The 144,179-nt window shown below is 47.6% G+C and overlaps 1 long non-coding RNA gene across 1 annotated transcript; it reads right to left on the reverse strand.

Annotated features, from left to right (window-relative positions):
- Positions 1–25,207: 25,207 nt before the first annotated feature.
- On the reverse strand, positions 25,208–69,134 carry LOC141271143 (uncharacterized). Its single transcript, XR_012321846.1, has 4 exons — positions 69,005–69,134; positions 44,099–44,154; positions 25,579–25,647; positions 25,208–25,360 (listed from the first exon to the last, which is right to left on the reverse strand). It is a non-coding gene; the product is annotated as an uncharacterized lncRNA (long non-coding RNA).
- Positions 69,135–144,179: the final 75,045 nt, after the last annotated feature.

The raw sequence follows: 144,179 nt of genomic DNA on the forward strand, positions 1-144,179 counted from the left end.
TGTGACAAGACGAGTCGTGGCTGGGAGATGTCGACACGAAAGTCTGACCAGATGAAGAAGAAACAGCAGAAAATTACTCTAATCAGATGATACGTCAGCAGTCAGTACCTGGATGTAAATATTATTCTGTATCTGCACTGTGTGACTTGGAGTGATACTGTTAATTGTAAAAGCCCTTAGGTTATATTCTCATATTTGTGTGAAATGTCCGTGTCCTGCCAGATTTTTTCATTGAACAGCACACAGACTCGTAGAGTTTTATAGGTCTATTCACACATCCGTGCAAATCACGGATCTGAGAATGAGATCCGTGAGGGTCAAAGAATGTCCTGTTGTGATCCGATTTTGAGGATCAGAATAGGACAAGCTCAATGGGTCTGAAAAATCACGCAACACACCGACACTGCACACGGATATGTAGCCTTATTATGTATAGCACAGTCCCTTAGTATATAGTATACTCACTTATTATGTATAGCTCCGTCCTTAGTTACATAGTTTCCTCTTTTATTACGTATAACACCGTCCCTTATTACGTACCATCCTCCTAGTTATATATGGTGCCGTCCCTTATTATATAGCTGCCTCTGCGGTTCCAAACTCAAGCCAGCCTGCCTACATCTTTGTATAAGTTGCATATGTCGTATGTTGTCATTTTAGCCACGTTCATCCATTTGTTCAGATATTCCCGCATCCCTTGATTCAGCCTGTCTTATCCAATTCTTCTGAAGACGACGTTCCCGATGTTTCAGCTTCTCTTGATTTAGCCTGTGTTATCTGATTCTCCTGAAGACGACGTTCTCATTGTTCAGATCTTTCAGCTGCCTTTGATTCAGCCTGCCTCATCCGTTCCTCTTGAAGACGACGTTCCCATTTTTCAAAATATGGTATCTGTCTATCTTTGCAGATCTAACACCTAAGTATGACATTTCTATTCTGCATCTTATTCTAATACGTGTCACACGCACGGCACGCCGATGCCACACGAGTTGTATACACGGACACACGGACACTGATAGCACCGGTACTGGTTCCAGTACCGGAAATATCAGGACGTGTGAAGGAAACCTTAGGATTATTGAAAAGACTGTTAAGCTATAATTTTTCTACTGCATTTCCACACAGAACAAAATTAATGTTTCTGAGATTTGTTTTTATCATGTATCTGTAAAATGGGGTCTGATTTACTAGGGGCAACCTAAGATGCAAATTTATGCAGTGCATGAGTATTTTAAATGTAGTAAAACCCAAAAAATCCTATGACTATTGGATCAGTAAGCATTTTGAAGTTTTCATAAGTATAGACTGTGATCATGTGAATGTCCCATGAACTGCATCAGGTTGTGCATGATATCAGGCATGAAGAGCCAGAACATCAAATACTGAGGCACTACGAAGAGAATGTGGGAGCTATACTAAAGAAATTCTCTCCCATCTCACACATACAAGGCGACATTACATTTCTTTTTAAGACATTAAGATACAATATAGGTAACATTTTGGTGCAATACTGTACCTGGGCCAAGTTTTCAGGGACCTTGGTTCTACAGACATGGGTTTTATCTGTGTCTGTGTACTTTTTTTTTGTTCATCCTTAGTTTTAAATTAGAATCAGTTATGGCATTTTTTTCCCAATAAATAGTATAAAATATAAAAATAAGAAAAGTTACAAAGAGCTTTATCCAAGAATCAAATAATGTTTGATTAGTGAGGGTTCAACTTCCAGGTCCACTTCTAATCATCAAAATGTAGCATGATATTTGATGCTGAGATGTCTTGTAATGCTGCTTAGCCCTTATCACTTTGTTCTAATGATCTGTTACCTTCCCAGGGGTCAGAACCTGAGACTGTGTTCACACATTGTGGTTACGGGTTTGTATATCCCTGCTGTTTTCTGAATTTGCATAGACTAAAGATTTTTGTACACTGTTTTAGTCCCTAAAGACCTCTTCTTAATGTACTTTAAGAAACCTATACTGACCTTTTCCCACCTGAAGATTTGCTACAATGTATAAGTTTAGGCAATAATGTGTGAGCTAAACGAATTAGGCCCCTTTCACATTGCTTCTTCCCCACGCTCAGTGGTCCGGCCAGGGCTTACATCTGACCTCCCCACAAAATGGGATTCGGGCGTATGTGCCGCCAGGGCCATTGACCAGTCCAGTCAACGTGTAATCTGCCGTACGTCATTTTCAGGTGTGCACACCTACTGGAAGCGGAGTGTCCATCTCCAGTAGACATATACAGCCAAAAATGATGCACGTCAGAGTACACGGTGACTCTGTTGGCACCATTATATTCATTGGCATTGATGGCGCATATGCCCTAATCCTGTTTTGCGGTGGCGTGTAGATGTAAGCCCCAATGGGACCACTGAATGTGGGACAAAATGCAGTGTGAAAGCACCCATACCAGCACAGATGTATCCACTGTCCTGATATACAGACTGATACATATACATATGACTCGCCCCCTGGGCCGTGGGGCACTCGGATCCGGGCAATAGGGAGCGATGGGAGTAGTAGTGGCAACCCGGTTCCGTGGCTCAGGGTGGTCAGGCCAGTGGTAGTCCGTTATATTGATTATGTCCGACTACTCCACCCGTGGATTGCGGTTATTAGGAACCGCCGCTGCATGCAGACCGCTGGGGCTGATGAGGTGTGCAGCTATGGTAGTGTGACTCCCCACGGGAAGAGTGCGGCCCCAGGGCAGTATAGTGGATGGTGGGAGTGATGGTAGTGCTGGAGGAGCAAGGAGCACACAGACAACAGGTTGCAGTCCAGGGTCATTACTAAACAGGTAAACTGACCCACAAACAGTCCCAGCTAGGAGGGGACCTGGATGTCTGAGAGCAACGGGGAAATTGGCCCTGGTCAGGGTGAGGGTGTAGGCCTACCGTGCTTTCTGCGCTCCTTCTGACTATCTCCTCCTGATAGGATAACAGCCCACGTTTCCGAGCTTTCCGTGTATTCTCGCCTGTATGGCCTGCGACGTGGGTTCCTTTTTGCTCCCAGCCTTGTACGGCTTTACTGGTCCCTTCAGTTGTGGCAGGGCCTCCAGGCTTCTTAGGCTAAGGAATGTACAGTCCCTTGCGGACTGGTTCTCTGCTGGGGGATGTGGAATCCTTCCAGCCTCAGACACCAAAGTCTGGTAAAACTAAGTCTTTCTCTGCCAAGACAGGCTCTCTTCGCCTCTTGTCTCTGGCTTGTGGCTCTCTCCTGCTGCCACACTTCCTCTTAGGTGCAATCAACTTTCTGTCCCTGCTCCACTCTGGGACACGTCTCAAAGCTGAGACAGGCAATCCAGTTCTCCCTAACCCTGTCCCCAGTACCAGCTTTTATAGGGGCAGCCTGCTCCCCCTACTGGCCTGAGACAGGAGGCATTGCATGCTAATGTTCCCCTGGCCAGAGAACCTCCCCCTTGCTCTCAGACATAGCTTTAATTACACTTGTGGCATCCAGGCCTGGGTGACACACATACATATACGTATATGTGGCACCCCAGAGGGTCTGGTTGCCACAGTGGTAGTAATACCATGTCTGGGAGGAAAACAGGAGTTTCCTGGTCAGGAACACATTACATGCAACACCTCCTGCCCCAGACCAGAAAGGGGAGGATCCTGCCCTTTATAACTGGATCTGGAGGCGGGGTTAGGGGGTCGGAGTCTAGAGCTCAGTGTGTGGAGTCAAGTAGGACACGAAGGAGTAAAGAGCCAGGGACTGGAGCTGGAGTTAGCTCGTCCTGGATAGTATCCACAGAGGACTGGACGCCAGAGTCCGAGGCTGTGGGGATTGCATACCCAGCAGCAGATACCGCAGGGCAGGAGATTGCAGGTCTCCTGGCCCAACAGAAGCCCTGAGGCTGAGCCACATGAAAGGACCCGTACCGCCACAGAGGAGCGAGGAATACACAAGGCCCGAGTCGCCAGCCATACGGGTGAGCGCAGCACGTTACACTCAGGGACGTGGGCTACAACACGACTATAAGCGGGATAGCCAAAGAGTATAGTCAGAACGGCAGGCCTACAACTTCACCTGGCCAGGAGGACTCTAGGATTGTTCCCAGACTGATCAGGCCCTCATCACTAGCCTGTACTCCCGTTGGGACCCATATAATTGCCAACAGTAAAGACCCTGGGACTGCACTGCAAAGACTCCGTGTTGTCATTACTGATACCTTGCACTACCACCACCATCATCCATACACGCTGCCCTTAAGCTCCACTTTTCCTGTGGGGAGTTACATCACCTTGCTGCACATATCACCGGCTTCAGCGGACTGCTCCGCAGCAGCGGTTCCCAATAACCGCATTCCACAGGTGGCGTAGTCGGACTATACATAACAGATATACATAAACTACCCTTAGATTGACCACCTGGGTCACGGACCGGGTCACCACCACGGTGACTACAACCCCCCAGCATCTACAGGCCCGGCTCCGGGTACCCCACGGCCCAGGGGGCGCGTCATATACAAATATATACAGTACTCTGTGCTCGTTTTGGACAGGGTGGGCTGAAGCTTAAAGTGCACCAAGCACCAGTATTTGGTAATGAAAAGTTGGGAGATATGCGCGTGCTACTTTTAAGTCTCTTTCACTTGCAATATTAAGGCTAGTATTTTACATCAGTATTTGTAAGCCAAAATTAAGTAGTAGATCCAAAATGTAGACGAGGTTCAACTCTTCCAGTATACATTGTATCTGCCCAGTCCTGATTTTGTCTTACAAATAACAATGAAAAATTCTCCAAAACACTTGATCCCATGTTTGGGATTTTCAACATAGGCCACAGCAGATGTACCATAAGTTGGAACTGTAGGGTACCTTTAGTTAGACAGTTATGAGGAGTGATCTTGTGGGGCTGTCAACTGTCAAAGGGCCTAGCTGGCTGCAGGATACTTAAAAGGAATCTCTCATTAGAATTAACATTCCTAAGTCGCTTATTTGGGCATGTAAGTCATAGGAAGTTGAATAAAAGGATACCTTTATATCTGTGATCCAATGTCTTAATTACAGAGAAATCCTAGTTTTTCTTAGTATGTAACTGAGCTGTTAAGATTACAGCTCTGCCTGAGAATCTGCTTCCGGAGCTTATTTTATATGAAAGGGGATGTTACCAGTGTGAAACAAGTAATGACTGACAGTCTGCTCTCCTGATCTACATGTGTCACACTGGTAATGCCCTCTTTCATCTAAAATAAGGCAGATTCCCGGTGAGATCTATGTCCAGCTCAGAGATTTTAACAGCTCATTTACCTATTACGAAAAACGTTGATTTCTCTATAATAAGTAATCGAATCCCAAATATCAAGGTGTCTTTTTATTTACCTTTCTATGACTTACATGCCTATATAGACGGCTTAGAAGGGTAGATTCCACTGACAGAATTCCTTTATGGCAGACTAGACGGGCCAAATTGCAGATGGTGGGGCTGGAAGAAAGGCAGCAGATTTGATTCAAACACACATAATTGAAGGTGAAAAAATAGCACGTTATGAAAACAAAGCATGCAAATGTGCCAAAGCATGCAAAATGTTATTATAGTGTTTAATAAAGCCACAAGAAGATTTGTTTCTGAACTCATAAGAAGGTTGATGATTGCTGATCTAGAGCCAAGTCAAAACCAAGCAATGATGCAATAGTGCAATAGTAATATCCTGTTTCATAATGTAAACTAAACTAAACCCCATTTGTTCTGTACAACCGTTACTGCATCACAATTCTCGTTACCACAATTTGTCCATAATGAGTGCTGTAAAAATGCTGCATGGTGCTTGTGCACAACGAGCTATGACAATGATACATGTTGATTACTGATTCGGTTATTTTATTCCCAAGCTAACGAGCATGAGCGACTTACCTCAGTAGACAGAACAATGTTACTGCTTCAATCTAACAGCTCCAGTGGTCTGTACCACAATAGAGACAACTTTGCCGATTGTGTTAGACCTATATGTCAGCATTATGTTGGCTTTTTAAGGAATTATGATTTGGATACTGCGTATTACTTAAGCTTTATATATCAATATCATTTAGGAACTGTTTAGCTGTATAATTGGCTGCTGCATGACAGTGTCGGATGAGCAAGATATGGGAGTTACATGGGCTATATATAATATTTAAATACTATATAAAGGTATTATATTTTTGTAAAAACTACATATATGTCTGCAATTTTTTTAATATATTGGCATGGGCACATTTGGTTAGAATGCTAGTTCTGTCTGTGTGCTACATAGAGAATCTCAGATAAAATTCATACAATAGGCAGAAATAGTGTTACTCATATACACACACACAACAGCCCATTGTAAAAAGTCACCTGAAACAACAGGTACACTTAAATCTTGTGCCTTGGGGACTGTGCTAACAGGGGTCTCGAAAATAGGAATGCTCTGTTCCTCTGCTGAGACTGTCTTCTCTTTCTGTTTGATACCTTGATACATTCAAATTTGATTTTGAGCCAAGACTTCAAGAGTTTTGTTAGAGAACCCTTCAAGTTTGATCTTGCTGCCCTCACTCTCATTGTTCTCATTCAGAGAATGTTGGGTTTCTTTTAAAGAGGACCTGTCATTTTCTGGAAAAAGAAACTAAGTCAAATACTTTGTAAAAGTCCCTAAGCTCCCGTGATTCTGCCTCATTTTTTGCTGCGTAGCTGCATATTAGTTGCTTTTGGAGTGCAGTATATGAAATTTCTGCTTGTAGTTGAAATGGGTGGGGTTTTTTTTTAGAATTTTTTTTAGAGGGGGGTGTGTCTTTCACCCTCCCCTCCCAAATGCTACTAATCACAGCTTACCAGCTGATCAAATAGACTAGCAGTTACAGATGCTGATGAGCTGTGACTGACAGCATCTGGGAGGGAGGAGTAAAAGAAGGAGCTGGGAATAGACGGATTTTGCGGCACTTCCATTCAATAAATGAAAAATACTTTGTTATAAATCCATAAAAACCAGCAAATCCATCTGAAAGTGAATTGAAAACTGACACTTTTCTGGCACAAACAGGCTCCCTTATTCATAGTATGAAGCAGTGAATCATGGAAGACGAACAGACAATGGACTATTTAGAAAACAACAGAAATTAGGAAAAAACAATGTTACCAACTTAGAAAAAAAGAAATAACGAACAAATGTAGAAAAGATCATTTTTGAAGTTCACACCGTGTGGTAACTTGGTATTAAGTATCAGTATCCAGAAGGCTTCTCGGAAGGTAAGCTGTTTCTGCCAACTCCTCCCCCTGTCTGGACAAGTAAACAGCATCCTCAAAAATAAAATACATCACAGCAGTAATAATATCCATAATTAGCACCTACAGTAATAATGTCCCACATTCTGCCCCATTTGCCTCCATCCTGCCCCTATTTGTCTCCATTTTGCCCCCATTTGTCTACATTCTTCCCCATGTCTCCATCCTGCCCCATGTCTCCATTCTGCCCCCATGTCTGCACTCTGCCCCATGTCTCCATCCTGCCCCCATGTCTCCATTCTGCTCCCATGTCTCTATCCTGCCCCATGTCTCCATTCTGCCCCATGTCTCTTCATTCTGCCCCCATGTCTCTCCATTCGGCCCCCAAGTGTCTTCATTCTTGCCCCATGTCTCCATTCTGTCCCCATGTCTCTCCATTCTGCCCATGTCTCTCCATTCTGCCCCATGTCTCTTCATCCTGCCCCATGTCTCTCCATTCTGCCCCATGTCTCTTCATTCTGCCCCATGTCTCTCCATTCTTCCCCGTGTCTCTCCAATCTGCCCCATGTCTCTCCATCCTGCCCCATGTCTCTCCATTGTGCCCCATGTCTCTCCATTGTGCCCCATGTCTCTCCATTGTGCCCCATGTCTCTCCATTGTGCTCCATGTCTCTCCATTCTGCCCCATGTCTCTTCATCCCACACCATGTCTCTCCAATCTGCCCCAATGTCTCTCCATTCTGCCCTCTATGTCTTTCCATTCTGCCCCCATGTCTCTCCATTCTGCCCCCATGTCTCCACTCTGCCCCCATATCTCTCCATTCTGCCCCCATAGTGTGGTTTTGCAAAATAAAAATAAAAAAGTTTCTCCTTACCTTGCTGAGGTCCAGCGGCGCACAGCTCTCCCATCATCCGTGGCACGGTCGCCGGCGCATGACAGTGACGTCATACGCGCACTGACGTCAGCTGTGATTGGCTGGTGGCTGCTAACTTCCCGCATGGCAATAGATTTCTACTGAACCGGCAGAATGCTTCCGCTGGGGCCCAGTGACAGAAACTTCCCGCATGGCAATAGATTTCTACTGAATCGGCAGAATGCTTCCGCTGGGGCCCAGTGACAGAAAAGGGGTTCCCAGTCCAGGCCCCACTGCTCACCGGGCCCCATACGCCAGTAAGGGCAATAATGCCCTGATGGTGGCCCTGGTTACAGGAACCACTCTGACACATTTCTGGGGCCTACGGCGCCCTTAGTCTTAGAGCTTGTGCGTTTTGCACAAATTAATTAACCATATGGGATAGCTTTAATAATATGGTGCCAGAGACAGCTAGAGAATTGTAAGATGGTATTACATGAAACCTTCTTCCTAAAGAGTGACGTATGAACTCGGCCATTAACAGGATCCCCTTCTAAAAAAATATCCAAAAGGGGATTCGAGAACTTGGGGGAGCATAGGTGAACCGTAGATTGCAGTCATTATAATTTAGATATGAAACAAAATCTGGGATCATAGCTGTACTGCCAGACCATACAAGGAGCAGATTGTCCATGTATCGACCGTACCAGATCACATGGTTAGAAAAAGGGTTAGTAGGGTTAAAAATAAAAACTTCTTCCCATTACGCCATAAAAGGAATTGCAAGGGGACAATTTTTAACCCAATGAGGTACCCTCTATTTGTAGTCTTCCAAGAGACTGTCTATATAAACGTGTGTTAATAAAGAGAAGTTCTGCTTTTGACTGATACTGGCAGTCATCTGTCTTATTTCTCTCTGTATGTACACGACACACCTGATTGATTTGGCAGCAGGCAATAATAAATTCGGAGTATTTCCTACAAATAGAGCAAGCGGTAATAGAAGTCCTTGGAGAAAGCAAAGGAGTTGTAGGAAACAATCCAGAGATAAATGAGAACAGTCTGGGTAAGACAATTCAGGAGCTGGAAACTGGAACTAGACTAACAGCTAGATACAATACTCAAGCAATGAGTGAGAGGTCCATGTGGCTTTAAGTAGGCCCAAACAGAAACAATATGGATTTCACAGGTTCAGAATCTGTCATCTTAGTAATGGGAAATTGCAGAACACAACAGCAGCCTCTACTATTGCAGCACAATTATCTAGGTGAATAATAGCAACCACTAGTGATCAACTGCAGAAAGACAACAGGAATCCTTCCAACTCTATATAGAGAGGCTATGTGGGTGCCCACACTGTATACAGGGGGCTATGTAGGGGATCATACTGTATGTAGGGGCTATGTGGGGGGCTCATACTGTAGGGGCTATGTGTGGGCTCTTACGGTATATAGGGGCTGTGTGTGAGCTCATACGGCATATATGGGGGGCTGTGTGTGGGCTCAAATTGCATATAGGAGGATGTCAGCATACTTAAAGGGGTTTTCCCATGAACAAAGTACATTTTAATCAATAAAGCATGGAATAATAATAAGTTCCACAATTGGATGTGTTAAAAAATGTTCCTGTGCTGAGATAATCTTATAAAGGTGCCCCTGGTTTGTACTGTGTAATGGTTGTGTCTGACCTTACGGGGCCATGGTCTGATCATACCACAGCTCCTGGGCAGGGGAGGAAAGAAAAGAGATTACACAGACAAGACAGCATGTGTCACGGGTGTGTCGCCACGAAGATCGTCACGATTACACAGCCTGACTTCTCGCAGCTGAGTTTTTGGTGCTTTGTGTTTTTCGGCAGTGAGGGAGTTAACTCTCTCTCTCTGTGCTAGACGAGGTCCAGCCTCGCCCAGCTGCAATCAATGCTGCTGTAGTGGGACTCCTTCAAATGCCTGCCGGTCTGTTGGGGAAGTGTCGGTGAAAGCATTTCATGCAGACTAACAGAGCGGATCGTGGTATTTGGAGTTTCAGAGCTAAGTGTATTTGGAGTGTTTTTTCCCTTCCTCGCTTTATCATTTATCTCCTTTCCCGTTGGTGTTCCCTCTGTTGTAGTTGTGTAGTTTTTGTATGCAAGGTGGTTTTGGTTTTACCCTTGTACTGTCTCGTTCGTCTAAGTACTGAGTGTGGGCATATTATTACCTGTCCCCTTTTGTTGTGATCGGGGTCCTTCTCAGGACTAGATTACTTAGGTGCAGGGATCCTCAGGAGGTAGGGGTTACGCTGGCGGCCTGGACCTCTGTACCTTTAACAGTACCTCCAGGTAGAGGGATTAGTCAGGGTCCCAGCTTAGGGTCAGCTTAGGCCCCCTACCTACAGTACACAGAGACAGCGTGACATTTTCACCGACCACTTAGATTTTCTCCAGCTACCATGGATCCAGTAGCCGGTCTAGCTCGGCAGTTGCAGGGTTTGTCCATGGAGCTGGCGGACGTTAGGTCCAAGGTTTTGTATCCTCAGGAGCAAGCCGGACCAGAACCTAAAGTAGCTCTCCCTGACAGGTTCACTGGGGGGCGGGACAAGTTTTTTGTTTTCCGGGAGGCATGCAAGTTGTACTTTCGGCTGCGGCCTCGGTCATCGGGGAGTGAAGAACAAAGGGTGGGAATTGTCATCTTGCTCCTACAAGGGGACCCACAATCTTGGGCGTTCTCTCTTCCCCCGGGCTCCCCGGCTCTCCAGTCAGTGGATAGGTTTTTTGCTGCTCTGGGTCTTGTATATGATGACCCGGATCGGATCTCCCTTGCTGAATCTAAGTTACGTAGGATCCAGCAGGGAGATCGTCCGGCGGAGGAATTCTGTTCGGAGTTCCGTAGGTGGGCCACTGACACCCAGTGGAATGACCCGGCTCTTAGGAGCCAGTTTTGTCAAGGTTTATCCGACAAATTACAGGATGTGTTGGCACAGTATGACTCTCCCGCATCACTGGAAGCCGCTATGGCCCTTGCTATTCGCGTTGACAGACGGCTTCGGGAGAGGTGCGGGATAACTCCACCCCCTGTGATGACTCCACCTCCTACAAGGTCCCCTCATATGGTGGTTCCCCTGGTCAGTCCAGAGGAGCCTATGCAATTAGGAGGGACATCATTTCGGCAGAGGGGACCGGTGGTGCGCCATAAGACAGGAAGGTGTTTCTTCTGCGGGAGAAAGGGACATTTTATTGGGGGGTGTCCATCCCGTCCCTTGCAGAGTGAAGAGTCGTCGGAAAACTGTTGATCCCAGGTTGTGTGGTGGACGGCAATCTGGGAGTAGGTATTTCGTCCCTAGGTTCGTCTCAGTTTCTCATACCGGCGGAGGTGGTGGTGGGTACGAGAACTGAGAGGATATCTGTTCTTCTGGATAGTGGGGCCGGGGCTAATCTGGTGGACGCTCGGTTTGCCCGGGTTCAAGGTATGCGATTGAGTGAGTTGGCTAAACCCATCCCCATATTCTCGATCGATGCCAGGCCTCTCGGTCAGGGAAGTTTTTTGCAAGCTGTGCATAACGTAAAACTTCAAGTGGGGGCGATACATAAAGAACTGTTGTCTTGCTACGTGTTGGAGGGTCTTCCCACTCCTATAGTGTTGGGCCTTCCTTGGTTAACTAAGCATAACCCGGTTATTAATTGGCAATCCAGAGAGATAAGCCAATGGAGTAAATTCTGTAATAAAAACTGCATGAATACGGTCATCGGTGCGGTTACTCCTAGGGTCTTACCTCCATTTCTGGCGGACTTTGAGGATGTATTCTCGGAGAAAGGGTGTCAGGAACTACCTCCTCATCGCGAGTATGACTGTTCTGTAAAACTGCTCCCTGAGGCCAAGTTACCTAAAGCTAGGTTGTATAACCTTTCTGGTCCTGAGAGGCAGGCCATGAAGGATTATATTTCAGAAAGTCTGGCTAAGGGGCATATTAGACCTTCATCTTCACCGGTGGCCGCGGGGTTCTTCTTTGTTAAGAAGAGAGATGGAGGCCTACGCCCTTGCCTGGATTTCCGTGAACTTAATCGGATTACGGTCCGAGATCCGTATCCGCTCCCACTTATTCCCGATCTCTTTAATCAGATCGTGGGCGCCAAATGGTTCTCTAAGTTGGATCTCAGGGGGGCGTACAATCTGATTAGGATGAAGGAGGGGGATGAGTGGAAGACGGCGTTTAACACTCCGGAGGGGCATTTTGAGAACCTTGTCATGCCATTCGGTCTGACTAATGCCCCGGCGGTGTTCCAACACTTTGTTAATGACATTTTTCGCCGCCTGGTGGGACAGTTTGTTGTCATATATCTGGATGATATCTTAATTTACTCGCCGGATCTGGTGTCTCATCAGGAGCACGTTAGGCAGGTGTTACAGATCTTGCGGGATAATAAACTGTATGCCAAATGGGAAAAGTGTGTGTTCGCCATACAGGAACTCCAGTTTTTAGGCTTCCTGGTTTCAGCGTCCGGTTTTCGTATGGACCCTGGGAAAGTGCGGGCAGTTCTTGAGTGGGATCGGCCAGAGAATCTTAAGGCACTACAACGTTTCCTGGGGTTTGCTAATTATTACCGGAAGTTCATTCGTAATTTCTTGTCCATGGTTAAGCCTCTCACAGACATGACTAAAAAGGGGACGGATTTTTCTAGGTGGTCTGACAAGGCTTGTCAAGCATTCTCCTCCTTGAAAAAATGTTTTGCCTCGGCACCCATACTCATTCAACCTGATGCGTCACAGCCATTCATTGTAGAGGTAGACGCTTCCGAGGTAGGGGTGGGAGCAGTATTGTCACAAGGTTCGGCCCCTGGTAAGTGGCATCCGTGCGCCTTTTTCTCTAAAAAATTGTCGTCCGCTGAGAGGAATTACGATGTCGGCAATAGGGAACTCTTGGCCATTAAGTTAGCTTTTGAGGAGTGGCGCCATTTCTTAGAGGGGGCAGTCCATCCGGTCACCGTCATCACCGATCACAAGAACCTGCTATATCTGGAGTCCGCAAAACGTCTGAATCCCAGACAAGCTAGGTGGTCATTGTTTTTTACCAGGTTTAATTTTGTCGTTACATATCGTCCTGGGTCAAAAAATGTAAAGGCGGATGCCTTATCTCGTAGTTTCCCTGGGGCCGGGAATACGGACGACCCGATTCCTATCCTTCAGGAAGGGGTGGTGGTTTCGGCAGTATGCTCTGAGCTTGAGGAGGAGGTATTGGAGGCTCAGGGGGACGCCCCTGTTGGACCTCCGGGGAGACTGTTTGTTCCAGATCAGTTGCGACAAAAGGTGATAGAGGCACACCATAACTCAGTTTTTGCGGGACACCCGGGGAGTAAAGCAACTGTGGATCTCCTCTCGCGTCGGTTTTGGTGGCCTAACTTGCATAAGGAGGTGGTAACTTTTGTCGCGTCCTGTGGGGTTTGTGCGCGCTCTAAGACCTCACATACCCGTCCGTCTGGGGCCCTCTTACCTTTGAAGATCCCGGAGCGTCCTTGGACTCATCTGTCTATGGATTTTATTACGGACCTCCCTCCGTCTTCGGTTAAAACGGTCATACTCGTTGTAGTGGACAGGTTCAGCAAGATGGCACATTTTATCGCTCTTCCTGCTCTTCCTAATGCTAAAACTCTTGCGCAGGTGTTCATTGGGGAGATTGTGAGGCTTCACGGGGTACCCTCCGAGGTGGTGTCAGATCGGGGGTCTCAGTTTGTGTCCAAATTCTGTTTTGTACACGGCGGGGGATGCATTTATCGTTCTCATCGGCTTTTCATCCTCAGACCAATGGTCAGACGGAACGTATGAACCAGAGCTTGGAGACATATCTCCGGTGTTTTGTGTCAGAGAACCAGGAGGACTGGGCTTCTTTCTTACCTCTGGCAGAGTTTGCTCTTAATAATAGGCGGAGCGAGTCCACTGGTAAGTCCCCGTGTTTTGGGGCATATGGTTTTCACCCCCAGTTTTGTACTTTCAGTAGGGGGGGCTCTTCGGGGGTTCCTGAGGAGGAACGATTTTCCTCATCACTCGCTTCAGTATGGGGAGGGGTGCTGAAGAATCTGAATACTATGGGGAACCGATACAAACGTATGGCTGATAGGAGGAGAGTGTCTGGTCCGGACCTAAGTGTGAACGATCGGGTATGGTTGTCTACCAGGAATATAAAACTTAAGGTTCCCTCCTGGAAACTGGGTCCCAGGTTCATCGGGCCGTACAGGATCAGTTCTATAATTAATCCGGTGGCATTCCGTCTTGACCTCCCCCCTACGTTTAAAATTCACAACGTGTTCCACAGATCGTTGCTTAAGAGGTATGTGGCGCCGGTGGTACCGTCACCTTTACCTCCCCCTCCAGTGGTGGTCAATGGTAACTTGGAGTTCCGGGTATCGAGGGTCATCGATTCACGCTTTAATCGCCGGTCCCTTCAGTACCTGGTTCATTGGAAGGGGTATGGTCCTGAGGAGAGGATGTGGGTTCCTGCGTCGGATATTAACGCAGACCGATTAGTTCGGGCCTTCCACACGACTCACCCGGATAAACCTGGCCCTGAGGGTCCGGAGGCCCCTCGTAGAAGGGGGGGTACTGTCACGGGTGTGTCGCCACGAAGATCGTCACGATTACACAGCCTGACTTCTCGCAGCTGAGTTTTTGGTGCTTTGTGTTTTTCGGCAGTGAGGGAGTTAACTCTCTCTCTCTGTGCTAGACGAGGTCCAGCCTCGCCCAGGTGCAATCAATGCTGCTGTAGTGGGACTCCTTCAAATGCCTGCCGGTCTGTTGGGGAAGTGTCGGTGAAAGCATTTCATGCAGACTAACAGAGCGGATCGTGGTATTTGGAGTTTCAGAGCTAAGTGTATTTGGAGTGTTTTTTCCCTTCCTCGCTTTATCATTTATCTCCTTTCCCGTTGGTGTTCCCTCTGTTGTAGTTGTGTAGTTTTTGTATGCAAGGTGGTTTTGGTTTTACCCTTGTACTGTCTCGTTCGTCTAAGTACTGAGTGTGGGCATATTATTACCTGTCCCCTTTTGTTGTGATCGGGGTCCTTCTCAGGACTAGATTACTTAGGTGCAGGGATCCTCAGGAGGTAGGGGTTACGCTGGCGGCCTGGACCTCTGTACCTTTAACAGTACCTCCAGGTAGAGGGATTAGTCAGGGTCCCAGCTTAGGGTCAGCTTAGGCCCCCTACCTCCAGTACACAGAGACAGCGTGACAGCATGGGAGCACAGATGATTTTTTTTGTGAGGCTAAACAAACATTTTCACTGCCTGTTTGTAAGCAATGTTTTGCCTCAAAAGAAAGAATTATTATTATGATGTCCTGTCTGTATACTCTTTTGCTTCCTCCCCTGCCCAGCAGATGTGGTATGATCAGACGATATTTTGGACGGTCAGACACAGCCATTATACAGTACATAGCAGAAGCACATTTATAAGATTATCTCAGAAAAAAAAATTTAAACACATCCAATTGTGGAAATTATTATTCAAAGATCTATTGATTAAAATGTTGATTAAAATTAACTTTGATCGTGGGAAAACTCCTTTTATCCCACTTAGTATTATGTGAAGCAATTAATATTAAAATAAAATAATTATAATTAATATGGTAATATTAATATTGAGCAGAATTAATTGGTTCGGCCATCCACAACAGTCATGGTCTGTCATGCGGCCCCTCGGGAAAATAATTGCCCGCTTTGGTCTATAATATACTGTGATACACATATGAGATGTTTTACAAAATACGTATTATTATTTACTATCAGATGTCTGTAGTCACAGTATATCATATGCCAGTCACATATTCTCCTTTACACTGGATGTAATATACTGTGTGCACAGACATCAGATATGTTCAGTATAATGTGTGATTGGTGTAATATCTGATGTCTGTAGTCATGTATAATATACAACAGTCACATATTATCCTGTATATAGTATCTGATGTGTGTATCACAGTATAATATATACCATCACATGTTATTCTGTATGACAAATAGTACGGTCATATGAATATAGTCTATGAAACTGACAGAAGCAAACATGTTAATGGCATACCTCCCAACTTTTGAAGAACAGAAAGAGGGACAGATCATGCGGTGCAGGTAGCACGATCCACGCCCATTTACCATTTCTATCTAACCTGGAAGGAGGAGATGTCAGAAGGTGCTGGCAGTGAGGGAAATTCAGCAGACGCCCGAGAGTGCAAGGCGTAGACCCAAATCCGGGACTGTCCACCGTATTCATGACAGCTGGGACTAGAGATGAGCGGATCAATTCACAGGTCTCTGGTCCAGTGTCCAGATCAGTGCTACCTGGTGGCTGGACGAGAGGCCGTCAATCTCTAACCTTCCAGCGTTGACTTTTGATTAGTCAGGGCCGGAGCAACGTCATCTGTGCATCCTGCTCATCTCTAGTTGGGACCAGTGGATTTTTTTTTTGTCCATTCATTCACAGTCTGAGCAGCCAGAACTTTCTCATCTTTATGTAGCTTTAAGCTATGTGCCCACAATGCAGAAATGCTCAGGATTTTTTCCTGAGCGTTTCTGCTTCTCCCTGACAGAAAAAAACGCATGCGGATTGTACATGTGGATTGTACATGCAGATTGTACATGCGTTTTTCCTGCCAGGGACATGCGGATGTGAAGCGTTCTTCACTTGCATTTCCGCATGCGGGTTGACAAGCGCTTTCCAAGCGATTTTAGCATCACTTAGAAAGTGCTTGTCAACTTGGTCACACTATATAAATCCATGCAAACGGCATGGATTTATATAGTGTGACCGTAAAGAATGGTAAAAAATAAAAAATAAATCTATACTTACCTTCCAATGGCCCCCAGAGTCTTGTTTCCCTCTGTCCCGGCTGCCGGCAGCGGTACACTGAAGGACCTGTCGACGTCAGCGTCGCGTGACCCATCACATGACTATGACGTCAGCGCAGGTCCTTCAGTACATCGCGAACTGTCGGCATGCGAGGAGGAGCACACCGCGGGCCGCCAGAAGGTAAGTATATATTTATTTTTTATTTTATTCTTTTTTTTACAGTTTTCTATGGTACCCGGGTACGGAGGAGAGTCTCCTGTCCTCTAGACCTGGGTACCATCCGCACATTAGAACGCATGGAATGCGCATCTACATATACAGTGATGCGTAATCCATGCGATCTAATGCAAGTCAATGGCGGCGAAAACGCAGCGCTTCCGCAAAATAATTGGTAGTGCTGCGTTTTTTTCCGCAATGATAATCCGCAGTGGAAATTTCCGCAGCATGTGCACAGCACATGCGGATTATCATTGGGGGACATGGCAGACCTTCTACCATGCGTTTTTTAAGCGTTTCTGCAGCTGCGGAAACGCTTAAAAAACGCGTCGTGGGCACACAGCCTTACTATACGATATCTGGCTTTTTTGTGTCTGTAAGGCCGTGTTCAATCGTAGCTTAAATACTGTCTCTTGTTTTCTGCAGGTGTCTGCACCAAGCTACACAATAACAATCTTCTACCCCCTTATTTGATGTGTTTCTGCAGATCTGAAGCCGTTTTTTATAGTACAGAAAAGTTTTGATTCTACACTTAAAAAAGTAACTGCAGTTTTTTACATGCATTTTTTAAGGCTCCTAATAGAAGCATCTAGAGAAAAAAAAAACACCACAACCGCACAGTTCAGTAGCGTCTTTAGATCACAGGAGGCGCAGTTCTCATAAAATCACATCCACTTTGCTCAGTTAAAAGGAAGGTGCCATAAAAAAAAAATGCTTTTTCAACAATTGAAAATTTTTTAAATATTAATGTTTTATTTTTGTTTACAATTATTATAATTTGTTTTTAATGAAGTAAAACATGAAATCTAATTTAAAAAGGTTTGGTATTTCCACTTTTAAATACTAGGGGGAGCAGATGCTACAGTTTGCCATGAAAACCTAGTGTAGTACTAGCTCACATTACGACTGCAGTAAATGTGGGCGGAGTCTGCTCATGTGTGTGATATCTCCTCCTCTGCTATAGCTCCCAACCGTCCCGGATTCAGTGGGACTGTCCTGTCACGTCATTGCTTTGTCCCTGCTTCTATACTCAACTCTCCATCGTCTTCATCTCTCCAAAGATCATCCTCCTTGGGGGGAAGGGCCGCTTCTCTCTGCTTAGTACATAAATTAAATTTAATGTATTCACTTCTGCCACTGGTCACACCAAGACTCAAACTCACTTTTCTATGATCACAGGCGGCAGCTTTATTTATGAGCTACAGCTCATAATGATAAACATAGATTTTGGTCATCTTGACCTGTATTGCAAGCAGTGGACCCAGAAGCAGATTACACATGTACATTGTATACAGCAGTGTATTTCTTTGTACTTGTATACTAAGGTGAATAAAAATAATAAGCAATTGCAAAAATTCCTCTTTTTTTTTGTGAGTCTCCCCAGGTTTCAAATTCACAGGCTTTAACATTATAGGCAGGAGCACAGGCACAGAGTTATGATGTTCCTTAATTACTTTGCAGCGTAGATTAGATGGTACAAATAACCTTCCTGAAGGGCAGGAGGCAGGGGCGTCCCCCTGAGCTTCCTACACCTACACTTTATGTAGTAATAACTCTGGAATGCTTCAACATATCCCATTGATTTTGAGACTGTTTTTTTTGTGACACATGATACTTTATAATAATGGTAAATTTAGGTTGATATGTTTTGCATTTATTTAAAAAAATATCAGAAATTTGACAAAAATGTTTTAAAAATTGCAATTTTTAAACTTTGAATGACTATCCCTTTAATCCCAATAGTCATACCACACAAAAACATTAATAAATATAATTTCCCTCATGTCTGCCTTACATCAGCACCATTTGTAAAGTCTTGTTTTATTTTGTTAGCATTTTAGAAAGTTTAAAAATGTAGCAGTAATTTTTCATTTTTTCAAGGAAATTTGCAAAACTTATTTTTATAGGGACCTGTTCAGTTTGAAGTGACTTTGGGGGTCCTATATGTTAGAAACCACCAAAAAGTGATACCATTTTAAAAACTGCACCCCTCAACATATTTAAAATTGCTTTTTTAGGTAGTTCATTAACCATTCTGTTTTTTTTTCAGGAAGTAATGCAAAGTGGCATGACAAGAATGAAAAAGTTTATTTTTACCGCCTAAATTTTGATAACTTCTGAACAGGCCGCTATAGCCAGCAGACTCTAAGGCCGTTATTTGGCCATTACCTGCCATGGCAAACATCAGGACAACACAATCAAGATCTCAGGGTGCCGATGAGGTTAAAGAGGGAGCCACCACACTCAACTATTTAGATTCTGTAGTCACTATTGACTGCAGAATCTAAGGGGTTAAACGTCCATGGTCAGTGCCAACACTAATCGTGGCTGATGCAGCAAGTTGTCAGCTACAGTGTACAGGTGACAGTTACAGGATTGTCACCTGTCGGGGAACGCTAGTCTCTTATATCGCAGGTCAGTAAAAAGACGTCTATTGGGCACTAAGGGGTTAAATCTAACCTTGAGAATACCTTAGCTCCTACCACCTGGCTGAACAAATCTGGAATCAGAGGAAGAGGGTATGGATCACGGATGGTAATTTGATTTAATTCCCGGAAATCTAAACAGGGACGTAGACCACCATCTTTTTTCTTCACGAAGAAGAACCCTGCCGCCACAGGCGAAGATGACGTCCTAATGTGTCCCTTCTCCAGACTTTCCGCAATGAAATCCTTCATGGATTATACAGTCTGGACTTCGGTAGTCAGGTTAATAGCACAGTCATATGCACGATGAGGAGGCAAATCCTGACACCCCCTCTCAGAAAAAACATCCCCAAAACCAGACAGAAAAGCAGGTAATATTTCTGTAGAGACAGTATCAATTGAAATATCTAGACAGTTCTCATGGCAGTAATCTCCCCATTCAATAATCTCCCCGGTTTGCCAATCCACCAACGGATTATGTTTAACAAGCCAAGGTATACCCAAGACAATCGAAGTAGGAAGATTGTCCAGAACATAGCAAGGAATGATTTCACAATGAACTGACCCCACCCTCAGTTTTACATTATGTACAATCTGAGTAAATGCTTTCTGTGCAAGTGGCGCCGAGTCAGTGGCAAAGATGGGAATAGGTCCAGCTAGAGCACAGCAAGCAAGACCATGAGTTTTCACAAACTCAGCATCAACCATGCTGACTTCGGCTCCACTGTCAACAAACACAGAAATTTTTTTGGTTTTGCTCTCTAGCACCACCTCTGCTGTCAAGACAAAGCGGGAACTGCAGTTTGGCCACAAATGCACCCCTTGTTTATCCAACTCCAGACTGCCGAGAGTTAATCAAGTCTCCTTTTGTTTAGGAATTAAAGGGAAGGTCCCAACAAAGTGTCCCTTTTTCCTACAAAAAAAAAACAAACACCTTTTTTCTTGCAAATCTCTGGTGAGAAGTATGATGCAGAGACACCCCTAATTGCATGGGTTCCTCCATCTCCCCCAGTACTGGTTCACCACCAGACCGCTCACCTGGCAGAGGTATACAACCCCGGCAAGAAGGCCCTGAAGAAAGTGGTCGCATCCGTCTATCCCGAAGGCGTTTATCAAGACATATGGTCAAAGACATGGCAGCCACCAAGGACTGAGGAATTTCATGTACAGCCAAGGCATCTTTCAACCTTTCAGTAAGCCCCTCACAAAATTGACTTTTAAGGGCTGAGTCATTCCATTTGGAATCCGTTGCCCATCTACGGAATTCCGAACTGTATGTTTCCACTGACCGAATCCCCTGCTGAATGCGATGTAGCCTAGACTCAGCCAAGGCGACTCGGTCAGGGTCATCATAGATGAGGGCCAGAGCTTCGAAAAACCCCTCCACAGATTGGAGACAAACCGAGTCCTGCGGTAACAAAAACGCCCATGACTGAGGATCGCCCTGCAATAGAGCGATCACAATACCAACCCTTTGCTCCTCATTACCGGAGGAGTAGGGACGAAGTTTAAAATACAATTTGCATGCCTTCTTAAACACAAAAAACTTATCCCTACCTATTTTCAAGTCCTCACTCACTGCAGCAAAACAAACCTATTTCTCATTGCTCATATCCTCCCTGTCTCACAACCCTAAACAGCTATTCAGCACTTTCAATTCTCTGCTCCGTTCCCCAGCTGCCCCTTCCTCCCCACTCATCTCAGCTGAAGACTTTGCCTCATTCTTCAAGCAGAAGATTGACAACATAAGGCAAAGCTTTGGCCATAAGTCCCCACAGCCCCTTCTTATAACTACTCAACTCTCCTCTTCCAAAACCAACTTTCCTCTTTATTGTCCAATCACATCTCACCACCTGTGAACTTTACCCAATCCCGTCCCACCTCATCCCAAACCTCACTGCAGACTTCATCCCAACCCTAACCTACCTCTTCAACCTGTCACTAACAACTGGAGTCTTCTCCTGATGCTTCAAACATGTCTCGATCACACCCATACTCAAAAAGCCCTCCCTTGACCCATCCTCTCTGTCTAGCTATTGCCCCATCTCACTTCTCCCCTATGCCTCAAAACTACTGGAACAACACGTCCATTTTGAACTTTCCTCCCACTTCTCCTCCTGCTCCCTCTTTGACCGCTTACAATCTGGCTTCCGACCACATCACTCCAATGAAACTGCCCTGACTAAAGTCATCAACGACCTACTGACCGCCAAATCCAAGAGACACTACTCTGTCCTCCTCCTCCTGGACCTGTCCTCTGCTTTTGACACAGTGGACCATTCTCTTTTACTACAGACTCTCTCATCTCTCGACATCACAGACTTGGCCCTATCTTGGATTTCCTCATAATTAACAGACCGAACATTCATCGTCTCCCACTCACACACCACCTCTTCATCTCGCCCCCTATCTGTCGGTGTCCCCCAAGGTTCAGTTCTAGGACCCCTGCTCTTCTCCATTTCACCTTTGGCTGGGACAGCTCATAGAGTCTCACGGCTTTCAGTATCACCTCTATGCTGATGACACACAGATCTACCTCTCTGGAGCTGATATCACCTCCTTACTAACCAGAATCCCACAATGTCTGTCCGCTATTTCATCTTTCTTCTCTGCTAGATTCCTAAAACAATATGGATAAAACTGAATTCATCATCTTTCCACCATCTCACTCAACCCCCCCCCACCTGACCTATCTATCAAAGTCAATGGCTGTCCATTCTCCCCAGTCCCGCAAGCTCGCTGCCTCGGGGTAACCCTTGATTCGGATCTCTCCTTCAAACCTCATATCCAAGCCCTTTCGACTTCATGCCGACTCCAACTCAAAAATATTTCCCGGATCCGTACATTCCTCAACCATGAATCTGCAAAAACACTAGTGCATGCCCTCATCATCTCTCATCTCGACTACAGCAACCTCCTGCTATGTGGCCTCCCTTCTATCACTCTTGCACCCCTGCAATCTATCCTAAACTCGGCTGCCCAACTAATCCACCTGCCCCCCCGCTATTCCCCTTACTCTCCCCTCTGCCAATCCCTGCACTGGCTCCCCATTGCCCAGAGACTCAAGTTCAAGACCCTAAGCTTGGCATACAAAGCCATCCACAACCTGTCTCCTCCATACATCTGTGACCTAGTCTCCCGGTACCTACCTGCATGCAACCTCCGATCCTCACAGGATCTCCTTCTCTACTCCCCTCTTATCTCCTCTTCCCACAATCGCATACAAGATTTCTCTTGTGCATCCCCCCTACTCTGGAAAACTCTAACCCAACACGTTACACTCTCACCTACCGTGGAAACCTTCAAAAAGAATCTGAAGACCTACCTCTTCTGACAAGCCTGCAACCTGCAGTAACCCTCGCTGCACAACCAGCTGTGCCCCCACCTACTGTATCCTGTAGGATGTAGGAGTAGATGTACAACATGGGAATATGATGATTAATACACCAGGCAATATGCAATACTCCACAGAGTCATCTTTTACTCTGTAAACTTCCTCTGCAACCGAGAGATGCTACTGCGCATGCGTGGGCGGCGGGGGCCATTTTGGTGCATGTAAATTTCATGTGTGGCACACAAATTACACAGGCAGTATTTAAAATAGTAGGCAGGTCACTGAAAGCACAGTGAAATATGAATACCTAAGCAGAGCACCAGTTAAAGCCCCTCCCCAAAGGCCGCCCGAAGCACAAGTATATCATTATGTCAGAAATGAAAATAAAGATTATAAAAGAACCACTGGACGGATTTCATCAACAAAGGTATCATTTTACTCAGTGTAACGGGGCCCCCTGACAGTATGTGTAGTTTACTAAGTACAATCCTGCTGACAGGTGTGCTTTAATCTGTCCTCAGTTGTGTTAACACAGAAACAAAAGGATCTTTTAAGTAAAGGATTATCCTTTGCTATGACCCCAATGCTAGACACCTTTAACTGGGTGAAAGATGTAAATTTATTCGCGAGATAGCTATACTTCATAAATTGCATAAGCATCGTAATAGAGATTTAAATCAGCTTATGAGGAAGGAACAAGAGTCCGTGGATGCACTTAATGAACTTTTAGTGGAACAGGAAGTTGGTACGTTGATTTGCTCAGGACCTTTTACATCTCTCAAACCCAAATGGACAATGACACTCTCTCTCTCTCTATTTATCCTTCTATATACAAATTTGTGGATTCGGTAACAAGAGATTTGGAGGAGATTCATCTCTCTAAATACCATGACAGCAATGTTACCCCCCAAGAACAAAATGAGATTGACGAGCTCAGTTAACACAAGAACTTAGTAATTAAACCAGCAGATAAGGGGGGTAACATTGTTGTCATGGATAGAGATTATTATATTCATATGGTGGAGCATATCCTCCATGATTCGGATACATATGAAAAATTGAAAACAGATCCGACAGTGCAGTTCTTGAGTAAATTGAAAATCATTTTGGTAGATGGAAAAAGAGGGGGTCTTATCAATGAGGAGGGATATAAATAAACATCCCACTAATGCAACTTTCTATGCACTACCCAAAGTGCATAAGAATAAAATTAAACCCCCAGGTAGACCAGTCATCTCTGGAAATGAGTGCTTGACTGAGAAAGTCGGTATGTATATGGACAGAATCATTCAACCCTTTGTTAGCACGCTTCTTTCTTACTTAAAATATATCAAAGACACTGTATGTAAATTACAAAATTTAGCAGTTTCAGAGAACACGTTAGACTAACCAGCCTGGATGTAGAGATGCTATATAGTAGCATTAAACATGATCTTGGCATCCAGGATGTGGAATTCTTTCTAAAATCACATGGTTTCTATCACCATGAACACAATTCTTTTGTCCTTAAACTTCTTAGGTTTGCATTAGAGCAAAATGTATTTTTATTTAATGGGGACCTCTTCCACAAACTCAGGGGTACTGCCATGAGAATGGTATGTGCCCCTTCCTATGCCAATTTATTCCTCGGTTGATGGGAGGATCAATTTATGTTTAATGAGGATCTTTTATTTTGCACCAATCACGTTTTACTTTGGGCACGTTTTATTGACGATATTTGAATTTTTGGGGAGGGGCCAAAATCACTTTTTCTTGACTTTGTCCACATGTTAAACAACAATGATTTGGGTTTGAGGTTTACCCATGAAATTAATGCCAGATCCATCAATTTCTTGGACCTCATCATCTGGATTGATCTGAGTGGTGATATCCAGACAAAAATATTCAGAAAGGAGACGTCAACTAATAGCCTCCTGCACTGGGAAAGTTGTCACCTGTTATCTCTTAAAAAGGGTATACCTATTGGGCAATACCTGAGAAGGAGAAGAAATTTCTCAAAAGATGAAGACTTTATGGAGGAATGCTCTGCTCTATACAAACGATATACAATCTATTGTCAGCCAGACAAACAACGTGACAACATGATAATAACAGGCACTAAAGAACAAGCAATATATGGGCTATATCTGGAGATATAATAGTAAAAATATTTACAAAAACGTGTCCAATAGCCAAAGAGTATAATCACATCCAAACTTTATTAAGCATAAAAAGGCACAGTGAGTTAACACTAAGGTCACACATGCACAGCAGGAGGAGATAGAGCAAATTATTACAGATGAAAAAATGTCAAAGGCACATAATAATTACAGCCATGTGATATACATATGATCAAGTGATACACAGTAGAGAAAGAAACATAAAAATAATCAGATCATATACCTATGTTCATCTCCTCCTGCTGGAATGGCGCCAGGTCCTGTCCGTCCCAAATGCCAGGCACCAGGACCTCAATACAAACGATTTAGAGATAGAGGTTATTCTGGAAAACCACCTAAAAAAGCTTTCCACCATGCGCTTTATACTCATAGAAATCACCTCCTATAAGTTAAAAAAAAAAACGTACAAAATAAAGAAGAACAATTAATACGATGCATTGGCACGTAAGATCAAGGTGCACTTGAAGTTAGAAAAATACTGACCGAACATTGCCATCTACTAAGGGAGGATAAGGATCTATGTGATCGGATCAGTCAATTTCTTACATGTAGTTATGTTTCTATAATTAAACAATTCCAAAGCAATTAGGAAAAACTTACATCATAAAAGAATTCATAAATTTCACGACCTCTTGTATTGACTATGCAGCTAGACGCTTCTGCTCTCTTCTGCAGTATATGTTGGCAAAACAAAGTTTAGAAGACACATATTACAACATATCGGGTCTAAAAGAAATAGTTACAATACTCCGATATCACGACATATGAGGTTTCATCACTGTTCTGATCCTTTGGCTATACAATTCTAGGGTATTCAAAAATATACCCTAAGACAGGGAACAGGCAACCTTCATCAACTTTTGTTGAAAGAGGAAGCAAAATGGATATACCGTCTTGGTATCTAGAGTCCACATGGACTAAATGAGGGATATTCATATGGTGCTTTCTTGTAGGAGATACTACCTGCCTACGTTCAAGGATTTAGGGAGAAAATTGTATATAAAGATAGATATATTGCAGATATTGGGTATATATGTTTTTATCAGATTTTAATTGCCACTTTAGCATTTACGCCTTGCCTTCAATAATATCGAATATAAAGTTGAAGTTAAAACCATGTTTTAATGAAGGAAATATAGTGTTCTGAATCAACGGACACATTGGCCTATTACTAGTAAACTAATTTCATTGATTTGGATAGTTTATTCATAATCATGATTAAGGCTGGCTCACCGTTCGAAACGCGTCAGTTTTTTATCCCCCCTGTACGTGTTTTTGCATTTTTTAATGGATCTACAATAAAATAACTTTTTTATATTACCTACAGATGGATGTATGGAATTTCCTCTTCTACTGCTTATTATTGCTGCAAACTGAATACTGCACCCTCTTTGTTGGTGTATTTCAAGCAGATATCTCCATTAGCAACGTTGGTGACCTTCCTATCCCCTTTTTTGTTTTCTCAATTGATGCCAGTTAATGTGACTAATGATGTTAGTATACATAATATCAGAATATATCTATAGTAGACATAAAATAAGTTAATTTATATCATCAATTGAGTAAATATACAGAATATATCCATAGTAGACATAAAATAAGTTAATTTATATCAGCAATTGAGTAAATAATAAATACAATAATAATATCTTTATAAATTTAATAAGAGAATTTGATTTCTGATATAATATAATGTAACTAGATGGTGGCCCGATTCAAACGCATCGGGTATTCTAGAATATGTATGCGGCACACCGGGCGCAATCAGTAGAGCGGTGTTTAAATTTGGCGCCAATATCGCTGATTGGTCGCGGCCGGTCATCTCCCGGCTGCATCGCCGCGGACCTCCGTGTGGCAGATGAGCCGCTAACGGCCGCATCTTTTTTCTGAAATCCCGCGTCGCTGATTGGCCGCGGCCGGACCAATCAGCGACGCGGGATTTCCTGGACAGACAGACGGGATAAGACAATTATATATATTAGATATGTCTACTCTTGTATTTTCTATATTTTATTTAACCAATGGATTATTAATAGAATGTGGTTATGAAATGGTTAGTTGGAGGAGGTAACATTCTAATGGTATTGAAATGACATCCAATCAGTGATTTATACATTAAAATGAAGTGGTTTGTATTGCGACCCAATTGGAAGATTTAATGTTACTACTATATGGCCATTATTTAACCAATGAAGAGGTGCCACATCAGTCTGACAATCTTGTGTTACATGGATGTAGATGGACTCCGGTTTCGGATGATGTCCAATCAGGGACACATACATTGAATGACGTGCTTGCTGTTTGGTGTCCAATCAGGCGGTTAGACGTCATCGTCATGTGACTTGGTGTGTGGCTTCCAGCCACTGTGTATTGGTGTGTAGCATCTAGCCCGGCCCCTGTGTGTTCCTGTAGCCTCCAGCCTCTGTGTGTTAGTGTATGGCATCCACCTATCACTTGTGTGTTGGTGTGTGGCCTCCAGCCAAGCCCCTGTGTATTGATGTGTGGCTGCAAGCCCTTTGTATCGGTGTGTGGCCTCCAGCCCAGCCCCTGTGTGTTGGTATGTGGCCTCCGGCCCAGCCCCTGTGTGTTGGTGTGTGGTCTACAGCCCAGCCCTGTGTGTTGGTGTGTGACGTGCAGCCCCTGTGTGTTGGTGTGTGGCCTACAGCCCCTGTATGTCGGTGTGTGGCCTCCAGTCCAGCCCTGTGTGTCGGTGTGTGGCCTCCAGCCCAGCCCCTGTGTGTAGATGTGTGGCCTTCAGCCCAGCCCTTATGTGTTGGTGTGTGGCCTCCAGCACAGCACCTGTATGTTGGTGTGTAGCCTTCAGCTCAGCCTTTGTGTGTTCATGTGGCCTCCAACCCTGTGTGTTGGTGCATGGGCTCCAGCCCCTATGTGTTGGTGTTTGACCTCCAGCCAAGCACCTGTGTGTTGGTGTGTGGTCTCCAGCTCCTGTGTGCTGGCGTGTGGCTTCCAGCCCATCCCCTGTGCATCGGTGTGTAGCCTCTTGCCCCTGTGTGTTGGTGTGTGACCTCCAATCCTTGTGTGCTAGTGTGTGGCCTCCAGCCCCTGAGTGTTAGTGTGTGGCCTCCAGCTCCTGTGTGTTGGTGTATAGCCTCCAGTCGATCCCCTGTGTGTTGATGCATTGACTCAAGCACTTCTTTATTGGTGTGTGGCCTCAAGCCAAGCTCCTGTGTGTTGATGTGTGACCTCCAGCCCCTGAGTGTTGGTGTGTGGCCTTCAACCCCTATGTGTTGGTGCAGGGCCGGCTCCAGGTTTTTCTGGGCCCCGGGCGAAAGTCTCAGTGGGCCCCTTTAACACATATCACGATTCATGATGCACAGATACCGCAGAGAAATATATATATATAGTACAATGCAAAGATTTCACTTCTTACATTACATGAGTGATATCTATTTTAAATTCCACAATAGCTCAGAAACCAGCGAATCGCTCCACACAATATACTGGCCCCCATAAAATGCTCCATACAGAATACTGGCCCCCATAAAATGCTCCATACGGAATACTGGCCCCCATATAAAGCTCCATACGGAATACTGGCCCCCCTGTACAGGATACTGGTCCCCTTATAACACTCCATACAGGATACTGGCCCCCATATAATGCTCCATGCAGGCTGTTACCCTCACATAACGCCCTTTGCAGGCTGTTCCCCCCTTATAATGCAGGCTGTTTCCCCCCTTATAATGCCCCATGCAGGATGTCACCCCCATATAATGCTCCATGCAGGATGTCCCTTTCCCCCACCATACAATGCCCCATGCAGGATATCACCCCCTCTCTTTAAAATGCCCCATGCAGGATGTCACTCCCTATATAATGCCCCATGCAGGATGTCACCCCCCCCATATAATGCCCCATGCAGGATATCACCCTCCATATAATGCCCCATGCAGGATATTGTTAGAACCCTCCGGTTTGTTTTCTTCCATCTTGTGTTTTGCGGTCACGTGACCATCTGCCTTTATATTCCAGCTCCGCCCTTTTGGCTGTGCTGGACTTCAGTGTTTGACTGTCTCTCTAGCCAGGTGCGTCGGTGCCTTTCTCTGTCAGTTTGCTTGGTCCTTCTGGGACCTCTAGTACCTTTTTGTCAGTTTGTCTTTTTGTGTTCTGCAACAACTTCTCTGTTTAGGAGGTGTCCCATTTTTTTGTCCCAGTCCTTAGTTCTTTTAGGGACCCCTCCCCTTATGCTATAGGTCTTCATTCAGACTAGCTGAGGACTAAGGCGGGTCTGTTTGCTAGGAACAGGCAGCCCGCTACATCGTAGGGATTCAGCTTAGTCTTACTGTAGGGACAGCTTTCCCCTATCTTTCCTTAGTACATGTTGCAGATCATAACAGTAAGCCCAGCCCAAAAAACTAAAAGAAAATAAATTCTGGGGTCAGTATGGTTTCCGTCGAGGATTTGGCTCAACGCTTGCAGGGATTGTCTCTGGAGGTGGCCGAGCTACAGCAACACGTGAGTAGCTGTTCTGGAGTGCATTTTGTGGAACCCAAGGTAGGACTGCCTGATGCTTTTTATGGTAAACAGCAAGATTTTTTTTCCTTTAAAAATGCTTGTTTGTTATATTTTCATTTGAGACCAAGGTCCTCTGGGAATGAATCACAGCGCATTGGTTTTATTATGTCACTTTTGTGCAATGAACCACAGGGGTGGGCCTTTTCTCTCCAACCTAATGATCCATGCTTAAGGTCTGTAGAAGAATTTTTTTCTGCTATGGGTCTATTATATGACGATCCTGATAGAATCTCATCTGCTGAGGCAGAACTCAGGCGTTTGAATCAGGGGTCAGGTGATGTTGAAAATTATTGCACACACTTCAGAAGATGGGCTTCAGAAGTCAAATGGAATGATCCTGCGCTGAAATGTTTATTTCTTGCTGGTTTGAGTGAAAGGGTTAAGGATCTGCTAATTGCATTCCCTGCACCTGAGACTCTGCAGGATGCCATGCAATTAGCTGTTCATGTGGACAAGAGGCTGAGGTTCAGGCTGAATGAGGTAAAAACTCCTGTAATGTCAGGTCCTAGTCCCCAGAAAATCTGCTCAGACGGCGGAGAACTGATGGAGGTTGGGGCGATGTCACTCCGCTCTCAGGAAAGAGACCGGATGTTCACTGAAAGATTGTGTCTTTAGGGTGGTAAAGCTGACCATTTGATTAAGTATTGTGAGCTTCATTTAAGTAAAGAAAAAAAAGGTCAGGTACGCCCGTATAGCTTGTTTACGCTCTGCAGGAGTATTTCTTTCTGGGAGTACTACTTTGCAGGGAGATTTGATTGAATTTCAGGTATTTGTGGATTGTGTATTACTCACAAGGTTGCTGCATTTCCACTCACTATCAATGGAGTTCACCAAGAAATTTTGGACTTGGTTGTATTGGATAATTTACCCTCTCCAGTCATTCTAGGTTTGCCTTGGTTAAAACTGCACAATCCTTTACTGGACTGGTCTACTAATGTGATTAAGTCTTGGAGTCCGAAGTGCTATGATAAATGTTGTAATGGTCGCATTGCGGCTGTGGAAAAAGGGGAATTAGCTGTACTTATTCAAGATTTTTGGAGAGTTTTTTCGGAGGAGGAGTCGCAAGTTTTACCTCCTCATAGGGATTATAATTGCGCCATTGAGTTTGTTCCGGGAGCTACTCTTCCCAAGAGTCGCTTGTTTAATCTGACTATCCCTCAAAGAAAGGCCTTGGAGGAATACATACAGACTAGCCTGGCTGCTGGTCACATTAGACCTTCTAAGTCGCCTGTGGCAGTTGGATTTTTCTTTGTTAAAATAAAGGACGGGGGTTTACGTCCATGTCTGGATTTTCGTGAAATTAATAAGATTACTGTACGCAATTCCTACCCATTGCCGTTAATTCCTGACTTGTTTAACCAGTTAGTGGGGGCCAAGTGGTTCTCTAAAATTGATCTCCGGGTGGCATACAATTTATTACGAGTGAAGAAGGGTGATGTAACGGGTCTGGGAGGCGGAACCTCTGAGCTACTATACAAGGGGGCGGTCCTTGTAAGGCAGCGGGTGGCGACCAGGGAAGACGGGCAGGCAGTCACAGCAAGTGACCGGGACAGTCTCTGAGTGAATGGGCTGGAGGTCACGGCAAGTGACCGGGGCAGTCTCTGGATGAACGGGCAGGAGGTCACGGCAAGTGACCGGGGCAGTCTCTGGATGAACGAGCAGGAGGTCACGGCAAGTGACCGGGGCAGTCTCTGGGTAAAGGGTAGGTACGACCTGTGATGGCAGAGCCTCCAGGTAGGCTAGCAGGCAGATGGTTGATGTGTGCTCCCAGGTGAGCAAGCGAGAGTCTCTGGAATGGCAGGTGGTCACAGCACGTGACGGCGGAGCCTCCAGGTAGGCTAGCAGGCAGGTAACAGGTGTGCGCTCCCAGGTGAGCGGGCAGGAGTCTCTGGAATGGCAGGTGGTCACAGCACGTGACGGCGGAGCCTCCAGGTAGGCTAGCAGGCAGGTAACAGGTGTGCGCTCCCAGGTGAGCGGGCAGGAGTCTCTGGAATGGCAGGTGGTCACAGCACGTGACGGCGGAGCCTCCAGGTAGGCTAGCAGGCAGGTAGCAGATGTGCGCTCCCAGGTGAGCGGGCAAGCTGGTCCATAGACAGACTGACAGGAGTTGGGGGGCAGACCGTCGGACCTCAGGCTAGCAGGCAGGTAGCAGAGGAGCGCTCCCAGGTGAGCGGGCAAGCTGGTCCTTAGACAGACTGACAGGAGTCGGTAGGCAGACCGTCGGACCTCAGGCTAGCAGGCAGGTAAGCAGAATATCAGGCAGGAATCAGACAGCAAACTGGCAGGAATCTGGCAGGTAACTGGCAACGGGACCTGAAGGCTGAAGCAGAGTAGTGAACAGTGCAACAACATTGCTCGGGCACCTCCATTTTGGAGGAGGTGCCTTATATATGGTGAAGTCCTCCGGCCATTGGCCGGGGACTCCTTAGGACGGCGCAGCAGAGCGGGAGGAGGACGCCGGGCTCGGAGCAGAGGGGTGAGGGGAACAGCGTCCCTGCCTAGCAGAGGGCAGGGACGCCGGCGCTACAGGTGATGAATGGAAAACTGCTTTTAACACTCCGGTAGGTCATTCTGAGAATCTGGTGATGCCTTTTGGTCTTACCAATGCACCTGCATTTTTTCAGAACCTTATTAATTACATCCTAAGACCTTTGATTGGTAAGAATGTGGTTGTGTATTTGGATGACATTTTGATTTATTCACCAGATCTAGAGTCCCATTGGCAGAGTGTACGTGAAGTTTTGCAGTTATTGAGTGATAATTCACTCTTTGCTAAGCTGGAGAAATGTGAGTTCGCTGTGCAGAAAATTAGTGTTTTGGGCTACATTATCTCCAGCGAGGGCTTTGAGATGGACCCTGTGAAGGTTCAGCCTGTGCAGGAATGGCCTAGGCCTATTGGTCTGAAATCTATACAGAGATTTTTGGGTTTTGCCAATTATTACAGGAAATTCATTAAGAATTTTTCTGTAATTGTTAAACCTCTAACTGATCTCACCAGGAAAGGTGCAAATACCGTCCAGTGGACTACTGAGGCCATTGAAGCGTTTAAGTATCTCAAAGAGAGGTTCAGTTCTGCCCCTATCCTTATGCAGCCTGATGAGACCAAGCCTTTTTTGGTCGAGGTCGATGCTTCATCGGTGGGGGTCGGAGCAGTTTTGTCTCAGGAGAACAGGGATGGAGTACATCCTTATGCCTTCTTTTCGAAAAAAATTTTGGAAACCGAACTGAATTACTGTATGATGTTGGAAATCGGGAGTTGCTGGCTATTAAACTCGCGTTTGAACATTGGCGTCATTTTTTGGAAGGCGCTAGATTTCCTATTCAGGTTTTCACAGATCATAATAATTTGATCTATCTGGATCCTGCCAAGCGCTTGAATGCCCGTCAAGCTAGGTGGGCACTTTTTTTTTCTCAGTTTCATTTTTCTGTTACCTATATCCCTGGTACTAAGAATGTTAAAGCCAATGCTTTATCTCGCAGCTTCTCTCCTACGGTCGGTGCCGAGGAGGAGGAGAGCATTTTACAGAAAGGAGTTGTGGTGGCGGCATTGGACTCTGTTTTGGAGGATGGGATTCTGAAAGCTCAAGATGATGCCCCAGGGGCGGACACAGACTGTAGTGGGCCCCCGTGCAAGAATTTTTTTGGGGCATGAAGGGCCCCCCCCGTGCATCTCTCATTCCCCCGTGCATCTCTGATTCCCCCCACTCCTAGTTAATTAATTGTATTTAAAAAAAATAAAACTTGTTATACTTACCCCCAGGGCCGGCTCCAGGCTTTTGTGGGCCCTGGGCGACAGAGTTTCAGTGGGCCCCTTTAACACATGCCATGATTCATGATGCAAAGATACCGCAGAGAAATATATATATAGTACAAGGCCAAGGATTTCACTTGCTACATTACATGAGCGATATCTATTGTAAATTCTACAATAGCTCAGAAACCGGCAAACCCTTGCAGCGCACAGTGCAGACCGGACAGTATAGTCCTCCATACAGTATTATGGGCACCATATAATGCTCCATACAGGATACTGACCCCTTATAATGCTCCATACAGGATACTGGTCCCCATATAATGCTCCATACAGGATACTGGTCCCCATATAACGCTCCATACAGGATACTGGTCCCCATATAACACTGCATACAGAATACTGGCCCCATATAACGCTCCATACAGAATACTGTCCCCCATATAACGCTCCATACGGAATACTGTCCCCCATATAACGCTCCATACAGAATATTGGCCCCCATGTAACGCTCCATGCAGGCTGTTCCCCCCTTATAATGCCCTATGCAGGATGACACCCCCCTTTTAATGCCCTATGCAGGATGTCACCTCTACCCCCCATAAAATGCCCCATGCAGGATGTCACCTCTCTCCCCCATATAATGCCCCTTGCAGGATGTCACTTCCCCCCTTTTCAATGCCCCATGCAGTATGTCAGACCACCCCCTCCCTTATAATGCCCCATGCAGGAGGTCACACCCCCCCTCCTTATAATGCCCCATGCAGTATGTCACACACCCACCCTCCTTATAATGCCCCATGCAGGATGTCAATTCCCCCCCCCTCTTATAATGCCCCATGCTGGATGTCACCCCCCTCCCTTATAATGCCTCATGCAGAATGTCACTTCCCCCTTCCCCTCTTATAATGCCCCATGCAGGATGTCAATTCCCCCCTCCCCCATATAATGCCCCATGCAGGATGTCAATTCACCCCTTCCCCTCTTATAATGCCCCATGCAGGATGTCACATCCCCTCCCTTATAATGCCCCATGCAGGACGTCACTTCCCCCCTTCCCCTCTTATAATGCCCCATGCAGTATGTCACCCCCCCATATAATGCCCCATGTAGTATGTCACACCCCCCTCCCTTATAATGCCCCATGCAGGATGTCACCTCTCCCCCCATATAATGACCCATGCATGATGTCACCCCCCCATATAATGCCCCATGCAGGATGTCACACCACCCCCCCATATAATGCCCCATGCAGGATGTCACCCCCCCATATAATGCCCCATGCATGATGTCACCCCCCATATAATGCCCCATGCAGGATGTCACACCACCACCCCCCCATATAATGCCCCATGCAGGATGTCACCTCTCCCCCCATATAATGACCCATGCATGATGTCACCCCCCCATATAATGCCCCATGCAGGATGTCACCTCTTCCCCCATATAATGACCCATGCATGATGTCACCCCCCCAAATAATGCCTCATGCAGGATGCACACCACCCCCCCATATAATGCCCCATGCAGGATGTCACCCCCCCATATAATGCCCCATGCATGATGCCACCCCCCCATATAATGCCCCATGCAGGATGTCACACCACCACCCCCCATATAATGCCCCATGCAGGATGTCACCCCCCCCCCATATAATGCCCCATGCAGGATGTCACCTCTCCCCCCATATAATGACCCATGCATGATGTCACCCCCCCATATAATGCCCCATGCAGGATGTCACCCCCCCATATAATGACCCATGCATAATGTCACCCCCCATATAATGCCCCATGCAGGATGTCACACCCACTCTCCCCCCACCATATAATGCCCCATGCCCCCATACATAAAAAAAAAAATCAAATACTCACCTCGCTTCTCACTTGATGCTGATCCGGACTCCAGCGTTGCGCGCGTCTTCCCGCTGTGACAGCTCAGGAGAGATCGCATGGGCTGTTAACATATCACCGCGCCCTCTGACCTGAGACGTCAGAGGACACGGAAGACACTGCGGAGGCACGGGGAGGGGTAAGTATTGTGCCGGCTGCCGTCACATGACCGGAGATGTCCCTGCGCTCAGCATGGGGCCGGGGGATGGCGGGGGGTCCTGCAGGGGGGGCCCCATGAGGAGACGCACAAGAGGGGGGCCTCGACCAGCCGGGCCCCATGCTGGAGTCAGGGCAGTCATGCCCTGATGGCGACCCTGCTGGAGGCTGGAGGGGCCCCCTCTCCCTCGGGAGCCCTGTTCAATGAACCGGCTGCACGGGCGGTAGGTCCGCCCCTGTGATGCCCCATCTAACACTCCCCATGGGAGGTTGTTCGTGCTTAGAACCTTTAGGAGAGATTTGTTTGTGGAGTGTCATGAGTCTCGATTGGCAGGTCATCCAGGAATTTCTGAGACTAAGAGACTTATCAGTCGCAGTTTTTGGTGGCCTAGATGGCAGAAAGAAATGATCAAGTGGGTGCGACAATGTACTGTGTGTGCTAGGTCAAAGGCTTCACATACTCCTGCTGCGGGGTTGCTTTGCCCTCTGGAGGTTCCTAGTGCGCCTTGGACGCATCTCACAATGGATTTTATTACTGATCTTCCTGTGTCCGAGGGTTTTACTGTCATCTGGGTAGTCGTGGACTGTTTTAGTAAGATGTGTCATTTGGTTCCATTCATTAAGTTGCCCTGTGCCAAGACACTCGCTAAGGCGTTTGTTAAGGAGATTGTCAAGCTTCATGGAGTTCACACGGATATTGTTTCTGATAGAGGACCTCAGTTTGTGGCTCGCTTTTGGCGTGCTTTTTGTGACAGGTTGGGAGTCCATTTGTCATTTTCGTCTGGGTATCATCCTGAGTCTAATGGACAGACTGAAAGAAAGAACCAGGATGTAGAACAGTTTTTGCGTTGTTTTGTGGCTGACAATCAAGAGGTGTGATCTGAGTTTCTGCCTCTCGCAGAATTTGCTCTTAACAATCATACATCCTCCTCTGCTGGGTGTTCTCCTTTCTTTTGTTGTACTGGGAGACATCCGTCTTTTGGTTCGTTCTCCAAATTGGGGTCGGCGGTGCCGGAGGAGGAGAATTTTTCCGGTGATTTAGAGAGAGTTTGGACTAATGTACGTTGCAACCTTCAAGAGGCTAACAAGAAGTCCAAGAAGTATTTTGATAGGAAACGTAAGGAGGTTTTGTTTACTGTGGGTGACATGGTTTGGTTGTCCTCAAAGAACCTGTGGTTGAGGATTCCCTCTAAAAAACTGGGTCCTAAGTTTGTGGGTCCATTTAAGGTGCTTCAGGTTGCTAACCCGTCTGCTGTTAGGTTGGATGTCCCTACTTCCTGGAAGATTAATCCTGTGTTTCATGTTTCCTGTTTCCTTGTTGAAAAAGGCTGATGTGTTAGATAGGGATGCCACTGTCACAGTTCCTCCTGTGGTGGAAGACGGCGAATATGAAATTTCTCGTATCTTGAATTCTAGATGGCATAGAGGGAGATTACAGTATCTTGTCTCCTGGAAGGGTTTCGGTGCTGAAGACAACTCCTGGGTAAGGACGGTTGATGTCTCTGCTCCTAGGCTTATTAAAGCTTTCCACAAGAGGTTTCTGGATAGGCCTGGGCCTGGAGGATCTGGAGGATCCTCATAAAAGAGGGGGTACTGTTAGACCATCTGCCTTTAAATTCCAGCTCCGCCCTTTTGGCTATGCTGGACTTCAGTGTTTGACTGTCTCTCTAGCCAGGTGCTTCGGTGCTTTTCTCTGTCAGTTCGCTTGGTCCTTCTGGGACCTCTAGTACCTTTTTGTCTGTTTGTCTTTTTGTGTTCTGCAACAATTTCTCTGTTTAGGAGGTGTCCCATTTTTTGTCCCAGTCCTTAGTTCTTTTAGGGACCCTTCCCCTTATGCTATAGGTCTTCATTCAGACTAGCCAAGGACTAAGGTAGGTCTGTTCGCTAGGAACAGGCAGCCCGCTACATCGTAGGGATTCAGCTTAGTCTTACTGTAGGGACAGCTTTCCCCTATCTTTCCTTAGTACATGTTGCAGATCATAACAGATATCACCCCCCTCTCTTTAAAATGCCCCATGCATGATGTCACCCCCCCATATAATGCCCCATGCAGGATGTCACCCTCCCATATAATGCCCCATACAGGATGTCACCCCCCCATATAATGCCCCATGCAGGATGTCACCCCCATATAATGCCCCATACAGGATGTCACCCCCCCATATAATGCCCCATGCAGGATATCACCCCCCCCGTATAATGCCCCATGCAGGATGTCACCCCCCCATATAATGCCCCATGCCTCCATACATTAAAAAAAAAATCAAATACTCACCTCACTCCTCCTCACCTGCTCCCTCTGCTCAGGTCCGGACTCCAGCATCGCCGGCGTCGTCCCGCTCTGCGCTGCCTATGATGGCTCAGGGGAGGGCGCGGTGGAAAGATGTCACCGCACCCTCTGACCTGAGTCGTCACAGGGAGCGCACAGCAGGAAGACAGCGGATCTGCGGAGGCACGGGGAGAGGTAAGTATCCGGCTGCAGGGGCCGTGAGAAAGCGGGGTAGAAGGGTGGGCGCTGGCACCGCTCTCCTCCACCCATAGCCCGGCGGGGTGCCTGACCTAGACGAGGTAAGCGCCACACACCAATACAGAAGTGGTGGAGACAATGCATCAACACACAGGGGATGGACTGGATGGCCACACACCAACACACAGGAGATGGAGGCCACACACTAACACACAAGGGATGCAGGTCACACACCAACACACAGGGGCCACATACCAACACATAGGGGCAAGAGGCCACACACCAATGCACCGGGGCTGGGCTGTAAGATACACACCAACATACAGGAGCTGCCGGCCACACACCATCACACAGGTGATTGGCTGGAGCCAAACACCAACACACATGGGCTAGAGGCCACACACCAACACACAGGGTTTGGAGGCCACATGAACACACAGGGGTCTGGCTAGACACCACACACCAACACACAGTGGCTGCAGGCCACACACCAGCACACAAGGCACACACAGGGGCTGGGCTGAAGGCCACACACCGACACACAAGGGCTTGGCTGGAGGCCACACACCGAAGCACAGGGGTTATAGGCCACACACCAACACATAGGACTGGGCTGTATGCCACACACCAACACACAGGGGCTGGGCTGGAGGCCACACACCAACACACAGGGATGGGCTGGAGGCCACACACCAACACACAGGTGCTGGGCTGGATGCCACACACCAACACACAGGGGCTAGATGCCACACACCAACACACATGGCTAGAGGCCACACACCAACATTGTCTCCACCACTTCTGTATTGGTGTGTGGCGTCTAGCTCGGCCCCTGTGTGTATGTGTGGCCTCTAGCCTCTGTGTGTTGTGTTGGTGTGTGGCCTCTAGCCCATGTGTGTTTGTGTGTGGCCTCTAGCCCATGTGTGTTGGTGTGTGGCCTCCAGCGCCTGTGTGTTGGTGTGTGGCCTCCAGCCCAGCCTTGTGTTTTGGTGTGTGGCCTTCAGCTCAGCCCAGTGTGTTGGTGTGTGGTTTACAGCCCAGCCCTGTGTGATCGTGTGTTGCATACAGCCCATGTGTGTCGCATACAGCCCATCTGTGTCGGTGTGTGGCCTCCAGCCCAGCACTTGTGTTTCGGTGTGTGGCATCCAGCCCAGCCCGTGTGTCAGTGTGTGGCCTCCAGCTCCTGTGTGTTAGTGTGTGGCCTGCAGCCACTGTGTGTTGGTGTGTGGCGTTTAGCCCAGCCCCTGTGTGTTCATGTGGCCTCCAACCCCTGTGTGTTGGTGTTTGGCCTCCAGCCCCTGTGTGTTAGTGTGTTACCTCCATACCTTGTGTGTTAGTGTGTGGCCTCCAACCCCTGTGTGTAAATGTGTGGCCTATAACCCCTGTTTGCTGGTTTGTGGCCTTAAGCCCCTGTGTGTTGGTGTACGGCCTTCAGCCTCTGTGTGTTGGTGTACAGCCTCCTGTCCAACCCCTGTGTGTTGATGCATTGCTTCCAACACTTCTGTATTGGTGTGTGGCCTCCAGCCAAGCCCCTGTGTGTTGGCGTTACGCCTCCAGTCTCTGTGTGTCGGTGTGTGGTCTCCAGCCCAGCCCCTGTGTGTCAGTGTGTGGCCTCCAGCCCCTGTGTGTAGGTATGTGGCCTACAGCCACTGTGTATTGGTGTGTGGCCTCTAGCCCCAGTGTGTTTGTGTATGTCTCCAGCCCCTGAGTGTTTGTTGGTGTGTGGCCTCCAGTCCCTGGGTGTTGGTGTGTGGCCTTCAAACCCTGTGTCTTGGTTTGTGGCCTTAAGCCCCTGTGTGTTGGTGTGTGGCCTCCAGTACAGCCCCTGTGGGTTGGTGTGTTGGCTGCAGCCCTGTGTGTTGGTGTGTGACTTCCAGCCCTTGTATATTGATCGGCTTCCAGCCCAACCCCTGTGTGCTGGTGAGTGGCCTCCAACCTCTATGAGTTGATATGTGTCCTCCAGCCCCTGTGTGTTGTTGTGTGGCCTCCAGTCCTTGTGTGCTGGTGTGTGGCCTCAAGCCCCTGTGTGTTGTTTTGTTGCCTCCAGCCCAGCCACTGTGTTGGTGTGTGGCCTCCAGCCTATAGCCACTGTGTGTTCGGGTGTGGCCTCCAGCCCGTGTGTTGGTGTGTGGCCTGCAGCACAGCCCCTGTGTGTTGGTGTATGGCCTCCACCCCATATGTATTGTTGTGTGGCCTCCAGACCCTGTGTGTTGGTGGTGTGTGACTTGAAAAACCTGTGTGTTGGTGTGGTCTCCAGCTTGTGTGTTGGTGTGTGGCCTCCAGACCCTGTGTTGGTTTTTGGCCTCTAGCCAAGCCCCTGTATGTTGGTGTATGGCCTCTAGCCCAGCCCCTGTTTGTTGATGAGTGGCATCCAGCCTGTGTGTGGCATGCAGTCCAGCCACTGTGTGTTGGTATATAATTTCAAGACCAGCTCCTTGTGTTGCTATTTGGCCTCCAGACCTGGTGTATTGGTGTGTTTGGTCTCCAGTCCAGTCCCTGTGGGTTGGTGTGTGGCCTTCAGCTCAGACCCTGTGTGTTGGAGTGTGGTCTCCAGCACCTCCTGTGTGTTGGTGTGTGCCCTCCAGCTTCTGTTTGTAGGTGTATGGCCTCCAGACCAGCCACTGTATGTTGGTGTGTGGCCTCCAGGTGTGTGTTGGTGTGTGGCCTTCAGCCCCTGTGTGTTGAGGTGTGTGGCCTCCAGTCCTTTAGTATGTGGACTTCAGCCCCTGTGTGTTGGTATGTGGCCTTCAGCCCTGCCGCTCAGTTTGTGTGTGTGTCATCCTCCAGCCCATGTGTGGCTTCCAACCCCTGTGTGTTGGTGTGTGGCATACTGCCCAGCCCCTGTGTGCTGGTGTGTGTCCTCCAGTCCCTGTGTCAATGTTGGTGTGTGGCCTCCAGTCCCTGTGTGTTGTTGTGTGGCCTCCAGTCCCTGTGTGTTGGTGTGTGGCCTCCAGCCCCTGTGTGTGTTGGTTGGTGTGTGGCCTTCAGCCTGTGTGTTGCTGTGTGGTATCCAGGTCCTGCGTGTATTGTGTGGCCTCTACCTCCTGTCTGTTGGTGAATGGCTCTAGCCCAGCCCCAGTGTGTTGTTGTGTGTCCAATTTGCCTTTTTTCCTCTGCTTTTTTGTGTTGTTCCAATAAACACAAAGAAAATAAACATGTAAGAAAACAGATGCAATTGCAGTAATTTTGTGGGAGAAATACTTCATTTTCTGGAACAGTTTCAAGGGTGCCAACACTTTCGGCCATGACTTTATATACCAGGATGGAGGACATATATACATACCTGGATGGGGGGAGGCCTGGTCCAAATCTTGCACCGCGGCCCATCGGATTCTAGTTACACTACTGGTAGCAACCTTTCATGAATTTTTCTCTGCCGTCCTTGTCTAGGGAGATTAGCTACAGTGCCCTGGGGGTTGTAAACTTCTTGATTATGTTGCGAACCATGAACAAAGGAACATCAAAATCTCTGGAAGTGGTCTTGTAACCTTGAGGTGCCAACAATTTTGTCTGGCCCATTTTGGGGGGGTTTGTGTGAAATTATGTCCAATTTGTCTTTTTTTCTCAGTTTTTTTTGTTGTTCCAACACACAAAGGAAATAAACATGTGTATAACAAAACATGTGTAATTACAATAACATGAGAATTTTTCTGGAACAATTTCAAGGGTGCCAACACTTTAGGACATGACTGTATATATGAAGCAATGCACAATTAGGCCTAGTTTAATATATAAATGACAATATCATGCATATAGTTTGTACCATTTAGATATCTGTTGTTTAATTTCAAAAAGCCTCTCTAAAAAGTACCTGCCTCCTCCAGTCACCACCCCTAGGTGGACAATTAACCTTTTCCATGCTGTAGAAACAAAGTTTCAGTGCTAGCGTTGTACGTTTCCACAAAGTGTCTAACCCCTCCAGAATAAGATGCATTGTTGCTGTACATGTCTGATTTTTTTTCCTTGGACGGAGTGGTTCACATACAAAAACTGGACACTTGTCCGATTTTGATCAAAGTGTCGTATGAAAATCGGCAATGCAAGTCTGTGGGTACATTAAAAAAATGGACCGCACTCGAGTGCGGTCCGATTTTAACTAACTGAATGGAGAAGGTGGAGAAACTTTTTTTCTCTCTATGTCCGAGAAAAGCCGATGCCACTCTGATCAAAGATTTCTCAGATTAATCAGATGGTATTTCTTGGACGTGGAGAAAACGGTCTTGTGACCCTACCCTTAAAAACTCTTAAGGCTAACCATGTGGGGTAGTATTTGCTTTATATTCCATGTATGGACTTGGAGATAAAATATCTCCAAGCGATTGGCCTCTCTTTGATACAACCTGACTTCTACTTACGGTACATTAATGATTATTTCAAGCTTTGCATCTTGATTCAATATAATATTTGTCTATTATAGTTTTAACTTTATTGAATTGTGTACTGAAAGGTATGCTGAGTACTAATTGTTTTATTTCACCTTTGTTACTTTTATTATTATATAGAAGCAAACTTCTTTCTTTATTCATGATTTTATATTCCACCATTTTAATTGAGTATATATTATAGCTGCTAGCCACAATTTTACTTTTAATAATTTGCTTTTCTGTAGAAAAAGCCTGACCATCTGAACAGATACATATAACTCTCGTGATCCAAAGTATGCATAGGATGAGAGCCAGTTACATGTAGTATAGTGTTCCATTCTACTTTTTTTTCCAATGCATGGAAACATGTTCCTGATTGAACGTGATGTTATCCAGCTAAATTAAGTCTAAGAATTCTGTTTTGGAATCCGGACATTCATTGTTGTTCAGATAGTTAATTATTATTATTAAAGAGCCATTTATTCTATGGCGCTTTACATGTGAAAAGGGGTATACATAATAAAAAACAAGTACAATAATCATGAAACAATACAAGTGACCAACTTGTACAGGAGGAGAGAGGACCCTGCCCGCAAGGGCTCACAGTCTACAAGGGATGGGTCTGAGGATACAATAGGTGAGGATAGAGGTGGTCGTGCAGCGGTTTAGTAAAACGATGGTTACTGTAGGTTGTAGGCTTGTCGGAAGAGGTAGGTATTCAGGTTCCTTTTGAAGGTTTCCACGGTAAGCGAGAATCTGATATATTGGGATAGAGAGTTCGAAAGTATGGGGGATACACGGGAGAAATCTTGTATGCGATTGTGGGAAGAGGAGATAAGAGAGGAGTAGAAAAGGAGATCTTGCAAGGATCGAAGGTTGCGTGTACGGGGAGACTAGGTCACAGATGTATGGAGGAGACTGGTTGTAGATAGCTTTGTATGTCGTGATCAGGGTTTTGAACTGGAGTCTCTGGGCAATGGGGAGCCAGTGAAGAGATTGGCAGAGAGGAGAGGCCGGGTAATTGCGGGGGGACAGGTGGATTAATCGAGCAGCAGAGTTGAGGATAGATTGGAGGGGTGTTAGAATGGAGGCCACAGAGCAGCAGGTTGCAGTAGTCAAGGCAGGAGATGATGAGGGCATGCACAAGTGTTTTTGAAGATTCTTGGTTAAGGAATGTACGGATCAGGGAAATATGTTTGAGTTGGAGTCGGCAGGAGGTGGAAAGGGCTTGGATATGTGGTTTGAATGAGAGAGCAGAGTCAAGGGTTACCCCAAGGCAGCGAGCTTGTGGGACTGGGGAGAGTGAGCAGCCATTCACTTTGATGGAGAGGTCTTTTGGAAGGGGGGTGAGGGAGATGAGGGAAAGATGATGAGTTCTGTTTTGTCTATGTTGAGTTTTAGAAATCGAGCAGAGAAGAAGGATGAAATAGCAGACAGACATGGTGGAATTCTGATTATTAAGGAGGTGATATCAGCTCCAGAGAGGTAGATCTGTGTGTCGTCAGCATAGAGATGATATTGAAAGCCATGAGACTCTATGAGCTGTCCCAGGCTGAAGGTATGCAGGGATCCTAGAACTGAACCTTGGGGGACACCGACAGAAAGGGGGCGAGATGAGGAGGTGGTGTGTGAGTGGGAGACGCTGAATGTCCAGTCTGTTAGGTATGAAGAGATCCAAGATAGGGCCACGTCTGTGATGCCAAGAGATGAGAGAATTTGTAGTAAGAGGGAATGGTCCACTGTGTCGAAGGAAGAAGATAGGTCAAGGAGGAGGAGGACAGAGTAGTGACGCTTGGCTTTGGTGGTTAGGTCATTATTGACTTTAGTAAGGGCAGTTTCGGTTGAATGATGCGGTCGGAAACCAGATTGTAACCGGTCAAAGAGGGAACAGTGTTCTGCCTCCACATAAAGCAATAGCTGATTGATAAGATGCTGTGGGATTTTTTTTCCTTACCTCCGTATTCAAGATGGGAAGCAGACAGGACCAGCGCAGGCTCAGCATCTGAAGACCTGAATGTAAAACCAAAGCGAGGGTGCAATTCAAGACTTGGTTTATTTAAAACTGGATAAAGAAATAATACTTGTCGGTACAATACTGTAGCTTTCTCTGAAGCCGCTGAAGTTGGTTGTGCTGGTCAGAAATTGATAACTTTGCTAGCCCAGCAAGTGGTCCCTGTCTCACAACTCTGGCTATAAAATAACTGTCTAGAGCAAGTGACCCACCAACTGCCATGCACACCCAGTTTGAACCAACTTAATTGGAATGAACAAGAGTGATCGGTAAACAAATACTGGCCGGCAGATGACGATGTAGCAAGGTAATACATTTATCAGAACTTATTTTCTAAGATATGCAAACCAAACAGCTGAATACTAATTATTTCTGGGGGAACAGCACAAGCTAGAGGAGAGGTGGGAAGACAATTCAAGATGGACATGCTGTTCCAATAGTTTTGAGGCATAGTAGAAATGTGATGTGGGGCGATAGCTAGATACAGAGGATGGGCCAAGAGAGAGCTTTTTGAGCATGAGTGTGATAAAGGCATGTTTAAAGCATGAACAGTTGTTGGTGATAGGTTGAAGAGATGGGTTCGGGTTGGGATGAAGACTATGGTTAGGTTTGGGATGAGGTAGGAAGGGATCGGGTCAAATGCACAGGTGGTGAGATGTGATCTGGAAAGTAGAGAGGAAAGTTGATATTCTGTTATGGCAGAGAAGCTGGTTTTGGAGTAAGAGGGCTGAGTAGTTATGAGGAGGGGTTGTGGGGACTGTAGGCAAAATCTTTCTCTGATGGTGTCAATCTTCTGCTTCAAGAATGCGGCAAAGTCCTCAGCTGAGAGGAGAGGGAGGAGGTGCTGGGGGATGGAGGAGAAAATTGAAAGTGTTGAATAGTTTTTTAGGGTTGTGAAACAGGGAGGATATGAGACATGAGAAGTAGGTTTGTTTTGCAGCAGTGAGTATGGACTTGAAGGTGATGAGGGACTGTCATGGAGGGCTAGAAACAACCTAGTCACCCGGGCATTCTTCTCCTTTGTTTCCCTCCTCCATCTTAGGGGTGCATGATCTGACACCAGCCTGAACTTCCGGCCTAATAGGTTGTACCTCAGGGTCTCAATTGCCCATTTGATGGCTAAGCACTCTCTTTCCACGATGCTGTCATTTTTCTCACAGGCAGAGAGTTTGTATGCGATGAAGTGCTCGCTGTAGTGGGATCTTTTCCATCTCCGCTCAGCAACCCTGGAAGTCCGCCTAAGTTCTTTAGTGAGGTTGGTGTGCCAGGGTTGCCTGTTGATTCTGCGAGATTTGGTGTGTGTGAGGAGGGTGACTGATTCGAAGGCTGCCGGTACTGTGGTGTTATATAAAGCGATAGCAGCATCTGCATCGTGTAAGGAATATATGTCTGCCAGAGGGAGAAGGGATTCAGAAACTGAGTGTAAATCCAGGTGTTTGTTATTTCTGTGAGGGTGTACAAGTTTGTGGGGTGGGGAATGTGCACATGGAAAGGAGAGGGAAGAGAATGTAAGTAGGATGTGGTCAGACAAGGGGAAAGGTGAGTTACAGAGGTTAGATAGGAAACAGAGGTGGGTGAAGATGAGGTATTGTGTGTGGTCATCTTTGTGAGTGGCTGTGGAGTACTACTGAGCGAAGCCAAAGGAGGAAGTGAGGGTTAGAAGCTTGGAGACAGCTGAGTTGGAAGTGTCAATGGGGATGTTGAAGTCACCCATGATAATAATTGAGATGTCAGCGGAAAAGAAATGAAGTAGCCAGGTGGTGAAGTGGTCAAAAAAGGTGGTGGCTGGCCCTGGGGGGTGGTAAATGACAGCCAGTTGGAGATTGGAGGGGGGAGTAGATGCGGACAGAGTGCACCTCAAAAGAAGGAAGAATAACAGAGGATAGCAGTGGAATTTGGATGAAGAAGCAATTATCTGACAGGAGAAAACCAACCCCTCCACCATGCTTGTTGCTGGGGTGGGGTGTGTGAGAAAGATGAAATCCACCATAAGAAAGTGCAGCTGGGGAGGCAGTGTCAGAGGAGGTTTCACAGAGGTTACGGTGATGCCAAGGAAGAAAACATCATGGATGTATGAAAGTTTCTTGCAAAGCGAGCATTCCATAGACTTCCTGTTATAGGGACTGGGGGCTGGGTGAATGGGTATAAGGTTATAAAGGTTGCAAAAATTGATATATCACGGATGGGAGGTAGAAGTGAAAGTGGGGATGTGGTGAGGATGGCCAGGATTTGGAGAGATATCACTGGCAGTGAGGAGGAGCAGAGAAAGTGTTAGTAGGTGGGAGCAGGAGAGTGTCACGCTGGACATGGGGAGAACCCAGCGTATAACAACAGAAAAAGGGAAGGGTGCCCTACAAGTGGGGAAAGGGGGAACGGAGACCCCTAAACTGCTCAAACGACAAACCCTGACTCCCCTATGGACCCTATATAGGTTATGCACCTATCACCAAGCAGGAAACCTGGCCCTAGCTGACCCTAAAGCTAGACCCAAGGTGAGTAGGGGGGGGGTGAGCACTAGTCAGCCCCACTGCAAATTATAGTACACACAAGGGAAACAAACAAGAGAATAGACTTAGCTTGAAGATGACACCGGGGAAAACAAGGCAACAATCCACGAAGGAACTCCAAGAAAATTCTAGCCGACTACTAGAATTCCAGGCCTGAATAGATAAGAATCACTCTCTGGAGAAACTTAGTGTAGTTAAGGATGCAGCAAGGGTGTGATAATTAGCAGCAGAAGGTGAGGATCACCGCTGGGTCCTAGAGAGAAGAGGGCTCATAAAAGGATCAGGAAGATGTTAGCAAGGCCAAACGCAGCGACCTTCTACAGCTGGAACCCGTATGACTGTCTGTCAAACCTGATACACCTGTGACAGTACACCCCCTTCTATGAGTGGTCTCTGGACACTCAGGACCAGGTTTCTCTGGATGAGAGGCATAGAATGAGCGAACCAACCTAGGGGCATTCACCTCCAATGCTGAAACCCACATCTTTTCCTCTGGACCGTAACCCCTCCAGTGCACCAATTACTGAAGGGAACAAAGCTGAAGACGAGAATCCACAATCTTCAATTTTTGGAACTCTAAATTGCCATCAACCATGATTGGGGGCAGTGGCAATGGGTAGGACTCAAGAGGTACCACATACTCCTTAGCAGAGACCTGTGAAACACATTGTGGATCCTAAGAGCCTGAGGCAACTCCAGACGAAACACTGCTGGGTTAATGACAGCGGTTATCTTTTAGGGACCAATAAATCTAGGTCCCATCTTCCAGGAAGGAACCTTCAACTTGATATTCCTGGTAGACAACCACACAAAATCATTCACACTTAGGTCCAGACCTGGCCAGCGTTTGCTGTCAGCCATACATTTGTATCTGTATCTCATGATTTTCAAATTACACTGAACCCCCTGCCACACAGAAGAGAGTGATGAAGCAAAACACTCCTCCTCAGGAACTCCCGAAGCCCCTCCACCACTAAAGGTACCAAACTCAGCCAACGGTAAGTAAGATGCCCAATCCTCCTGGTTTTCGGAGACAAAACACCTGAGGTAAGTTTCCAAATTCTGATGTATGTGCTCAGACTGTCCATTCGACTGAGGATGGAAGGCAGAAGAAAAAGACAACCACACCCCCAGTCGAGTACAGAAAGCCTTCCAGAATTTAGAAACGACCTGGGTCCCCCGATCTGACACCATATCGGAAGAAACTCCGTGGAGCTTCACAATCTCATTAAAGAATACCTGAGCAAGAGTCTTGGCATTCGGAAGTGACGGTAATGCGATGAAATGTACCATCTTACTGAACCTATCTACAACCACCAGAACCACAGTTTTGCCTGCAGATACCGGTAGGTCAGTAATAAAATCCATGGACAAGTGTGTCCATGGTCTGCTAGGAATAGGCAGTGGAAGAAAAGAACCAGATGGACAGGTATGCGATACTTTAGAACGCGCGCAAATACTGCAAGCAGACACATGTTCAACCACATCCTGGTGCAATCTCGGCCACCAAAAACAACGAGAAAGGAGGTCCGCAGTTGCCGGTCTACCTGGATAACCAGCAAGCACAGAGGTGTGATGTTCCCTGATTACTTTACGGCGCTGATTAGATGGTGCAAATAACCTCCCCAAAGAGCAGGAGACAGGGGTGCCCCACCTGAGCCTCCAATACCTCCCCCTCCAGGTCAGGGCACAAGGCTGAAATGACTACCCCCTTCTGCAAAATAGGGGCAGGGTTCTCATGGTCACTACCACCAGGGAGGCTCCGGGATAAAGCATCAGCCTTGATGTTTTAACCCCTTGACGGAAAGTGACAACAAAATTGAACCTAGTAAAAAACAGAGACCACCTAGTCTGCCTAGGGTTGAGACGTTTAGCAGACTGAAGGTTCTTATGGTCCGTGATAACAGTAATAGGATGGACTGCCCCGTCCAACTAATGTCGCCATTCCTCGAAAGCCAATTTAATCGCCAAAAGCTCCCTATTGCTCACGTCATAATTTGTCTCGGCCGAAGGCAACTTTTTGGAAAAGAAAGTGCATGGATGCCATTTAGTAGGGGACAGACCCTGAGACAACACACCCCCAACCCCCACCTCTGACGCATCAACTTCTACAATGAAAGGTTCAGAAACATCGAGTTGACTGAGTATAGGTGCTGTGGCAAAACATCTTTTTAAAAAGGAGAAATCCTGCTGGGCGTCACTCGACCATTTAGAGAAATCTGACCCCTTTCTTGTCAGGTCAGTGAGGGGTTTCACAATTACCAAATAATTTTGGATACATTTTCGGTAAAAATTAGTAAAGCCCAGAAAGCGCTGTAATGCCTTCAGGTTCTCGGCACGGTCCCAATCAAGTACAGAACGGATCTTCCCCAGATCCATCCGAAAACCCGAGTGTGACAACAGATACCACAAAAATTGCATGGACAGCGAAAACACATTTCTCTAGCTTGGCATTTAGTTTGTTATCTCTTAAAATCTGCAGTACCTGTTTAACAGGACCCTGATGTGTATCTAAATCAGGTGAGTAAACCAAATAGCATCCAGACAGACCACCACAAACCTGCCCACTATATGGTGGAAAATATTGTTTATGAAATGCTTGAAAACAGCAGGTGCATTGGTCAGACCAAAAGGCATAACCAGACTCTCAAAATGCTCCTCAGGGGTATATTGAAAGCTATTTTCCATTCATCCCCCTCTCTGATTCTAACCTGATTATAGAGTCCCCTTAAATCCAACTTGGAGAACACTTTAGCTCTCACAACCTGGTTGAATAAATCCGGAATCAGAGGAAGAGGATAAGGATCTCGGTCTGTAATTTGATTCAATTACGGGAATCTAAATAGGGATGGAAACCCCCATATTTCTTTTTAACGAAGAAGAACCCTGCCACCACGGGCGAAGATGAGAGTATGATATGTCCCTTCTCCAGACTCTCAGCAATGAAATCATTCATGGCTTTTCTCTCAGGGCCAGAAAGATTATAACGTCAGGACTTGTGTAGTTTAGCTCCAGGAATCAGGTTAATAGCACAGTCATATGCATGATGAAGAGGCAAATCCTGACACCCCTTCTCAGAAAATCCATCTTGAAAACCAGACAAAAATGCAGGTAAGTTCTCTGTAGAGACCGCAGAAAGGGAAATATTTAAGCAGTTTTCATGACAGTAATCTCCCTATTCCACAATTTCCCTGGATTGCCTATCCACTACCGGATTATGTTTCACCAACCAGGGTAGACCCAGTACAACCGGAGTGGGAAGGCCCTCCAGGACATAATAAGGAATTACTTCATATTGAAAAGGCCCCACCCTCAGTCTTATATCATGTACAATCTGTGTCAGACATCTCTGTGCAAGTAGCGCTGAGTCGATGGCATAAATAGGGATGGGCTTAGTTAACGTACAGCAAGTAAGCCCAAGAGTTCTCACAAACTCAGCATCAATCATGCTGACTCCAGCTCCACTGTCCAAAAATACAGAAATTTTCTCAGTCCTGCTCTCTAGTACCACCTCTGCCTTCAGGACAAACCGAAAACTGCATATAGAAGACAAACACACTCCCTGATTATCCAATCCCACACTACCAAGAGCCAATCGTGTTCCTGTTTACTTAGGAACCGAGGGGCAGACCCCAATAAAATTTCCATTTTTACCACAAAAAAACATACTCCCTTTCTCTTGCGGATTTCAGGGGAAATATGCGACGCAGTAGCTCCACCTAACTGAATGGGTTCTTCCAAATCCATAAGTACAGGTTCAGCCCCAGACCGCCCCCCCGGCAATGGGGCGCTGCCCCGAAAAGGAAGCTCAGGAGACAGCAGTCTCACCCACCTATCCCGAAGGTGTCTATCTACGCGTATAGCTAATGACATGGCAGTTTCCAAAGACTCAGGGATTTCGTAAACTGCCAAGGAATCCTTCAACCTTTCTGAAGGACCCTGACAAAATTGGCTTCTAAGAGCCGGGTCATTCCACTTGGTATCGGTTGCCCATCTACGGAATTCGGAACTATAAGTCTCCACTGACTGATCCCCCTGTTGAAGGAGACACAGCCTGGATTCAGCCAAGGAGATTCGGTCAGGATCATCATAGATGAGGGCCAGAGCCATGAAAAATCCTTCAACCGATCGGAGGCAAGCAGAGCCCTGTGGCAAAGAGAAAGCCCAGGATTGAGGATCTCCTTGTAAGGCCACGGCCCCACTATCAGTATTTGGTCAGTATTCAGTCAGTATTTTTTCTCAGGAGTGGGAGACAAAGCCAGACATGGGTGATAAATACAGAATTAGTGCACTTGTTTCTATTATACCTTTTGTCTGATTGTTCCTCACCTGGTTTTGGCCCCAACTCCTGAGAAAAAATACTGACCGAATACTGACAAATACTGAGAGTGGGGCCATGGCCTAACAGGGAGATCACAGTCCCCATTCGCAGCTCCTCGTCTCCAGAGGAGTAGGGTAGAAGCTTAAAGTATAATTTACAAGCTTATTTAAACACAAAAAACTTGTCTCTACCTCCTGAAAACCTGTCCGGGAAGGCAATTTTGGGCTCAAGCTGGACCGGCCTACCTGCAGAGTCCCACATTAGGAGTCTGCAGCCACTGCAGTTGCTGATGAATAGCTGATCGAAGGTCAGTTAACTCCGGGGATAAACTCTGAAGCTGTTCTGCCAGAACCGAAATGAGATCCATAACATGGGAAAACAAGGAAACAATCCATGAAGGAACTCCAAGAAAATTCTAGCCGGCTACTAGAATTCCAGGCCTGAATAGATAAGAATCACTCTATCACCAGCAATTCTCTGGAGAAACTTAGTGTATTTAAGGATACAGCAAGGTTGTGGTAATTAACAGAAGAAGGTGAGGATCACCTCTAGGTCCTAGAGAGAAGAGGGACCATGAAAGGATCAGGAAGATGTTTGCAAGGCCACACGCAGCGACCTTCTACAGCCGAAACCCGTATGACTGTCTGTCAAACCTGATACACCCGTGAAAGAGAGGGTATGAGGTGGCCGTCTGTGTTTGGAGACACATGATTTTATGTTGAGGAACAGATCTGGGGAGGAGGTGAGATGGATCGGGAGGATGGAGGGAGAGATGATCAGTTCATTACTAGGTGTAGGGATTTGTGGTGTTAATAGGAAGTGGGGATGATGGGGGTAATAGTGGAAACTAACAGAAACATTGTTTACTGTGATTATGTATCTAGTTACCTTCAGTTCCCTTCTGGTTCGATTCTGGTCTAATTAATTGCAGTACACTTATATGCTGCACTTGGATGATGCACTGAGCAAATGAAGTTTGGCACAGTTGCCACACAACCCGACCACGTAATGTGTATGGCGTCTACATAGCGACTGTACCAAGCCACACTGTTATTGAATGGATTATATGAAGAAAAGATTAAGTGTACTTCCCACCATTCCCCAAATAAAATTGCAAGGGATTGTGAGAATCGTGACTCCATTGGGGATCCTTCAATTTACAAAAAAAAACCTCAAGAGCGAGGCCGGAAACAGTCTAGTCTTATTGAAGCTGGGAGTATGCATACTCATATGACCGCCCACTACGTGGATAACATTAAGATTTTTATGCACATTATCAGGGGCTTGCCTTCTGGTCCCCATGAATAAGAGTGGGGAAAGTCCATTAAGTCTACTTGCAAGGATAGAAGTAAATATTTTAGAATCAATATTTAGCAATGAAAGGGATGTATAGTTTAAAATTAGGGTGTAATCCTTGCCTGATTTCTGGATGAATGTGATCAAGGCCAAGATAAAGGCTGGATTTACTTTGTCACCCTTTAGGATTTACTTATATTATTATTATTTATTTATATAGCGCCATTGATTCCATGGTGCTGTACATAAGAAGGGGTTACATACCAGATACAGATATCACTTACAGTAAACAAAACTAACAATGATAGATTATATAATTTAACTAGGTGTGGGGTGAGGGGAGATGGGAAATTTTCATAATAAAAAAACGTCAGTTCATCAGGACCTGGAGCTTTGCTCTGTTTGAGGCATTTACCTGCCTAGTCTACTTCCTTCGCAATGATATTAATGTAAGATGTGATAGATCTGACTCTGACATCTATGGTGAATTAAGATTGTCAATAAATGTGTATCAGAGGGTACCTCTGGAGTTTTATAGAGTTTCTGATAGTATTATAGGAAACTCCAGGCTTGTGGAATATATAACCTGGCTTATTCAGAGCCCCTTATTCATACTGAGCCCACTCTACACTGCCCCTTCTCCATACCGAGGCCCCTCCATGCTGCCCCCTCTTCATCCTGAGCTACCTGCACGCAGCCCCCACTCTCCATTTAGATTCCCCTCAATGCTTCTCCCTTTCCATGCTAAGCCTTCTCCATGTTGCCCCCTCTAGATACCGAGTCCAATCAACACTGCCCTCTCTCCTTAAAGAGCACACTCCATGCTGCCCCCTCTCCATTATGATCCCCCTTCCATGCTGCCTCTTTACATTATCCCCTCTCCGTACTGAGCCACCCTCAATGCTGCCCCTACTGTACTGAAACCCATCCATGCTGCTCCCTCTCAATACTGAGCCCCCTCATGCTGACCCCTCTCCATAGCAAGTCTCTTCTATGCTCCCCCTCTCCATATTTACCGGCCTCCACTCTGCCTCCTTTTTGTAAGGAGGCCCCTTCACACCATCTCATTTCCGTACTGAGCCCTTTCCCCACTGCCTCCTCTCCATACCAAGCTGACCCTCTCCATACTGACCCCTTTCCATGCTGCCCCATTTCCGTATGGAAGCCGCTTAACACTATCCCCTCTCCCTACTGAACCAGCCTCTATGCGGCCCCTACTGTATTAAGGCCCCCTCCATTCTTCTTTTTCTCCATATTGAGCCCCTTCAATGCTGCGCTCATTCCATACTGAGCCTATCCATTCTGCACCCACTCTCCCTATTGTGGCCTCATGCTGTCCCCTCCGTACAGCCAACTCCACACTTACACCTCTCCATACACTCCACATGCCCCCTCTCCATACAGAGGTCCCTCCATGCTGTTTCCTACTCATCTTGAGCTGCCTCCACACCGCCTCCACTCTTCATTTAGAGCCCCCTCCATGCTGCCCTCCTTTCCATTCTAAGCCCTCTTTATGCTGCCCCTTTACATTCTAAGCCCACTCCTCAATGCCCTCTCTTCATACAGAGCACCTCCATGCTGCGCCCTCTCCATACTGTGACCCCCCTCAATGCTGCTTACTCTCCATACTGAGCCCTCTCTATGCTGTCCCCTTTCCATATCGAGCCCCTCCATAATGCACCCAATCTCAATACTGTGGCCTCACTCTGTATAATGAACCCACCCCCTAATCTACAGTAAAATAGTCGTATGTGTGTCTTTAGTATGAAGATGTTGGTAGATAGACTATGACGCTATGACCAGTGAGAACCAAAAACTTACAGAGATGAAATGGCTGACGATGTATAATATAGAATACAAACCACTGCACTAAAGTCTGCCATATATTATGCATAGATGGATGTATAAAACATCTGTGCATAAACCAATGTGTCTATCTAACAAGCTGCCATCCTCTAAATCAATTCAAAACTATGTAAGATTATAAACTAACCCATTAATTAATCTGGCAGAATAAAGAAAGATGAATGTGTAGCGCCCCGAGGGTTCGGCTGCTACAGGGGTATTGCACCTCAGCCCAGAGGTGTGATATTCCACTCCCGGGTAAGGATGGAGTATGGACCAGGGCTCAGTTAGCTGCATACAGCACACACACCCCATTTCTGAGGGACAGCTCAACGGTGCTCCCATTAGACAGAAGTGCAGGCACGACCGACTATGTCCCTGCCTGGAGTGGGGAGGGGGGTGGAACACCCAGTGCTGTAGGGGCAGATAGGGGTTGGTTCCTGAGCGTAGGTAGGAGCCCATTGGTTGCTGGTCACCTGGGCTCATGGTCAGAGGGAGGTATAAAAGGTGGGCACCATCTTAGCTCTAGGAGAGAAGAGAAGTTCATTCAGTCAGAGGAGAAGACTGGGAGTGGAAGCTCTGTAGGAGCTCCACTCAGGAGCGGGCCTAGAGAGAGGCCGGAGAAGAGAGAGAGGAGGTGAAAGGGAGCTGTGATTAAGTCTCATCCCAGCTCCACGAGAAAGGAACAGAAAGGAACAGAGAAAGAGAAGGAGAGACAGAGAAACAGAAGGGCTCAGGAACAAGAAGGTGGAAGGGACCCTAAGAACCCACGAGAATCCAGGGTGAAGGGTCAGGCAGATTAAGGGTACCGGATCCCAAGTTGGTGGAGGAGAAACTACCCTCAGCCAAAGACCGGAGGTCGTGATCATTTATTGGTGCGACACCTCATCAAACCTGCTAGGAAGGCACCATATAGGACAGCGGAGGACGGGGCCCACGTTTAACCGCACAAGTCCGCGGCAGCTGGACAAAAGTGGGTCACTGGTGAGGCAGGCCAGAGAAAGGATTAAGGGGGGTCCTGTGCCGTGCTCCTGAACTGCCTGGGAGGTGACCGAGCCCCACACCTGGTGGACGCAGCACGGCTCGGGCGGTCACTGCTGACAGAAGTGACCCGGAACAAATGAACTGTGAGTAAAGACCCTGGACTGTAACTTGTTGTCTGTGTGCTCCTTCGCGCCTCCAGCACTACCGGTACTGGGACTCTCACCACCATCACTCCCACCATCCACTACACTGCCCTGGGGCCGCACTCTTCCCGTGGGGAGTCACACCATTCCAGCTGCATTCATCATCAGCCCCAGTGGACTGCCTTGCAGCGGCGGTTCCTAATAACCGCAATCCACGGGTGGCGTAGTCGGACATTATCTGAAGCACGTAGCAGACTACCATTGGTCTGACCACCCTGAGCCGCGGGACCGGGCCGCCACTACTACCCCCATCGTTCCCCTATCGCCCGGATCCGCGTGCCCCATGGCCCAGGGGGCGAGTCAAATGCAATGAAAAAACACCTTCATGATGAAATATATTGTATAATAAATAATGTGATCACAATCTATTACAATGGAACTAAGCTGCGTATAACCAAAGAGGCTAATGAGAGAAATCCTATTCCTGTGGAACATTATATGCTAGTCCATGAACACAATAAAAAGTTCAAAGTGCTATATGATACAAGTCAACAGTCCATTACTTAATAGCTGAGTAAATGGAGAGTTGGCAGCTCCTGTGGAGAAGACTAAATAGTAGTATGCCATAAACTGGAAAAACAAGTATTATGGTGCAGGGGTTGTAAGATATTGAATGGGTGAGTTTCTACAAAACACTTTTTGTATTAACCTTAGCTCTGGGAGAATATAATACCTGCTTCTGAATGTGGCTGTTAATTTCCTCTCTGCCTGTTAGCCTGTGACTAAGGGTTGGGTTATACTGATGAATTACATACCTTTTGTTATAGCCTTCAGCATTGAGCCTCCATATCTGTATCACTGCTGCCAATCAATAAATGAATATTATTTATGACCAAGTGTTATCTCCAAGGTTTTTTTGGTAATTAGGCAGTATATTTGCTAACCCTAGAAAATGAGTTATAAGCAATGCAAAATATAAATGTAATGATCAGAGAAATGAAGGGAAGCTTTAACCCCTTCTCACTGAAGTCAGTTCTCACCTTCCTGACCAGGCCATATTTTCAAATCCAATGTGTCACTTTATGTGGTAATAACTCTGGATTCCTTCCCCATATCCCATCGATTATACAATTTTTTTTTCGTGACACATTGCACTTTCGCAATTTTCGAACTTTTAATTTTTATGCCCTTAAAACAGATAGTCATACCACACAAAATAGGTTGATATTACAACTCCCTATTGGCTGCCGATCTTCTCTTATAATTACAGTTTCCTTTTGCAACACACATACCACATGAGAAAGATACGAAACATGTATTTTGGTGCAGGGGTTGCAAGATATTGAATGGGGTGACTATCTTCAAAACACTTTTTGTATTAACCTTAGCAATGGGAGGATATAATAGCTGCTTAGGAATATGGCTGTTAATTCCCTCTCTGCCTGTTAGCTTCTGACTAAGGGTTGAGTTATACTGAATTACTGTATTGTTAAAACAACACGACAAGGCAAAAATGTATTATATTTTATTACACTTTTATATAAACAGACAATTGATTTAACCCCTTTACAACCTATGACGTATAAGTACGTCATAGGTCACATCCCCCCTTTTGGTGCGGGCTCTGGTGATGAGCCCGCACCTTTTCAGGCACATGACAGCTGATTTCATCAGCTGACATGTGCCCTTAACAGCCGCGGATGGATGGAATTGTGATGCACCCGCTGCTGTTAACATGTTAAATGCAGCTATCAATCTCTGATAGCGGCAATTAACATGATCGCACCGGAAGCAAGTCGTTAGCTCCGCCCATCGGTGACCGTCACATAATCGCGGGCCACCTATGGGTTGGCATGACAACCCGGGGTCTGCAGGAGACTCCTGTGGTTGTCCTTGCCGAACTGCTGTGAGCGCCGCTAAACTTGTGTTACTGCTATGTGCAACACAAGTGATCAGATGATCGCAGCTTCATGTCTCCCATGGAGACTATTAATGCATGTAAAAAGTAAAATGAAAAAAACGTTTTTAAAAATATAATTTTTTAAAAAAAATATAAAAGTTCAAATCACTCCCCTTTCACCCCAATCAAAATAAAACCACAAAAAATATAACAAAAATACACATATTTGGTATTGCCGTGTTCAGAATCACATGATTTATCAATATATAAAAAGAATTAATCCGATCGGTGAACGGCGTAATGAGAATAGAAATCAAAACGTCAGAATTACGTTTTTTTTGTTGCCGCAACATTGCAGTAAAATGCAATAACGGGCGATAAAAACATCATATCTACCCAAAATGGCATCAATAAAAACATCAGCTCTGCGTACAAAAAATGAGCCCACACCCGGCCCCAGATCCCGAAAAATTGTGCCAATTATTTATTTTACAAATTTTCGATTTTTTTTCACCACATAAATAAAAAATAACCTAGACATGTTTGGTATCTATGAACTCATAATGACCTTGAGAATCATAATGGCAGGTCAGTTTTAGCATTTAGTGAACATGGAAAGAAAAAAAAAAACAATTGTGGAATTGCGCTATTTTTATGCAATTTCAATGCACTTGGATTTTTTTCCCGTTTTCCAGTACAGTATATGGTAAAATCATTCTGTATGGAGCATTATATGGGGCCCTTTATTCTGTATGGAGCATTATATAGGGTCCATTATTCTGCATGGAGCATTATATGGGGGCCAGTATTCTGCATGGAGCATTATATGGGGTCCATTATTCTGTATGGAGCATTATATGGGGTCCATTATTCTGTATGGAGCATTTTATGGGGCCCATTATTCTGTATGGAGCAATATATGAGGCTCATTATACTGTATGAAGCAATATATGGGGCTCATTATACTTTATGGAGCAATATACAGGGCTCACTATACTGTATAGAGCAAAATATGGGGCTCATTATGCTGTATGGAGGACTATTGATGCCCATAATACTGTATGGATGACTATACTGTCTGATCTAAAATGAAAACTTCTGAATCCCCCCAGGTTATGCACTGTGCTCTGTGAGGATTCGTCGGTTTCTGAGCTATTGTAGAATTTACAATAGATATCACTCATGTAATGTAAGAAGTGAAATCTTTGGCATTGTACTATATATATATTTCTCTGCGGTATCTGTGCTTCATGAATCGTGGTATGTGTTAAAGGGGCAAAAACCTGGAGCCAGCCCTGGTCCCTAATCTAGCCCTATCAACTAATCTAAATTATTTTTTATTTTTAGACAAAAAAAAACAAAACACAACTGGAGTGACTCCCCGGCCCCTGCGCACTAGACGACTGCAGGGAAAAATGATGCCGGGAGCAAAAAAAGCGAGCCTGACGTTAGAGGCGCTTTGCGCATGCGCGGAATGTGAACAAGAAGAGTGCATGTCACAGAGCCCTGTGACGTGCAGGGGAGGGGATGAATATGGAAATTAAGCAGATAGGCGGGGATTTTTTGGCGTCCCCTTGGTGCCAAGCATATGAAAAAGTATTTTACAAAAATACATTTCTCTGCAATTAGACCACTAATATGGGACATACAGGTATGTATAGATTTACTTTTCTATAACCTGTATGCCCATATTAGAGGTCTGATAACTCCCAGGGGGTTGACAGATTCCCTTTAAAAAAAGAAGGTTATAAAACAGCTGACAAACCTAGAAGTGGACGACCACGGAAAACTTCCTCCAGAGTTGATCACATTATTAAGAAAAAAAGTCAGTATCTGATGTCCATAAAAGTGCTGTACAGATTCCGCACGAAATGAATGAAGAATATGGGGTCAAAGTGAGTCGATAAACTGTGGTGCGATGGGTAATAGCAGTAGGGTTGAATGCATGAGTTCCAGTCAAGAAGACTTTCATCTCTGCAAAAAACTGGTGTTGTGGTCGAATGAATCCAAGTTCAATCTGTTTGGCAGTGATGGCAAACACTATATATACCGCCCAGTTGGAAAATGTAATGATGTAAGTAAGGTACCAAACATCTATAGTGAAACATGGTGGTGGCAATGCCATGGTTTGGGGCAGCTTTCTGCATCTGCCATTGGTCCTCTGCATAGAATTGATGGAAATATAAATGCTACCATCTACAAGGATATACTGGAGAATGTAATGCTGCCACATGGTAAAACCAAAGTAGGCAGGGGATGGAAATTCCAGCAAGACAATGATCCTAAGCACACATCCAGTAGTCAAAAATTGGTTAGCAATGAAAAATGTTCGCCTGTTGCAATGGCCAAACCAATCACCTGAATTAAACCCTATAGAGCACCTTTGGGATGAGTTAGGGCAATGAGTTGGGGCCCGTACCCATAGCAATAAAGATGAATTGTTTGCAGATTTGCAAATGGAATGGAACAAGATCCCTCAAGATGTCTTGAATTGAACACCCTAGTGGCTTCAATGCCCCGTCGGTGTGGTGCAGTAATTAAAGCAAGAGGTTATGCTCCAAAATACTAAGTTATGGCATTGTAAACAATGAATTACTCTCTATGTTGTGATCAATAAATAGTATATGCAAAACTTTTGGCAGTCAGTTTTCTTTAATTGAATGACCATACCTATATTCAAAAGCATTTTGGTTAAAATTAAGGTCTTGTATGATGACTTCATGCACATTCAATTAATCACCAGGAAAATGGCATCACAACAACCAGACAGAAGTAATCACACTTTGAAAAAAAAAGCTAAATTTTTGGTCTTCGCTGTATATGCCCCCAGCCTTCCCCAGTGATGCATATTGTTTGACCAAATATAGCAGGACAACTTTGAAGTTGATAATTTTGAACGGCCCCCGAATGATGCTAGAAATATCCAAATGGCCCTTGGAGAAAAAAAGGTTCCGCACCTTTGCCCTAGACAATGAGATATAAGCAATAAAAACTAAAAACTGTTTGGGTGGAATGTTAAGACTGTGTATAAGAAATTTTTTTATTGTTTTGCTATAATTTTTTGGAGATGACAGATAAATACTTCTCAAAATGGGGTCTGCTGATCTCACATTATATTGTTTTCTGAAAATTCTGACTATATTGTTAAAACACATACCAATTGTTTCTGAAAACTCTGACTATGCCATTGGTATGTACCAGTGGTGCCCGTGAAGAGTAGAGTTGTGGTTGAAGCTCTAAATTTTACATAGTAATAAGACTATATGCTGCTTCATTATTCTATTTTACAAGTATAAGATATTACAACTCCCTGTTGGCTATCGATCGCTAATAATTCCGGTTTCTCCTTGCAACACACATACCACCTGAGAAAGATGTGAAACACAAATTGTGGTGCAGGGGTTGCAAGATATTGAATGGGGTGACTATCTACAAAACACTTTTTGTATTAATCTTAACACTGGGAGGATATAATAACTTATTAGAAATAAGGCTGTTAATTATGTCTCTGCCTGTTAACCTGTGACTAAGGGTTGGGTTATACTGATGAATTACATACGTATTGTTATAGCCTTCAGCATTGAGCCTCCGTATCTGTATCACTGCTGCTAATCAATAAAGGAATATTATTTATGACCAAGTGTTTTCTCCAATGTTTTGTTGGTACAACCCCTGGCAAAAATTATGGAATCACCGGGCTCGGAGGATGTTCATTCAGTTGTTTAATGTTGTTGAAAAAAAGCAGATCACAGACATGGCACAAAACTAAAGACATTTCAAATGGCAACTTTAGAGCTTTAAGAGACACTAAAATAAATCAGGATTAAAAATGTGGTGCTCAGTAAGGGTAATTTTTTTCAGACCAAGCAGAGGGAAAAAATTATGGAATCACTCAATTCTGAGGAAAAAATTATGGAATCACCCTGTAAATTTTCATTTCCAAAACTAACATCTGCATCAAATTAGATCTGCTCGATAGTCTGCATCTAAAAAGGAGTGATCACACCTTGGAGAGCTGTTGCACCAAGTGGACTGACATGAATCTGACATGGCTTCAACACGAGAGATGTCAATTGAAACAAAGGAGAGGATTATCAAACTCTTAAAAGAAGGTAAATAATCATGCAATGTTGCAAAAGATGTTGGTTGTTCACAGTCAGCTGTGTCTAAAATCTGGACCAAATACAAACAACATGGGAAGGTTGTTAAAGGCAAACATACTGGTAGACCAAGGAAGACATCAAAGTGTCAAGACCGGAAAGTTAAAGCAATATGTCTCCAAAACAGGAAATGCACAACAAAATGAGGAATGAATGGGAGGAAACTGGAGTCAATGTCTGTGACCAAACTGTAAGAAACCGCCTAAAGGAGATGGGATTTACATACAGAAAAGCTAAACAAAAGCCATCATTAACACCTAAACAGAAAAAACAAGGTTACAATGGGCTAAGAAAAAGCAATCGTGAACTGTGGATGACTGGATGAAAGTCATATGCAGTGATGAATCAGGAATCTGCATTGGGCAAGGTGATGATGCTGGAACTTTTGTTTTTGTGCTGTTCCAATGAGATTTATAAAGATGACTGCATGAAGAGAAGATGTAAATTTCCACAGTCATTGATGATATGGGGCTGCATGTCAGGTAAAGGCACAGGGGAGATGGCTGTCATTACATCTTTAATAAATGCCCAAGTTTACATTGATATTTTGGACAGTTTTCTTATCCCATCAATTGAAAGGATGTTTGGGGATGATGACATCATTTTTCAAGATGATAATGCATCCTGCCATAGAGCAAAAACTGTGAAAACATTCCTTGAAAGAAGACACATAAGGTCAATGTCATGACCTGTAAATAGTCCGGATCTCAATCCAATTGAAAATCTTTGGTGGAAGTTGAAGAAAATGGTCCATGACAATCTCCAACCAGCAAAGCTGATCTGGCAACAGCAATCAGAGAAAGTTGGAGCCAGATTGATGAAGAGTACTGTTTGTCACTCATTAAGTCCATGCCTCAGAGACTGCAAGATGTTATTAAAGCCAGAGGTGGTGCAACAAAATACTAGTGATGTATTGGAGTGTTCTTTTGTGTGTTTGTTTTTCATGATTCCATAATTTTTTCCCTCTGCTTGGTCTGAAAAAAATTACCCTTACTGAGTACCACATTTTTTATCTTGATTTCTTTTAGTGTTTCTTAAAGCCATAAAGTTGCCATTTGAAATGACTTTAGTTTTGTGCCATGTCAGTGATCTGCTTTTTTTCAACAACATTAAACAACTGAATGAACATCCTCCGAGCCTGGGGATTCCATAATTTTTGCCAGGGGTTGTAATTAGACAGTATATGTGACTGGCTCCCCCTAGACTATACATGTCAAACTCTGGCCCATGTACCAAATCTGTCCGGCAGGGTGATTATATTTGGCCCATGATACCAGAACCACCATCCCTATGTGGGGCCATTATTCTGTATGGAAAACTTTGTGGGGGCTCATTGACTATGTGGGGCCCCTTTATACTGTATGGCAAGCTATTTGGGGACATTATTCTGTATGCAGGACTATGTGGGGTCCATTATTCTGTATTGAGAACTGTGTGGGGCCCATTATACTGTATACTGGTTAACCCGCAACTTTGGCACATGGTGTGTATTGAGACATATTGTGGTTACCCCCTATATGGGTAACTAATCCTTGTGTGCACAGCTATTTGGTACTGACACCATAAATTATATAACGGCTAAAATAGTGTTGCTAGGGAGTATTATTGTAATATGATGTTGGTCTGACTATATAAGCATCATTATACTATCCGCTGTAACATATCTGTTGTTACAGATCCGGGTGGTGGAACCTCTGTGCAGCCCAGAGGGGCGTGACTAAGTATCAACTCAGACCGACCCTGGTCGTACGGCGGCTAATGACTCGGTGACCAGAGAGGGACCGAGCTGAGGGACCAAGTGCTACTCTGGGGACGACCTTGTAAGAGAGCAGGTTGCTCCCACGGGTCAGCAGACTGGGACTGACCAGTATAGCGGATGGAACAACAGGCAGGCAGAAGTCTCTGCATAGTTGACAGGTGGTCATGGCAAGTGACGGCAGGAGTCTTTAGGTGGTCACGGCAAGTGCTCCCAGGTGAGCGGGCTGGCAGGCACGGCAGGTAACAGGCAAGTAACAGGCAAGTGCTCCTAAGTGAGAGTGCTGGCAGGCACGGCAGGTAACAGGCAGGTAACAGGCAAGCGGGCAAGACTGGTAGTCAGGCTAGCAGCGGGACCTGAGGGCTGAAGCAGAGGTCAGAAACACTGTGCAACAAATTTTTGCTCGGGCACCTCCATTTTGGAGGAGGTGCCTTATATATGGGAGGACCATCGGCTATTGGCCGGGGACTCCTTAGGATGGCGCGCGCGGCCCCTTTAAGAGAGAGGGAGCGCGCGCCCTAAGCACAGTGCCCGGGAAGCTGCGCGTGCCGGCAGCAGCAGGAAGAGGAGCGCAGGAGGACGCCGCGCGGGGAGGTGAGAAGGACGGCGTCTCTGCCTGGCAGGGGGCAGAGACACCGATGCTACAGTACCCCCCCCTTACGCCCCCTCTTTTTTAGGCCAGAAAGAAATTTTTCAAGGAGAAGTGGGGCATGGATGTTCTCCCTGGGTTCCCAAGTTCTCTCCTCTGGGCCAAACCCCTTCCAATCCACCAGAAAAAAGGTTTTTCCTCTTACTCTCTTGGTGGCCAGAATATTCTCTACCTCAAACACTTCCTCAGCAGAAACCGGAGCAGGGGAAGAACCTGGATTATTGGAAAAAGAGTTAAAGACAACTGGTTTGAGGAGAGATACGTGGAAGGAGTTGGGAATCCGTAAGGTGGCTGGGAGTTTTAACTTGTAGGCCACTGGATTAATTTGCTTAAGGACTTCAAACGGACCGATGAACCGGGGGCCCAACTTATAGGAGGGTATTTTGAGCCGAACATGTTTGGAGGAGAGCCAAACCTTGTCTCCCGGACGGAATTGAGGCGGATCCAGACGTCTCTTGTCAGCATGTCTGTTCATCCGCTCGGAGGACTGAAGAAGTGCGGACCTAGTACTCTCCCAAATGGTGGAAAATTCGCTGACCAGAAACTCCGCGGCAGGGTTGTCCACAGAAGCGGAGACGGGAAACGGAATCCGGGGATGTTGACCATAAACTATAAGGAACGGAGACTTGGAAGATGATTTGCTCTCATGGTTGTTGTAGGAGAATTCGGCCCATGGCAGGAGATCCACCCAATCCGTATGGTGAGCATTAACAAAGTGCCGGAGGTAGCTGGTAAGGATCTGGTTGATCCGCTCCACTTGACCATTGGACTGTGGATGATAAGCGGAGGAGAAATCCAGGGTGACATCCAGCAGCTTACACGTAGCTCGTCAGAAACGAGAGGTGAACTGAACCACTGGATCCGACACGATGTGGAGGGGTAGGCCATGGAGACGGAAGATATGGAGGAAGAAGTCCTTAGCTAGCACTGATGCAGACGGGAGACCAGGCAGAGGGATGAAGTGAGCCATTTTAGAAAAGCAGTCAGCGACCACACAAATGACTGTACAACCGGCAGAGACAGGGAGATCTGTGATAAAGTCCATAGCAATGTGTTGCCACGAAGCATCAGGTACGGGAAGAGGCAGGAGACGACCGGCTGGTAGATGTCTGGGAACTTTGTTGCGGGCACAGGACGAACAGGCTGAGACGAAGTCTACCACATCCTTGCGCAGGGTAGGCCACCAGTAATGCCGGGCGATGAGCAAGAAGGTCTTCTTTTGGCCAGCATGGCCGGCTAGTTTAGATGAATGACCCCAGCGAAGAACCTTCACACAATCCGGTACTGCTACAAACGTCTTACTGGGTGGAAGACGAGTCACATCCAAGGGGGCCACATTCATCACTTTGGAGGGGTCGATGATGTGCATAGGCTCCTCCTCTTGATCGGAGGACAAGAAGGAACCGGACAAGGCGTCGGCTTTGACATTCTTGTCCGCTGGGCGGAAGTGTAGGACAAAGTCGAAGCGGGCGAAGAACAAAGACCACCGGGCCGGGCGCTGGTTGAGTCTTTGGGCATTCTGGAGATATGCCAGGTTTTTGTGATCCGTATAGATGATCACTGGGTATAGAGCCCCTTCAAGCAGGTAACGCCACTCCTCCAGCGCCAATTTAACGGCTAACAGTTCTCGGTCTCCTAGTAGTTGCGCTCCGAGGAGGAGAAGAGTTTGGAGAAGAAGCCGCAGGTTACCATTCTCCCGGAAGAAGACTTTTGGGTGAGCACCGCTCCGGCTCCGGAGGAGGAAGCATCAACCTCCAGGTAGAACTGTTTGTTGCAATCCGGACGGTGCAGCACTGGGGCCGAGGAGAAGACTTGCTTTAAGGAAAGGAAGGCCTCCTCAGCTTCAGGTGACCATTCCTTGGGATTTGCTCCCTTACGGATGAGCGCAGATATGGGAGCAGTCCGAGAAGAGAAGTGCGGGATGAAGAGACGATAGTAGTTGGCGAAGCCCAGGAATTGCTGAATCGCCTTCAACCCCTCAGGACGGGGCCACTTTAGGACAGCAGAGAGCTTCTCAGGATCCATTCGTAGGCCTGTCTGGGAGTTAACGTAGCCCAGGAATGAAAGACAGGTCTGCTCGAAGAGGCACTTCTCGTATTTTGCATAGAGGTGGTTCTGCCTGAGCCTAAGCAGGACCTGACGAACATCCCTCCGGTGTGTGGGAAGATCCGGAGAGAAGACCAAGATATCGTCCAGGTATACCACCACGCAGGAGTAAAGACGATCACGGAAGATGTCGTTGAACAATTCTTGAAAGACAGCGGGAGCATTACAGAGACCGAAGGGCATCACACGGTACTCATAGTGACCGTCGCGGGTATTGAATGCCGTCTTCCACTCATCTCCTTGACGGACTCGGACCAGGTTATATGCTCCACGTAAATCCAGCTTGGAAAAGATCCTGGTGCCCTTAAGGCGATCAAACAACTCGGAGATGAGCGGCAGGGGATATTTGTTTTTTACCGTGATCTGATTGAGTCCTCTATAATCAATACAGGGGCGTAGCGAACCATCCTTCTGTTGACAAAGAAGAATCCGGCTCCAGCCGGGGAGGTAGATTTCCGGATGAATCCCCTAGCCAGATTCTCCTCAATGTACTCAGACATGGCCCGGGTTTCGGCCGCCGACAATGGGTAAATACGCCCACGGGGTGGAGTGGCGCCAGGTACCAGGTCGATCGGGCAATCATATGGCCTATGAGGTGGAAGTGTCTCTGCTTCCTTTTTATCAAAGACATCCGCGTAGGACCAGTAAGGAGCCGGTAGACCGGGTAAATTAGCTGGGGTAGGTGGATGACAAGTCGGGCGAACCGGAATCAGACAGGTCCTATGGCAGTCCTGCCCCCAGCGGAGTACCTCACCGTATCGCCAGTTCAGCACGGGTTCATGTGTCTGGAGCCAGGGTAGACCTAGCAATAGGGAGTGAGAGAGTCCGGACAGCACATGGAAGGAGATTTTCTCCGAGTGCAGCATTCCCACCTACAGGGTTAGGGACTCAGTGACGAGCAGGATGGTCACCAGAAGGAGTCTTCCATCCACGGAGGCGACGGACAATTGTTCAGCCAGAGGTTTGGTGGGAATTCGGTATCTCTCTACCAGGGACTGGGAAATGAGGTTTCCAGCAGCTCCAGAATCCAGATGATCAATTTCAAAGAGACGGTTCTCTCCCCAGGAGATAGAGACAGACAAAGTCAGGGATGGAGAGGGCTTACTTTTGCCTAGGACGACCTCTCCGAGCGGTCCTAGACACTGAAGTTTCCCGGCCTCTCCGGGCAGGAACGGATCAGGTGCTCTTTACTGCCACAATAGAAACAGCTCCCCTCGGCTCGACGTGACTCTTGGCGAGATTTGACCATCTTGGTCTGGTCGATCTGCATGGGTTCGGGCGAGTGCGCCCGGGGAGTGACTGGTTGAGAGGCAGGTCTCTGGAAAGTAGGAGCAAGGCGGAGGAATTTTCCCTCCCGGGTGGTCTCTTTGGTGTGTTCTTGGAACCGGATGTCAATCCGGGTAGCGAGTGACACCAGGTCATCCAGGGTGGTAGGAAAGTCCCGACTGGCTAACTCATCCGGCCGGAAAGGCCCTCCCAGAAGACGGACTCCAGAGCCTCGTTATCCCAGGCAAGCTCAGAAGCGAGGGTACGGAACCATATGGCATATTGGCCCACGGTGAGACTCTCTTGGCGGAGACGTAGCAGAGAGGAGGCTGAAGAGGATTTTCGTCTTGGTTCATCGAAGACTTTCCGGAAAGCAGCGAGGAAAGACGATAGGTCGGACACCAGGGGATCCCCTCTCTCCCACAGGGGATTTAACCATGCCAGTGCCTCCCCAGTGAGGTGGGACATGATGAATGACACCTTGGCCCGGTCGGAGATGAACTGATGTGCCAAGAGTACAAAGTGCAGGGTGCACTGGTTTATGAAACCCGAGCTAAAGCGGGGTTGCCAGAAAAACGTGGAGGTGCCGAGAGCCGGGGTCCATAGCCGGACACCATAATAGGAGTAGTTGGTGATGCCGCGGAAGTAGGCGCTGCCTGACCAGAGAAGGACACAGACAGATCGGATAATGCACCTAGGCGAGAGTTAACAGACCGCAGGTAGGACAGGACCGACTCCTGTTGAGCCCTCTGACGTAAGACCTCCTGGTGCAGGTCGAATATTGCGGGGGTCTGGGGGCCACCGGGTTCCATGGCCCGAGCAAACTGTTACGGATCCGGGTGGTGGAAGCTCTGTGCCGCGGTGCAAGGAGGGACCCAGAGGGGCGTGACTAAGTATCAACTCAGACCGACCCTGGTCGTACGGTGGTTAACGACTCCGTGACCAGGGAGGGACCGAGCAGAGGGACCAGGTGCTACTATGGGGACGACCTTGTAAGAGATCAGGTGGCTCCCACGTGTCAGCAGACTGGGATTGACAGGTATAGCGGATGGACACAACAGGCAGGCAGAAGTCTCTGGATAGTTGATGGGTGGTCACGGCAAGTGACGGCAGGAGTCTCTAGGTGGTCACGGCAAGTGCTCCCAAGTGAGCGGGCTGGCAGGCATGGCAGGTAACAGGCAGGTAACAGGCAAGTGCTCCGAGGTGAGCGGGCTGGCAGGCACGGCAGGCAGCAGGCAGGTAACAGGCAAGTTCTCCAAGGTGTGCGGGCTGGCAGGCACGGCAGATAACAGGCAGGTAACAGGCAAGTGCTCCCAGGTGAGCGGGCTGGCAGGCACGGCAGGTAACAGGCAGGTAACAGGAAGGGCAAGACTGGTAGTCAGGCTAGCAGCGGGACCTGAGGGCTGAAGCAGAGGTCAGAAACACTGTGCAACAACTTTTGCTCGGGCACCTCCATTTTGGAGGAGGTGCCTTATATATGGGAGGACCCTCGGCTATTGGCCGGGGACTCCTTAGGACGGCGTGCGCGGCCCCTTTAAGAGAGAGGGAGCGCGCGCCCTAAGCACAGTGCCCGCAGCAGCAGCAGTGCCGGCAGCAGCAGGAAGAGGAGCGCAGGAGGACGCCGCGCCGGGAGCGGGGAGGTGAGAAGGACGGCGTCTCTGCCTGGCAGGGGGCAGAGACGCCGATGCTACATCTGTGTATTAATGTAATTATATAGGATTGTCCTGATATGTTTCTTGATTGGCATGTAATAATGTAACCACTTAGATACTTCAATATGCTATGTCTCAATACACACCATGTGCCATGATAGCAGAACCACACCGCCCAGTACCCCAACACCCATTTTGCTTTGCCAGGAGGTACAAGGGCAGTGCTTTTCAAGAAATATATAGCAGGTTTTGGGGACAAATCACCTGGAGACAGTCCGTGTTAATGGGCGTGTGCGTTCTGCCCATCGCGCCTCGCTTCCGTTGGCCGGCGTCCCAGAAGCTCCACTGTGCATGTCAGCACAGCGGAAGCCCCAATTTGGGGGAGAGGTCACAATGACGCAGCACACACACGTGCCCACAGAGAATCACAGGGCACCATATTCACAAAAGGCAAGATCAAAATGCAGACGAATAATAATTTCTATAATATATATCATCCGAACGGTATTCATGCATATTTCAGTTGTATTAGCTTTATGTGAATTCATTTTTCTATGTTGATTTCCAGATTTTCTAAGTTGGAGTGCCTTCTGGTGGTTGTTTTGCAGATTGCATCATCAATGGTAACACTTATATGGACAGAAAAATGGGATAATCAATGCATATATATACAGTGCCTTGTGAAAGTATTTAGCCCCCTTGAACTTTTCTACCTTTTGCTACATTTCTCGCTTCAAACATAGAGCTATAAAAATCTATTTTTGGGGGAAGAATCAACAACAAGTGGGACACAATCGTGAATTTATTGGATATTTTAAACTTTTTAAAAAAATTAAAAACTGAAAAGTGGGGCATGCAATATTATTTGGCCCCTTTACTTTCAGTGCAGCAAACTCACTCCAGAAGTTCAGTGAGGATCTCTGAATGATCCAATGTCGTCCTAAATGACTGGTAATGATAAATAGAATCCACCTGTGTGTAATCAAGTCTCCGTATAAATGCACCTGCTCTGTGATAGTCTCAGGGTTCTGTTCAAGTGCAGAGAGCATCATGAAGACCAAGGAACACACCAGGCAGGTCCGAGATACTGTTGTGGCGAAGTTTAAAGCTGGATTTGGATGCAAAAAGATTTCCCAAGTTTTAAACATGTCTTCATGATGCTCTCTGCACTTGAAACAGAACCCTGAGACTATCACAGAGCAGGTGCATTCATACAGAGACTTGATTATGAAATGCAGGCGCCGGAATGCAACGCACAGAGACACAATGCGAGAACAGTCAGAGATGAATATAAACAGTTTATATATATATACAGTACAGACCAAAAGTTTGGACACACCTTCTCATTTAGATTTTTCTGTATTTTCATGACTTTGAAAATTGTACATTCACACTGAAGGCATCAAAACTATGAATTAACACATGTGGAATTATATACTTAACAAAAAAGTGTGAAACAACTGAAAATATGTCTTATATTCTAGGTTCTTCAAAGTAGCCACCTTTTGCTTTGATGACTGCTTTGCACACTCTTGGCATTCTCTTGATGAGCTTCAAGAGGTAGTCACTGGAAATCGTCTTCCAACAATCTTGAAGGAGTTCCCAGAGATGCTTAGCACTTGTTGGCCCATGCTTCTCGGTGTGAACCAGGCATGTAGAGTCCATCCATTCACCTTTTCTGCTTCGCACAAAGATACGGTGGCTGGAACCAAAGATCTCAAATTTGGACTCATCAGACCAAAGTACAGATTTCCACTAGTCTAATGTCCATTCCTTGTGTTCTTTAGCCCAAACAAGTCTCTTCTGCTTGTTGCCTGTCCTTAGCAGTGGTTTCTTAGCAGCTATTTTACCATGAAGGCCTGCTGCACAAAGTCTCCTCTTAACAGTTGTTGAAGAGATGTGTCTGCTGCTAGAACTCTGTGTGGCATTGACCTGGTCTCTAATCTGAGCTGCTGTTAACCTGCGATTTCTGAGGCTGGTGACTCGGATAAACTTAGCCTCAGAAGCAGAGGTGACTCTTGGTCTTCCTTTCCTGGGGCGGTCCTCATGTGAGCCAGATTCTTTGTAGCACTTGATGGTTTTTGCAACTGCACTTGGGGACACTTTCAAAGTTTCCCGATTTTTCGGACTGACTGACCTTCATTTCAAGTAATGATGGCCATTCGTTTTTCTTTACTTAGCTGCTTTTTTCTTGCCATAATACAAGAAGTCTACAGTCTAGTCAGTCAGACTATCAGCTGTGTATCCACCAGACTTCTGCACAACACAACTGATGGTCCCAATCCCATTTATAAGGCAATAAATCCCACTTATTATACCTGAGAGGGCACACCTGTGAAGTGAAAACCATTTCCGGTGACTACCTCTTGAAGCTCATCAAGAGAATGCCAAGTGTGTGCAAAGCAGTCATCAAAGCAAAAGGTGGCTACTTTGAAGAACCTAGAATATAAGACATAATTTCAGTTGTTTCACACTTTTTGCTAAGCATATAACTCCACATGTGTTAATTCATAGTTTTGATGCCTTCAGTGTGAATGTACAATTTTCATAGTCATGAAAATACAGAAAAATCTTTAAATGAGAAGGTGTGTCCATACTGTATATATGACTCGCCCCCTGGGCCGTGGGGCACTCGGAGCCGGGCAATCGGGAAACGATGGGGGTAGTAGTGGCAACCCGGTTCCGTGGCTCAGGGTGGTCAGACCAGTGGTAGTCCCTTTATAAGTTTTAAGTGATGTCCGACTACGCCACCCGTGGATTGCGGTTATTAGGAACCGCCGCTGCAAGGCAGACCGCTGGGGCTGATGATGTATGCAGCTGGGATAGTGTGACTCCCCACGGGAAGAGTGCGGCCCCAGGGCAGTATAATGGAAGATGGGGGTGATGGTGTAGGGCGTCCCAGTACCGTTAGTGCTGGAGGAGCAAGGAGCACGCAGACAACAGGTTGCAGTCCAGGGTCTTTACTAGAACAGGTGAACTGACCCACAAACAGTCCCGGCTAGGAGGGGACCTGGATGTCTGAGAGCAATTGGGAAATTGGTCCTGGTCAGGGTGAGGGTGTAGGCGTACCGTGCTCTCTGCACTCCTTCTGGCTATCTCCTCCTGATAGGGTAACAGCCCACGGTCCGAGCTCACCGTGTATTCTCACCTGTATGGCCTGCAACGTGGGTCCCTTTCTACTCCCGGCCTGGTACGGCTTTGCTGGTCCCTTCTGTTGTGGCAGAGCCTCCGGGCTTCTCAGGCCAAGGAACATACAGTCCCCTGCGGACTGGTTATCTGCTGCAGGACGTGGAATCCTCACAGCCTCAGACACCAAAGTCTGGTAAAATGGAGTTCTTTGTCTGCCAAGACAGGCTCACTTTGCTTCTTGTCTCTGGCTTGTGGCTCTCCTACTGCCACACTTCCTCTCAGGGTGCAATACAACTGTCCCTCTCTGCTCTGGGACACGTCTCAGTCCAGAGACAGATCGTCCAGTTCTCTCTAATCCTGCCCCCAGTTCCAGCTTTTATAGGGGCAGCCTGCTCCCCCTACTGGCCTGAGACAGGAGGTATTGCATGCTAATGTTCCCCTGACCAGAGAACCTCCCCCTTGCTCTCAGACACAGCTTTATTATATTTGTGGCATCCAGGCCAGGGTCACACCGTCCCCCCTAGTAAAATTTAGTACTCCGGGACTAAACAGTAAACAAAGACAATATACATGACTATAAAACATTAACAGACAGACGACGCACAGCTTGAGTTCTTAAGGTCACAGTGTGGTCTGTGACCGGGTGTCCATTTCACCAACACAACGGGGAGCCTTAACCAGGTGGGGGTGCTGTCCTACCCCAAGTCCTTCACAGTCTTAGTTCATTCCTCGGTTAGGCTCCGAACGCAGTCCATACAAAGTCCCGGTTATTAAAAGTCCATAACCTTTGAGTCCGTACGGTAACTGCAAGAAACTGAAATACACTATTAATAATCATGCAGGTAACTTGGCAAACATTTTAACATTTGGCAACATGGTTATTTACAATTTTAGTGCACCCTATATTCTCCAGCGAGCGGGTATCTGCCCCTTTGTGCTCCTGGTTGACCTCCTTAACCCACTGTCTGGTGGTGGACCGACCTGGCTTTTCCAACTAGCGTTAGGGGTACAGCTACCAGCTGGACTTACAGGTAGGGCAGGCAGCTGTCTGCGGGTCGTTTGGCTCACCGCAGGCATGGCAGGCTCACTGTCAGCAGAGGGTTGACTCTCCTGGGCTGCTGGTACAGGCTCTTCTGCCTCTGGAACTGCTTGCTCCTCTTTGTCTTCCGGCTCCGGTGTAGGTTGTTGCGGAACCGGTTGCAGGAAATGCAGGACGGGTACCACTATGGCATCGTTTATTCGAGTCCAGGACTGAGGGAACTCTCCGAGAACGGTGCTGATCATTTCTTCCTTGTCTTCTGCGGGTTCAAAGTAATTTTGATCCTCTTCTGCACTACGGAGTTGCTCGGGGCATCTTTTGAGGTGGTCTCTGGAGACGGTACTAGTGGTTTCTCCTCCATCCTTGGTGATCACGCACACCTTCGGGTTGTCGTGGTCAGACTGCAGTACGGTGTAGGGTTCCCTTTCCCACTGGTCGTCCAACTTGTGAAGCCTTCTCTTTCGCTTCAGGACCTGCTCACCAGGTTCTAGGGGACCAGCAGGGGCGTGTTGGTTGAAGAGTCTTTCTTGACTTTCTCTCACCTGGGCCAGGCTCTTCTCCACACTCTCCTGTACCTTCTTGTACTGCAGTTGCCTTTCCGTATCCTAGTCCGCATCCGGGGAGGTGTCCTCAGGTGTTAGGACTCCCATCTCCAGGTCTACGGGCAGCTTACCTGTTCTGGCTCGCATCAGGTAAGCCGGGGTGCAGTTTGTAGCATTCACCGGGATATGGTTGTAAAAGTCTATTAGGTCCGGCAGTTTTTCTGGCCACAGGTTGCGTTCCTCCAGGGGCAACGTCTTCGGGAGATCAATGACTATATTGTTCATTTTCTCACACATCCCGTTGGTTTGTGGGTGGTAAGGCGTTGTCCGAATCTTCTTACAGCCATAGAGGTTGCAGAACTCTTGGAAGATTTCAGCTTTGAACGCTGGACCCTGGTCCGTCAGGACCTGTTCCGGATACCCATGTGGACAGCAGAAGTATTGCTGGAAGGCTCTGGCCGCCATTTGGGCTGTCAAGTCTTTCACCGGGACCACCACTAGAAAACGGGAATAGTGGTCCACGATTGTCAGGGCGTAGATGTATCCTGACCGGCTTGGAGCCAATTTGACGTGGTCCAGAGCTACCAGCTCAAGAGGCTGCGTGGTGACGATGGGCCTCAAGGGTGTCTTCTAGCTGGTGCGGTCCTTCCTCCTTAGGTGACAGGGGCCACAGTCTCTGCACCACTTTTCTACAGCCCCTCTCATGCCGACCCAAAAGAACCGTCCTCTTAGCAGGAACTCCAGTTTCTTCCAACCGAAGTGCCCCGCTCTGTCATGGTAAGCCCCCAGGACCATAGCTGCATCCCGCCTTGGGACCACGACTTTCCAGGTCAGCTCATGTGTCCGGTGGTTGACAAGCCTTCTGCACAGCTTGCCTTCGTAGAGGAACAGCTTGCTCTTCTCTTTCCATAGCTGCTTGGCTTCCTCTGTTCCTCTGGAGCATCCGGATCTATGCGGGCATCTTCCTGGGTCAGCAGATCTTTCACCAGGTGGATTGCAGGGTCACTATCTTGGGTCTCGGCCCAGCTGTGGTGAGGTAGGGGATTGATCATAACGGTGGTTAAATCTTCCTCCTTCACGCGGTGGGAGTATTGAGCGGCTCCGTACCCGTGAAACGCGGGGAGTTCTACCTCCTCCAGCTCTTCTGGGTCTTCATCACCTTCAGGTAAGTGAGGCATTCTCGATAGGGCGTCAGCGTTGGCATTGGTTTTGCCTGCCCGGTACTTGATCACGAAGTCATAATTGGAGAGACGGGCCATCCACCGCTGTTCCAGGGCACCAAGTCTTGCACTGTCTAGGTGTGTTAACGGGTTGTTGTCCGTGTACACCGTGAACTTTGCGGAGGCCAGGTAATGCTTGAAGCATTCCGTTACGGCCCACACCACCGCCAAGAATTCTAGCTTGAAGGAGCTGTAATTCTCCGGGTTCCTCTCGGAGGGCCTCAGCTTCCGGCTGGCGTACGCGATCACCCTTTCTCTACCCTGTTGGTTTTGTGACAGTACGGCTCCCAGTCCCACATTACTGGCGTCTGTGTGGAGAATTAAAGGCTGGCCATAATCAGGGTAGGCCAGGATCTCATCCCCTGTGAGGGCCATCTTCAACTGGCGGAAGGACTCCTCTTCCGGTTTATCCCACTTGAAGGGTGGCTTTTGGCTTCTGGACTTAGACTGTCCTATCAGGAGGTCCTGCATAGGAGCTGCCATCTTAGTGAACCCGGGGATGAACCTTCGGTAGTAGCCTACCAACCCGAGGAACTGCCTTACTTCTTTGATGTTCGAGGGGCTGGGCCAGCTCTTGATGGCCGTGACCTTGTCAGGGTCGGGGGGCTACTCCTTCCGCACTTAGCACGTGCCCTAGGTACTGGACCTTTGGTTTCAGCAGGTGACACTTCGATGGTTTCACCTTCAGGCCATAGCCTGCCAGGGCTTCGAACACCTCAGCCAGGTGCTTTAGGTGGTCCTCGTAAGTCTTCGAATAGACGATCACGTCGTCCAGGTAAAGGAGGACCGTCTCGAAGTTTCGGTGCCCTAGACAGCATTCCATGAGCCTCTGGAAGGTCCCTGGTGCGTTGCAGAGCCCGAAGGGCATACAGTTGAACTCGCTCAGTCCCATCGGGGTGGTGAAGGCGGTCTTCTCCTTGTCAGCCTCTGCCACAGGAACCTGCCAGTACCCGCTAGTAAGGTCCGAAGTAGAAAAGAAGTTAGCTGATTTTAGTGCGGCTAAAGACTCCTCTATTCTAGGCAGCGGATATGCGTCTTTGTGGGTGATACGGTTGATTTGTCTATAGTCCACGCACATTCTCATGGTGCCGTCTTTCTTTTTTACCAGAACCAGGGGGGCTGCCCAGGGGCTACAGCTATCTCTAATGACCCCAGCTTCTTTCATTTCCCGCAGCATTCCCTTGGCGTTCTGATAATGTGCAGGGGGTACAGGCCTGTGTCTCTCTTTTATTGGTGGGTGGCTCCCCGTGGGGATATGGTGTTCTATCCCTTTTACTCTGCCGAAGTCTAGCGGGTGCTTACTAAAGACTCTCTCGTACTCCTGTACCACCCCGTAGACTCTTTGTTTTTGGTGCAGGGGAGTGGAGTCAGCACGCACATGGAGTTTCTGGCACCAGTCCTCCTTTTGTTTCTGGGAGCCATTACCCTCTGCCTGTGGAGATGGAGGCAAAGGCTCCACAGCCCTGATAGCTTTGTGTTCGACAACAAACAGTTTGGCAAGTGTAGCATACCTGGGTAAGTGTACCTCTCTCTCCCCAATGTTGAGGATGCGAACGGGCACCCTCCCATGGCGGACATCAACCACCCCCCGGGCTGTCAAAATGGTGGGCCTGCTGTCCGAGTACACGGGTTCTACCATGGCTTGGTAGTCTCTACCTCTCAACCCGATTGCAGTCCGACACCAGATCATCATTTCACTTTTGGGAGGCATGGAAATGGGGAATGGGTCACTCAGTCTTACGCTACCGATCTCACCACCAGACAGTTCTACCTGCTGCCGTCTCAGCAGGGCTTTTATCTCCTTGTTGAGGACTCTCTGTTGGCTGTAACTAGCATTCACAGCCACCTGTTGTAGAATTACAATTACCTCTGAAAGACAATTTTCAATCACGTTAGTACCCACAGTTATTTTAGGGTGACTCTCACGACGGTCAATGTCCACAATAATTACTCCCTGTGCCGGTAGTTCAACTTTACCAATTTTAATGGTCATCTCCTTGAACCCCATCTGCGGCACGGGTAAGCCATTACTGGCGATGATGCTCAAGTTACTGTCTGGATACCGTGTGATATCAGCATCAGTCCAATACTGCTTAAAAAGTACATAAGGGATAGTGGTTACTTGCGACCCAGTATCCAGCAAGGCGCTCATGGGGATACCGTCCAGCACCACAGGTAAAACCGGGCGCCCCTCAACGTACTTATTATGCCAATTGTAAGGGCCTGGTGACCTTATGCCTGGAGGTTGGCCCTCTACCCCAGGTTGGACCCGTTTAAATTACAGTACCTGGAAATGTGTCCGGGCTGGTTGCATCGACGGCAAATGGGCTGTCCATCCTCTGCGTAGCGGTCTGTGGGCCTCCCTCGGAACGACGGGATCCTCCTCTGTCGACGCCACGGGACATCCTTCGGACTTAAAGCCAGCTCGATGGGTCTTGACGGGTCCACTTGTAACACCTGGACGGTCCTGGTCAACGCCGCGACGCTCCTGGTCAGCTCCAGGACTTGGTGATGCAGATCTTTCGACGGGGCTTGGTTCAGGGCCTGTGCATCGGCCCCCACAGAGTCCATAGAGGAGGGCGCCGCCTCCTGGTGGTAGGTGAGAGCAGGGCGCCGGGGGTTTATATAGCCACTTGTTGCGGGTTCACGGAGCACCCTTATGGCCCTGTCCTTAAATTGGGCAAAGGTCAGATCAGGGTTCTGAAAGAACATGAGGCGCAGCTGGGTCCTGTGGGCGCTAGACAGCAGACCTTCTATAAACTGTTCTGTTAGTAGCTTATCCGTATTCTGCACGCTGCCAGGGTCAGCTTGTTGGATGGCCCTCAAGGCTTCCTGCAAAGCTGTCCTGTGTCCGCTGCTTACATCCATAGAACCTCATTTTAATTTCAGCGGAGGTACGTGTGTCAAAGGTACCCCGCAGCCGGGCCAGCATACCCTTCACAGTTCTTTTCTCCTCAGCGGGCCATGACTTTACCTCCCGCTGGGTTGCGCCAGTTAACTGCCCTGTCAGTATGCTAACCTTCTGTTCCTCTGTCAGGGGGTAAACTTGGAATAAACTGTACAGCCTTTCCTTAAAGTCAGTTAGGGCATGGGGCTCCCCTGAATACTTAGGCAGTCAGGCCGCTCCAGGGATGTAAGGCAGGGAAAATGGCATCACCGCTGCTGCAGCTGCGCTGGTGGTAGTGGGCGCCTCCGTGTCCGACATCTTCCTCCCCCCTAGTTAAGCGCGGCCTACCTTCCGACGATCCTCTTCTGTAGGCCGCGGCTCCGCTGGTGCTGCTCTGGACGAGGACATTGCGTCGCGCCCTGGTGACGTCAGCGTCGCTCTCTCTCCCTTCCAGGACCTTGCGCAGCGTCGGTGCGTGGGGCGGAGCTTCGGGTCTCGCGCGGTTTGGGCGTCCACGCCCCTCTTCTTCCCGTGCGGCGTCCTGAAGATGGCGTCCGATGGCGGGAAAACGGCTGAAGATGGCGAGAACCGACAGAAGATGGCGGGAGACGGCTGAAAATGGCGGGAAACGGCTCCGGATGGCGGGAAACCTCTTCTTCAGGTACGTGTACAGTCTTTTTCAGGCACGCAATACCCGTTTGTGGCGGGTTGGTTACTATCCTGCCGACTACGCCAAAGCTGACTCGACCCCTGGGCCGTGGGGCACTCGGAGCCGGGCAATCGGGAAACGATGGGGGTAGTAGTGGCAACCTGGTTCCGTGGCTCAGGGTGGTCAGACCAGTGGTAGTCCCTTTATAAGTTTTAAGTGATGTCCAACTACGCCACCCGTGGATTGCGGTTATTAGGAACCGCCGCTGCAAGGCAGACCGCTGGGGCTGATGATGTATGCAGCTGGGATAGTGTGACTCCCCACGGGAAGAGTGCGGCCCCAGGGCAGTATAATGGAAGATGGGAGTGATGGTGTAGGGCGTCCCAGTACCGTTAGTGCTGAAGGAGCAAGGAGCACGCAGACAACAGGTTGTTTATTAGAACAGATGAACTGACCCACAAACAGTCCCGGCTAGGAGGGGACCTGGATGTCTGAGAGCAATTGGGAAATTGGCCCTGGTCAGGGTGAGGGTGTAGGCCTACCGTGCTCTCTGCGCTCCTTCTGGCTATCTCCTCCTGATAGGGTAACAGCCCACGGTCCGAGCTCACTGTGTATTCTCGCCTGTATGGCCTGCAACGTGGGTCCCTTTCTACTCCCGGCCTAGTACGGCTTTGCTGGTCCCTCCGGGCTTCTCAGGCCAAGGAACATACAGTCCCCTGCGGACTGGTTATCTGCTGCAGGCCGTGGAATCCTCACAGCCTCAGACACCAAAGTCTGGTAAAATGGAGTCCTTTGTCTGCCAAGACAGGCTCACTTCGCCTCTTGCCTTTGGCTTGTGGCTCTCCTACTGCCACACTTCCTCTTATGGTGCAATACAACTGTCCCTCTCTGCTCTGGGACACGTCTCAGTCCAGAGACAGGTCGTCCAGTTCTCCCTAACCCTGCCCCCAGTTCCAGCTTTTATAGGGGCAGCCTGCTCCCCCTACTGGCCTGAGACAGGAGGTATTGCATGCTAATGTTCCCCTGACCAGAGAACCTCCCCCTTGCTCTCAGACACAGCTTTATTATATTTGTGGCATCCAGGCCAGGGTCACACATATATATAACAGGTATTCTGAACAAGGGATTGGCAACAACGGTAATGAACAGTAATTTGAAATATTAGCAAGATACGAAGTCTCTCAAAATAATGTGGTGCCCTCAGTCATGGAAGACACCAAGTGAGTTCTTTAACTCTGCATATGGCCCTAGTGGGGGTCACCGGTTATTCCCGCTAGACCGAAAGTCTTTTCCGGACAAATTCAATTAGATCACGTTGAGCTCCTTTAACCCCAACCGTTCCCCTCCCAACCTGAGTACCTAAACCCAATTGTCCCCGGTACCGTGAGTGAATAGTAGAAGTGACGGCCCTGTTCACGTATGCAGCTCCTCTGCTTTCACTGGCATGACTTTCCTGGCTCAGCAGTGTCTCAACTCCTCTCTTCTTTTCTGTTGGAGGCAATCTCTCAAGCCTTGGGTAGGGGGGTCCAGACCCCGTCTGTCGGCGGGCGACGTCGGGTTCCGCGAACTCACTCAGCACTGCAAGCAGGCTCCGAGTCTCCTCAGCAGACACAGCACTCGGGTCACATCTGAGAGGGATCTGGAGCTCTTCCACCGGCGCCCGGCTGTGGCACCTCACAGGCCTCTGGCTTAGGCCTGCCACACGGGGCTTCTCAGCACACAGAGAACACGTCTCCTCCTCTCTGCTGCTTGGCACCAGAAACTGCTCAGGCTTGGCGCGCTGGCCTCTTATCTCCAGGAACTCCTTCCTAGAAGTCACCTGATCGGGTCCAGCATCTAAATCTGCTCTCTCTTCAACTTCTCTTGTGTATCTTGGTTCCGCTTGACTGTAACTGGCCAGCAGATGGCAGCCTCTCTCCATCTTTGAAGCATCATATAAGAGTTCTCTTAAAGGCTCTCTCGCCTCTGCTACAATTACTCACAGGTGGATTCTATTTATCATTACCAGTCATTTAGGACAACATTGGATCATTCAGAGATCCTCACTGAACTTCTGGAGTGAGTTTGCTGCACTGAAAGTAAAGGGGCTGAATAATATTGCACGCCCCACTTTTCAGTTTTTAATTTTTTTAAAAAGTTTAAAATATCCAATAAATGTTGTTCCAGTTCACGATTGTGTCCCACTTGTTGTTGATTCTTCCCCCAAAAAATTAGAATTTTATATCTTTATGTTTGAAGCCAGAAATGTGGCAAAAGTAGAAAAGTTCAAGGGGGCCAAATACTTTCACAAGGCACTGTATACCATATAACAGATAGAATCAACTTGATCATTAAGATCCTCAGTGAGCATGGTAACCATATAATTATCATATTGAATACCCAAAAATAGCAAATCGAGTTTAGCACATATAAGTCCTTAACAATTATTTTACCCCAGATAAGTAGCATGCATATAAATCCACAAAAGCAACTGAAATAATTTAAAACAATAAAAAGGTACATATAATCACCAAGACCAAAATCCACCTATTTACACAGCAGTGTCAAAAGTCATTAAAGTTAGGGGGCAAAACTGATCATATCATTTAAACCCTTCGGTTTGATAGTGTCAAAGGTGGTAATCCATTTTATTTCTTTATGTTCTAAAAATTATTTCCTATAATAATTTCTGGACTCCATTTGCAATGCCAGAAGATCAGACGCCATACAGAGTTCAAAGTGACTCCATTTGCCTTATTATAGTGAATGTTCCATCAGGGGTTTTGTCTGAATCAAAATTTTCAGAGATTTACACACAAACCCTGAGGTAAGTATCTAGCTTAGATCTTTGATCGCAGGATAAATGTAAATTATTGTGAACTTTGGGAGGCAGAATGAACAAATCAACGCCAGTTCAAGAATTGCTTTTAATATTTTTTTTACGCTGTTCACCGTTCAATATAATTGATAAGATGGTTTTATTCTTCTGGTCAGTACGATTACAGTGATGACATATTTATATATCGGTAGTTTTCTTTATGTTTTGCTACTTTTACTCATTAAAAACACATTTTTACCCCCATAGCATATTTTTGAGAGCTATAATTTTTATATTTTTCTGCCGACAAAGTCATTGAGGGCTTGTTTTTTGCAGAATAAGTTGAAGTTTTTATTGGTACCATTTTGGGGTACATAACATTTTTTGATCGCTTTGATAGCTTTCTATTCTGATTTTTTTAGATAATGAATGAATAAAAAAAGCAATTCATGCATTGTTTTTATTCTTTCCATGACACTGATGAAGGAGGCCTCAGGCCTACTCCTGCTCAGCAGCCATTTTAGAGACTTTGGATCAAAACTTCATTTTGCGTTTGAATTCCTTTGTTCACAATGAAGAAGAAATTTAGTGTTAGCCCACCCTGCTTGTGTGCAAGCTACACTGACATGTTAAAGTTTTGACACCCCTGGTCAAAATTGCTGTTATTGTGAACAGTTAAGCAAGTTGAAGATGAAATGATCTCTAAAAGGCCTAAAGTTAAAGATGACACATGTCCTTTGTATTTTAGGCATATATATATATTCATCTTTTACATTTTAAAAAGTTTGAGCACCCTGCATGGTTAGTACCTAGTAGCTCCCCCTTTTGAAAGTATCACAGCTTGAAAACACTTTTTGTAAAAATTCTTCCAGTTCTGTGAGATTCCTAGGTCGTCTTGCATGCACTGCTATTTTGAGGTATAGCCACAGATTTTCAATGATGTTCAGATCAGGGGACTGTACGCCCTGCCAATTCCAAGAAATGGCCTACTACAAGCTGATACCATCAGAACTATACGTCATAAGCAGTAGTGTGTCTGTGACAATAAGGAATTACCGTATTTTTCGGACTATAAGACGCACTTTTTTCCTCCAAAACTTTGGAGTCTTATAGTCTGAATGTGGTGTATATGTATAAGTATATACACTGCACAAAAAAATAAAGGGAACACTCAAATAACACATCCTAGATCTGAATGAATGAAATATTCTCATTGAATACTTTGTTCGGTACAAAGTTGAATGTGTTGACAACAAAATCACACAAAAATCATCAATGGAAATCAAATTTATTAGCCAATGGAGGCCTAGATTTGGAGTCACCCCCAAAATTAAAGTGGAAAAACACACTACAGGCTGATACGTCTCTATATTATGGAGACATAGTCAAGGGGAAGCATTTATGCGGGGGCATTTATGCATATAGAATTTATGCATACTTTATCGAAGTGCCATAGTTTATCAAAGTGCCACAGCAATTAGATATGGCAGTTCTAATATTCATCTTTCTTCTCTTCTTACAGGTATATATATCTCACTCCTCTGCTTCGTGTTATCTATTCTGAAACCTGCATTGTATCTCCATGTTACTTGCAATGCTCTGCAGCTAATCACTGGTATATATATCTCACTCCTCTGCTACGTGTTATCTATTCTGAAACCTGCATTGTATCTCCATGTTACGTGCAATGCTCTGCAGCTAATCACTGGTATATATCTCACTCATCTGCTACGTGTTATCTATTCTGAAACCTGCATTGTATCTCCATGTTACTTGCAATGCTCTGCAGCTAATCACTGGTATATATATCTCACTCCTCTGCTACGTGTTATCTATTCTGAAACCTGCATTGTATCTCCATGTTACTTGCAATCCTCTGCAGCTAATCACTGGTATATATATCTCATTCATCTATGTTGTTTAATCCATGATACTTTAAGGTCATCACACTTACTTTAACAGTTTATGATCCATGTTGAGTTGCCAGTCTGGTTTTTTTTCTGCAGTTTTATTGTCTCCTGTTGTCTTAAGCTAATTGATTGATTGCTAACGAGTTAAATCTGCATAGATCTAAGCACATACGTCCCTATATATGGAGACATAGTCAAGGGGTAGCATTTATGCATACAGCATTTATGCATACTTTATCGAAGTGCCATAGTTTATCAAAGTGCCACGGCAGTTAGATATGGCAGTTGGACAGGGCAGGAGACAGGTAAGACATGCAAGACAATTAAACAAACTTGCTTCCAGGCCATCTGTTTTGCAAACAGTATTCACCATTTGTATTTGTGCCATTTATCCTCTGGCTGCTACAATCATCCACATTCACCGTTCTCCCACAAATTCAGCACACTTCATCCATATTGACCCCTCTCTTCTCTCTTCTCCTATGTACAGCTGTCATGCTCTCTTCACGATGTTATACCACACAGATCCATTCATTCCCACCATACAACAGAGGGAGGAAACGCTCTCACAAATCACTCAACCATCTGCTCACTCTCTGTATCTTTCTTCTCTTAGTCCCAGGTGATATTTCTCCTAATCCAGGACCCTCCAGTAATACTAACACTAACTCTTTCCCTGTTACATTCAGAAACCCTGCTAATCTCATTAATATTCCCTGCATATCTTCTGTCTCATTCAACTGTGCCCTTTGGAATGCGTGCTCAGCATGTAATAAACTCTCTTACTTCCATTACTTTTTCCTCTCTAATTCCCTCAACCTTCTGGCTCTCACCGAAACCTGGATCCAGCAGTCAGGCACCACCGCCGCTGCAGCTCTCTCCTATGGTGGCCTACACTTCTCTCATACTCCGAGACTTGACAACAGATCAGGTGGAGGTGTTGGTCTGCTTCTTTCAACAAAATGTACTTTTCAGGTTATCCCCCCAGTACCCTCCCTTATCTTCCCTTCTTTTGAAGCCCACACAGTCAGACTCTACCAGCCCTTCTCCCTGCGAGTGACGGTTGTCTATCGCCCTCCAGGTCCCTCCCGTCAGTTCCTGGATCACTTTGCTGCCTGGCTTCCAAATTTTCTATCCCCACTCTAATCATGGGAGATTTTAACATCCCAATTGGTGATTCTCTTTCCCCATCTGCCGCTCATTTTTTATCCCTAACCTCCTCCTTTGGCCTCTCACAGCTTGCTAATTCTCCTACACATGAAGACGGGAACACATTGGACCTGATCTTCTCCCGGCTTTGCGCAGTACATGACTTTACTAACTCTCCGCTTCCACTCTCTGACCATAATCTTCTTTCATTCTCTGTCAAGAACTGTGAGGCTACTCAAGAAACCCCCACTTCCCACACTTATAGAAATATACGCACCATTAACACCCAGAAATTTATGAAAAAATTGCAATCATCATTAGCCCCAATCTCCTCCCTCTCATGTCCCGACCCTGCATTGAAGCATTATAACGAAATATTGCTATGTGCCCTGGAAGAAGCCACACCTCCTACACAAAGAACAATTCGGCATAGACAGCGACAACCCTGGCACACGCCTCAAACACGTCTTCTCTAGAGGTGCTTGTAGCGTCGGCGTCCCTGCCCCCTGCTAGGCAGGGACGCTGTTCCCCTCACCCCTCCGCTCCAAGCCCGGCGTCCTCCTCCCGCTCTGCTGGCAGCGCGCGCTCCTTCCCGGCCACGGTGCTTAGGGCGCGCGCGCGCGCTCCCCCCCTCTTAAAGGGGCCGCGCGCGCCGTCCTAAGGAGTCCCCGGCCAATGGCCGGAGGACTTCACCATATATAGGCACCTCCTCCAAAATGGAGGTGCCCGAGCAATGTTGTTGCACTGTTCACTACTCTGCTTCAGCCCTCAGGTCCCGTTGCCTGTTACCTGCCTGTTACCTGCCTGTTACCTGCCAGTTACCTGCCAGTTGCCTGCCAGTTTCCTGCCAGTTTGTTGCCTGATTCCTGCCTGTCATCCGCTTTCCTGCTTGCTAGCCTGAGGTCCGACGGTCTGCCTTCCGACACCTGTCAGTCTGTCTATGGACCAGCTTGCCCGCTCACCTGGGAGCGCTCACCTGCTACCTGTCTGTTAGCCTACCTGGAGGCTCCGCCGTCACGTGCTGTGACCATCTGCCAGTCCAGAGACTCTTGCCTGCTCACCTGGGAGCGCTCATCCGCTACCTGCCAGTTAGCCTACCTGGAGGCTCCACCGTCACAAGCTGTGACCACCTGCTTATCCAGAGACTCTCGCCTGCTCACCTGGGAGCACTCATCTGCATCCGCCTGTTAGCCTACCTGGAGGCTCCGCCGTCACATGCTGTGACCACCTGCTTATCCAGAGACTCTCGCCTGCTCACCTGGGAGCACACACATGCCATCCGCCTGCTAGCCTACCTGGAGGCTCAGCCGTCACAGGTCGTACCAACCCTATACCCAGAGACTGTCCCGGTCACTTGCTGTGACCCCCTGCCCGTTCTCCCAGAGACTGCCCCGGTCACTTGCTGTGACCTCCTGCCCGTTTACCCAGAGACTGTCCCGGTCACTTGTCGTGACCTCCTGCCCGTTTACCCAGAGACTGTCCCGGTCACCTGCTGTGACTACCTGCCCGTCTTCCCTGGTCACCACCCGCTTCCTTACAAGGATCGCCCCCTTGTATAGTTGCTCAGAGGTTCCGCCTCCCAGACCCGTTACAGTTTGCTCGGGCCATGGAACCCGGTGGTACCCAAGCTCCCTCGCTCTCGGACCTATGTCATGAACTGTCCCGTCAGAGGTCCCAACAGGAGTCCATCCTGGGTCACCTGCGGAATGTCAACTCTCGCCTGGACACTCTGACTGCTCCACCAGCAACCACCGCTAGTGTCATGACTCGCAACCCGGCAGCGCCGCTGCCCACCAATACCATGGTATCCTGTCCTGGACCCCGGCTTTCCGCACCTCCTCGCTACGGAGGTGACTCCGCTCAAGCTCGGGGCTTCATAAACCAGTGCACCCTGCACTTCGAACTCTTCTCCCACCAGTTTATCTCCGACCGGTCCAAAGTGGCCTTTATCATGTCCCACCTCACGGGGGAGGCTCTGGCTTGGCTGAATCCTCTATGGGAGAGAGGAGACCCTCTGGTGTCCGACTTGTCAGCCTTTCTCACGGCTTTCCGGAAAGTCTTCGATGAACCCGGACGGAAGACCTCATCCGCATCGTCTCTGCTACGCCTCCGTCAGGGAGATCTCACCGTGGGCCAATATGCCATACGGTTCCGTATCCTTGCCTCGGAGCTGGCCTGGGATAACGACGCTCTGGTGTCTGTCTTCTGGGAGGGTCTGTCTGGCCGTATTAAAGATGAACTCGCCGGTCGGGACATTCCTACCGATCTCGACGACTTAATAACTCTTGCCACCCGGATTGACCTACGGTTCCAGGAGCGCGCCAAAGAGGTCTCTCGTGAGAGAAGGTTTCCACGTCTAGCTCCCATCTTCCAGAAACCCGTTATTCCCTCCGTTTCTCCCCAGGCACACTCTCCTGAGCCTATGCAGGTCGACCAGACCAAGATGGTCAAAACCCGTCAAGACTTACGCCGTGCCGAGGGGATCTGCTTCTACTGTGGCAGTAAGGAGCACCGGATCCGTACCTGCCCGGAGAGGTCGGGAAACGCCTGTGTCTAGGATCGCTCAGAGAGGTCATCCTAGACAAGACTAAATCCTCTCCATCTCTGCTGTTGTCAGTCTCAATCCCCGTCTGCGGGGAGAACCGTTATTTCGAACTAGCCCAACTTGACTCTGGAGCAGCCGGGAATCTTATTTCACAGTCCCTGGTAGAGAAATACCGCATCCCCACCAAACCTCTGGCTGTACCCTTATCTGTCGCTGCCGTGGATGGGGGCCTCTTACCACGTCCCATCCAACTCATCACCGAATCCATTACTCTGCAGGTGGGAATGCTGCATTCTGAGAGTATCTCCTTTCATGTTCTGCCTGGACTCTCTCATGCCCTCTTGCTAGGCCTACCTTGGCTCCAGAAACATGCACCCGTGCTTGACTGGCAGACCGGAGAAGTCCTTCGCTGGGGACAGGACTGCCATAAGACTTGTTTGGTTCCCGTCCATCCCGTCCATCCTTCTCCTACCCCAGCTAATCTACCTGGACTTCCGATTCCTTATTGGTCATATGCTGATGTCTTTAATAAAAGGGAGGCAGAGACACTACCCCCTCATAGACCATACGACTGACCTATCGACCTGTTACCCGGTACTACTCCTCCCCGTGTGCGTATTTACCCATTGTCCGCTGCTGAGACCCAGTCTATGTCCGAATATATTGAGGAGAACCTGGCCCGGGGATTTATCCGGAAATCTACCTCCCCGGCGGGAGCAGGCTTCTTCTTCGTTAAAAAGAAGGACGGCTCTCTCCGTCCCTGCATAGACTATAGAGGCCTAAACCAGATCACGGTGAAGAATAAGTACCCCCTTCCGCTCATTCCGGAATTATTTGATCGTCTGAGGGGGGCTTGAATCTTCACCAAACTGGACCTTCGTGGGGCGTACAACCTGGTCCGTATCCATCAGGGGGATGAATGGAAGACGGCATTCAACACCCGGGACGGCCACTATGAATATCTGGTAATGCCCTTCGGTCTCTGTAACACTCCCGCCGTCTTTCAAGAGTTGGTCAATGACATCTTCCGGGACCTTCTCTACTCCTGCGTGGTGGTGTACCTGGACGACATCTTGGTCTTCTCCCCGGATCTCCAGACTCACCGGAGGGATGTTCGTCAGGTCCTGCTCAGGCTCAGGCAGAAACACCTCTTCGCTAAATATGAGAAGTGCCTTTTTGAGCAGACTTCGCTTCCGTTTTTGGGCTACATAATTTCTCAGACCGGCCTACGAATGGATCCTGAGAAACTGTCTGCCATCGAGAAGTGGCCTCGACCGGAGGGGTTGAAGGCCATTCAGCGGTTCCTGGGCTTCGCCAACTACTACCGCCTCTTCATACCGCACTTCTCTTCCCGGACTGCCCCAATTTCTGCGCTCACCCGTAAGGGCACTAATCCCAAAGAGTGGCCACCCGAAGCATAGGAGGCCTTTCTTTCCTTAAAACAGGCCTTCTCTTCCGCCCCGGTGCTGCATCGCCCAGATGGCAACAAGCAGTTCTTCCTGGAAGTTGACGCCTCCTCCTCTGGAGCCGGAGCGGTACTTACCCAAAAATCGTCTTCCGGGAGAATGGTAACTTGTGGCTTCTTCTCCAAACTCTTCTCCCCTTCGGAGCGCAACTATTCCATAGGAGATCGAGAGTTATTGGCCATCAAGCTGGCATTGGAGGAGTGGCGTTACCTGCTCGAAGGGGCTCTTCACCCGGTAATAATTTACACTGACCACAAGAACTTGGCTTACCTCCAGCATGCCCAGAGACTTAACCCGCGCCAAGCCCAGTGGTCCTTGTTTTTTGCTTGCTTTGATTTTGTTCTTCATTTTCGCCCGGCTGACAAAAACATCAAGGCGGACGCCTTGTCCCGATCCTTTCTGGTGTCTGATCTCGAGGAGGAACCTAAACACATCATCGATCCCGCCAGAGTAATGCAGGTGGCTCCCGTGAGTCTAAATCGTCTCCCTCCCGGTAAGACGTTCATATCAGTACCTGATCGGGAGAAGATCCTACACTGGGGTCACTCGTCTAAACTAGCTGGCCACGCCGGTCAGAAAAAGACCCTCCAGCTTATTACCCGGCACTACTGGTGGCCTACCCTGCACAAGGACGTAATTGACTTTGTTTCTGCCTGTGTGTCCTGCGCCCGCAACAAGGTTCCGAGACATCTGCCAGCCGGTCGCCTCCTTCCGCTTCCTGTACCTGCTGCCCCCTGGCAGCATATAGCTATGGACTTCATAACTGATCTCCCCGTCTCTGCTGGTTGTACGGTCATTTGGGTGGTCGCTGACCGCTTTTCCAAGATGGCTCATTTCGTTCCCCTGCCAGGCCTCCCGTCTGCACCCGAGCTGGCTAAAGATTTTATCCGCCACATCTTTCGTCTTCATGGCCTGCCCCTCCACATCGTGTCGGATCGTGGGGTACAGTTCACCTCACGCTTCTGGAGAGCCACTTGTAAACTGCTAGACGTCACCCTGGACTTCTCCTCCGCTTACCACCCACAGTCTAATGGTCAAGTGGAGCGGATCAATCAGAACCTGACCAGTTACCTTCGGCACTTCGTTAATGCCCACCATTCTGACTGGGTGGATCTCCTGCCATGGGCTGAATTCTCGTACAATAACCACGAGAGCGAATCTTCCTCCAAATCCCTGTTTTTTGTAGTCTTCGGTCAGCATCCTCGGATCCCATTTCCCGTCTCCACCTCGGTGGATAATCTGGCTGCGGAATCTCTCGTTAACAAATTTTCCTCCATTTGGGAGAATACCCGATCCGCACTCCTTCAGTCGTCCGAGCGGATGAAAAGACACGCTGACAAAAAACGTCTGGATCCTCCACAATTCCGTCCTGGGGATAAAGTCTGGCTCTCGTCCAAGTATGTCCGGCTCAAGATTCCTTCCTATAAGTTAGGGCCTCGGTTCATCGGTCCTCTGGAGGTTATCAGTCAGATCAACCCGGTGGCCTATAAATTGAAACTCCCGGCCAACCTACGGATCCCTAACTCCTTCCATGTATCTCTCCTCAAACCCGTGGTACTTAACTCTTTTTCCAAGTCTACAGGTACGCCTCCTGCTCCGGTTTCTGCTGAAGACGAGTTTGAGGTAGAGAACATTCTGGCCACCAAAAGGGTAAGAGGAAAGACCTTTTTTCTAGTAGATTGGAAGGGGTTTGGTCCTGAGGAGAGAATGTGGGAGCCCCGGGAGAACATCCATGCCCCTCTCATCCTTGCTAAATTTCTGTCTGGCCTAAAAAAGGGGGGGCCTAAAGGGGGGGGTACTGTAGCGTCGGCGTCCCTGCCCCCTGCTAGGCAGGGACGCTGTTCCCCTCACCCCTCTGCTCCGAGCCCGGCGTCCTCCTCCTGCTCTGCTGGCAGCGCGCGCTCCTTCCCGGCCACGGTGCTTAGGGCGCGCGCGCGCTCCCCCCCTCTTAAAGGGGCCGCGCGCGCCGTCCTAAGGAGTCCCCGGCCAATGGCCGGAGGACTTCACCATATATAGGCACCTCCTCCAAAATGGAGGTGCCCAAGCAATGTTGTTGCACTGTTCACTACTCTGCTTCAGCCCTCAGGTCCCGTTGCCTGTTACCTGCCTGTTACCTGCCAGTTACCTGCCAGTTTCCTGCCAGTTTGCTGCCTGATTCCTGCCTGTCATCCGCTTTCCTGCTTGCTAGCCTGAGGTCCGACGGTCTGCCTTCCGACACCTGTCAGTCTGTCTATGGACCAGCTTGCCCGCTCACCTGGGAGCGCTCACCTGCTACCTGTCTGTTAGCCTACCTGGAGGCTCCGCCGTCACGTGCTGTGACCATCTGCCAGTCCAGAGACTCTTGCCTGCTCACCTGGGAGCGCTCATCCGCTACCTGCCAGTTAGCCTACCTGGAGGCTCCGCCGTCACAAGCTGTGACCACCTGCTTATCCAGAGACTCTCGCCTGCTCACCTGGGAGCACTCATCTGCAGCCGCCTGTTAGCCTACCTGGAGGCTCCGCCGTCACATGCTGTGACCACCTGCTTATCCAGAGACTCTCGCCTGCTCACCTGGGAGCACACACCTGCCATCCGCCTGCTAGCCTACCTGGAGGCTCAGCCGTCACAGGTCGTACCAACCCTATACCCAGAGACTGTCCCGGTCACTTGCTGTGACCCCCTGCCCGTTCTCCCAGAGACTGCCCCGGTCACTTGCTGTGACCTCCTGCCCGTTTACCCAGAGACTGTCCCGGTCACTTGCCGTGACCTCCTGCCCGTTTACCCAGAGACTGTCCCGGTCACCTGCTGTGACTACCTGCCCGTCTTCCCTGGTCACCACCCGCTTCCTTACAAGGATCGCCCCCTTGTATAGTTGCTCAGAGGTTCCGCCTCCCAGACCCGTTACAGTGCTCCAGGTGCGCTGAACGGCTGTGGAGAAAATCTAATCTGCCCAAAGACTTCCTCCATTATAAATTTATGCTGAAAATATATAACTCTGCCCTTCACCTCTCCAAACAAACCTACTTTAACAATCTCATCATCTCACTTTCCAATAATCCTAAACGCCTCTTTGACACGTTTCATTCTCTCCTCAATCAAACAGCACAGGCCCCGACCACCGACCTCAGCGCTGACGATCTGGCCAATTATTTCAAAGAAAAAATTGACCATATCCGACAGGAAATTTTCTCCCAATCCCCAAACGTTATGCATGCTTTCCCCCGCCACATTGTATCTTGCTCACTTTCTGACTTCGAACCAGTCACGGAAGATGAAGTGATCAGGCTCCTTGCATCTTCTCGCCCTACTACCTGCACCAGTGATCCTATTCCCTCACATCTCCTTCAGTCCCTTTCTCCAGCTGTCACCACTCACCTAACTAAAATTTTCAACCTCTCCCTCTCATCTGGTATCTTTCCTCCTTCTTTTAAACACACCAGCATACATCCATTACTTAAAAAACCATCCCTTGACCAGAACTGCACGGCCAACTACAGACCTGTTTCCAATCTTCCATTTATCTCTAAACTCCTGGAACGCCTGGTCCATTCCCGTCTAATCCGCTATCTCTCAGACAACTCTTTTTGACCCTCTACAATCTGGTTTCCGCTCTTTACATTCAACTGCCCTCACTAAAGTCTCTAATGATCTACCAACAGCTAAATCTAATGGTCACTACTCCGTGCAGATTATCCTGGATCTCTCTGCAGCATTCGACACTGTTGATCACCAGCTCCTTCTCACTATGCTCCGCACTATTGGCCTCAAGGACACTGTTCTCTCCAGGTTCTCCTCCTATCTCTCTGACCGCTTCTTCTCTGTGTCTTTTGCCGGCTCCTCCTCCTCTCTCCTTCCCCTTATTGTCGGGGTTCCTCAAGGATCAGTCCTAGGCCCCCTTCTTTTCTCCTTATACACCACTCCTATTGGACAAACAATCAGCAGATTCGGTTTTCAGTACCATCTCTATGCTGATGACACCCAATTATACATCTCTGCTCCGGACATCACCCCTGCATTACTACAAAAGACCAGCGATTGTCTTTCTGCTGTGTCTAACATTATGTCCTCCCTCTGCCTAAAACTGAATCTGTCAAAAACTGAACTACTCGTATTTCCTTCCTCCACTAACCTACCTGTGCCCGATATTGCCTTTTCCGTTTGTGGCTCAACCATTACTCCCCAGCAACAAGCCCGCTGTCTTGGGGTCATTTTTGATTCAGATCTTTCCTTCACTCCCCACATCAAATCACTCCCTCGTTCATGTCATCTACACCTCAAAAACATCTCAATAATCAGGACATTTCTCACCTTTGACTCGGCAAAAACTCTTACTGTAGCTCTTATTCATTCTCGTCTCGACTATTGCAACTCTCTACTAATCGGTCTCCCTCTTACTAAACTCTCCCCTCTCCAATCCGTCCTTAACGCAGCAGCAAGGATTATATTCTGCTACACAAATGCCTCTTCCCTGTGCCAGTCATTGCATTGGTTACCCATCCAATGTAGAGTTCAATTAAAACTTATCACGCTTACCCACAAAGCGCTCCATGCTTCAGTACCCCCTACATCTCCTCCCTTGTCTCAGTCTACCACCCTACACGTGCCCTCCATTCTGCTAATGACTTAAAACTAAAATCCTCCATAATCCGAATGTCCCACTCCCGTCTCCAAGATTTCTCCAAGATTTCTTTGGAATGCACTACCCAGGACAGTTCGATTAATTCCCAATACCCACAGTTTCAAGCGGACCCTAAAAACCCTTTTCTTTAGACTGGCGTATCGCCTAAACACACTATCTGTCCGTCTCAGTTTTCCCCCATATTAAAATCTTCTTTAATTTCAGGTTCGTACCATCCATGTACTTAATAGCCTCGGTCAGGACTGTACACATACTGGCTGGCGACCAGTCCATGTATTATTATTTATCCTATTTAGTATATCAAGGCAGCATTATCCAATGTATGTTCACTGTAGCATCAGCGTCTCTGCCTCCTGCCCGGCAGAGACGCCGTCCTCCTTACCGCCCCGGTCCTGCTGGCCTCCCTGCAGCTGCTGCTGCTGCACGCAGCCTCCCCGGCTCTTTGCTTAGGGTGCACACGCGCGCGCTCCCTTCCTCGTAAAGGGGCCGCGCGCGCCATCCTAAAAAGTCCCCGGCCAATGGCCGGAGGACTTCCCCTATAAAAGGCACCTCCTCCAATATGGAGGTGCCAGTGCAAAGTTGTTGCTCTGTATGCTAAACTCTGCTTCAGCCCACAGGTCCTGCTGCCTGTCTGACGTCCAGTCCGTCTGACTATCAGTCCAGTCTGCCAGCCTGATTACCAGTCCAGCCCGACAGTCTGCTTACAGCCCAGTCCGCTAGTCTGTCTATGGGCTTGGCCAGTCCTCTTATCCGGAGCCTTCACCTGCTACCTGTCTCCGCCTGCCAAGGACCCTCTCCAGCTCGACGGTCTGCCTACGGTCAAACCCGCCAGTCTGTCTATGGGCTAGGCTAGCATGCATACCTGGAGAACTTGCCTGTTACCTAGAGGCTCCTGCCCATCACTTGCCGTGACCACCTGACTGCCTACCTAGAGGCTCCTGCCCGTCACTTTCCGTGACCACCTGACAGCCTACCTAGAGGCTCCTGCCCATCACTTGCCGTGACCACCTGACAGCCTACCTAGAGGCTCCTGCCCGTCACTTGCCGTGACCACCTGACAGCCTACCTAGAGGCTCCTGCCCGTCACTTGCCGTGACCACCTGACAGCCTGCCTAGAGGCCCCTGCCCGTCACCAGCCGTGATTCCTGGGCTTCGCCAACTATTACCGTCTCTTCATCCTGCATTTCTCTTCCCGGACTGCTCCCATCTCTGCGCTCACCCGAAAGGGAGCAAATCCTAAGGAATGGTCGTCCGAAGCGGAGGAGGCCTTCCTCTCCTTAAAACAAGCCTTCTCTTCTGCCCCCGTGCTGCACCGTCCGGATAGCAACAAGCAGTTCTTTCTGGAGGTTGACGCTTCCGCTTCCGGAGCCGGAGCGGTGCTCACCCAGAAATCTCCATCCGGGAGAATGGTAACCTGCGGCTTCTTATCCAAGCTCTTCTCCTCGTCTGAGCGCAACTACTCCATAGAAGACCGAGAACTGCTAGCCATCAAATTGGCGCAGGTGGAGTGGCGTTACCTGCTCGAGGGGACTCTGCACCCGGTGGTCATCTATACTGATCACAAAAACTTGGCTTATCTTCAGAACGCCCAAAGACTCAATCCGCGTCAGGCCCGGTGGTCTTTGTTCTTGGCCCGCTTTAACTTCACCCTACATTACCACCCGGCGGACAAGGACGTTAAAGCTGACACCTTGTCCCGATCCTTTCTGTCTTCCGATCAAGAGGAGGAGTCTATGCATATAATCAATCCCTCCAAAGTGATGAATGTGGCCCCCTTGGATCTGTCTCGTCTCCCACACGGTAAGACATTTGTAGCGGTTCCGGATCATAAGAAGGTTCTTCACTGGGGTCACTCATCCAAATTAGCCGGCCATGCTGGCCAGAAGAAGACCTTTCTGCTCATTACCCGGCATTACTGTTGGCCTACTCTGCGCCAGGACGTGGTAGACTTCGTCACGGCCTGTTCGTCCTGTGCCCGCAACAAGGTTCCCAGACATCTTCCTGCCGGCCGCCTCCTGCCTCTTCCCGTACCTGCTGCCCCGTGACAACACATTGCTATGGACTTTATTACGGATCTCCCTGTTTCTGCCGGTTGTACGGTCATTTGGGTGGTCGCTGACCGCTTTTCTAAAATGGCTCACTTTATCCCTCTGCCTGGTCTCCCGTCTGCATCTGTGCTGGCTAAGGACTTCATCCATCACATCTTTCGTCTCCACGGCCTACCCCTCCACATTGTGTCTGATCGAGGGGTCCAGTTCACTTCGCGCTTCTGGAGAGCTACCTGTAAGCTGCTGGATGTCACCCTGGATTTCTCCTCCGCTTACCATCCACAGTCCAATGGCCAAGTGGAGCGTATCAACCAGATCCTTACCAGCTACCTCCGGCACTTTGTCAACACTCACCATACCGATTGGGTGGAGCTCCTACCATGGGCCGAGTTCACTTACAACAACCATGACAGCGAATCTTCTTCCAAGTCCCCGTTCTTTGTGGTCTACGGTCAACATCCCCAGATTCCGTTTCCAGTCTCCGCTTTGGTGGACAACCCGGCCGCGGAGTCTCTGGTCAGCGAATTTTCCACCATTTGGGAGGACACTAGATCCGCACTTCTTCAATCCTCCGAGCGGATAAAGAAGCATGCTGATAAGAGACGTCTGGATCCACCTTTATTCCGTCCGGGAGACAAGGTTTGCCTCTCCTCCAAACATGTTCATCTCAAAATACCCTCCTATAAGTTAGGTCCACGGTTCATCGGCCCGTTTGAAGTCCTCAAGCAAATCAACCCAGTAGCCTACAAGTTAAATCTCCCGGCCACCTTACAGATTCCCAGCTCCTTCCACATATCTCTTCTCAAACCAGTTGTGCTTAATTCTTTTTCCGACAATCCAGGTACCTCCCCAGCTCCGGTTTCCGCTGAGGACGTCTATGAGGTAGAGAACATTCTGGCAACCAAGTGGGTAAAAGGAAAAAACTTTTTTTCTGGTGGATTGGAAGGGATTTGGCCCAGAGGAGAGAACTTGGGAACCCAGGGAGAACATCCACGCCCCGCTTCTCCTTGAAAAATTTCTTGCTGGCCTGAAAAAGAGGGGGCGTAAAGGGGGGGGTACTGTAGCATCAGCATCTCTGCCTCCTGCCAAGCAGAGACGCCGTCCTCCTTACCACCGCGGTCCTGCTCCGGCGTCTTCTGGCCTCCCTGCAGCTGCTGCTGGTGCATGCAGCTTCCCCGGCTCTGTGCTTAGGGCATGCGCGCTCCCTCCCTCTTAAAGGGGCCGCGCGCGGCGTCCTAAAATGTCCCCGGCCAATGGCCGGAGGACTTCCCCTATAAAAGGCACCTCCTCCAATATGGAGGTGCCAGTGCAAAGTTGTTGCTCTGTATGCTAAACTCTGCTTCAGCCCACAGGTCCTGCTGCCTGTCTGACGTCCAGTCCGTCTGACTATCAGTCCAGTCTGCCAGCCTGATTACCAGTCCAGCCTGACAGTCTGCTTACAGCCCAGTCCGCTAGTCTGTCTATGGGCTTGGCCAGTCCTCTTATCCGGAGCCTTCACCTGCTACCTGTCTCCGCCTGCCAAGGACTCTCTCCAGCCCGACGGTCTGCCTACGGTCAAACCCGCCAGTCTGTCTATGGGCTAGGCTAGCATGCCTACCTGGAGAACTTGCCTGTTACCTAGAGGCTCCTGCCCGTCACTTGCCATGACCACCTGACAGCCTACCTAGAGGCTCCTGCCCGTCACTTGCCGTGACCACCTGATGGCCTACCTAGAGGCTCCTGCCCGTCACTTGCCGTGACCACCTGATGGCCTACCTAGAGGCTCCTGCCCGTCACTTTCCGTGACCACCTGACAGCCTACCTAGTGGCTCCTGCCCGTCACTTGCCGTGACCACCTGACAGCCTACCTAGAGGCTCCTGCCCGTCACTTGCCGTGACCACCTGACAGCCTACCTAGAGGCTCCTGCCCGTCACTTGCCGTGACCACCTGATGGCCTACCTAGAGGCTCCTGCCCGTCACTTGCCGTGACCACCTGACGGCCTGCCTAGAGGCTCCTGCCGTCACTTCCCGTGACCACCCGACAGCCTACCTAGAGGCCCCTGCCAGTCTCCAGCCGTGCCTGCCTGACAGCCTACCTGTAGGCTCCTGCCTGTTACCTGCCATGCATGCCAGTCCGTCTGCCCGGATCACCCGTCAGTCTGCCTGCCGTGCTCATCTGCTGTACCGGTCAGTCCCTGCCTTCTGACCCGTGGGAGTCACCTGCTCTCATACAAGGTCGGTCCCCAGAGTCGCAACTGGTCCCTCTGTTCGGTCCTTCCCTGGTCACGGAGTCGATTGAGCCGCCGTACGGCCTTGGTCGGTCCGAGTTGATACCTAGTTACGCCCCTCTGATCCCTCCTTGCACCGCAGCACAGAGGTTCCACCACCCTGATCCGTAACATACACTTTACCTTTTGTGTCTCCCCATTTCCTCATAGACTGTAAGCTTGCGAGCAGGGCCCTCAGTCCTTTTGATTTGAGAAATGCTTATTCGGTATTGTTTGTATAAGTCCCCCCTAAAATTGTAAAGTGCTGCGGAAAATGTTGGCGCTATAAAAATAAAAATTATTATTATTATCCAACTTTGATGTAATGTTCTTAAAACAAGTCAAAATGAGGCTCACTATTGTGTGTGGCCTCCACGTGCCTGTATGACCTCCCTACAAGCATGCCCAGGCTTCTGATGAGGTTGCGGATGGTTTCCTGTGGGATCTCCTCCCAGACCTGGACTAAAGCTTCCGCCAACTCCTGGACAGTCTGTGGTGCAACGTGACATTGGTGGATGGAGCGAGACATGATGTCCCAGATGTGCTCAATCGGATTCAGGTCTGGGGAACGGGTGGGCCAGTCCATAGCTTCAATGCCTTCATCTTGCAGGAACTGCTGACACACTCCAGCCACATGAGGTCTGGCTTTGTCCTGCATTAGGCCAACAGCACCAGCATATGGTCTCACAAGGGGTCTGAGGATCTCATCACAGTACCTAATGGCAGTTAGGCTACCTCTGGCGAGCACATGGAGGGCCGTGCGGCCCTCCAAAGAAATGCCACCCCTCACCATTACTGACCCACTGCCACACCTGTCATGCTGAAGGATGTTGCAGGCAGCAGATTGCTCTCCACGGCATCTCCAGACTCTGTCATGTCTGTCACATGTGCTCAGTGTGAACCTGCTTTCATCTGTGAAGAGCACAGGGCACCAGTTGCGACTTTGCCAATCCTGGTGTTCTGTGGCAAATGCCAAGCATCCTGCACGGTGTTGGGCTGTGAGCACAACCCCCATCTGTGGATGTCGGGCCCTCATACCACCCTCATGGAGTCGGTTTCTAACCGTTTGTGCAGACACATGCACATTTGTGGTCTGCTGGAGGTCATTTTGCAGGGCTCTCGCAGTGCTCCTCCTGTTCCTCCTTGCATAAAGGTGGAGATAGCGGTCCTGCTGCTGGGTTGTTGCCCTCCTAAGGCCCCCTCCATGTCTCCTGGTGTACTGACCTGTCTCCTGGTAGCGCCTCCAGCCTCTGGACACTACGCTGACAGACACAGCAAACCTTCTTGCCACAGCTCTCATTGATGTGCCATCCTGGATGAGCTGCACTACCTGAGCAACTTCTGTGGGTTGTAGAGTCCGTCTCGTGCTACCACGAGTGTGCAAGCACAACATTCAAAAGTGACCAAAACATCAGCCAGAAAGCATTGGTACGGAGATGTGGTCTGTAGTTCCCACCTGCAGAACCACTCCTTTATTGAGGGTGTCTTGATAATTGCCAATAATTTCCATCTATTTTCTATTCCATATTCCATTTGCACAACAGCATGTGAAATTGATTGTCAATCAGTGTTGCTTCATAAGTGGACAGTTTGATTTCACAGAAGTTTGATGTACTTGGAGTTATATTCTGTTGTTTAAGTGTTCCCTTTATTATATACACTGCTCAAAAAAAAATATATAAATAAATATATTGTGGCTGTTCATGGTGGGGGTTGTGGGGGGAGCGGCAACGGCGGAGGAGTGAGGCACAGGAGGCAGGAGCCACCTGCTGCAGCCTACACTGTGCCTGCTGCTAAAGAAAATGAATATTCATTCTCCTTAATAGCACGGACAGTGTGCGGCCAGGCGATCGTGTGTGCCCGCTATTAAGAGCCCATGGGACTAGAGAGGGGTGAATATTCATGCTCTTTAATAGCGGGCACACGCGATCGCCCGGCAGCAGCAGGAACTGCTCTGCGGCTAAACTGTGTGCCGGCTATTAAGGATAATGAAGTCACTGCTCCTTACGCACACAGTCCCGGCATGGGGAGCAGTGACTATTCCGGAAGCTCATATCACCTTTTGAGGGCGCATGGCAGTGACGTCATGAGTGGCTCTCACAGTGAGATAAGTGCTGGCAGCAGAGCAGGATGCAGCGCTGGAGCAGAGGGAAGAAAGGTGAGTAGAAGTTTTTATTTTTTTTGCGTGCAGCATGATGGAGATTAGGGGTGCCAAGCATACCAGGATGAGTGGGACCATGCATACCGGGAAGAGTAATGAGGGGGGCCATGCATATCAGGAGGAGGGATGAGGGGGGCCATGCATAGCAGGATGAGAAATGAGGGGGGCCATGTATACCAGGAAGAGGGATGGGGGGGCCATGCATACCAGGATAAGGGGTGCCATGCATACCAGGATAGGGATGAGAAGTGCCATCAGGACGGGACTGACCATCTGTCAATTCTGGCAAATGCCGGATGGGCAGGTGTCAGCTCTGGGCCTCTCCATCGGGCACACCTGCATGGTTGAAACCGGTGGTTTCTGGGAGAAATGCAATTTATTTTGTCTTGGGTGCCACATTTTCAGTACAGTGGCTGGGCACCTTCATAATACTATTAACCTGCAGATTAACCCTATATCTGCAGGTAAATAGAGTTATCTGACCTGACAGGTTCTCTTTAAATTTCACATAGTGTTATTCTAGCTTCACAGCAGTTTGCATTCTGTAGATGTGATATATATTTCGAGCGATCCACAAAAATCGACTAACATATATTACATTCACTTCATAGCCATTGGGCCTGTGTGCTCGTAAATGTCAGGGCTGAATTTAAGTCCCAGTCCGACCCTGGGTGCCATGCATATCAGGAAGAGGGGTGCCATGCATACCAGAAAGAGGGATGAGGGGGGGCATGCATACCAGGATGAGGGGTGCCATGCATACCAGGATAGGGATGAGGGGTGCCATGCATACCAGGAAGAGGGATGAGGGGTGACTTGCATACCAGGATAGGGATGAGGGGTGCCATGCATTCCAGGATAAGGATGAGGGATGCCTTGCATACCAGGATGGAGATCAGGGGTGCCATGCATACCAGGATGGAGGGGTGCCATGCATACCAGGATGGGACGGTGCCATGCATACCAGGATGGGGATCAGGGATGCCATGCATACCAGGATGGAGGGGTGCCATGCGTACCAGGATGGAGGGGTGCTATGCATACCAGGATGTGGATGAGGTGGTCATGCATACCAGGATGGGGATGGGGACCATGTATAATAGGAAGGGGGGGCATATAAACCAGGATGGAGGATATTAACAGAATTGGGGGACATTACCTCTATTACAGTGTCAGCAGCAGACCCCCTCCCCCTTAACAGTCATCATGACCGCATTTTTTGCTTAATTTTTTTTCTATTTTCCTCCTCTAAAACCAAGGTGCATCTTATAGTCCGGTGCGTCTTTTATAGTCTGAAAAATCCAGTAGCTCATAGAATTATATTGAATTCATGTACAGTATGTATCTTGGCATGACGTGGCAACTTTCCATTAAAGCATATTGTTGTAACTTTGTATAAGTAAAGCTGTTAGACACTAGTCTGGTGGGAACCTGAGTGTGAATCAGATAAACTGTTTGCTCTCTTTTTTTCCTTTGTTGCAACATCTACCTGCACCAGTGGCTTGGTCCTTATCATAGCAGACAATCGGTTTGCTTTGACAACACAGTTCTCTATGTGGTAAAAGTGATTTTCTTCAGGTCAGTACGATACATCTATGTAGGTTTTATTTATGTTTTACTGCTTTTGCGTACTAAAATCAATTTTACAGAAAAAAAAATTGTGTTGCATCTTCATATTCTCATTATTATACCTTTTTTATTTTTCTGCTAACAAGGCTCAATGGGGGAAGCTTGTTTTTTTGCGGCATGAGATGAGAATTTTCAGGGATACCATTTTCATTTATGTACAACTTTTTGATCATGTTTTATTCAAATTTGTATTCGGTGGAATGGTGAAAAAACAATTTTGCCAAATTCATATTTATATTTTCACTATAAGGGTTAAATAGTGTGATAGTTTTGTAGATTGGGCAATACCAAGTATCTGTACTTTTTTTTGTTTATTCTTCTTTTTATATAAAAATTCATTTATTGGCATAATATTTTTCCATGATTTTGGTTCTTTATTTTGTTTTTTGTTTTTTAATTTTTCACTTAATCCCTCTATTTAAATTTTTTTGACGCTGGCAGACCGCCATTTAAACCCTGCTTATGACAGGGTCTAACAAACCACCATATCTGGCAGACCCACTCTTGATCGCAGCATTTGGAGGATTAAATAGCCAGGGTTGGTTCTGGCATGGGCCTTGGCTGTTACAGCAGGAGTTTGGCTATCAGATAAGCCAAAATTGTGCACACATTATCACCATGACATCGTAGTACGACCATTTGTGGGAAGTGTTCTGTCTCCACATAAGGCGAATGGAGGTGTAGATAATTGATAAGATGCTGTGAGATTTTTTTCCCTACCTCCGTATCCAAGGTGAGGAGCAGACAGGGCCCGGGCAGACTCGGCACCTGTATTGTCGGTACAATACGGTAACTTTCTCTGAAAACGCTGATGTCGGTTGTTGCCGGTCAGAAATTGATAAATTCACAAACCCAGCACAAGTGGTCCCTGTCTCACAGTAACTCTGGCTAAAAAATGGCTACCCAGAGCAAGTGACCCACCAACTGCCATGAGAAGCCACGCCCAGTTTGAACCAACTTAATTGGAAGGAACAAGAGCGAGCGGTAAACAAATACTGACCAACAGATGGCGGCGTAGCAAGATAATACATTTAGCAAGTAACAAACAAATGCAGAACTTATTTTCTAAGATATGCAAACCAAACAGCTGAATAGTAATTATCTCTGGGGGAACAGCACAGGAAGTGCCTGCAAAATATGGCATACCAGTAAGTCATATGGCAGGTAGGGGTTAATAAATAGTAAATTAGAAAAAAGTGCATTTTTTCCAAGCAGTTTCCAACAATACCAATAAATGGAGCTGGCAATAACCCTATAACATGAAGCCATGGTTGCTACTGTTTACACTAGTCACACTAACTACAGTGGCATGTAAAAGTTTGGGCATCCCTGGTAAAAATTACTGCTATTGTGAACAGTTAAGCAAGTTGAAGATGAAATGATCTCTAAAAGGCCTAAAGTTAAAGATCACACATTACCTTTGTGTTTGAGGCAAACAAAAAAATATATATTGTGGTAAGCCGACTCAGTAGACTCAGATGTAGACTCAGGAACCCAGGTTTTCTCTGCAGGCTTTATTGTATGGCATAAAGCCCTGCAGCTCCAGCAAAATAAACACAGCCTTACTGGTAAAACAACAAAACAAAAGATAAACGATAACACAGTCCACATCTGTGTGTATGGTTCGCCCACACAGGTTATAGTCCAGCCTTCAGCTCCTTCCTGATCTATGGCTGTTCAGTCTGGAGACCTTGCCTCTCCAAACACAACAACAGAAAAAAAAATGGTGACTCAGCATTTAAACCTTGCTCAGCCACATCCTGAGGTGAGAGAGGGGAATGGCCTCCCACCCTCTGCCATTCCCATAAAACCACACCCTTTAAGTGAGTTAACCCCTAGCAACCTGTGCGACACATACTTCCCCTCATATATCATACCAGTGACTCTGATAACATTATGTGGAGTGATGAAGCTTCTTTCAAATTATCCGGCCATATTACCAGACATAATTGTATTTACTGGTATAATGAGAATATGCATTTAACATTAGAGCAACAACTAAATGAGCCTGGTGTCAATGTTTGGGGTGGTATTTCAAGTTTTGATGTTTTTGGACCAATATTTTTTGATGGAACAGTCACAGGAGATAAGTATCTTGAAATTCTAATGAATCAATTTGTTCCCCAGTTACTGCAACAGCCTAATTCAAATGACCTTTATTTCCAACAAGATGGGGCCCCTCCACATTATTCAAGAGTAGTCCGCGAGTATCTTGATGAAACATTTCCTAATAAATGGATTGGCTGAAGAGGCCCACTTGATTGGCCGGCACGTTTACCAGACTTGATCCCAATGGATTTTTTCTTTTGGGGAGTACTCAAGGACAAAGTTTATAGTCGAAAACCAAAAAGTGTCAGTGATTTGAAAAATTACATAAGAGATGCATTTCAAGAAATTAATACCCAAAGAGACTTGTGCAAAAAAGTTTGTCGAAGCGTAAGAGGCGACTTCAAAGCTGTGCAAATTGTAATGGAAAACAGTTTGAGCCCCTGCATTGATAAAATTTAAGGGCTTTTGTATTATTGTTCAGAATAAAATTTAATTGTCAATGTTATGCTTGTGTTAGTAAATATAATTTTATATATAAATCAAAATAAATGTTATTATTTTCTGGCCACCTACTTTTGGACCACCCTGTATATATATATATATATATATATATATATATATATATATATATATATATATATATATATTATTTTCATCCTTTACATTTTAAAAATTACAAAAAGGAAAATGGGCTGATTCAAACAATTGGGCACCCTGCATGATTAGTATTTTGTAGCACCTACTTTTTGCAAGGACACAGCTTGTAAACGCTCTTGTTTGAAGGATTTTCATCCATTCTTCCATGGAAAATTCTTCCAGTTCTGTGAGATTCCTGGGTCGTCTTGCATGCACTGCTATTTTGCGGTCTAGCCACAGATTTTCAATGATGTTCACATCAGGGGACTGTGAGGGCCATTGTAAAACCTTCAGTTTGTGCCTTTTAAGGTAGTCTATTGTGGATTTTGACGTGTGTTTAGGATCATTATCAATTTGTAGAAGCCATTCTCTTTTCAACCTTAGCTTTTTTTTACAGATGATGTTATGTTTGCATCAAGAATTTGTTGAGATTTCATTGAATCCATTCTTCCTTCTACCCATGAAATGTTCCCCATGCCATTGGCTGCAGCACAACCGCAAAGCATGATTGATCCACCCCCATGCTTAATGTTTGGCGAGATGTTCTTTTCCTGAAATTCTGTGCCCTTTTTTCTACACGTATACCTTTGATCATTGTGACCAGAGAGTTCTATTTTAACCTTATCAGTCCACAGGACTTTTTTCTTAAATGCATCAGCTTGTTTACATGTTCTTTTGCATATTACGCTGAATTTTATGATGAGGACGCAGGAGAGGTTTTCTCCTGATGATTCTTCCATGAAGGCCATATTTGTGCAGCTGTCTCACAAATAAGAGAAGAGAACTGTCTGAGGACTTGAGAACCAAAATTTATGAAAAATATCAACAATCTCAAGGTTACAAATCCATCTCCAGAGATCTTGATGTTCCTTTGTCCATGGTGCGCAATATAATCAAGAAGTTTACAACCCATGGAACTATAGCTAGTCTCCCTGGATGTGGACAGCAGAGAAAGCTTGATGAAAAGTTGCAACGCAAGACAGTCCGAATGGTGGATAAGCTGTCCTGCATGCTCAGGGTGCATCAGCGCGAACTATCTGTTGACATTTGAATGAAAAGAAATGCTATGGCAGAAGATGCAGAATCCCCTTCTCCCTTCCTGCAGGGACGCTGGCGTGTTCACTTACCCGTCCGTGGCTCCCTCGGCATCTGCTTCCTCGCAGAACCTGCACATGGCAGGCAGGTCTCCTGGGAGTTTCCTTAGGGCGTGCATGCTCCCTGCCTCTAAAAGGGCCAGTGCATGCTTCTGAAAACGTCCTCAGCCAATAGCTGGGAGACGTCTGATATTTAAGGCACCCTCCCCTATTGGGAGGTGCCTTAGCAACTTCAGTATTCAGTCTGCTTTCTGCTACCAAGTTGTAAGGTCCCTGTACCTGTGCTCTGTCCGAACCTGATCCGGTCCAACTTGCTTGCCCTGTCTGAACCTGACCCTGTCCGTTCTTCTCTGCCCAGTCCAAACCTGAGCCTGTCCACCCTGCCTGCATCCGATCCTGCCTTCCCTGTCTTAATTGGTACCTGTCCGCCCTGCTGCATCCTGTCCCAAAGTCTGTCTTTCCTCTACCAAGTCTTGAGCCTGATCCATCTTCTCCGCACCTATACCGTTACCCTTAACAGACCAGTCTGAAACTGTGATCCCGTACCTGAGGCCGTCCTTTTTTCCTGAACTCATCCAATCCATTCCTGATCCGGAACCTGTTCTGTCTATCAGTCGTACCCATCTTGCTATCTAGTTCATGACCGATCCTGCTTCCCTGTTTCTTAAGGGGTTAGTTGCCGCGGCTCCGGGGTCTGTCCTGGAGTAGCACCTGGGATCCACCTGGGCTCAAGTCTAACCACACCATCATGGGCTCTAGTGAAGAACCAGGTATTCACTTAGTTACGCCCTTTCAGGCTCACCTCGGACCATGGCACATTGGTTCCACAACCACGTACGTAACACCCATAAAGAAGAAAAGCAACATTTAGAAATGTAAGGTAAGATCCTCACACCTTAGGGTGCTTTCACACTGCGTACTGTGCCCAAATCCCATTTTGCTGGGGGATTCGGGCATAAGCCAGGATGGGACCGCTGAAAGTGGCGAAAGACGCAGTGTGAAAGCACCCTTAGGCGTCTGTATCCCCTGCAAGAGTTTATGAGTTAGAGTTAAAATCCTGGACAAGCTCAGTCTTCAGGAAAAGCAAAAAATTAATTTGTGTATGTGTAATAGTGTACATACAGATGAATGATCATAGAAATAAAAACCCAACCTCCTCTAACCTTGTGCCAAAAAACAGCAGCAATGGGTTCTTCTAAGAAGATGCCTAGCACTCTGAAAATGAAAATGGTGGAGGCCCACAATGCAGGAGACAGCTATAAGAAGATAGCAAAGCATTTTCAAGTTGCTCTTTTCTCAGTTCAAAATGTCAGAAATGGCAGTTAACAGGAACAGTGGAGGTCAAGATAAGGTCTCAAAGACCAAGCAAAATTTCAGTGAAAGCTGCTAGTAGGATTGCTAGAGAGGCAAATCAGAACCCCCGCTTGACTGCAAAAGGCCTTCAGAAAGATTTAGCAGACTGTGGAGTTCTGGTACATTGTTCTACTGTACACCTGCACAAATATGGCCTTCATGAAAGAATCATCAGAAAAAAACCTCTCCTGCGTCCTCACCATAAAATTCAGCGTCAGAAATATGCAAAAGAAAATCTAAACAAGTCTGTGAACCGATGAGGTTAAAATAGAACTCTGGCCACAATGATCAAAGGTATGTGTGTAGAAAAAAGGGCACAGAATTTCAGGAAAAGAACATCTTGCTAACTATTATGAATGGGGGTGGATCAATCATGCTTTGCGGTTGTGTTGCAGCCAATGGCACGGGGAACATTTCATGGGTAGAAGGAAGAATGTAATCAATGAAATTTCAACAAATTCTTGATGCAAACATAACACCATCTGTAAAAAAGCTGAAGTTGAAAGTTGAAAAGAGGATGGCTTCTACAAATGGATAATGATCCTAAACACACATCAAAATTCACAATAGACTACCTCAAAAGGCGCAAGCTGAAGGTTTTACAATGGCCCTCATAGTCCCCTGAGCTGAACATCATTGAAAATCTGTGGCTAGACATCAAAATAGCAGTGCATGTAAGACGATCCAGGAATCTCACAGAACTGGAAGAATTTTCCATGGAAGAATGGATGAAAATACCTCAAACAAGAATTGAAAGACTCTTGACTGGCTACAAAAAGTGTTTACAAGCTGTGATACTTGCAAAAGGGGGTGCTATTAGGTACTAACCATGCATGTAAAAGATGAAAATATATATATTTTTTGCCTAAAATACAAAAATGTGTCATCTTTAACTTTAGGCCTTTTAGAGATCATTTCATCTTCAGCTTGCTTAAGGCTTAGTGCCCAAGATGCAGAAATGAAGCAGAAATTTTCCTGAGCATTTCAGCATCTCCTTGGCAGAAAAACGCATGCGGTTTTTACATACGTTTTTGACGCGTATTTGCCATGCGTTTTTCCAATGCATTGTATAGGCAAATACGCATGCAGAAACGCACAAGAATTGGTCATGTCCGTATTTTTTCTGCGAGTAAAATCTGCGCAGAAAAAATACGGACCATGTGCACAAAACTTGCAGAATGTCATAGGAAGTTATGGGATAAGATGTACAATGCATTTCTGGAGCGTATACGAGCTGCAAATACACACCAAAATACGCACCAAAAACGCATCGTGGGCACCCAGCCTCACTGTTCACAATAGCAATAATTTTGACCAAGGGTGCCCAAACTTTGACATGCCACTGTATGCCACGTTTCCTATCACAATATCTTCCCATAGATAGGAAACATAGAAAGAAAAAGATTAAAGCTCCAAGTGTGTTACCCTCAATATAAGACACAGCGAGCAAAGGATTGTATATGCTTACCTTTCTGGGTTGTGGTCTGGCACAACTCCATACTTGTAAGAGGGCTGCTGCTCTAACCACTGTCCCACCCAATGTTTGGAAGAAACGTATTCAGACCAAACAGGAAAAAAAGCGGTAATTCTCGGGCACTGCCACAGAGTGAAGACAAGGGTGTATGTTCACAATGTGGCAGTGCCCGAGAATTACCTCTTTTTTTTTCCTGTTTGGTTTGAATAGATAGGAAACATGGCATTATTATCTCCTACTAGGGACCTACAGGGGCAAATGTGGCACCCCAGGGGTCTGGTTTCCACAGTAACAAGCAATGTTATGTCTGAGAGCAGGTGGGAGGTCTCTTGGCCAGGGATCCTGTGCATGCCACACCTCCTGCCCAGTCTTGGGAGGGGAAGACCTTCCCCTATATAAACCCGGGGCTGAAGCAGGGTTAGTGAGTCAAGGAGAGTAGAGACAAGAAACAGTCACAGGAAGAAACAGCAGAAGCTCAGTGGGAGCAATACTACTACAAGTCAGGGGCTGGCAGCTGCAGAGCTCGCCCTGACTGAGAAGCTTTCTTACCGGACCCGGCGTCCGAGGCTGTGGGGACTAACTCTTACCCAGCAGCAGAAGCCGACCGGCAGGGGATTTCAGGTCCTCAGGCCCAGAAACCCGAAGGCACGGTCACACGCGTGGGACCAGCGCCGCCATCGTGGAGCGGAAGCCATTAGAAGGCCCCGAGTCACCGGCCATACGGGTGAGCACCACACGGTACACTCAGGGACGTGGGCTACTTATATCCGCTTCTAGCAAGGTAGCCAGAAGAGTACAGTCAGTTTGGGAGGCCTACAACTCCGCCTGGCCAGGGGAGATCCCATCTGCTCAAGGACTGACCAGGCCCCGTTCGCTAGCAAGTACTCCGGGAGGGTCTATCGTTGTTACCAGTAAAGACCCTGAATTACACCGCACCGTCTCTGAGTGGTTCCTGCTACCCTCATCTTCCACGTCGGCTGCCCTGAGGCCATACCCCTCCCGTTGGGGGTTATACTATCACGCTGCACAATTCTACACCGGCCTCAGCGGTCTGCCCTGCAGCGGCAGCTCCATAGCTGCAAATCAACGGGTGGCGTAGTCGACACTCAAATAACATCTATCAAGACTGCCACACACTGAGTTGACTCCCTGGGCACGGACCGGGTCCCCGCCACTCGGAGACTACAACCCTCATCTGATCCGGTTCCGGGTAAGCCCCCGTGCGCGAGACGCTGCGCGACACAGCAGGCCCAGGGGCGCGTCAACTTTGGCGTAGTCGGCAGGATTTCGTGCCCGCAACCACCGGGTACTGCGTGCCTGAAAAAGAGACTTTTCAAACTTACCTGTGGTGAAGATTCCCGCCATCCGGCGCCATCTTCAGCCTTCTTCCCGCCATCGGTGAAGTTTCCCGCCATCCGGCACCATCTTCTGCCTTCTTCCCGCCATCTGTGGAGTTTTCCCGCCATTGGACGCCATCTTGAGGACGCCGCGCGGGAAGAAGAGGGGCGTGGACTCCGAAAGCGCGCGAGAACTGAAGCCCCGCCTCACGTCCGGACGTTGCGTAAGGTCCTGGAAGGAGCCCAGCAGACGCCGACGTCACAGGAGCGCGACGGAAGGTCCTCAACCATCCACTGCGGAGCCGCGGCCTACGGAAGAGGATCATCGAAAGGTAGGCCACGGTCCACTAGGGGGGAGGAAGATGTCGGATACGGAGGAGAGCTTCACTGCCTCAACCCCCGCCAGCGCTACCGCTGCTGCAGTTATGCCCTTCACCATGCCCTATATCACGGGAGCAGCTTGGCTACCCCAGTACTCAGGGGAGTCACATACCCTGCATGACTTTAGAGAAAAGCTGGATAGCCTCTTCCAGGTGTACCCCCTCACAGAAGAGCAAAAAGTGAGCATCCTGGTGGCCCAACTAACCGGGGCAGCCAAAAGGGAAGTAAAATCCTGGCCACCTGGGAGGAAGACTGTCGCAGGGATACTAACCCGGCTGAAGGACACCTTTGATACCCGCACCTCAGCCGAGATTAAGCTTAGATTCTACGGGTGCAAGCAACGAGCGCATGAGAGTATAAGGGACTATGCACTAAACCTACAAGAGGCCCTGAGGGCCATTAAGCAGACCGACCCTGATGGAGTGGGAAACGAGGACAGGCTGTTGACCGAACAGTTTATAGAGGGACTATATTGTAATACCCACCGAACCCAGTTGCGGGCAATGGCCTTACAGGATCCCCATCTGGGCTTTGCACAGTTCAAGGACAGAGCCATCCGGGTGCTCCGAGAACCGGCACCGGGTGGCGTTGTGACCCACAGGCGCCCTGCTATCACTTACCACCAGGAGGCGGCGCCTTTGTCGGCAGGGCCTGTGGGAGCTGATGCGCAGGCTTTGGACAATGACCCGGCTCCAGACCTACACCATCAGGTCCAAGAGCTAGCTAAGAGCGTTGCTGCGCTAACCCGAACTGTGCAGTCTTTACAGGCTTCCACCTCAGGGAAGATCCAGCTGGCATCCGGACCGGAGGACATCCCGTGGCGTCGACCAAGGAGGACCCCACCGGCCAGAGGAAGACCCAGTGACCGATACAGCAAGGACGGACGACCCATCTGCCGCCGCTGCAATCAACCCGGACATATGGCAAGGTACTGTTCTTTAAACGGGCACAACCTGGGGTAGAGGGCCAACCCCCAGGAAAAAGATCACCAGGCCCATCGAACTGGCGCGACAGATATGTGGGAGGACGTCCAGTCTTGCCTGTGGTACTGGATGGCATTCCCATGAGTGCTCTACTGGACACCGGGTCACAGGACACCACCATCCCGTACGTGCTCTTTAAGCAGTACTGGAATGACTCGGATATTACCCGCTACCCTGACGACGACTTGAGTATCATCGCCAGCAATGGCCAGCCCGTGCCACAGATCGGATTTAAAGAGGTGACCATCAAAATCGGTAGAGTCGAACTGGCAGCACAGGGACTGATCATTGTAGATATTGACAAACATGAGAGTCACCCAAAAATAACTCTAGGAACTAATGTAATTGAAAATTGTCTTGCAGAGGTGATTTTCCTTTTACAGCAGGTTGCCAAGAACGCCAGCTCCGGCGAGCAGCGGGTGCTCCAGAAAGAGATCCAGGCACTGATGCGACGGCAACAGGTGGAACTCTCCGGCGGTGAGATTGGTAGCGTAAGAATGTGTGACCCTTTTCCTATTGCCATGCCCCCAAAAAGTGAAATGATGATTTGGTGCCGGGCAGCTATTGGTCTGAGAGGTAGGGATTACCAGGCAATGGTAGAACCAGTTTACTCGGACAGTAGGCACACCATTTTGACAGCACGGGGGGTGGTTGATGTACGCCATGGGAGGGTGCCCGTTCGCATAATAAATATCGGGGAGAGGGAAGTGTACCTGCCCCGGTATGCCACGCTAGCCAAATTATATACCATTAACCAAAATTCTATACAATCTGTGGAACCCTTGCCTCCATCTCACCCGGAGGAAGGTAACGGCTCTAAGAAAAACATGGAGGACTGGTGTCAGCAACTACATCTGGGTACTGACTCCACTCCCGCACACCAGAAACAAGGAGTCTATCGGGTGGTTCAAGAGTACGAGAGAGTGTTCAGTAAACACCCGTTAGACTTCGGGCGAGTCAAGGGGGTAGAACACCACATCCCCACGGGAGACCATCCTCCTATAAAAGAGAGGTATCGACCCGTACCCCCTGCCCACTACCAACACGCCAAGGGGATGCTTAGAGACATGAAGGAGGCTGGGGTGATTAGGGATAGCTGTAGCCCCTGGGCAGCTCCACTAGTCTTAGTCAGAAAAAAAGACAACACCATGAGGATGTGTGTAGATTACCGGAAAATCAACCGTATCACACACAAGGATGCGTACCCCTTACCAAGGATAGAGGAGTCATTGGCTGCTTTAAGATCTGCTAACTTCTTCTCTACCTTGGATCTCACTAGCGGGTACTGGCAGGTTCCTGTAGCAGAGGCGGACCGGGAGAAGACCGCATTCACCACCCCGATGGGACTTAGCGAGTTCACCTGCATGCCGTTCGGACTCTGCAACGCACCAGGAACCTTCCAACGACTAATGGAGTGTTGTCTGGGCCACAGAAACTTCGAGACGGTCCTGTTGTACCTGGACGATGTCATCGTATATTCCAAGACGTATGAGGACCACCTGAAACACCTGGCGGAAGTGTTCGAAGCTCTGGCGAGTTACAGCCTAAAGGTGAAACCCTCCAAGTGTCACCTCCTGAAACCAAAGGTGCAGTACCTGGGACACGTGGTGAGCGCTGACGGAGTGGCTCCCGACCCTGATAAGATCACCGCAATTAAGGAATGGCCAAGCCCCTCCAGCGTAAAAGAAGTGCGGCAGTTCCTCGGGTTGGTAGGCTACTACCGAAGGTTTATTCCCGGTTTCACCAAAAAGGCAGCACCTATGCAGGACCTCCTGATAGGCCAGTCCCGGAAGGCCAAGAACCAGAAGCCGCCCTTCAAATGGGAGGAGCTGGAAGAAGAGTCCTTCCGCCAGCTGAAGATGGCCCTCACGGGGGACGAAATCCTGGCGTACCCGGATTATAGCCAGCCCTTTATCCTCTACACCGATGCCAGTAACATCGGGCTAGGAGCCGTACTGTCCCAGATCCAGCAGGGGAAGGAACGAGTAATCGCCTACGCCAGCCGAAAACTGCGACCCACCGAAAGGAACCCCGAGAATTACAGCTCATTTAAGCTGGAGTTCCTGGCCGTAGTATGGGCAGTCACCGAGCGCTTTAAGCATTACCTCGCTTCTTCCCGGTTCACCGTGTACACGGATAACAACCCGTTGACACACCTGGACACGGCAAGACTCGGTGCCCTGGAGCAGAGGTGGATGGCCCGTCTGTCCAACTACGAGTTCACAATCAAATACCGGGCAGGACGCTCCAATACCAACGCGGACGCCCTGTCCAGGATGCCCAACCTGCCGGACGGAGGAGAAGATCCGGAGGGACTGGAAGAAGTTGAACTCCCTGCGTTCCACCGTCATGGGACTATCCAGTATTCCCACCGGGTAAGGAGTAAGCAGGCTGCTACGTTGAACCCCTTACCCCACTACAACTGGGCGGAAACGCAAGACAGCGACCCTGCCGTCCGACTGGTGAAGGAGATGCTGACTCGGCCGGAGGCTCGCCTTGAACCAGACGCTCCGGAGGAAGCCAAACAACTATGGGCAGAGAAGAGTCGACTGTTCCTTTACAAAGGGAAGTTGTGCCGCCGAATGGTTAACTCCCGGACGCATGAATTACTCTGGCAAGTAGTGGTGCCACGAAGAGACGCAGCCATGGTGATGGAGGCATACCACGACGGAGCTGGACACTTTGGGTGGAAGAAGCTGGAGTTCCTGCTGCGCGAGCGGTTCCACTGGGTAGGCATGAGGGGAACCATCGAGAAGTGGTGCAGAGACTGTGGCCCGTGCAACCTGAGAAGGAAGGACCGTGCCAGCCAGAAGACTCCCCTGCAGTCCATCGTCACCCGGCAACCGTTGGAACTTTTAGCCTTGGATCATGTAAAACTGACCCCAAGCAGAAGTGGCTACGTCTACGCGTTAACCATCGTGGATCATTACTCCCGGTTCTTGGTTGTCGTCCCCGTCAAGGACTTAACGGCTCAAACAGCAGCTAGAGCCTTCCAGCAGCACTTTTGCCATCCACACGGGTACCCGGACCAAGTGCTGACGGACCAGGGACCTGCCTTTGAAGCGGAGGTCTTCCAGGAATTCTGCAATCTGTATGGCTGCCGGAAGATAAGGACGACACCCTACCATCCGCAAACTAATGGACTTTGTGAGAAAATGAACCAGGTGGTAATGGATCTTCTAAAAACGTTGCCCCTGGAAGAACGCAGTCTGTGGCCTGAGAAGTTGCCCGATCTGGTGGACCTATACAACCACATCCCGGTAGGTTCCACCAACTGTACCCCGGCTTACCTAATGAGGGCAAGACCTGGTAAGTTACCTGTTGACCTGGAAATGGGAGTCCTGACACCCGAGGACACTTCACCAGAAACAGACTGGGACACAGAGAGGCAGCAGCAGTACCGGAATGTACAGGAGAGCGTGGAGCGAAGTCTCTGTCAGGCTAGGGAAAGACAAGAGAAAACTTACAACCAGTATGCTCCCGCTGTTCCCCTGGTACCCGGAGAGCAGGTCTTGAAGAGGAAGAGACGGCTCCACAAGTTGGACGACCAGTGGGAGAAGGACCCATACACCGTACTGCCCTCAAGCCACGAAAACCCGAAGGTTTGTACCATCAGTAAAGATGGAGGGGAAACCACAGCCATTGTATCCCGGGACCACCTGAAGAAGTGTCCCGAACAACTGAGGAACCCTGAGGAGGAACAAGAAGACCATCGACCCGTAGAGGAAAGGGAAGATATGGTTAGTACTGTGCTCGGGGACTTCCCTCGGTCTTGGACTCAAGTCAATGGTGCAGTTGTGGTACCCGTACTCACCTTCCTCCAACCAGCATCCCAAGCACCTACGGAGCAACAGGTAGAGCTGGAAGAACAGCCGGTCCAGGAGGCAGAAGACCCCACACCCGCAACCCAGGAGGATCAACCCTCTGCTTGCAGTGAGCCTGCCATATCCCTAGTGAGCCAAAGAGCCGGTAGACAGCTGCCCAGTTTACCCTTGACAGCTCCTACACCCTGTAGTTCAGGGCTAGGCAGTCAGCTCCGTAGGTCCACTAGGGCCACTAGAGGCCAGTTACCCGCACGCTGGAGGATTTAAAGTGTATAAATTGTTTTATTTATGTTTACCTGTGTATTGTTGCTTGTGTATAATTTTGTGTTTCTAGTTATTTTTAGGAATCCTTGGTGGATCTACCGGGAATCCTTGTACAATTAGTTGGAGCGTAACCCAGGATGGACTAGAGACTGTTAAGGACTCGGGGTAGGACAGACCCCTACCTGGTTACGTCTCCCTGTTTTGGTGAAATGGACACCTTTGTTTCTTCAAAGACTGCACCCGGTTACGGACATGCCGTGACCACCTTTATGTGTTTCTTTATTGTATTGTTATTGTTATATCTTGTTATGTTTTTCTAAAATATGTTTAGTCCCGGAGTACTAAATTTCACTAGGGGGGAATGTGGCACCCCAGGGTCTGGTTTCCACAGTAACAAGCAATGTTATGTCTGAGAGCAGGTGGGAGGTCTCTTGGCCAGGGATCCTGTGCATGCCACACCTCCTGCCCAGTCTTGGGAGGGGAAGACCTTCCCCTATATAAACCCGGGGCTGAAGCAGGGTTAGTGAGTCAAGGAGAGTAGAGACAAGAAACAGTCACAGGAAGAAACAGCAGAAGCTCAGTGGGAGCAATACTACTACAAGTCAGGGGCTGGCAGCTGCAGAGCTCGCCCTGACTGAGAAGCTTTCTTACCGGACCCGGCGTCCGAGGCTGTGGGGACTAACTCTTACCCAGCAGCAGAAGCCGACCGGCAGGGGATTTCAGGTCCTCAGGCCCAGAAACCCGAAGGCACGGTCACACGCGTGGGACCAGCGCCGCCATCGTGGAGCGGAAGCCATTAGAAGGCCCCGAGTCACCGGCCATACGGGTGAGCACCACACGGTACACTCAGGGACGTGGGCTACTTATATCCGCTTCTAGCAAGGTAGCCAGAAGAGTACAGTCAGTTTGGGAGGCCTACAACTCCGCCTGGCCAGGGGAGATCCCATCTGCTCAAGGACTGACCAGGCCCCGTTCGCTAGCAAGTACTCCGGGAGGGTCTATCGTTGTTACCAGTAAAGACCCTGAATTACACCGCACCGTCTCTGAGTGGTTCCTGCTACCCTCATCTTCCACGTCGGCTGCCCTGAGGCCATACCCCTCCCGTTGGGGGTTATACTATCACGCTGCACAATTCTACACCGGCCTCAGCGGTCTGCCCTGCAGCGGCAGCTCCATAGCTGCAAATCAACGGGTGGCGTAGTCGACACTCAAATAACATCTATCAAGACTGCCACACACTGAGTTGACTCCCTGGGCACGGACCGGGTCCCCGCCACTCGGAGACTACAACCCTCATCTGATCTGGTTCCGGGTAAGCCCCCGTGCGCGAGACGCTGTGCGACACAGCAGGCCCAGGGGCGCGTCACAAAGATATCATGAAAATTGGGGATCTGATAATTTTCTAAAGACCTAGCCACATCCCATGACCACCCCAGTTATAGGGAGATATATAGGCGTGACTTATGTTAATAAAAGCAAATGCCAAACTTTAATCATTATCAGTCCTGGAAGATACACTTTGCTGTAGTTCTGTACAGTTACACCCCAAAAACAACAAGTTCCCCTTTGTAAGAGTCAGATCCAATCCTGCAACATTGGGTATAGTACATGTCTTCTGTTTATCATTTTTATGACTGTATATACTGTGTTGTTCTGTTTCCATTTTGTAACATCTTTGTATATTTTTAGAAACACTGCCTACTTTTCAGATAAAATATATAAAATGTAATAGTTTCTTTCCTCTTGCTCTGTAAACTGCACCCCTGAAGCCATATGCTATCTGTAACAGGTGTCCAGTCGGTCTGTATAAATGATTGGTGGTGGCAGCTAGTTCCTTTTGTTATTGTGGAGTTTGGCAGTGACCAATCACTTCCATGAGTACAGTAGAGTAATGTGAGAATTCGCTCTTTCTATGGCAGCAGCCATGTAATGTGTGACCCTGCGCTGTCCACTTCTATGGCAGCAGTAGTGTAATGTGATGGGCATAAGATACTCGGATCTGGGGCGTATTACGCATGATCGGCATTAGACACCCGTCTGGGGCATATCACGCATGATGGGCATTAGTTACACATCTCTGGGGGTATCACACATGATTGGCATTAGATACACATCTTTGGGGCGTATCACACACGATGGGCGTTAGATACACATCTTTGGGGTGTATCACACATGATTGGCATTAGATACACATGTGGGGCATATCAGGCATGATAGGCATTAGATACACATCTCTGGGGCGTATCACACATGATCAGCATTAGATTTTGTTGTATCAGAGCATTTGAGAAAACCATTCAATGTAGTTCATAGTGTTCAGGACAACAACCGATCCACCCCTATCAAATGTTTTGATAGTTTCAGGCATTGTGTTGCAACGACGTAAGATTAGTATGGTATGACCTTTGTTTGGGAATAGTATCCGACAATTCCCAAAGTCATACAATACTAATCTTACATTGTTGCAACACAATGCCCTGAAACAATTCAAAGACAGCTACAACTTAAAAGATCTAATTGGTTGTAGTCCTGAACACTATGGACTACATTGAATGGGTTTCTCAAATGCTCTCTGGTACAACAATTTATTCCCCATTATCAAAAGTCCCCACCGAACCATTTAAAAGTAAATTCTATGAGTTAATAAACAAGGGACTGATGCTCAATTATTTCAATAAAAAAGATGCTGATTATTTCAAAGTCTCCAAACCCAACCTAATTTATATCCATTAGCTAAAATGCATGAGAATTTTTATCCACCCCCCATGCGACCCATGCGAGAGGCTGGGGGAGTGGCGTCACCATCTTTTCTAGCCCCTTTTCTAGAGGGCACCAGCTGTCCTCAAAGATACAGGAGATGTCCTGGATATTACCAAGGACTTCATCTGGTCTCCTGAACTGTCTTGGTTGGGATGTAACGTTGTGTCCCTCTACATGTCCATCCCTAATCACATTGCCTTGGTTGCTCTGGATTTTCACTTGAAAATATACAGCTATCTTCCCTCTGACTTCCAAGAATATAATCATATATTATTGAAAATGTCTCCTTCTTCATTACAAATAACTATTTCAGCTTTAATGGTCAAATTTATCTGCAGATCACAGGTGTGTCCATGGGAGCGAAATACTCCCCATCGCTGGCCAACTTAGTAATGAGTTGGTTGGAAAAGATGTACATTTAAAGTGTACATAATTCATTAATTGTATTAAATGGTACCGCAGATACATACTTGACCTGCAGATACATAGATGACTATGCTGATACATAGATGATCATTTGGTAATCTGATGTATCTGCCGTACTTGCGTTTCACATATAACCATCAAAAACATACCACTGAATTTTTGGATTTCAATTTAAATGCTAGGCAGAGCGGATAAAATAGTTTAGAACAAACCTAGATTCAAACTTTCTAGCTCTAAAAACAAAAAGATCTAATTCCTGCACCCACAACTTTAGTATTACATTACAGCAATACAGCAACCACTTTTCTGCTAAAAAAATATAGATTTTTCAAGAATTTATCTATTTTGAGAACAGATGAATGCACAGCTAATGTGGTCAACAAAGATTGTCGAGTAGTTTCCCAACATGCCCACTCATGTTATCGCCTAGTTCTATAAAAATTCTTAAAAATGATAAAAAAAAACGAATTGGCTGTCACTTCAGAGTTTTTAAGGATGTGGTGCGCATTTTTGTAAAATCTGCCCCTACACTAATAAACGTAAAACCTTTAGTGATTCATCTTATAGTGATCAATTTCGAGTAAAATCCTTTATAAATTGCAATTCTAATTATGTAATTTACATTATAGAATGCTTTGCCTTCAAATTTAAATACAGTATGTAGCCTGCACTATACAGCAATTAAGAACCCGCATAAGAGAACACAAATATGACAATGAAAACAAAAGCAATAATAGAAGCATGTCACAAGCCTCTAAACATTTTATCAATTATCATAAAGTAAATAACATATTTTTGGACTATAAGACGCACCGGACCATAAGACGGACCTAGGTTTTAGAGGAGAAGATAGAACACCCCTCATCCTGGTATGCATGGCCCCCCTCATCCCTCTTCCTAGTATGCATGGCACCTCCATCCCCATCATGCTGTACAGAAAAAAATAAACACTTATACCCACCTTCCCTCTGCTGTAGCGCAGCATCCTGTTCTGCTGCCAGCAGCTGATCTCACGCATGACGTCACGGCCAGGAGCCTTCGCACGGTGAGATGTTCTGCCGGAATAGTCACTGCTCCCCACGCCAGGACTATGGACGTGGGGAGCAGTGACTATTCACTCACCTTAATAGCGCACACAGTGTAGCTGCAGCGCGGCTCCTGCTGTTGCTCGGCGTTCGGTGTGCCCGCTACTAAAGAGCATGAATATTCACTACTCTCCAAGCCCAAGGGAGTGGGGTGTAGTGAATATTCATGCTCTTTAATAGCGGGCACAAGTGACCGCCGAGCAGCAGCAGGAGCCGCACTGCAGCTACACTGTGTGTGCTATTAAGGAAAATTAATATTCACTTCTCCCCACACCCACGGGCGTGGGGAGCAGTAAATATTCATTTTCTTTAGCAGCGGGCACAGTGTAGGCTGCAGCAGGCGGCTCCAGCCTCCTGTGCCCTGCTCCTCAGCCGCTGCTGCTCCTCCCACAATTTCCACCATCCACAGCCACTATATATATACACTGCTCAAAAAAATAAAGGGAACACTCAAATAACACATCCTAGATCTGAATGAATGAAATATTCTCATTGAATACTTTGTTCTGTACAAAGTTGAATGTGCTGACAACAAAATCACACAAAAATCATCAATGGAAATCAAATTTATTAACCAACGGAGGCCTGGATTTGGAGTCACCCCAAAATTAATTTTGATGTCCCAGATGTGCTCAATCGGATTAAGGTGTGGGGAACGGGCGGGCCAGTCCATAGCTTCAATGCCTTCATCTTGCAGGAACTGCTGACACACTCCAGCCTCATGAGGTCTGGCTTTGTCCTGCATTAGGAGGAACCCAGGGCCAACAGCACCAGCATATGGTCTCACAAGGAGTCTGAGGATCTCATCTCGTACCTAATGGCAGTCAGGCTACCTCTGGCAAGCACATGGAGGGCTGTGCGGCCCTCCAAAGAAATGCCACCCCACACCATTACTGACCCACTGCCAAACCAGTCGAGCTGAAGGATGTTGCAGGCAGCAGATTGCTCTCCACGGAGTCTCCAGACTCTGTCACGTCTGTCACATGTGCTCAGTGTGAACCTGCTTACATCTGTGAAGAGCACAGGGCGCCAGTGGTGACTTTGCCAATCCTGGTGTTCTGTGGCAAATGCCAAGCGTCCTGCACGGTGTTCGGCTGTGAGCACAACCCCCATCTGTGGACGTCGGGCCCTCATACCACCCTCATGGAGTCGGTTTCTAACCGTTTGTGCAGATACATGCACATATGTGGCCTGCTGGAGGTCATTTTGCAGGGCTCTGTTCGTGCTCCTCCTGTTACTCCTTACACAAAGGCAGAGGTAGTGGTCCTGCTGCTGGGTGGTTGCCCTCCTACGGCCCCCTCCATGTCTCCTGGTGTACTGGCCTGTCTCCTGGTAGCGCCTCCAGCCTCTGAACACTACGCTGACACACACAGCAAACCTTCTTGCCACAGCTCGCATTGATGTGCCATTCTGGATGAGCTGCACTACCTGAGCAACTTCTGTGGGTTGTAGAGTACGTCTTATGCTACCACGAGTGTGAAAGCACAACCAACTTTCAAAAGTGACCAAAACATCAGCCAGAAAGCATTAGTACTGAGATGTGGTCTGTGGTCCCCACCTGCAGAACCACTTCTTTATTGAGTGTGTCTTGATAATTGCCAATAATTTCCATCTATTGTCTATTCCATTTGCACAACAGCATGTGAAATTGATTGTCAATCAGTGTTGCTTCATAAGTGGACAGTTTGATTTCACAGAAGTTTGATATACTCGGAGTTATATTCTGTTGTTTAAGTGTTCCCTTTATTTTTTTTGAGCAGTGTATGTATATATATACAGTACAGACCAAAAGTTTGGACACACCTTCTCATTTAAAGATTTTTCTGTATTTTCATGACTTTGAAAATTGTACATTCACACTGAAGGCATCAAAACTATGAATTAACACATGTGGAATTATATACTTAACAAAAAAGTATGAAACAACTGAAAATATGTCTTATATTCTAGGTTCTTCAAAGTAGACACCTTTTGCTTTAATGACTGCTTTGCACACTCTTGGCATTCTCTTGATGAGCTTCAAGAGGTAGTCACCGGAAATGTTTTTCACTTCACAGGTGTGCCCTGTCAGGTTTAATAAGTGGGATTTCTTGCCTTATAAATGGGGTTGGGACCATGAGTTGTGTTGTGCAGAAGTCGGGTGGATGCACAGCTGATAGTCCTACTGAATAGACTGTTAGAATTTGTATTATGGCAAGAAAAAAGCAGCTAAGTAAAGAAAAACGAGTGGCCATCATTACTTTAAGAAATATAGGTCAGTCAGTCCGAAAAATTGGGCAAACTTTGAAAGTGTTTCCAAGTGCAGTTGCAAAAACCATCAAGCTCTACAAAGAAACTGGCTCACATGAGGACCGCCCCAGGAAAGGAAGACCAAGAGTCACCTCTGCTTCTGAGGATAAGTTTATCCGAGTCACCAGCCTCAGAAATCGCAGGTTAACAGCAGCTCAGATTAGAGACCAGGTCAATGCCACACAGAGTTCTAGCAGCAGACACATCTCTACAACAACTGTTAAGAGGAGACTTTGTGCAGCAGGCCTTCATGGTAAAATAGCTGCTAGGAAACCACTGCTAAGGACAGGCAACAAGCAAAAGAGACTTGTTTGAGCTAAAGAACACAAGGAATGGACATTAGACCAGTGGAAATCTGTACTTTGGTCTGATGAGTCCAAATTTGAGATCTTTGGTTCCAACCACCGTGTTTTTGTGCAACGCAGAAAAGGTGAACGGATGGACTCTACATGCCTGGTTCCCACCGTGAAGCATGGAGGAGGAGGTGTGATGGTGTGGGGGTGCTTTGCTGGTGACACTGTTGGGGATTTATTCAAAATTGAAGACATACTGAACCAGCATGGCTACCTCAGCATCTTGCAGCGGCATGCTATTCCATCCGGTTTGCGTTTAGCTGGACCATCATTTATTTTTCAACAGGACAATGACCCCAAACACACCTCCAGGCTGTGTAAGGGCTATTTGACCAAGAAGGAGAGTGATGGGGTGCTACGCCAGATGACCTGGCCTCCACAGTCACCATACCTGAACCCAATCGAGATGGTTTGGGGTGAGCTGGACCGCAGAGTGAAGGCAAAAGGGCCAACAAGTGTTAAGCATCTCTGGGAACTCCTTCAAGATTGTTGGAAGACCATTTCCGGTGACTACCTCTTGAAGCTCATCAAGAGAATGCCAAGAGTGTGCAAAGCAGTCATCAAAGCAAAAGGTGGCTACTTTGGAGAACCTAGAATATAAGACATATTTTCAGTTGTTTCACACTTTTTTTGTTAAGTATATAATTCCACATGTGTTAATTCATAGTTTTGATGCCTTCAGTGTGAATGTACAATTTTCATAGTCATGAAAATACAGAAAAATCTTTAAATGAGAAGGTGTGTCCAAACTTTTGGTCTGTACTGTATGTGTATATATATTGTGACAGAGTCAGTGGTGTTATATATGAGGGGAGGTATGTGTCACTCCGGCTGTTACCCTGTGTGAACTGAAACCTACAAACTTTGCACCAGCATGTTATATGTTGGGGGTTAACTCACCTAAAGGGTGTGGTTTTATGTGAATGGCTAAGAGGGTGGGAAGTCATTCACCCTACCTCCCCTCAGGGTGTGACTGAGCAAGCTTAAATGCTCAGTCACTATTTTTTTTTCTGTTGTTGAGTTTGGAGAGGCAAGTCTCCAGACTAGGAAGCCATAGCTCAGGAAGGAGCTGAAGGCTGTGCTACAACCCGTGTGGGCGATCCCCACACTCCTATGGACTATGCTATTGTTTATATTTTGTTTTCTGATTTTTTCCAGTAAGGCCGTGTTTATGTTACTGGAGCTGCAAGGCTTTATGCCATACAATAAAGCCTGCAGAGAAAACCCGATTCCTGAGTCTACTTCCGAAAGTGGCCGAGCGAGTCATCTTACCACAGTTGCTGTGAGAGTGCAAGCAAGATTCCAGGAACATATGTGCCTGCTACAGAAAACTGTGGATGTCCTGGATAAAGGCTATCAGCCAGCAGGAGACGTCTGGCAGCATGGAAGAGCTAAGTCAGCACCAGGTCCAGAGTCAGCAGAGCATGCAGCAGCAACACCTGCAGAGCCAGTAGAGCATGCAGCAGCAAAGAGAGCAGCTATAGCAGCAATGAGAGCAGCAGAAGGAGACAAATAAACTCCTGATACAGCAAATCTAGCAGCAGCAATGACAGTTGGAGCTCCTAGCAGGGGAGATCCGTGGCAGGACAACCGCCCCACCCCCAAATCCAGGTGATGACTCGTACATCAGGAAGACGGTAAGAAGAACGTTACAAAAGATGACCCCAGGGGATGACTTTGAGGCATTTATGACTGTTTTTGAGAGTGTGGCGGAACGGAAGTGGGCGGAGGTTCTGGCGCCATATTTAATTGGGGAGCCACAGAAGGCCTATTATGATTAGGCTTTGCAGGATGCAAAGGAATACGCCAAATTAAAACTGAGATATTGGCACGCTCAGGAGTGACTATGTGTGTCAGAGCACAAAGGGTCCACCACTGGACGTATACTGGCGACAAACCTTCGCGCTCACAGATGTTTGACTTGCTACATCTACCCCAGAAGTGGTTGCAGCAAGAGTCTTCCACTCCTGCCCAAATGGTCGAGCGTGTGGTGATGGACAGATTCATCTACTCCCTTGCCAGGCTGGTGCAGACCTAGGTTGCACAGGGTGATCCTCGGAACGCAGACGACCAGGTAGGGCTAATAGAGAGGTACCAGGTTGTCGAGAAATTCCACGGGAAACTGAACATCATCACTTCCCCATACTGGAATACCCAAAGGGGGGCGGGCTCACCACGTACGGGGTCTAGAGTCACAAATTGGGGTCGTCCAAATTCCGCTGAGGGCACTGCAAAGACTGTTGTTAAGGATGTAGTCTGTTGGCGGTGTCATAGTCCTGGAGACATAGCCGCCCAATGCCATATGTCCCCTGAACCAATGGACTGCAGCTTAGGTCGGCATTGATCCTATTATGCCTATCCGGCCTGTAGCGTGGATGGCCAACTTACTGAGGGTCCACAGGGGTGTGCCGTGTCCACTAATGGGGTGATGGTGCTTGGACTTTTGGACTCAGGGAGTCTGGTGACACTGATCAGCACTACCCTTCCCCATCAGCTGATCCCTGCCAAAACTGTGGGCGTCCGCTGCATACATGGGGATGCCAAGAACTCCCTAGTGGTGAGAGAGACAGTGGGAACAGACTGTGTCGCACAATCCCACGAGGGCAGGGTGGTCAAGGACCTGATGCATCCTGTCATATTGGGGCGTGATTTTTCTTTGTTCTGGGACTTGTGGGGGAAGGGAACCGGACTGAGTTACGGGGGCAAAAGCCAGGTCCCTAGGGAAATACCCAGCTCGACATCTGAAGTGGATGAATTCCCACTATGTGTCCTTGCCGGCGATGAGGACAAGACTGTGACCGAGGAGGCCGACTTTTAGAGGTGCCCGGAGAGAACTTTGGTTCTGCTCAAGTTAGGGACTTGACCTTGAAGGTGGCATGGAACAATGTTACTGTCTGTAATGGGGTTGCTCAAGAGCCGGGGGCGGACACCATGTACCCACACTTTGCAGTTCAGGGGGAGCTAATATACTGCATGACTAAACTAAAAGGTGAAGAGGTAGTGGAACAGCTGTTAGTTCCAGGGCCATACCCTCGGAGGGTATTAGACATGGCCCACTCACATATTCTGGGGGGACACCTAGGAGTTGAGAAAACACAGGAGAGAATAATGAGGAGGTTCTATTGGCCAGGATGTTACCGGGAAATCTTAAACTATTGTAGGTCCTGCCCCACCTGCCAGATAACCGCGCCCATCAACCACTTCCGTAGTCCCTTAGTTCCACTACCTGTGATAGAGGTTCCCTTTGAGAGGATTGCCATGGACCTCGTGGGTCCCTTAGTTAAATCGTCCCAGGGCCACCAATACATCCTGGTGGTCATGGACTATGCGACCGGTACCCCGAAGCGGTACCCCTAAGGAACTCGTCCATTATAAAGTATAGCTTGAGAGCTGGTCCATATTTTTGCTCGAACAGGTCTGCCAAAAGAGACTTTGACAGACCAAGGAACCCCCTTCATGAGCAAGGTGATGAAGGAGCTATGCAGAGTTATTCAGATTGCCCAGATTTGGACCTCAGTTTACCATCTGCAGATGAACGGCCTAGTGGAACGCTTTAACAAGAACTTAAAGGCGATGCTCAGGAAGGTTGCAAAAAGGATGGGTGAGACTGGGACTACCTGCTCCCATTTCTACTTTTCTCCATCAGAGAAGTTCCTCAAGCCTCCACAGGCTTCTCTCCATTTGAGCTCCCGTATGGACGGCATCCAAGAGGTCTCCTAGACATCGCCAAGGAAACCTGGGAGGCCGAAGTTACACCCCACCGGAGCGTCATCGAACATGTCGCCCAGTTACAGACGAGAATGGCGAAGATGATGCCACATCTCCAGGCGCAGGAAGCCTAGGCGAGGGTGTATAACCGGTCGGCAAGACTGAGACAATTCCAGCCTGGGGATCGCGTTCTGGTTCTCATTCCCACTGTTGAAATTAAGTTCCTGGTCAAGTGGCAAGGCCCGTATGAGGTGGTAGAGAAACTCGGTGACGTGAACTACAGAGTCCACCAGCCTGGCCGAAGAAAGCCACACCAGATGTACAATGTAAACCTGCTCAAGCCATGGAGAGATCAGGAACCCGTGGGAACTCCTGCCTGGGAGCCACTCCCGAAGGCCAGGTGGAAGCGGTCACTATAGCGGAGACCCTTTCGCCAGCCCAGAAGCAACAGTGTCGAGAACTGCTTCAGCAGAATCGGGAGCTGTTCTCAGAGTTGCTGAAGCCGTACAGGATTCCTGAAGCACGTCGGGAGGTGATCTCGGCTGAGGTGAAGAGAATGTTAGACCTCGGTGTGATAGAGGAGTCAAAGAGTGGATGGTGGAGCCCCATCGTCACCAGACAGTTGCCCTGCAGTTGGTTGCAGGAGATCTCTACGTTTTGCATTACAGACATCTTCTTAGAGGCTGTCTCTAGGACCCAGTGGCTACCTCCCTCTGGCTAATTAACACCCTGCCTGGGTGTATAAATACCTGCTGTGTTTCAGAGGGAGGTGCCGGCGATATTCATTACTACTTGTGAAAGCTTTAGCAAGAGCAGTACTTCATCCTCTCTGGATCTTGAGGACGTGTGTGCATTTGTCTGGAGTTCGTCTAATGCTAAGCAGTTTACCCCTGTTTTTCTACCCCTGTTGTCTATAGTGTTTAGTGGAGATTGAATAGTGCTCATCTCCTCCCTTCCCTAGCCTTAGTCATATGCCAGGGAAAGACAGAGCAAGGTACACGTGCGGCGATTGGTGAAGAGCCAATACAGGGAAGACAGGGTGACGCTAGATAAACCTAGGAGGTCTCCACTTTCCCCCCTTTCCCTAGAGTCTGGGCTCCCTTTCCCTCTTCCCTTTGTGTTGCACCTTGCGTGACATTATCACCGGCCGAGCACATTTTGAAAAGAAAAAAAAAAAAAGACTGACACTTTATTTTTTCCATTGGGTATTTTTGGGCATGGACTTTTTTTTTGCCTTTCTCCCTTGGTATGGGTACTGTTGCAGACCTCGCAGAGCAGTTCCGCTGTCTGTCCCTGTAGGTGAATGACCTCCGCTGTGAGGTTCAGCAGCAACATCAGCGGCTACTGGTCACTAATGTGGGGGTCTCTGCAGGTAGGCCTTCCCAGCCTGAACCCAAGGTTGCTCTCTCGGACAGGTTTTCAGGAGGTAGGGACAAGTTTTTTGTTTTCAAGGAGGCCTGCAAACTGTATTTTAAACTTTGTCCTTACTTCTCCGGAAATGAGGAGCAACGGGTTGGTATTGTGATCTCTCTACTGCAGGGAGATCCTCAGTCGTGGGCGTTTTCTTTACCGCAGGACTCTGTTTGTCCCCAGTCTATCGAGGTGTTTTTCTAGACTCTGGCCCTCATCTATGATGACCCTGACTGAGTCGCCTTGGCTGAGTCTAGCCTACGTCGCCTTCAGCAGGGGAATCGGTCAGTGGAGACGTACAATTCGGAATTGAGTAGATGGGCAACGGATTCCAAATGGAATGACTCAGCCCTTAGAAGTCAATTTTTTGAGGGGCTTACTGAAAGGTTGAAAGGTGCCTTTCCAGCATATGAAACCCCTTAATCCTTTGAGGCTGCCATGTCATTGGCCATACGTCTTGATAGACGCCTTTGGGATAGACAGGTGAGACCACCTTCTCCGGTGCCTTCTTGTCAGGGTTGTGTACTTCTGCCGGGGGACCGGTCTGGGGTTGAGCCAGTACTGGGGGAGGTGGACGAACCCATGCAATTAGAGGGTGTCTCTACATCATACATCTCCCCGGAGATTCGCAGGAGAAAAGGTGTTTTTTTTTTGGAAAAAGGGACATTTTGTTGGGACTTGTCCTGCAATTCCTAAACAAAAGGAGTCTCAATTAACTATTGGTAGTCTGGAGTTGGATAAACAAGGGGTGCATTTGTTACCAACCTGCAGTTCCCACTTTGTCCTGTCAGCAAAGGTGGTGCTAGAGAGCAAAACCGAGAAAATTTCTGTGTTTGTTGACAGTGGAGCCAGCATGGATGATGCTGAGTTTGTGAAAACTCACGGTTTTGCTTGCTATGCTTTAGCTGAACCTATTTCCATCTTTGCCACTTGCACAGAAAGCATTTACTCAGATTGTACATAATGTAAAACTAAGGGTGGGGTCAGTTCATTGTAAAATAATCCCTTGCTATGTCCTGGACAATCTTCCCACACTGATTGTTTTGGGTATTCCTTGGCTTGTTAAACATAATCTGTTGGTGGATTGGCAAACCGGGGAGATTATTGAAATGGGAGATTACTGTCATGAGAACTGTCTAGATATTTCTCTTGCTACTGTCTCTACGGAAATATTACCTGATTTTCTGTCTTGTTTTAAGGACATTTTTTCTGAGAGGGGGTGTCAGGATTTGCCTCCTCATTGTGCTTATGACTGTCCTATTAACCTGACCCCCGGAGCTAAACTACCAAAGTCCAGTGGCCCTGAGAGACAAGCCATGAAGGATTTAATTGCAGAAAGTCTGGAGAAGGGACATATCAAACCCTCATCTTCACCTGTGGTGGCAGGGTTCTTCTTTGTGAAGAAAAAAGATGGCGGTCTACTTCCCTCTTTAGATTTCCGGGAATTAAATCAAATTACCATCCGTGATCCATACCCTCTTCCTCTGATTCCTGATTTGTTCAGCCAGGTTGTAGGAGTGAAGGTATTCTCCAAGTTGGATTTAAGGGTAGCCTACAATCTGGTTAGAATCACAGAAGGGGACGAATGGAAAACAACGTTCAATACCCCGGAAGGACATTTTCGAGCGTCTGGTTATGCCTTTCGGTTTGACCAATGCACCTGCAGTATTCTAGCATTTCATAAATTATATTTTCCATCATTTGGTAGGGAGATTTGTGGTGGTCTATCTGGAGAATATTTTGGTTTACTTACCTGATTTTGAGACTCATTGGGGGCATGTTAAGCAGGTGCTCCAGATATTAAGGGATAACAAACTTTATGCCAAACTAGAAAAATGTGTTTTCGCTGTTCAGGAGGTTCAGTTTTTGGGGTACTTGTTGTCATCTTCGGGTTTTCGGATGGATCCGGAGAAGATCCATGCAGTCCTTGATTGGGAACTTGCCGAAAACCTGAAGGCTCTACAATGTTTTCTGGGCTTTACTAATTGCTACCGGAAATTCATCCAAAATTATTCTGTTATTGTGAAACCCCTTACTGACATGACTAAGAAGGGGTCTGATTTTTCCACATGGTCGGATGCTTCCCTCCAGGCTTTTTCTTCCTTAAAGAATCATTTTGCCACAGCACCTATACTCAGTCAACCCGATGTTTCCCAACCCTTTATTGTGGAAGTTGATGTGTCGGATGTCGGGGTTGGGGCTGTGTTGTCTCAGGGTCCGTCCCCTGGTAGATGGCGTCCATGCGCCTTCTTTTCTAAAAAATTGTCTTCGGCTGAGAGAAATGATGACGTGGGTAATAGGGAACTTTTGGCGATCAAATTGGCGTTCGAGGAATGGCGACATTGGTTAAAGGGGGCTGTCCATCCTATTACTGTTATTACTGACCATAAGAACCTGTCATATCTCCAGTCAATTAAATGTCTCACCCCTAGGCAAGCCAGATGGTCCCTGATTTTTTTACTAGGTTCAATTTTGTTGTCACTTTTCGTCCAGGGGTCAAAAATGTCAAGGCTCATGCTTTGTCCCGGAGTTTCCCTGGTGAGGGTGACCATGAGAACCCTTTCCCGATATTACAGAAAGGGGTAGTCATTTCGGCACTGTATCCTGAACTGGAGGGTGAGGTGTTGGAGGCTAAGGGGGACACTCCTGCCTTATGCCCTTCAGGAAGGTTATTTGTACCATCTAATCTGTGCCGCAAAGTAATTAAGGAACATCATAACTCTTGCTGGGCATTCAGGTGGTAAGGCAACCGCGGACTTCCTCTTTCATCGTTCTTGGTGGCAGGGGTTGCATCGGAATGTGATTGAACACGTAGCTGCTTGTAGTATTTGTGCGCGTTCTAAGGTTTCACATACCCATCCATCTGGTACTCTTCTTCCGCTACCTATCCCTAGTAGGCCATGGACACACTTGTCAATGGATTTTATTACTGACCTACTGGTTTTTGCTGGCAAAACGGTGGTTTTGGTGGTAGTAGATGGTTCACTTTGTCGCATTGCCTGCACTTCCAAATGCCAAGACACTTGCTCAGGTGTTCATAAATGAGATTGTGAAGCTTCACGGGATTCCCTCCAAAGTGATGTCAGATTGGGGGAGCCAGTTTGTTTCCAAGTTCTGTAAGGCATTCTGTTCTTGACTTGGGGTGCAGCTGTCCTTTTCCTCTGCCTTCCACCCTCAGTCGAATGGTCAGAGCTAGCGTGTCAATCAGAATTTGGAGACCTACCTCAGGTGTTTTGTCTCTGAAAATTAGGAGGATTGGGCATCCTACTTACCGCTGGCAGAATTTGCCATTAATAATCCTCGTCAAGAATCCACTGGTAGGTCACCGTTCTTCGGTGCATACGGTTATCACTCACAGGTTGGTACCTTTAGAGGGAGAGGAGCTTCAGGAGTTCCTGAGGAGGAAAGGTTTGCTTTGTCGCTCTCCTCGGTATGGCAGAGTGTTCTGAGTAATTTAAAGATCATGGGAGACAGGTATAAATGTATGGCTGACAGAAAACGCTTGCCAGGTCCGAACCTAAATGTGAATGACTTTGTGTGGTTGTCTACCAGGAATATAAGATTGAAAGTTCCTTCTTGGAAGCTGGGACCTAGGTTTATTGGTCCCTATAAAATAACCACCGTCATTAACCCAGCAGCGTTTCGTCTTAAACTTCCTCAGGCCCTTAAGGTCCACAACGTGTTCCACAGGTCCTTACTCAAAAAGTATGTGGAACCTCTTGAGCCCTCACCTCTTCCACCACCCCCAGTAATGGTTGATGGTAATCTGAAGTTCCAGATTTCGAGGATTGTAGATTCTTGTCTCCAACTTCGTTTTCTACAATACTTGGTGCACTGGGAAGGCTACGATCCAGAGGAGAGGATGTGGGTTTCAGCGTCAGAGGTGAACACTGCCAGGTTGGTTCGCTCATTCCACCCACTCGTAGAGGAGGGGGTACTGTCATGGGTATGTCAGAGGTGACAGACAGTCGCCCTGCAGTTGGTTGCAGGAGATCTCTACATTTGGCAATACGGACATCTTCTTAGAGGCGGTCTCTAGGACCCAGCAGCTACCGCCCTCTGGCTAAATAACAGCCTGACTGGGTGTATAAATACCTGCTGTGTTTCAGAGGGAGGTACCGGCGATATTCATTACTACTTGTGAAAGCTTTAGCAAGAGCAGTACTTCGCCCTCTCTGGAGCTTGGGGACATGTGCGCATTTGTCTGGAGTTCGTCTAAAGCTAAGCAATTTCCCCCTGTTTGTCTACCCCTGTTGTCTATAGTGTTTAGTGGAGATGGACTAGTGCTTATCTCTGCCCTTCCCTAGCCTTAGCCACTCGCCAGGGAAAGACAGGGCGAGGTACACGTGTGGAGATTGGTGAAGAGCCAACACAGGGACGTTAGGGGAGACAGGATGAAGCTAGATCAGCCTAGGAGGTCTCCACTTCCCCCCTTTCCCTAGAGTCTGGGCTCCCTTTCCCTCTTCCCTTTGTGTTGCACTAAGTCTTTCCCACATCTTGCATGACAGCGGGATTTACTATAAATACGAGAAAATGTGCCGTTGGAAAAGAGGAGGCCAAGAACTTGGCCTATGTCATTGGGAGAAGCGAAATAAAGCCACAAGTCAATAAAGTGGAGGCAATCCAGACCTGGCCGCAACCGCTCTCCAAGAAGCAAGTGAGAGTGTTCCTGGGAATGGTGGGATATTACCGGCGGTTTATCTCAAATTTTGCCATGATGGCCACGCCACTTACGCATCTCCTAAAAGGCACCAGATCAACCAAAGTGGACGGAGGAAACAGAGACCGCGTTTCAACAGTTGAAGCTAGCACTGTGTAAGCAGCCGGTTCTCGTCGCACAAGGCTTTAAAAAAGAATTTGTAGTCCAGACAGACGCTTCAGAGATTGGCCTAGGAGCCATACTCTCTCTCGAGATAAATGGGGAAGAACATCCCATTCTCTATCTGAGCCGGAAGTTCTCATCCTCCGAGAAGAACTACGCAATAGTAGAAAAAGAGTGTTTAGTCATAAAATGGGCCGTAGATACACTAAGATATTACCTACTAGGCCGGAAGTTTAAATTGGTGTCAAACCATGCCCCTTTGAAATGGTTGAGGGAAAAGAGGGGTAAAAATACCAGGGTAACTAGATGGTTCTTAGGTCTTCAGGACTTTAATTTTCACGTGGAGCATAGGCACGGGAACTTACACGGGAACGCTGATGCCCTCTGTAGAATTCCCTGTCTGGTGTCTGAAGGTGCCCAAACCCGAGGTTTGGGCAGAGGGGGGCAATATGTAACAGAGTCACTGGTGTTATATATGAGGGGAGGTATGTGTCACTCTGGCTGTTAGCCTGTGTGAACTGAAACTTACAAACTTTGCGCCAGCATGTTATATGTCGGGGATTAACTCACCTAAAGGGTGCGGTTTCATGTGAATGGCAAAGAGGGTGGGAAGTCATTCACCCTACCTCCCCTCAGGGTGTGGCTTAAATGCTCAGTCACTATTTTTTTTCCGTTGTTGAGTTTGGAGAGGCAAGGTCTCCAGACTTGGAAGTGTTGCATTGGCGTCTCTGCCTCCTACTAAGCAGAGACGCCGTCCCTCTCACCTTCCTGCCCAGCGCGCGGCGTCCTCCTGCGCTCCTTCCCTCGCTGCTGCTCCGTCCTAAGGAGTCCCCGGCCAATAGCCAGAGGACTTCCCATATATAAGGCACCTCCTCCAAAATGGAGGTGCCCGAGCAAAGTTGTTGCAAAGCATACTCACCTCTGCTTCAGCCCTCAGGTCCCGTTGCCAGCCTGACTTCCAGTCCTGTCTGCCTGCTTGTCTTCCCTTCAGCCCGACAGTCTGTCTCCTGCATCCGCCAGTCTGTCTATGGGCAAGTCCACCTGCGGAACAGGAAGCACCTGCCAGTTACCTGCCTGCTACCTGCCGTACCTGCTAACCCGTTCACCTAGGAGCGCTCACCTGCTAGCCTACCTGGAGGCTCCGCCGTCACTTGCCGTGACCACCGGCCTGCCAGCCAAGAGACTCTTACCCGCTCACCTGGGAGCGCTCACCTGCTACCCGCCTGCTAGCCTACCTGGAGGCTCCGCCGTCACTTGCCGTGACCACCTGCCTGCCAGCCAAGAGACTCTTACCCGCTCACCTGCTACCCGCCTGCTAGCCTACCTGGAGGCTCCGCCGTCACTTGCCGTGACCACCTGCCTGCCAGCCAAGAGACTCTTACCCGCTCACCTGGGAGCGCTCACCTGCTACCCGCCTGCTAGCCTACCTGGAGGCTCCGACGTCACTTGCCGTGACCACCTGCCTACCAGCCAAGAGACTCTTACCTGCTCTTCCGTCACTTCCCGTGACCACCCGCCTGCTCACCCAGAGACTGCTACCTACCTGTTGTGTCCACCCGCTACTCCGGTCAGTCCCAGCTATCTGACCCGTGGGAGCCACCTGCTCTAATACAAGGTCGTCTTCAGTATAACACTTGCCCCTAGGGGTCCCTCCTTGTTCCAGGGCACAGAGGTTCCACCACCCGGCCCCGTTACAGTTTGCTCGGGCCATGGAATCCGGTGGCGCCAAGCTCCCTCGCTCTCTGACCTGTTCCACGAAGTCTCCCGTCAGAGATCCCAACAGGAATCCATCCTGAACCACGTGCGTAATGTCAACTCCCGCCTGGACACACTGACTGCTCCACCTGGACCTGCCTCCAGTCGTACGACTCACGCCCCGGCAGCACCGCTACCCATCAATGCCATGGTACCCGGTCTGGGTCCCCGGCTCTCTGCACCGCCTCATTTTGGTGGAGACCCCGCCTTGGCTCGAGGCTTCATTAACCAGTGCACCCTGCATTTTGAACTCTTGGCACATCACTTTACCACCGACCGGGCCAAAGTGGCTTTCATCATGTCCCATCTCACTGGGGAAGCACTGGCTTGGCTAAATCCCCTGTGGGAGAGAGGGGATCCCCTGGTATCCAACTTGTCAGCTTTCCTCACTGCTTTCCGGAAAGTCTTCGATGAACCGGGACGAAAGACCTCGTCAGCCTCCTCTCTGCTACGTCTCCGCCAAGGGAGTCTCACCGTAGGCCAATATGCCATACGGTTCCGTACCCTCGCTTCTGAGCTTGCCTGGGATAACGAGACCCTGCTGTCCGTCTTCTGGGAGGGTCTTTCCGGTCGGATTAAAGATGAACTTGCCGGTCGGGACATCCCTACCACCCTGGACGACCTGGTGTCACTTGCTACCCGGATTGACATCTGGTTCCAGGAACGTACCAAAGAGACCACCCGTGTGAGAAGGTTTCCCCGCCTTGCTCCTAACTTCCAGAGACCTGTCTCTTCTTCAGTCACTCCCCGGGCGCACTCACCCGAGCCCATGCAGGTCGACCAGACCAAGTTGGTCAAATCCCGCCAGGAGTCATGCCGGGCCGAGGGGAGCTGTTTCTATTGTGGCAGTCTTGAAAATACAGAAAAATCTTTAAATGAGAAGGTGTGTTCTGTATATATACTTATAAATAGTAAGCACTATATGGCAGGTTACAGTAACCGGGTGAATACAGTATATCATGACACAGCAATTCAACAAAGTACAATATCTATACAACATTCTATTACATACACTGTTCTTGCTATCTAGCAGTTAAACGACTTAATATCTTTGTCTCAACTTCATGGGCGTCACTCTCAGTACTAGGCCCGTCTCCGTCGTAGTTTCCTCTGATCGTTACACTTGCGCTAGAGGGGATCACTTGTATTTCCCGCTAGGCCGCAAGTCCTACATATGTGAGTCACTGGGTATACAATATGCTAGTCGCACTGGCCATCTCCGTTCCCTGAAGCACAGACTTGACCCACACCCTGTACCGTATGTCTGCGCTGGAAGTAACGGCCCACAGGAACGGTCCTCTGCTACAGTCAGATCGTCTGCCGAGCCTTCTTAGGATCTGGTCACAGTCTTCTACTGGCGCGGGGTCTGAATCTTCTACTGGCACGGGGTGCAGATCTTCTATTGCCGCTGGTTACGGATCTTCTACTGGCGCTGGGTACAGAACAATGTGCATTTTTGCAACTTAAGGAATTATCCATGGAGTCAAGTGAACGCATGATAGATTTAAACTCCTTTTTTCATGTGAAGAATCCCTTATTTATCCGGTTCAATCCTACAACCCCTATTCTGGACTCTTTCCAGGAAATTATTGAGGAAAAACTGCACCACTTAAAGGAGAGATCACATAATGCACCCAAGTTCTCTCAGATGTGCCAAAAAAACTTTCAGATAAATGTGCGGCATCAAGGCATTTTGCTGATACACACGGAGTTGATCTTTCCTCATGTCATATCACAGGTATAGAATGTAATGAAAGACTGGTTAGAGGCGGAGAACATAGAAGAAAACTTTTGAACCGCGAGTCTTGGTGGATATATTTATTACGCATGAGAGCACCTTTATGTATGAACCTGAAGCAAGATCTAATTTTTTTATTACTTATATTATTTGTTTATTGATAATAAATTGCACATTTTTTACACACTAATCCTTTTTATCTGACTTGGTGTATGCATCATTTCTTGTTCAGTTATTTGTGATTTGCATAGTAGGTCTTCTGATATTTGTGGTATTACAGAGGTTATTAGTCGTCTTATAGATATGACATGGATTCATAACAAATGAGACAGGTTTATTGGGTAAGTAGTGATACATTGCGATTGGCAGAGAGCGATATAAATTTCTATTCAGTATACCATGTGGATAAAATTGAAAAAGGCCCAACTTCTATTTTTTTGCAGGGCTGAAACGTCACCTGCTTTGCATGCTGTCTGGTATTAATAAAGGGGTTTTTATATTGATAGGTATCAATACTTGATAAGTGGGGGTGTGACACTCCCGATGGCAGACGAATGTGCTTAGTTACTAAGCAGACCAGCATAACTCCGTCAACAGCAGAATGGCTGCAGCAGGATACTGCAAATCCACCCCTATTCAATTGAGGCGGATCGGATGTACAGTACCCACCTGCGGTCACTATGCAGTTGAAGGAGTTATGCTGTTTAGCTCCACATCTGATCACATCTGGCCACCGCCAGCCAAGGGAACAGTTGATCTGTAAAGTTACCGAGGTGTCACACCCCCACCGATCTGATGTTGATGAACTTTCTATTGGACATCAATATTAAAATACCGGACAACCCCTTTATAAAAGAAGACATTTTGCAACTGAGATGCTGTCTCCCAATGTATGTCTGCTTTGCATCACTATTCTAGAGATGAACTCCTCTAGCTGGGATGACTGTAAATGTGTCTAAGAGGTGGACACTGTTCTTACTATACATAGAGAATATATAGGAGTCTCTTTGCCTTGCTGAACTCTATTTCATATGTCTTGTTGAGCTAAAGATTGTTTTGTAACAGAAGTTTAGGAATGTCTACTGATTGTTCCTACGTAGGGAAGGTCATTCTGAGATAAAAATAGAGTAGAGACAGAGATAACTATCTGCATAACATAATCCTTAAAAATTATGTAATTTCTTAGGCAATGGCCAGTAATTTATCAGATTTTTGTCTAAAAAATTTGTTTAAAACGCCAAAGAGTAATGTTTTGCAGTTAGATCTTTGCCTGCTGTCATTCCTTGGAGATCTCTTGTCACCGCTTTTCCTTCCTAATTTCTTTTGTACTGTAATCTTCCTTTTAAATAAACTTTCAAACTGCTATCACCATGAGACAAGAGAATTTACATTCAAAACTTCCATATCAATATATATTGATACAGTATATACATATATATATATGTATATATATACAGGATCTCTACGATCCTCCAATCTGCACAAAGAAGCCATACAAGAAGATCCGAACTTCACACAGCTTGTGGAGTTATTTCCATCATTGCAGGTAGTTATCCTTCAAACTATTTTTCTGTTCCTGTTGGGTCGATATCTTGAAGGCCACATCTTGTGCTATGTGCCACATCAATTGGTGTGCACAATGTATTTCCACACTCTTTGTGTACTCTCTTAACAGTGTTGGAGGACAGTGGCTTTTTGTTATTCATAGTTAACGTCTTGCTACTCGCACTTAGTTTTTTTGTTGAGGGGCACTAGTGTCTATTTTTATTTTCAAATTTTGTTGTAGAAACACATCAAATTTCAAAAGCAAAATTGATGAAAAGAGTTAAATTGCTACAAATGCACAGCTAAATCGTCATGTAGCCTAGACATGCCTAATGCGTTGGACCAGCACAAGATAAGTAATGTAATGTATATGGAAATTACTCAACATTTTGCATTATACAGTGGGTATGGAAAGTATTCATTGCAGCCATTTGGTAAATTCTAAAAAGTTCATTTTTTTCTTATTAAAGTACACTCTACACCCCATCTTGACTGAAAAAAACAGAAATGTAGAAATTTTTGCAAATGTATTAAAAAAGAAAAACTGAAATATCACATGGTCATAAGTATTCAGACCCTTTGCTCAGTATTGAGTAGATGAAATTTCACATGGTCATAAGTATTCAGATCCTTTGCTCAGTATTGAGTAGAAGCACACTTTTGTGCTAGTACAGCCATGAGCCTTCTTGGGAATGATGCAACAAGTTTCTCACACCTGGATTTGGGGATCCTCTGCCATTGTTCCTTGCAGATCCTCTCCAGTTCCGTCAGGTTGGATGGTGAACGTTGGTGGACAGACATTTTCAGGTCTATCTAGAGATGCTCAATTGGGTTTAGGTCAGGGTTCTGGCTGGGCCAGTCAAGAATGATCACAGAGTTGTTCTAAAACACTCCTTTGTTATTTTAGCTGTGTGCTTAGGGTCATTGTCTTGTTGGAAGGTGAACCTTCATCCAAGTCTGAGGTCCAGAGCACTCTGGAAGAGGTTTTCATCCAGGATATCTCTGTACTTGGCCGCATTCATGTTTCCTTCAATTGCAACCAGTCGTCCTATCCCTGCAGCTGAAAAACACCCCCATTGCATGATGCTGCCACAACCATGTTTCACTGTTGGGATTGTATTGGGCAGGTGATGAGCAGTGCCTAGTTTTCTACAAACATAATGCTTAGAATTATCACCAAAAAGTTCTATCTTCGTCTCATCAGACCAGAGAATCTTATTTCTCATAGTCTGGGAGTCCTTCATGTGGTTTTGAGCAAACTCTATGCAGGCTTTCATATGTCTTGTGCTGAGCAGAGGCTTCCGTTGGGCCACTCTGCCATAAAGGCCCGACTGGTGGAGGGCTGCAGTGATAGTTGACTTTGTGGAACTTTCTCCCATCTCACTACTGCATCTCTGGAGCTCAGCCACAGTGATCTCGGGGTTCTTCTTTACCTCTCTCACCAAGGCTCTTCTCCCACGATTGCTCAGTTTGGCTGGACGGCCAGGTCTAGGAAGGCTTCTGGTGGTCCTAAACTTCTTTCATTTAAGGATTATGGAGGCCACTGTGCTCATAGGAACCTTGAGTAATGCAGAAATTATTTTGTATCCTTGGTCAGATCTGTGCCTTGCCACAATTCTGTCTCTGAGCTCCTTTGGCAGTTCCTTTGAGCTCATGATTCTCATTTGGTCTGACACGCACTATGAGTTATGAGGTCTTATATAGACAGGTGTGTGCCTTTCCAAATCAAGTGCTATCAGTTTAATTATACACAGCTGGACTCCAATGAAGGAGTAGAACCATCTCAATGAGGATCACAAGGAAATGGACAGCATGTGACTTAAATATGAGTGTCTGAGCAAAGAGTCTGAATACTTATGACCATGTGATATTTCAGTTTTTCTTTTTTAATAAATTTGCAAAAATTTCTACATTTCTGTTTTTTTCAGTAAAGATGGGGTGCAGCGTGCACATTAATGAGAAAAAAAATGAACTTTTTAGAATTTACCAAATGGCTGCAATGAAACAAAGAGTGAAAAATTTAAAGGGGTTTGAATACTTTCCGTACCCACTGTATATGCTTTATATATTGTTAAATGATGTTTAAAAGTGCTTATGCCATTAAATTTAGTCAGCCATGTAGAAGAAGCGAACAAATTTATGATTACTCTACAGACATCATATTTATGAGTGATATCACACTACATATGCACACTCTACACTGGACATATAATATCAGCTTGATATTGAGCAGCAGGGTCTCCATTCTAGACAGTTCAGTAGTGAAGTAGGTACAGAAGTTTACTGAAAGAAAATCTGCTGGGAGCATGTCACTTCTAGACAGTTAATTTAATAATAACTATAATGCAGTTGGTTGCAGCACCTTCCCATAGAAATGCTCTCCTAGGAATCTCTCTACAGGAAAGACCGAAGTGGAGATCCTGCATGGATGATCCTGTAGCACAGTCATATTAAAAGGGCTATTTTATTTTTTTAACCATGTGCCTAAAAACTAACAGATAGGTAGCTGCTAATAGAGGCAACTACGTACCTGTTCTACTTGTCATTATGACTTCCAGGTGACCGGTGGGTCCCTCCTGGCAACCCCAAACAACATATCCATGGGGCCAGGTGACTTAATCGTCCCAACCTGGTGTCACCAAAGGTACCCATGGGCTCTCTGATGGCTAACGGAGCAGATCCGTATCTTTCCAGTCAGGACTATATAATATACCCTTAGGCTAGAATCATGTAGAATCCAAATTTGTGTCTCTTTGGGTAAAGCCATACTACCAAGCTGATGGTGTGAAGAGAGTCTGAGTGTTCTCTTGCTTCCCCTTGATTCTCTGTCCCAAGTCTGACTGCTACAGAAGCAAATGTCCCTTAAAATTACAGTCATCCTTCAAGTGCACATTCACAGGTAAGTGGTTAGGGAGGGCAGCCTCATGTCTAATTGTTTGAGCATTTAATGAATTTGCTTAGTTTGTCCTCCTGTCTTGTGAGTCAATAAGCCACAGGGTCCACAAAGGTTAATTAACAAATGAAGATAAGTCAACATTCAGTTTTATACAAATAGTATGACATTCTTGACCAGCCACAGAAATACACATACAATTATAAGTCAACATGAACACAATAGTGTATTTCTCTTGGCTTAACTAATCTAATCATCTGGCTTATTAAGAGCAAAGGCTGTTTCGTCACATGCACGTTTATGCATTCCTCAGTATTCTGCTTCCCGTTATGACCCGGCTAGTTTTCCGTCCTGCCTGACCTCTCTGCTCCTGACCTCTGCTTTATTTACTCATCCTGGTCCTACCTTGTACTGTCTGATAATGCATCTGTTTTTCCCCTCTGTACCTCGTACCTGATGCTGCTGCAGACCCGGGGACTGCCTTAAAGTGGTACCTGGTGACTACAGGTGGCCAAGCCTATCCTAACCATCAGAGGTTCTAGCGGATATCTGGTAATCAGTTACGCCCCTAAAAGGTAAACTCGGCCCATGGCGCAGTTACACCATCCTTATTAGCTATAAGTGCCACACTGTCTGCCTTTATTATTTATGACCACACACTTGTCAGGCTTATTATCTGTAGCTATAAGAGCCACACTGTCTGCCTTTGCTATCAATCAGCCTGTAACATCCCTGGCAGCGTGCTTGCATGGCTTACTATCTCCCACCATGCAAGACCGCAATCTTACCTATCAGGCCAGGCTGCACACTTTGCTCCAGTACCTGCTGTTTGTATGTCTCTTGTCTGCTGGCTTAGGGCGTCGCCGCTGTTGCTTCCTGATTCTTAAAGCTACAGTGTGCGCAGTCCTAATGCTTCCCCAGCCTATTGCTGTGAGTCACTGGATACTTAAACCCCCTCCAGCCAGTAGGAGGTGCCTGAGAAACACTTTCTTACAGTGTGTTCTGTGCAACTGTGAGTTGCCAGGTCCTGTCCTATCTCTGACTTCTTGTCGGTTTCCGCCACCCTGGGGGGCGGAGTTCCCAGGCTCGTTCCTGTATCTTGTTCCCGGTTCAGTTCCTGTCTGAACAGTGTCCTAGCCCGTTACCTGTTTGTCTCTATGTCCGAATCTTCCCTTTTCCTGCAGTGTCTGAACCTGCATCTAACTCCTACTCATTGTCTTTGTACTTCAGTTTGTGAGTTTTGTGTCCACTCGCTACTTCATTGTAAGTACCTTGTGGGTATCTGGTTCTGCTTGTCCCCTTTCCCTGTCTCCGTAGCTACCTCCTGTGTTTTAACTATCTTCCTGTATTTTCCAGTCTGTTCCATGTGAACAGAGCCCTGTCCTGTCTGCCTGCACCTTCTGCTCTGTTCCACTCTGCTTGCTCACCGCACCTGCGGTTTTGCTCCGCTCTGCTTGTTCACCGCACCTGCGGTTTTGCTCCGCTCTGCTTGTTCACCGCACCTGCGGTTTTGCTCCGCTCTGCTTGTTCACCGCACCTGCGATTTTGCTCCGCTCTGCTTGCTCACCGCACCTGCGGTTTTGCTCCGCTCTGCTTGTTCACCGCACCTGCGGTTCCGCTCCGCTCTGCTTGTTCACCGCTCCGGCGGTTCCGCACCGCTCTGCTTGTTCACCGCTCCGGCGGTTTCGCTTTGATCTGCTTGTTCACCGCATTGGCGGTTTCACTCTGCTCTGCTGTCCACCGCACCTGCAGCTCCGTTCCTGTGTCCCAGTCTGTACTGGTCCCTATCCTGCCTGCGTTCCTACCTGCCAGTACCCGCCGGTCTGCATACCAGCAAAGGCAGTGCCCACCAGTCTGCATGCCAGCCGTGCCTGCCAGTTCCCACCTGTCTGCATACCAGCCGTCCCTGCCAATACCCACCTGTCTTCATACCAGCCGTGCCAGCCAGTACCCACCTGTCTGTATGCCAGCCTAACCTGCCTGTTCCTGCATTCCCCGGTGTGGGTCAACAACTGTGACCGGGGTCTGACCTGGAGTAACACCTGGTCCCTCTGCTCGGTTCCTCCCTGGTTCACGGAGTCGACTGAGCCGCCGTGTGACCTTGGTCGGACCGAGTTGATACTTAGTCACGTCCCTCCAGGCACTCCTCAGTTCATGGTACAGTGGGATCACTAATCAAGCTCACGCCAGTCAGTCCGGGCGCGAGCGTAACAGTTTGCTCAGGCCATGGTTCCCGTTGAGCCCCACGGCCCTTTGCTCTCAGAGACATTTGAATACGTGCACCAAGGAAAAAAATTTTCACAAGCTAAGGTCCAGGCGATTTACGCACCAGCCCAAATGGATCTATCAGCACTCGTTCCTGCAGATCCACCACGGTACTATGAGGATCCAAAACGAAGCCGTGCATTTGTGGAGCAATGCATGCCGCATTTCAAATTCTATGCTCACTATTTTCCTACCGATCGGGTTAAAGTAGCATTCATGATGTCCTACCTAGCGGGTGATGCCTTGAAATGGATCACCCCCCTATGGGAAGCATGGGATCCTATCGTCTCTGACCTGCAGACCTTCCTGGTGGCCTTTCTAATGGTCTTCGATGACCCTAATTATGAAGCTTCTGCTAAAGCTTCCCTTCCCAATATCCTGGAGTAGCCCCGATGGGTGATGTGTGTAGGTAGCCTACCAGTTCTCCAGCCTGAAGAGACTGCTGCCCACACAGAATACTTCCCTTCCCAACCTCAAGAGGCAGTGTAGACGTGCAAGGCGAAGAGGTAAACCGTCACGCCAGGTTCTGTCCTCCCAAAGACCTACTGTTCCCCGGCCTGTAGAGGCAGCTATCCGCACAGAATCCATGAAGGATGACTATGTTAGTCAGGCAAAGCAGAGGCCCAGAACTCCGTCACAAAATCGGATTGCAGTCCCGCTGCGGTTGTTTGGGACCCCCTGACGGTCTTTGTCCAGCGAAGGTTGGAGAATCCCAAGACATTAGGCCTGTAGGAGAGGTTGCCCTTGGCGTTAGTATTTCCTCTCCACAGATGACCATGACTGTCTCCGTGGCAAGTGAAGGCCTCGGATTAACCGGAAGTTTCGGGCTTAAAGCCTTGAAGAGTCGGTGTCTGATTCCCGTCCGACAACTCCAGAAGCCAGTTTGGGCATTGTCAGCGGAAGGACGAGCCCTACTCAGAAACAGTCAAAATATGTCTGTACAAATTAAGCTCCAGATTGGAGCATTACACATGAAGAAGTTCACATTCCAGGTGCTGTCTGGTTTACCCCCAGGTCGTCCAGAGCCGAGAGATCTAGTGCCCACTCAGGTCTGGAGATCGTGCATGGTGTTTCCTGGGGGACTGCTGAGGTGCAAGGGGTGTCCAGTCCCCATATCTTCAGAACAGTCAGCAGTTTCTTCTTCTTCTTCACCAGATCTGCTAGTCGCTGACTCGCTGTGCGCTGAAGTCTCCGAAGCAAGGGAAGCGGATGTTAGAACCCTCCTGTTTGTTTTTGTTTCTATCTTGTGTTTTGCGGTCATGTGACCATCTTCCTATATATTCCATCTCCGCCCTTCTGGCCTTGCTGGACTTCAGTGTTGTTTTGACTGTCTCTCTAGCCAGGTGCTTTTGTGCCTATCTATCTCTAGCTTGCTTGGTCCTCTGGACCTCTAGTACTTTAGACAGTTTATCTATTGCTCTGCAACAACTTCTGTTAGGAGGTGTCCCATTTTTGTCCCAGTCCTTAGTTCTTTTAGGGACCCCTCCCTTTCTCTATAGGTCTCCGTTTAGACTATCCGAGGACGAAGGCGGGTCTGTTCACAAGAAACAGGTCGCCCGCTGCAACGTAGGGACTCAGCTTAGTCTTACTGTAGGGACAGCTCTCCCCTTCTTTCCCTAGTTTATGTTGCAGATCATAACAGTAAGTCCAGCCCAAACAAAAAAAAAAAAAAACTTTAAGGAAAGAAATCCGGGGATCAGTATGGTTTCTGTTCAAGATTTGGCTCAACGCCTGCAGGGATAGTCTTTGGAGGTGTCCGAGCTCCGGCAACACGTGAGTAGCTGTTCTGGAGCGCATTTTGTCGAACCCAAGGTAGGACTCCCTGATATTTTTTATGGTAAACAACAAGATTTTTTTTCCTTTAAAAATGCTTGTTTATTATATTTTCGTTTGAGACCAAGGTCCTCTGGGAATGAATCACAGCGGATTGGGTTTATCATGTCACTTTTGCGCAAGGAACCACAGGGGTGGGCCTTTTCTCTCCAACCTAATGATCCGTGTTTTAGGTCAGTGGAGGATTTTTTTTTCTGCTATGGGGCTATTGTATGATGATCCTGATCGAGTCTCATCTGCTAAGACAGAACTGAGGCATTTGAATCAGGGGTCAGGTGATGTTGAAAATTATTGTACACAGTTCAGAAGGTGGTCCTCAGAAGTGAATTGGAATGATTCGGCGTTTAAATGTTTTTTTCTTGCTGGTCTAAGTGAAAGGGTTAAGGATCTGCTGATTGCATTTCCTTCACCTGAGACCTTGCAGGAAGCCATGCGTGTGGACAGGAGACTGCGTGCCAGGGTTAATGAATACAAAATTCCTGCAATGGCAGCTCCTAGTTCCCAGAGGGTCTGCTCGGACGGCGGAGAACTGATGGAGGTTGGGGCGATGTCACTTCGCTCTCAGGAAAGAGACCGCAGGTTTTCCAAGGGATTGTGTTTTTATTGTGGTAAAACTGACCATTTGATTAAGAACTGTGAGCTTCGCTTAAGTAAAGAAAAAAAAAAAGATCAGTTACGCCCGTATTGCTTGTTTGAGCTCTAAGGGAGTATTTCTTTCAGGGAGTACCTCATTGCAGGAAGATTTGATTGAATTTCAGGTATTTGTGGATTGTGGTTCAACACAATGTGATTGATAAGGGGTCTTTGGAAAAACTTAAATTGGAATCCAAACCTTTGTCATCACCTATTTCTGTGACTGCAATTGATAACACTCCTTTGAAATGTATTACTCACAAGGTTGCTGCATTTCCCCTCACTATCAATGGCATTCACCAAGAAAATTTGGATTCGGTGGTATTAAATAATTTACCCTCTCCAGTCGTTTTAGGTTTGCCTTGGTTAAAACTGCACAATCCTTTACTGGACTGGTCTAGTAATGAGATTAAGTCTTGGAGTCCTAAGTGCTATGATAAATGTTGTAATGGGCGCATTGCGGCTGTGGAAAAAGGGGAATTACCTGTACCTA

The sequence above is a fragment of the Phyllobates terribilis genome, unplaced genomic scaffold (assembly GCF_046119375.1).
Source record: "Phyllobates terribilis strain yellow unplaced genomic scaffold, ASM4611937v1 Scaffold_5__5_contigs__length_657084704, whole genome shotgun sequence".
Lineage (NCBI taxonomy): Eukaryota > Metazoa > Chordata > Amphibia > Anura > Dendrobatidae > Phyllobates > Phyllobates terribilis.